The sequence below is a fragment of the Vidua macroura genome, chromosome 1 (genome assembly GCF_024509145.1).
Source record: "Vidua macroura isolate BioBank_ID:100142 chromosome 1, ASM2450914v1, whole genome shotgun sequence".
In the NCBI taxonomy this organism is placed as follows: Eukaryota; Metazoa; Chordata; class Aves; order Passeriformes; family Viduidae; genus Vidua; species Vidua macroura.
Window position 1 is genome coordinate 14200447 of NC_071571.1, and position 144179 is coordinate 14344625.

At 40.0% G+C, this 144179-nt stretch overlaps 1 protein-coding gene across 2 annotated transcripts; it reads left to right on the forward strand.

The window, feature by feature from the left end:
- Window positions 1-4361: 4361 nt before the first annotated feature.
- On the forward strand, window positions 4362-117366 carry NRP1 (neuropilin 1). Of its 2 annotated transcripts, none has more exons than XM_053982558.1 (17): window positions 4362-4573; window positions 7806-7980; window positions 50413-50594; window positions 55071-55298; window positions 62851-63006; window positions 65691-65857; window positions 83437-83592; window positions 86282-86426; window positions 87867-88198; window positions 92706-92850; window positions 95719-95823; window positions 98803-98862; window positions 105980-106111; window positions 109864-110135; window positions 110625-110718; window positions 112307-112366; window positions 113604-117366. In XM_053982558.1, the coding sequence occupies exons 1-17, from the start codon at window positions 4507-4509 to the stop codon at window positions 113891-113893; spliced, it is 2766 nt and encodes a 921-aa protein (XP_053838533.1). In that variant the 5' UTR covers window positions 4362-4506; the 3' UTR covers window positions 113894-117366. The 2 variants fall into 2 exon arrangements, with proteins under 2 accessions (XP_053838533.1, XP_053838539.1); XM_053982564.1 differs by having other exon boundaries at window positions 95719-95802.
- Window positions 117367-144179: the final 26813 nt, after the last annotated feature.

Below are 144179 nucleotides of genomic sequence, written 5' to 3' on the forward strand. Positions count from 1 at the left end.
TTTTTCAAAATAATACCAAAGAAAGGTGTCTTCAGCCATTGATTAATCATTTGCCAAACTTAGTTTTTAATTAAATGTGCTATGTGAGTACATAAAGGAACAAACATCAAAGTTGCTCCATTTTGCTATTGTTAAAATGGGAAAAATGCTTTTTTCCTTTGGAATTTTAAGTTTTATATTACATTATTTAGCCCAAGGCAAATATTTTTTATGACTGAATTATAAACTTCTTGAGAAACAGGTTTATAACAGAACTGTAGACAATCTTCAAAAAAGTATTATAAACACCAAGTCAAATTATGAAGCAAAGATGGGCCTGAACCCAAACCCCAAAGCTAGCCACTCCATTAACTTTTACATACATTGGATTCAGACTAACTCATCATTGCCATAAAATCCCATTACTGATGTGAAAATGGAGAGCTGAACAAATGTGTAAGCAGTTGCAGGATCAGGACCTAAAATTCCGTGACTAAAATATGAGAAGTGGATTATAAAAAGAGACTTCTGAATGTTTCATTTGATGTCAGTTTATATTCAAGATTATTAAAGATTAAACATTTTCAGGTAAATACACGTAAACCAAGGATAGAATGTCTTCACTCATCATTCCAGGGCAATTCATACATAGAAAATTGTGCTTATATCCATGAACTAGAGAGAAAAAGATGGGTGGAAAAATTAGAGTAGTGTCATTCATGTTATGATAGGGAAGGACATTAACATACCAGGCTCTGGTATATTTGCTAGGCCTTGAAACATCAACAGGAAAATAAATAAATAAATAAATAAATAAATAAAGTCCTATTGTGGAATCCAAAATCCCTGAACTCAGTGCTGAGGAAGGGCAGAAATCTTCTTCTGCGGGCCATGTTAGCCCCAACAGAGGCCATTCCTGTTCAGCTGTCTTTGCAGCCTGTTGCACATCTCTCTTTCTGCAAGAAGAGGAAGCACTGATATTTGAGCATTAGCATGTTGAAATAAACCTAGGTATATGGATTAGTGATTACAGGCTAGGCTCAGGTGATAAAAACAACTTTCATCATTATCTTACAATTTATCACATTGTACCATCTTCCCTAATGTACATGTTCTGTCTGCATTTAAGTGTTTTCTTCCAGAGAAAGGAGTGTAAAATTCACTAGCTACTAAAAAAAATCTATGTCTCCATCTGCAAAAAGCAACTTATTAATCAGATAGGAAAAAAATGGATGAAAAAATGGATGAAACAAGGTTGGTTGGTTGGTTGGTTGGTTGGTAGCATCTTTACAGCACACAGCTGGCAATGCTTATTTCCTTTCTGCAGATTCCTAGAAATCACCTGACAGACAACGCTAATCCCAAAGCAAGAGGGCCATCACTGTCATGCAGTAAGTGTATTTTTTGATGTACATGCTTTCTGGGTATCTGTCACTTAGAGAATTAATCTTGGTTTCTGAAACAGGTTTTAAAGCAAACATGTATATATTTCTGCAAACCCTTAGTAAGCAACTATCAGCAGATAATTTCTGTTTTCAAAAATAGATTTACTTTATTTTAGAAGCTATACTGCTCAAACAGTCAAACTATGATCAGCTCAGAACCCATTTATCTCAAGGACGGTCCAGCAGAGTGAGTTTTAATAATCAGAAAGCACTGTTAACTCTCCCCTTCCCCCGTGTTCTGGGAATGTCTCTAAAAGAAAAAATAAAGGGGGCTTAATGTGCTACCCATAAAATATACATCCCAATCAATCAGGAAAATGCATAAGTATTGCAAATGATGATCCAGAGACTGCCTAAAGATGGGGAAATGAGACTGAACCCAATAACTCAATCTGACTAGTTCCAGCCTGCCTGTTTCTAGTCTGCCTGCAGACACAGGCATGGGCAGAAGCAGGGGCATGGACAGGGGCAGAAGCAGAATCTGAGAAAGGAAAGAATTAAGTGTACAGAGAGTATAATAGGATCAAACTGCATTTTAGTGCACAATATTAGGGAATTGTAATCACGGAAGAGAAGGGGAATGTCTGGAAAACACTCAGAAAGTAGTGGTGAGAGAGTGTGTAGTATGAAACCAGCAGACAGATTTCCTACAGACTTAATCTCCAGACTTCAGCTGACCTTAAACTCAGGGCTTCAAAAGGGCAGCAAGGGAGAGTGAGAGTAGAAATCTCAGACTCAGAGCTAGAGACAAAGGGATGGAAGAGGCTGGATTTGTGTATGGTTTCTGTACACAGATGTAACACGTTTGTATTTAATCTGTGTGGCTGCAGACTGACAACTATGTTTGAAAACTATTTCAAGCAAGGCTATATCTTTAGAGTGGACAGGGGTTTACTGCCATGGCTACACTTGGAGGATGGCCCTGTCCTCAGTAAAGTCCAGCTCTTTTCCCACTGCATCCTTCAGAAAAACTCCTTATGGATGGAGTAGGTCTTCTATCAGGCCTTTTTCCGGATGAAGCATTAACAGAGTTTGCCTTGACTGTGCCCCAGTAACAAATTGTTTTCAAACTGCCCTGGGACACGACAGTGGCTGACATCCACCACTGGCTGCAGGTAATTTTCCTAGCACAGATCCATCTTTGGGGACCATTTAATACTGTGTTTCAGCTTTCAGCCTTGGAGCTCTTTCTGTAACCCCTACCCCAGCAACTGGATTGTCCTCACATAGAGGGTGTGCAGAGTAGTCCACATAAAAGAAGCAGTTGGGTTCAGCAAGGTGATCATTCCCCAGGTGCAGGGACAGCTTGTAAGGCAGAGCAATAGGGCAAGAAAAGACAGGGCCCGTAGGTGGTGAGCACCAAACTGTGCAGCCAAAGCAGCAGGATTCAGAGCCTCGTATGTCCCTGCTTTGTTCCACTCCTCTGGTGCCAGTGGTGCTGGTGGGGAGAATGCTCAGGAGAAGACACACACTCCCCAGTGGGGATTTCATGCTGCAGAGCCTCCTTCGGGAGCAGAGCCGGCCCTGGGGGACCCCAGCAGCTCCTCAGCCCCTCAAGAGGCTTCATGAGAGACAGACAGACTGAGAGGGGCAAAGCTGCAACTGGAGCTGAGAGAGACGGGAATGACAGCCAAGTCATTTGCTGAAGGGAGGTGGGAAAAGGGTCGGAAGGGAGGGGCATACAGGGAGGTCTCCCCCTGAGATGCAGATATGCAGTGGCCAGATGAGCCTGATACCTGGGGGGTCCTGGCAGCTCACCCCACATCAGCACAGCCTACTTCCCCTAGGACAAGAAGGGACGGTGGTGTCCCACTGGGGAAACGGCAGGGACCTTCGATGGACACGCACTGTCGCACGAAACAAAAAAAAAGTGTTGGAAAGGGAAGAAGGTGGCGGAGGAGGGAAGGGCGGCAGAGGGTATGGCCCGGGAAGGGACGGGGCAGGGTTCCCGCGGGGTACCCGAGGCGAGCGAGCCGGGAGGTGGGCAGGGATGGGTGTGTGTGTGCGTGTCTGTGCGTGGGGCCGGGGCGGCAGGGCACAGCAGGACACGGCCGGGCACGGCAGGGCAGGGCCGGGCAGGGCTGCGCGGGGCCGCGCAGGAGCCCGCGGGGCGGCGGGCGCAGGTGGCGCCGCCGCCCGCATCGGCTCTACCTGCCGTGGCGGGGGCCGCCGCCTCTCTCCCCCTCTCTGCTCCTCGCGTTCCCTCTCGCCAGTCCCCGCTTCGGCTGAGTGCCAGAGCTGGGGCTTGCCGTGTTTGTTTGTTCGTTCTTCCGCGCTGCCGATGTCTTGGGGGGCTGAGAAGGAGGAGGAGGGGGAGGAGGAGAAGGAGGAGGGCGGGGAGGGGGAGGGGACTGGGGCTTGGGAGACGGCGGTTCCTCGGCCTCTCTTATTGCCGCTGAGTTGCGCTCCTCTTCCTCAGGCTGCGAGCAGGAGCCGCCCGGGCGCTTCCCACTTCCCCGGCCGGCCGGCAGTCCCTGCTGCGGCAGCGCGCTCGCTTGCTCGCCTCCCGCCGGGGCAGGTGAGTGCGGGGCACCGCCGGGCACCGCCGGGCACCGCCGCCCCGGGGCTCCAGGGCTCCGGCCCCGCGGGAGCCGCGGCCGCTGGAGAGCGGGGCAGGCAGGGGGGAAGCAGTTTGCCAAACTCCAGCGCCCGGCTGGTCCCCGCTCACGGCCGCTTTCCCTTCCTTATTTCCCCTCCGCAGAGCACCCTCGCCCAGCAGAGCGCTCCCGAGGTGTCGGCAGCCGCCAGTATTTTTTGTCTGTCTAGTTTGTGTGTTTGTTGGGTTTTGTTTTTGTTATTTTTTCCCCTCGTTTTTATTTGGCTTTCTAGTCTCGCTGGGAATGGCAGGGGCAGCGGCGCCTGGAGAAGGAACAAGTGTGGGGAAAGGGAGAGGGAGCCGGAGCTAAATGACAGGATGCGGGCTGCTTGAGGCACAGAGAGAAGCCAGCCTCCTTCTGTCCCCGAGACTGCCCCTGCGGACCGTGCTTTCTGCTCTTCTCTCCGGCTGGAGGATTTAAGGAAGAGTTGTGCGTGGAAGGCATTTTTATTTTTTTTCCTCCTTTCCCTGCTGTCGGAAGGGAAAATGGATTGGGGACTTCTCCTACACTGTGCGGCCCTCACCTTCACCCTCGCCAGGGCTCTGCGGAGCGGTGAGTGTCACGGGGGACGTCGGGTCTCAGCTCGGGCAGCTGCGGGGCCGGGCTCCGGGGGGCGGGGGGCGGGCGGTGGTGCCCGGCGGGCCGCGGGACCGGCACCAACAGAAACCCGGCTAGAGGGAACTTTCTGCCGGAGGAGGGGATGCGGCGCAGTCCTCGTCTGAGGGTCGCCCTCCCCGACATTGCTTTCCGACTTTATTTTCTGTTTTTTTAGGTTATTGTATAAAGCAGGCTGCTCATTCTCATTAGATCAGGACAGCCAATTATCTTAATAATGTCCCGTTCCATAGGCAATTAAACGTCTCTCCTTCGATATCTGAAAGATAATGAACACTTTAAAGGGAAGGCTCTCTTCCTCGCCCGCCCTTTCTCTTTTCCAAAGCATAAAAATTTAGATCATGCCTCCTACTATGTGTGTGTGTACCTGCGAATAGTCTTCACACAGAGAGCTCTCTAGAGTACCCCTTTCCCAAGTCTGCAGTTTACATGCAACTTACACTGTGCCAAGAGAGGAGCTGAGCTGCTCTGTGAAGGCTCGAGACTCCCTTCCAAGAGGAGAAATCCCATAACAAATGAGTGGTGTGGCTAGTTTACTGTCAGGCAACCCTTGAAAACACAACTAATTAAAAGCTGCGTGCTCCTCCTTCCCCGAACAATGCCGGGGCACTGTGAATATTCCACTGCATGATGCATTTTTAAAGATGGTCTAATTGTGGGACTGCTTGACGTTTAGCTCTTGCACATGAAACAGGTCATGTGAATCTTCCTTTCCTGACAAATCCTGAGCAATTATTATTAACTAATTATCAAATATTTACTTTTGCCTGACTGGGTTTTCAATCAGAGTAATTAAAAGAAGAGAGCATCCTCCACTTACATTGGTATATTGTTTTAATAAGAGACTGCAAGTGGTGTGTCAAGCAAGAGTATTAAAATCACATGTTTTATGATGGAAGTTAATCTCTTTCCCAATATGTTTTGAGGAGGCTGCTTAGTTTAATCAGGATGAGCTTCCTCCTCCAGTGCTGTGGCACAGGAGCAAAGGTGCTAGAGGAGTGCACCAAGCCTGGTGTGGGGATGCTCCGAGAGGTGCACTTTGCTCATCCCCCCAGTCCAGCTCGGGGTGTGGGCAGCTGCCTCCCACATAGACCCATACTGCCACCCTGTACCTCTGAGGGACAGAAGGGGACAAATGCTCTTGTTGATCATTTCTCCCTGTGAAGAGGAGGACAGCGAGTTGCTGGGCATCCACCATGAAATGTGGTGGTCCTGCTGGAGTCACCAAGGCCATTAACCTCCTCTACAACCCACCAGACCTACTGATGCCACCTTCACCTACATGCAGTATTAGTGTCCACTAAATTAATTCATTAACCTTATTTGGAACTAATGGTCCAAAGTAGTTAGAAACTGCTCTTCTTAATCAAGTGTGAGAGAGATTGCACAGAGCCAAGGAGTCTAGCAGACCGCATTATCTTATTACACTGTCACTTTCCCAGAAGTCGCAGATTAAGGAGCGCTGGTGGTAGTGAGTCCACCTCAGCGTCCTCTGAAGTGACTCTGTCAAGTGACTGGAAGCAGCACTGCTTTATTTCAGGCATTTAACAGATGCCAGACCCTGCCATGATGTTTGCGGGGCTGGAGTGGGCTTAATGAGACAAGATCACTTTCTGAGTATGCTTACACAGGGAGGAAAAGGCAAGATTCCCTGAGAGCCCCAGACAGCGGATTAGCAAGATCACCAGTGACAGCTTTTGAGCTTTAAGCACCAATGCCTTTTGTTCTGGTTAGGGGAAAAGAGCCTGTTTGCAAAGGCACAGCAGAAATATAAGATAGCCTTTCCCAGTGACATGCTTGGCAGTATATGGGTTTTGACCATACATCTGAGTACCTATCAACCCCTTCCCTCCTAATTTATGGCAAATAATTTCTATAAAGAGTGTTGCTTTATGCATTTTTGATGTGCGCTTCCTCATTCATTTCCATTTGACCTGGTTTTTCCTACAATAAAATCCTGTACATTTATAAATTCATGCTGAGAGCAAGGATTGCCATTTTGCTTTCACAGGGAATGTATTAGATAGAGCACTGGAGCCTGTATATACCATTATTGAGATGTAGTGATATATCGTCTTGCTTTAGTGGGGACATTCTTCTTTTCCATAGTTTACTGTCATGTTTTATTGCTCAAAATTAAACAACCAACACTTGGAAAAAGTTTTTCCTACCTGAAAGTCCACAGAAAGAAATCCATAGTAGTAAAAAAAGTGATAACACAAACCTGCACTGGACAGTGAGGTGAGTGACTGTGTAGGTTGGATTTTTTTTGTCCCTTTCTTTTTTCCTATAAACCTTAAAATGCAACCCTGACAATGCTGACCAAGGGAGCAAGACGCAGCATACCACATTTCACCGTCACACTTTGTGATTCTAGGAACTTTTGCAACTATTTTGCTATTAGAAATAAATGTTTGTTGTTGTTCAGGGGAGGAAGGAATGAAGGGAAGAGGAAGGGAGGTTGTTCTGCTCCATTACTTTGATGCAGTCTCCAAGCATGAACAAACGTCCTTGAAAGAGTAAATAGCGGATGACTTCTGCTTCACTAGAGCTACTTTGTTCTCTTCTATCCTGGGTTTGAAGAGCACAGATAGTTTCAACCTGTCTAGATTTATGGACTGATAAAACAAAGGGAGGGTGTCCTGCGAATGAGTTTGGATCCGCCAGTACAATCCTGATCGTTGGTGACACAGACCAGACTTATCCCATAGCTGGGCAGGGGGTCAAATGGCATCTCTTAACATCTACCAGCTTTTCTTGGAACTTTGTACTTAAGAAGAGTATAGTTTTTGGAGTTAATTTTGTCCCATTTACCTTTCTCAGCCAACATTAACTCTGTTATGAGGATGCAAGGCCTTAACGCTGTAAGGGGTACTGTTGGAGTGCAGGGCTTTTTAAAAGGATACTGTTTATAAATTGGGATGCCTTCTGCTATCTGCTGCCTGTCCAGCCACTGAATTTAAGGAATGGGAGATGGAGAGGGAGTCCTCTTCCCTCCGGTAGAAAGTAGCCCAGAAGCCTTTAAAAGCAGAAGGATGCTAAGTTAGCCTGAAGAAGGCTGCGGGCCCGTAGCATTCCCACGGCAGTCTGCCGGGTCCGCTGCCGCGGGCCGCGCCCGGATTCTTGCCGGGGGCACTGAGACCAGCCCATGTGTTCGCTTCCCCCGCAGACAAATGTGGCGACACGATCAAAATTTTAAGCCCCGGGTACCTGACGTCTCCCGGCTACCCGCAGTCCTACCACCCCAGCCAGAAGTGCGAGTGGCTGATCCAGGCGCCGGAGCCCTACCAGCGCATCATGATCAACTTCAACCCGCACTTCGACCTGGAGGACCGCGACTGCAAGTGAGTGAGCGAGCGAGCGCTGCGGAGCGCCACGGCGACACCTGCCGGCCGCCGCGGGCAGCTCCGCGGGCAGCTCCGGCCCGGGCGAGCGGGGGAGGGAGCTGCGTGTGTGTCCGTGTGTGTGTGTCCGTGTGTGTGTCCGTGTGTGTGTCCGTGTGTATGCGTGTGTGTGTGCGGTTTAAAATGTCTTCACAGCTTTCTGAGGTGTGTACTCTGCGTCTGAGCTGCGCCCGCCCCGTGCGCTGCGAGCGGGGCGCGGTGGTGATGGGCGGAGTGAGGGTGCGGTTGTGGTGAGGCACCGTTTGCTGGCCCGCTTGCTTTTGTAAGTCTCTTGTTTGAGTTTGAAAAAGGAGCTTCTTTTCCTTTTGTACCCCCACGACTACAAACAGCCCATGAAAGAGACAGGCCATTTATAAATTGGCAAATCTTCTTAACGCAGAGTTAGTCTGGCATTTACCCTCACCCTTCAAGGGGCAGTGGACTGGAGAACTAACTGATAGTCGTATTGCCTTCTTTCTCCTTTTGCTGCTGATTTATAGCCAGTAGCTTTTCTTTCCCCTCCTCCTGCTCTCCTGTAGTGCCCTGAGAGGAGAAAGGAGAGAGCTGAACTCCCTTTGTCCCCTGTCCTTGCATTCCCTTTGACCACCCGTTCCAAAAGTGACAAGGAGAATTGGAACCTCCCAGAAGCTGTTCTCCACTTTTCCCCAAATCTGTAAATCTCACAGCTTGCACAAGGCAACATATGGTCAGATCATTCCCCTCTTCAACATGCCCTCTGAATTCAGCCAGCTTGTTGCACGAGGAAAATATTTTAGTGATTCATTATTTAAGTATTTCTGGAGTATCATAGTTATTTAAATATTTCTTGTGTATCATAATTTTTTATCCCCTACTGATAACTGCAAGAGAGTTGCTGTTGATTAATGCTACCAGTCAAGATTTTCTCTGCATGTCAGAAAGATTAAACTCAATAGCCAGTGGTGTTTGGTATTTCATGGTAGTATACAGGATTTGGTCCCATAAAATGATGCTCAGTTTATCAGGAGTGGTTGTGATAGACAATGAGATGAGAATGTTGGACTTAGGGAAAGAGAGCCTTTTAAGCCTTAATTTTTACTATGCATATCTTTGTCCTATTATTTAATAAATTGATTACTTAGATCACAATTATTGTTTTCTCTTGAAGTTTTTAATGATGTATTGTGGTACTTAGTTACTTTTTTGTGGTATTTTATAACCACTTATAGATCAGCATTTCAGTGCCATAGTTGAGTGATAATGCAGGAAAACCCTGTGCTCATAAAACTAAACTTTGTGAAAATGAGTTTTTACTGTGGTGTTGGAGCTGCAGTTCATATTCACACCATATGTTCACACCCTGACTTCCCATTCTTTAATTTTTAATGTCTTGTACTCAGGCAATGGTTCACTTCTCTGTGTCTTCTTGATACAGGTTTTGCTTTCATTCTGTGGAATGCTGCTAATGCTTTAAAATATTTGTCACTCTTTGCCTCTTAGAGAGAAATTAGGAAATTAAATCAAGCATATTTCAGCATCAAATCTTTTTTCTCCCTTGCTAGAATGCATGTTTTTCCAACTCTGTAAAACCAACATGGTCTTTGGCAACAGTAAAATGGTGTACAGCATACAATTAGTTGAAGAACAAGTAATCTTTGTGGCACAGTGTTGTGCTAAACAGTGCTAGACTGAGCTGAACTGGGTCCAGGGGAAGGACTGACTCCCTCCCTCTGTTGCTTCCTTCTCAGTGTTCATTGTCCACTCTCCCTGCTGCATTATTTCTGCCCCTGAAATGGAGCCCAAAGCAGTAGTGAGATGGCAGTGGGTGGAAGGAAGTCTCTCAACAGGGTTGTTTGCATTGTGTTTGCAGTGTATGATAGTGATGACTTTACCATTATTTTGTCTGTGCTGAAACGCTAATTTTCTAGGCTGTGCTAAATTACTCAGCTGCTACTTCATTTATATTGAAAATTGCTCTTTTTAACTTGAGAGCGATTGTATTTGTGGGGGAAAAAACCCAACAACAACAACAATAACAACAACAAAAATCCCTTAGGAGCAGAACAATTATTTCAGCAACAGGAATTTGTCAGCAATCTCCATGGTCTGAAATTTCAGCATCTACTTATAAAATTCACATTCCTTGTACTGAATATTGAATTCAACAGGCGATTAATGCAATAAATGTATCACAAGATTTTTTTGTTTTCCAGCTAAGTACATTTTGTTTCTCTAATATGCTTAGCTTATTAGAAACCCAGTTTGCAATCTAGAAATGTGTAATTTAGGTTACAGTCTAGTTTATTGAAAGGTTTAGCACTGGAAATTAATAACCACTTAAATATGAAATGCAGATAGAAAATGAGAGATAAGGGAATTCGTGTCTGGGAACAAAAAATGTCCCATAAAATTAGAGTAGACTAGAGAAGATTAGCTTGTTGGCCTAGCTCCCAAAATCCTCTTTATAATGCTGTTCGTTGCAACTTGGACCTTAGTTAGCATTGAAAACAACTTTAATAACAGGGATCCCCTGAGCCCAGGAAGGGAAACATTTTGACTTTGGAAAGGTTACCTTCTTATTCCATTGTACCAACAAGAAAATCAAGAGGCTTTACCTAACTTTAAAAAATATTGCTCTATATAGAGGGCTAGATGTATTGAAATGTAAAACTGGTGAAAGGTTGATTCTCTGGGGAGAGTCAAAAGCAGCACATTTAAGCACTAGCTGTTACTGAAGCTGTTCCCAGTTAGTCTCTTTGTATGTTAGGGTTTGGAATTAATTTAAGAATATGCCCTTGATTTACCTACTTATTATGCTATGCTTTAATGAATAAGTATTTCTCAAATGACTGCTAATAAAATTCATATATGTATGTTTTTCTGACAATCAGAACCATTTGAGTTGTTTTAAATTTCAAGTAAACATGGTGAAAATTCCTTTTTCTCTGGAGGCATTCCAAAGAACTCAACTTTCGCAGTTTTGAAGAATAAAGATACGCAAATAATTTAAATTATGCTCACACAAGCTAGGTTCATCTAACAAAGAATCTTCTAGACAGGACTACTGTACCAGCATTATGGAAATACTGGGTTTCAACAGGAAGTACACAAACATGTCGACCACAGATTGTTATCAAGGACATAGATAATGAAAAAAATCACAGTGTCTTTTTAACATTTAACTCTAATGAGTGTTATGCCTCCTCTTCAGGAAGCGAAGAAACAGAAATTATGGTTGTACTTTAAGAGAAAAGTAGATTTTTTTTTTTTTCCATTTTGCCTTTTCTCAAGCAAGTTCCAATAATAAGCATGCATTCTTGGAGTCAGGAACATGGTTAAAATGAATAGAAGAGACAAAACATATGGCCACATATTAGTTAAAATGCTCCAGTGTTTGTTGCATGTGGTAAATGCTTTTCAGCACTTAGTGCAGGCTGTACAAGTCTCGTGTTGCTGAAGTATCCTACTGTGTAAATGTAGCCATCTTGAATCCAGTAAAACTTTATACCTAGATAATAAACAAGAATGTCACTGATACAGTACTTTGAATTTATGGAACTTTTCCGGTTTCCCAGCAATGCACACTATCAGCATGATAATTTATAATGGTTTGTGACAAATGTTGCTGAGCAAAGAGGTGTGTGGTTACATTCAGATCAGATGTCATTATCTAGGGAGCAATAAAAATTTCACAGACACTAGGTTAAAAACATTAAGAAAATGAATGTGAAGCTTCAGAAGAAAAGGGCTTAAGAAAGGTGGAGGGTTGGGTAGAAAAAGCCCAACAGTGGTTTTCTTACTGACAAATTATTAACTTTGTTGCCAGACTTGACTGTATTGTTTTACAAGGTTTTCATAGATATGCCACACAGCACTATTATTTTAATGGCCATCATTTATAGATGTAGTAAATAAATATCATTCTTGCTTAACACTTGTGGATTATATACAACAGTGCTGTCAAATCTCTCAGAATGGAAAAATGACCCATTTTGGAAACATTCAAGTTATAGGAGAGAGTTACAGGAGAGATAATTATTCTTCATGTTGCTTTTACTAGGGATTAGTTACACGAATGAGAGCAGAGCTGTATAGAAATTGTGGTCAGTTATAGAATATAGAGAAAAAAAAATCTATGTTTGTTTATATAGAAGAAAATGCCTCCTCCAGATCCCTGGGTAAGGAAGAAAGCAAAGGTATCAGACCTACAGAGTGAAAGTATAGCTCCATATAACTCCCATAGACCTTAATGATGTTAGAAATTCATTCATCCATTTTACTTCTAAATAACGTCAATGGATTTATGGTACAAATCTGTAGGTATAACAAACTCAGGCTGGTAAAATAAACAGGAGCAAGCGAAGTCATGGCTCAGCCTTTTCCTTTAGTTTCTGCATAGTTTAAGCTTTCATTTGCTTTTGTCTAAATCCTGGTTCCTATTCTTCCATGCAGTGAGGTCTGCTTTCTGCAGGCCTTGTGCCTCGCGTTTGTTCCTTTTGTGCAGGGGCGGTTCAAGCCCTTTGGGCTGAGCTGATGGAGTAAGGGTGCCCATGTCCTTGCTGCCCAACTGCAGAACCACCCATGAGCCATCCTGCTGGCTGCCCACTGAGCATGTCAGAAGGCTTCTGCCATCAGCTTCACACAACAGCTGCTTCTTCACTGCCCCAGGGGCACCTGGAGCCTGGACAGGCTGCCTGCACCCTAAGCTGCTCCCACAAACTGCCCCCAAGGTGTTCTGGGCTCAGTGCAGCCCCACTGCCCATGGAAGCAGTGGGAACTTTGCCCTCCACTCCCGCAGAGCTGCCTCCCATCATTCGTGATGACTGTGGGGAAGGGTTCAGCACAGGCCCCGTGGGATGGTTAATGACTGTATCAGCTCTTTGGATAGCAAATGTCAGTCAGAGATTCCTAATTCCCTCTGCCCGGCCACCATGGGGCTGGGCAGGCAGAGAGTGCCTGCAGCTGACAAGGCAGGGTGAGCAGCACAGGAACAGAGTTGCTCAGGTCTGTGGAAGGCAGGGATTGTGTTTGCTTACCACTGAGCAGAGAGGTCTGAAGGAATCAAGGCCTCTGAGCTTTCCAACAGAAATATGGCTTGACTGGCTGGGCCCCATCGGCTAGCATCAGCACTGGCCTTTTGGTGGATTTCAGCAGGACAAGGTATCCAGGAGACATGGGAATGCCCCCTCCTCACTGCTGAGGGCAACTGGAAGGATGCCCACACTCCCCTGCTTGCTCTGGACTGGATTCACTAATCCACCCAGCCCACAGGTGTGGAGTCACCCACCATGGGCTGCACTGCCCGGGCAGAGGTGGGCAGTGACCTGGACATGTCTCTGTCAAAGCCAGAGTGGGATGTGGGCACTGACACACTGGGAAGGCCATACCTGGGCTGAAGAGGCAGATCCTTTGGCAGATCCTTTTGGTCTCCCTCAAAAAATCTGTCCCTCAACAGCTGTTTGGGGTTACCAAGAGATAATTGGAAATACTAAAGGGATGAAGGGGGCCATCCTTCACTCTATTCCTAAAACAAGAAACAAGTGGTTTTGGCTTGACATGAGTTGTTGCAGTACATTGGGGGCCATGTGGTATCTCATGTTTCTGGGTGTGCTTTGAGGGCATTTCTCTGCTATATATATTAAGCACATGGAAAGCTTTCTCAGGGAGCACTCAGCTAGACCCAGACAGCCCTTCTGGAGGCCTCTGCTGTTTTGTACCCTCCATATGGCTGCAGGAAAGTTTCCTGTCAAGGAAAGGAATCAGCTCAGACCCTGTGCAGGACCAAGGAAGCAGAAAACTCTTGTACCCCAGAAGTTTTTCTTTAACTTGAAGAGTTTGCATTATGAAAGTATATATAATGTCTCTTTGCCATGTATTTGCACACACAGATGCAAGTATTTAAAGATAAAGATGCTGTTATTTTATTGTAGGGACCAAATTAGAGTTAAAAGAAGTTGTAAATTATATTATTTTCTGATTATACACTGTAATGAAACAATTCCTTTGGTTTTCATCCAAGCAGTTAACTCTTGTGAAAGTCTCTATTGTGAAACTGTTTAACGATTCGTTCTTTTAGAGTAGTGGTTTGAGTTTTCTCAGGAAAAGGTATTAGGAAATCCATGACCAAACTGCCTGGTCATAGCTAGAGAGTTTGTGCAGGACTGTGTCAGGGCTGAGGGGTGGGATGCAGAGCCCGGTGTTGCACTCTGTGTATGGGTGCATCCCCTGTCACAGCAAAGTCTTGACTTGGGTCTCGGTACAGCAGCACCTTAAAACTGTAAAACCAGTCATATACAGATGTTTCTATTACTCTGAACACTTAACTGTGGGGAGAATTCTGTCTAGATGCACTAGAACCAGACGCCCTTCAGACAGGAAAAATTTGAGGGTCAAATGTGGATTCCCTTAAGCTTAATCCTTCATCCTTTCTGTGAACAGAGATAAACAATTTCAGGACAAAGGTCTTAAGTCCTTTCTAAATTGAAACCCAGAGTTGCTGGAATTAGCCCCATGAAACTCTCAATATGTTTTCAGTCAACCTCACACTGCTCTTCTCTCCACCCTCCTCTCCTGTGCTAATCTAATTGAAACAAAAACCTATGTGTTTGTTTCTGTTAGTTTCTTAGTTTCTTAATTATAGTTTATTGAAAGCTATAACATTGGATCATAATTTGATAATTATGATATAGAGATCTTTTTACAGCTAATGCGAAACCAAATTAAATTATTTTCTTTTGCAGTATTTCCAAAGAATGAATTTATGTCTGAAAAGTGGATATACGTGCACTCATATGTATATGTCTAGGCTTATATATCATACTAAACTGCTTGGATATAGGCATATTTTATGTGCACCTCTTTAGGGCTGTGCATATATGCATGTATTTATGTATATGTTATAGATTTCTTAGTTTATGTAGAAGTTCCTAAAGTAGATCTACTAATTAAAGAGCTAATACCCATCTTAAGGCTGATAATTAGGTATAAAGAGAAAAAGAGACAGGATTAGTGTTCAGATCATGTTCCAAATGCCTCTTAATTGGGTATTTGTAATCAATCCTGATTGCAAGAGGCAGTGGTTTGGCAGAATAAAGAATGAAAAAGGCTTAGCCTTACTATTCTCCTGTTAATTGACTTGGCTGTAGTATTTTAGGACAGGACCCAGTGTTAAACAAGGTAATTTTGTCAGCCTTAGTAATCCTTATAAAACATCTAAAAAATACTTTCTAATGATATTTTTTTTCAAGCTAATAACTCTCTCAAGCTAGAGAGTTATTTTTATCCATAATCTTAAAAATTGTTTTCAAGTGAACCACAGGAAAGACTTTGTTCTCCTGGCCTCAGTCCACCACTGACTTCGGAAATCATGTCTGAGTTCACTGTGGGTTTTTCATTGCATTGACCTTGGTACTTTTCTCACCAAGCCACAGTTTTCCATCATAAAACCACACAGCTTGGTATAATGATTATTTCTTTATCCTGAGTAACCAAACAATTTTTTAAACAGGGTGACAGATTTCCCTCTTGCACTGTGGGAAGCAAGCACCTGGCCACTTCCAAATAGACTTTTAATTAACTTCCTGAAGGAGATTTGAGAGAAGTTTAATAAGTCACCTGCCAACTTTTTGGGAGCATAGGTCATTTGCTTTTCTGTAGGATTTCACAAAAATGTGAGAATAACCCCCTTCCCAAGTCCAAAACTTCCATGGAGGAAATTGATTTTCATGGGCAGTATCAAAGGTTTTTAAAAGTGTAACCTCAGAAATAGAATTTCTGATTGTTTCTCATGCATAAGGTACTGTGAAACTGTGTGAACTTTATAATAATTTATTTAAACATGATCAGCTTGTGCATATTTAGACTTATCTTTAAGGTTAATATCATTACAAGTATTATATGTAATGCTATAAAATGAAGAATTTAGATGGCTCAAAAGGACCATTGAGAAAATATCTCCATATGTGCAAGTGACACCCATTTAATGTGGCGATTTCATCCAGAAGAAACTATGCACATCCCAGAAGCTGGGACAATAAACAGCTGTTGTTCAGGAGAAACTGGCCAGTTATCTGCTGCCTTCCACACTGATGTGGAGTTGCAGTGGCCACACGTCCCATGCCTCCCCTAAATACAGATGGGCTGAGCCTCACGCTGAGTGAGAGCCTGGCTTAATCCCTTCCGTACGCTCCCAGCACTGGGGCCCTGTTGCACATTTGTGCTCTGGGCTGCTCTGTGCCCCCATGTGAAGACAGAGCCCATCAGAGCTGTGGTGTGGGAGTGGGAGTGGAGCACCCCACTGCAGGTGGGGCAAGACTGAGCTAAAATCTCAGCCCTGCGCTGGGGCCATGCCATTCTTTGAAAAAAATGTACTGGTAGTCCTTTTCCTTTTTTTTTTTTTTTTCTTACAACACTCAGTATTAAATTGAAAGTTGGTAACCTGGAGAAAACTAGTGGTCTGTTCAAACCAGAGTGATTATTCTGCCTCAAGCTTTGAGAAATGCTCCCTCAAAGCCAAAGTTTTGCTCATTCACATAAACAGTCACACTGAAGTCAATTAAAACCACAGACTCACTTGAGCAGGGCTAATGAGTAGGACATACACTTCTGGCACTACACAAATTAATAATCACTTTTTATAACTGTGGTTTTCAGATGTTTGCAGAGTAATTTACAGTACAGTAGAAGATTCAGCCTCATACTTCATAGATCACCATGAAGAGGTTATTAGTTCTTCTCCAGCTCTTAGGACTTACTAGGGGAACGAGTTCCTAAGTGCATGAGTAACAATCAAAGTTTGCCTTCTTATGCCAATCTGTCATTAAGCCAGACAACTTCTACTGACTTTCTTCTGATGTATTCATCTGTAACAAGGACAGCAGATCAGCAATTTAGAAAAGGTTTAGTTTGATCACCATGTAGAAATGCAGGCTACACTGCCTATTTCCATAGTGATCACACCACTTTGCCAGATGCAAAATGAGAGGCTTATATCCCTCATGCTAAAAGCCCTTCTTAGAGGAAATCCTAGGCTGTCGCTTCATTTGATTAGCTTTAGCTAAGTCTAGAAAAATATGCAAAGGTAGCTCTTAAATAAAAACTCTTTTTTTTTTTTTTTTTTTTTTTTTTTCATGTTTCAAAGTCATCTCTATAATCTCTTTTGGAGACAGAGACATAAGATATATTAACATGGAAGGCATATGTTCTGATTGCTGAGTTTTTTTTGACATTCCCAGAAAACCCCTGGGACTTTGTGTCACAGTTCTGTAAACTTTATCTATTTGTATATTCATATCTGGGCCTAAATCCAAACCTTCTTTACATGCATTACAGCAGGCAGTTTAGGTTCATCTCCTTGTGTTCCAGATGGCAAGCAGTTAAATCAGGTACACATTTTAACCACTCCACATAATCTAATGCTCTAATGCATTTCAAAAGTTTTCCAATGTATTCTTATAGCACAAAGACTATAAAATGTACATATATAAAATAGATATGGGACTACATTGAGCTGTGAAGCAAGTGAAGACAGCTCCACTGATGCTAGTAGAGCTGCACCTGCTAATAGCTCAAACACAAAATACCATAAGTATTTTGGTAAGTAAGTATAAGTACAAGTATAAGTAAGGAACATAATTATGTTCCTTACTGGTTTCCATTTTCATTTATTCTCCACAGCTACACTAGATGATGGCCTTCCAACAGTATAATAATCATCTTTATCTCATTTCTCTGACATAATTTTCAAGCTCCTTATTACTGTTGAGCAGTGTAGCTAATAGTGCCCAAATTGCTTCTCATTCTTCTCATTACAGTAAGTCATTATTCAAGAAACCATCCTTTCCCACACAAATATCTCTCCCCCAAACTTAAAACTTACCTCCAAGCACCAGTCTCACATTTGCCAATTAGACTCCTTCTACTGGCTATTACATTTATACTTTGCACATTTTTACACTTTTTTTTACTAATTGTACCCGTGTACTCCTTGGAATTTTAATTTTTGTCTTCTAAGCCTAGTCTTCATGCACTGATTTTTGGACCAATTTAATGATTTCAATTAAGGTTTTGTTTGTGTATAGTTAAAACAATTCAGCATGCACTGGGGGATACATATATTCTAGTATAAAGGTGCCTAATGTCAGTATTTTCGCAGAGTAAACCTTGCTAATGTCAGCAGTTTGCAGCAAAGACTGCACTGCTTTATCCAGAAAGGTTTCTCAACTGGTGAAGCTCTAGTGCCTGTAAAAACAATGTACAAACCTACTTCTGTGTGACATAACTAGTCACCAAGGCTAGTAGATTTGGGATCCTGTATTAGCTATATTTGTCAGCAGAAGTTAATTGGGTTGCCTTACTGATTGCAAGTTGCAAATTGCAGTGTAGACATAGCTGTGCATACTGGGGGCCTTCCTGACACATCCATTCTTTCCCAGCTTTTAGTCTTCAAACAAAAGCTTAGCCAAAGTGTCTCAGCTAAGCAGTTCCTCTGCCTGCTGTAACTTATGCTTTCCAGGAAGGGTTTTTTAAACTTGTGTTACTAGGCAGCTACATAAATTACTGTAGTATGACCTTCAAGCACCTGACTTACTCCATGGAAATTATCCATATGCACACTCTCACCCTGTGATCTTCTATATGGCATGCAAGTTTCTTAGTTGGTCCTCCCCATACCTGAAATTACAAAGTAAAAACATGCTCATAGGTGTAACCACAGCTCATCTGATGCTCTGAAATCAAACTCTGAGTACTCTGAAAATAAATACTGGATCACTAGGTAACTTTTGCATGTCCCCATATGCTCAGCATAGAAAAGAAAATAAATCCTTCCTTTCAACATCCCAGCTTCATCTTTTTCTCATCTGAGAGACACCAGGTAATTTTGATTTCAATATGTAAAGAAAGAAAGCTGTTTTTCATTGGCTATATTCCTAATTTGTTTAAAGATCATTCTACTGAACTTAGTAGAACCCCTGTGATTTATATCAGCTGAGTGAGGAGCTGACTCTACACTTCCACAGCTCCCTAGAAATTCTCAGAAGAAAGGTCAGTATTGTAGCTGAACAAATGTTAACTCAGAGTGAAGGCAGTTAAAGTTTTGCCATTCATAAGGATTGCACTTTAATACTTAGGCCAAATGGGTAGGAGCTTCTTAAAAGTAGATGAAATAAAGACAAAAGTAATTCTGTATGTGTACAAAACTCTTTCCATTAACATCTTTAAAGAAATGCACAAGATTGGATGCTGTGGTACTGTGACTCTTTATAGTGATAACTCTCTCCTACTGCTTGATCTTGGGACAGTCAATCATCATCTTTGTGCTTCTGTTTCCTTAGAGAGCGTAATATTTCTCTGGTTTTCAAATATCTGAGGACGTGCTTATTAATGTTTGAAAACCCTTAGAGACTTCTGGTGGAAATGTAGAGCAGTATAATAGTAATTTCCCATTGTTTTGTGTTGTTCATCTTCTAGCTGTTAATTTTTTTTAACAATACACTGCTATGTAAAAATGCATGTGGCAATCATCTAACGTTCAGAGAAAAGTGTTATCCAAACAAAAATAAAGCATAGGGCTCATGCTCACAAGAGACACATTATCTGTGATGAGGAGAATCTGTAACAGACATGGCACTAAGTCAAAACTGTGCAGCAAACAGCATCCAAATGCAAGCAATTTCAGATGTGTGCATATTGCCAGTACAAACCAGGCCATTCTGCAAATGCAGAGTCCCCCAAGGAGCAGTGAACCTCACAGCAGCAGCACTAATGGCTGTCTTCTCATGTGCAGCGGGGGAAAGCAGCACTTTAGAGCTGCCTTGGGCAGCTGTTAAGTTATTCATTCTTAACTTACTTCTATAAAGCTGTTATTGGGTGGAAGCAGATGACACAGAAGATTTTGGACCTGTTCTGTCTGCTGTGGGGGGAGCATTCCCCATTTTTGCACACAGGGTGAAATTCTGACTTCCTCCCAGTCAACGACAAAATTTCTCCCCAGTCTTGCTTGGACTGAAAAAAAATTATTTTAGGCCCCAGAAAATCCTTTTTTGAAGAGCACTTTAATGGTTTCAGTGTCTCTTGTAGGATTTTTCTCAGTGTGGACATTATTTTCCTTCCAATGCACACTATTCAAAGGCATTTGTACTGCTAGAACAATAGTGAAATAAAATCAAAAAACAACCAATCACAAACAAAGCCAAAAATCATCCCACAACCATTTTCTGTTAGAGTACATGTAATGCATGAGGTACTGTGCTGGTCATCTGCCTTGTTTCTTAATCTCCTTTCAGAACATTTTAGGCTGGTTTATGATTTGCTTGTTCTACCTGATGCCTTGTCCTTCCCTATCTCCTCTCTACAGCTGATGTGAAAAAGACTCTCCTCAGTACAACACAGCAGCTCCCTTTATCAGTTTTGTCCACTCCAAATTTTGGACATCATAAGTCAGGCCTCAAAAAATTGTGAAACTTTATAAATACCCTTGTATCTCAAAAATTACTGCTGGTTCCTGTTTCATTTTTTATCAAGTATATTTTGGGTGCTTTCCTCTGCCTAAATGAGAAGTTTGGCAATACCATGATATCAACGGCTGATGCTTTAAAATATGTAACCAAATTTCATGCTACTCATGCTAAAAATAATGAGAGCTGGTAATGTTAGATTCTTCCTAAAGTCACAACTTTCTGATGCTTTTGCTGTTCTCAGTCATAGCCCTGAAACTGAAGGGAAGATTTACAGAAGAAAAATAGAACCAAAAGGAAGTTGAAGTGTTAATTTATATTGATTTCGCTTCGTGTCTGTTTCTTCACCTTATGATCTATGTTTGATCACTGTATGATCAAAATTTTCAGAAATCAAAATTCATCCCAGAAAAAAAAAATACCTCTGATTTTACCATCCTTTTCCCTGAGAACACTGAAATAGCATTAGGAGTCAAATTGTTATGCTGGCTACATACTTGCTTGGCTTCAAAGCCAGATTACACGAATGAGAAAAAATTTGATTGAAAGCCATTAAATACCAGGACATGACTTTTGGCTCAGGAAGAACCTGATCTGCAAATTGTTGGCATGGTTGGTAGAAAGATCACACTGGCTGCTTCAGGATCCTTTCCCTGTGCCACAGCTGTCCTCTGCCAGTCCTGCTTTTGATAAATTAGGTGCACTGACACAGAAGAAACTTGCCTGTGCCATGTTCTTTTATGTGTTGTGCAGGCTTATGTTTGCAGGGGATTGTTTTCATTCAGATATTACACAAAAATATGGTGCAAAGCAGCTAACACTGACATTAAGGGGCCCATCCTGCACTTAACTATACCTTTTTTTTTTTTTTTTTTGGTCAGCATGTTTCTAATGTTTCTGAAGTAAATGAAGTTGTGGCCAACCACTTTGAATTTCCTAAATGGTTTGGATCCTTCCCTGCTGCAGTTACAAGGGTAACTGCAGTGGGTCTAATCTGATGTGCACAAGCTGAGAAGTGGATGCATAGCTCTAAGCTCAGGGGCTGTTCTGACGACAAAACTAATTTTTGAAACATTTTTATAAACTCAAGGAAATCTTAGTGTCTTTATTCTGTTATTGCTTTACAATAATAATCCCAAACTGGCCTGGGAGCCATTAGTCAGTGAGCACTGGCCCCTTGGAAGGTTTCAACTTGTCAAGTTTAGCCATTTTTTGAATGCACAGAGGAAGTCATTAAGGCACATCAGGCTGCTGATTGCTATTAAACTCTGCAGAGACTTCTGTGCAAAAATCAATGCCATAACAGGGCTACAGGAATCTAAGAGGTGGGAAAAGCATTTCTTTACCCTCTGGTAACTCAAAAATGGATTAATAGACTTTGTGAAACTTAAAAAAAAAAAAAAAATCACCTATAAGCTAGGGGCCAAATGTAAACCTCTGTGACAAAATAATACAGCTCAGAAAGCTCCAAACATGTGAAAATAGGTTTATAATGGAACTGTCACTGCTGTAACCTCAATTGTATGTTTCTGTGCTGGGGAAATCTCACACATCTGCACATCTATGCATGCACGTGCTTATTTATTGCATCCCAAGGAACACCTTTTTTTGCTGTACTGCCACTAAGGAACCTGGAGGGAAAATGCTTTTTTAGTAAGGTATGATCTTAGATAGCTTTTTGCAGGAAAGCACTACAAGAATTTTCCAGATGAGTTCCATCTCAGCATCAGAGAAAGTGTTATTAAGATGGTTTTGACTAGGGGGGCGGACTGCACTGAAAAACACAACACAGTTGTAACAACTGCTATCAGTTGAAGACTTTTGTAGAAAATATCTTTATGATGGGAAAACTAGTTTAAATCACATTAGGAAGTTATATTGTAAACATGTATTGTATAAACCTGGCAAAGTCCATTGTCTGACTCTGGAATGTCTTAAATTCCAACTGTCCAGTTCTCTTCTCCCACAAAGCAAAAGGGAAGCATTCGATTCAATTTTTGTCATGAATTTAATTTGAATTTTGATGATAAAATGATGAAACATCTTTACAATTTGATTTTTTAATTATTATTCTTATATGAAAATAAAATTTTACTATATTGTATTAGATTTGTTTCACCCTATCCTAGGAACATTTGGGTTAGGAGGGACTAGGAGGTGACCTCATTCAACTTACTAATCAAAGAAATTGCATTTTAGTTAATGCAAAACATAAAATGAAGCAATCCATGTAAACCAAATGTTTATTTCCATATAAAAAAGGATCTAATTATGGTGTTTCAGAACCTTTATTTCACTGACTATCCCAGCCTTTCTGCTTAAGTCAATAATAGTTTTTCCACTAGTTCTGGTTATTAATTTTAAAATTTTAGATCAAATGTTTTTATTGAAAAGAAGCTTCCCTTCTGTTTTTCTTTTTAAAATATATGGAAGTGTCATGTAGGGTTGGCCTTCCCTAGGAGGAGGGCTGAGGGGTAGGGCCACAAGCACGTCCCTGCACAGCAGTTGCGGGGCCCTGCTGGGTCATGGTCCATCCCCTCAGCTAAGCCCAGAAAAGACTTCTTTTAAAGAAAGATCATGAAGATGGGACACCTCAGTGTTAAGGCTCAGGGCAGACAGGACTCAGGACCAAAATACCCAGCTTTGGTCCAGGTGGAGGCAAACTTTTCCCAAAGCTCATCAGGGCTGCAGCTGTCTGACAATTTCCACCCTGTACTGAGGAATCACCGCTGTACCTCCACCCATGGCAAGAGCATGCAGTCGTGGCTGCAGCCACCATGGCAAAGCCTCCCAAAGTATCTGGAACCAAGACTGAGATCTGGAGAAGAGGATCAAAAGTAGGCTTTCTCTTAAGGACTGTATCAAGCACAGTCAATGGAAAAGCTTTTAGCAAATGAGTTGTTAAACCCTGTTGTAGTGTGTATGGTCTGGACCAGCTGCAGTGAGGGGGCAGATTGTGGACCATTGCCCCAGCATGGTGCTGGGGAAGGAGGCTCCTATATTCTCATTATAGCAGGGGAAAATCCACTTTTCTCACATGGATAATTTAGAAGTTATGAATCAGCCTGTTGTTTTTATTTCAGCAGAGTACAGACATGAGTTGTGCAAAATGAGGCTGCTGCCTGTCTGTCAGGCAGCTGTAGTTTTTTACCCTGCAGCTTCTTTTAATGTGCATTCTTGGCAAATTCTGAAGAGAAGCAGTCACAACTGTGCACTCAGACGTTAGAGCAGATCTCATTCCCTCGCCATTGAGCCAAGAACTTCACTCATGCATCGTCCCGTGTCTGACGCAGCCATTGAGCACCCTGACCCAGTAACCAGAAAACTGAATTGGTGTCCAAGTTAAAAGACACTCTAAAAATATGCTCTTGAATATCTGTTTTTGAAAAGAGATTGATATTTCCTTGCAGTGTATCTGCTTTTCCTAGGTGTTAAATAGACTGTTTGCTGTCTGCTGTCTTTAGGATTTTTAAAGTAGGTGTTAAAGGCTATTCCAGACTAGCTCTACAGGGTTTTAAGGCATGAGAGACAGTTACCTGCAGAAAAGTGCCCGTCTCTCTCAAATAATTAGCAATTATCTGTCAAAAAAGCTTCTGAGCTGACTACAGTGAGAAAAATACTTTTCATCTTTGGCTTTTTTGACTCTCTCCTTCCCTCTCCTCTTTGCCTCCCTTCCACCTTTCCCCTAGCATTTTTTTGAGCAGCCTTTTCCAAAGGAAACACTGATGAAAGTATCTTTCAGTGCCTGAGCAGTTCCCTCGGACACCTCCTCCCTGTCCACCCCCAAGATTGCAAGAGACATCTGCCTTTGTACACACCATGTCAGCGTCCTGCAGAGACATTTTATGTTCATTGTTTCTCCAAAATAAATAAGAGCACCACAGACGATGCAAACTGGCTGTAGCTGTCCCATTGCTAATAACACAGCTACGCTGGTAATTGCAAATAATGATGCAGTGTTTCAGCATGGGAACACTCTCCTAGCTGCAGTGTGGATAGGGCCTGAATAGAGCGACACAGATGATAACATTATTGCATATTTCTTTGTAGAAGTTGAAATTTTGCTGTGGGAAATAAAAAAAAAGCATTCCTACATTTTGTTCCAATTATTTCTTTAATATTAGCAGCACTGGCATGCTTGATCTGTGAATTGTGTCAGTGCCACCTAAGGAAATAGCAAGAGGAGTCTGCAAAGTGAGGAGAAGCAATTGTTTCCAGTTAGCAAAGGAAGCACTTAGATGCTATTTGACAGAATTGCATTTGCCTTCTTTGGCAAGGATGACCCATTTTGATCACACGCAACAGCCAAGCAACATCCAATTTGCAATAAATCAGACTTTAAACATTTCTGTAGCTCCTAGACTGATCCTGGAGTCTTGTCTCATGTACCAGAGCCCCCACATCTGTACCTCAGTTGTCCGGGAGTGCTTCACTGCATTTTGCAGGCACAAACAGCAGGAACACATGGCTTGTGGGCCAGTTCCTGGGTTTCAGCTTCCTTTGATGCCTGCAAACTACGTGCTCCTCTGGGAATGCCTGACATCCTCCCTGCTTACGTGCACAACCACTTCAGCACCCTAGTGAGTCCCAGCCAGTGGAAGCACACGGTGCTACTTTGGCCTGACTGCAGCACGTTTCCTTTGAAAGGTGTTTGGAGAGCTGTGGCAGCATGTCAAAGATAAGAGAGGCAGGAATTGGTTGTATTTGCCAAGCGCCTGCCTTTGTTGGCCCTGTCCATGAAAGCAGCTACCCTCACTTTTGAACTCTCCGATCTTGCTGCACGTTCATCCACAAAAATTGCTAGCTCACCCAGACCTGGAGTGTCAGGACCAGAGCTGTCCTTCCTGCAAGATTAGGTCATATCATTAGATCAAAGTCCTATTATGCCATTTTACACCACGTGGATGCAACACCAGCCAAGTTTCAAGTCCCAAGCACAGGTGTCTAGTAACTGTCTGAGGCACACATGAAAATTAGAGCCATAAGCCAAACTTAGAAGCTAAATTTCCTGTCTTTCCCCAATGTTAAACTTTTCTCATCCACACTTATAATTGCATTTCCAACTTAGATTTCAGAAGAGCACTGCTAATGTCTGAAACTATCTTACCTGTTGTTCCTTTGCAACTTTTTCTCTTCATCTGGCAATTCAAAACTGCTCTTAATGAGGCCCTTTAAAACAGCTGAGAAGCAGTGATCTGCCAAAGATTCTTTTTCCTGGCAAAAGGAGTGCTGCCCAGTATTAATTTCGTTGTAGAGGGAACATATAGCAGAAAACAGTGTTGGCACATGGGTAGGAAATAAACAGGGTATTTGGCTGCAGAGTTGCTGTGTAGATGGAAGTGCAAGGCATAAGCAGGAACGATAAGCAAGTGTCATTTAAAAATAATCATGAGAAAAATGGTGAAAAAGCATCAAAAACCTAATTCACCTAATTCATCTTCCTAAAAAATGTTTGTGTCCTCTAATCTGGGTATGTGGGTTTTTTCTGTGGCATATGGAGCAAAAATAAATCCCACCTTAAGACTGATCACCAGGATAAATCATTCTTTCCAGGTGCCTTTATCTCTCTCCCCAGACTATCAAGGGATAACTAGCTCAGAGTATCTCCCTGGGTTTTAGAGAACTCTTATAAGGTGAAATAAATTCCACCCAAAATCCTCACAAATGGCTGCCCTAAGTGGACAGGAAAGCTGGCAGACTTAGATAGCTGCTGGAACTCATTTCAGTCATGGCAGACACAGAGCTGATTGCCAAGGTTGGTACAGTATTGACCATGTCAATAATGTAAAAAAAATGTTACTACTGTTTTGAAATTTTTTGTTGTGTCACAGGCTTAATGCACAACAAGTGGCATAGTTGGTTTACAAGTGAAAATTAAAACAGAAGATGAGCACGAGACCTTTATGTTCTGCTCTTATAGAAGTAAACTTTTCTTCAAGAACCGAAAGAGTTGTGTTGCACTGTATCATACGTTGATGTGTCAGATTGTTTGCTTAGGCAGTCTTGCCTGCAGCGCCCGTGGCTTGGCTCAAAGCCTGTGGGAGTCTGGGTGGGACAGGCTGACAGACCTGTGCTCGCTGGTCTGTGGCTTTCAGTCACTCCTGCTGAGCACAGGGCCCAGTTAGAGATCTCCTGTAGCAAAGATACTTGGTAGGACACAGTGATATGAGCAATATCCCTGAAGTGGAAGGGAATGGAAAGAAAAATACTGGTGTGTAAGTGCACACAACACAGGCTGCCTAATTCAACAAATGTCTTTAATTCACTTAGACTTCCTCATTCTTCTCTCAGCACATGCTCAGTCCTGCTTAACATATGCTTGAATCCTGCTTAATATAACGTAGCCAACTTACAATTAAGCACATGCTTAGTAATGTGCCTGAATTAAGGCCCAAAATATTCCTGCTTTAACACATGGACAAGACTGTTTCCATTAAGATGGAGCACTGCACGCTAGGATTTGTAATCAGTACAGACCACACCACATGGACGATGAAGCACTATGAAATGCTTCTGTTCAGAAGACTGTTCATGTGCATCCATTTGGGTCTGAGCTCAAAACTCTTTTTTAATCAGGGTCAAAGCAATGACTGTCTTAGACCAATTTATGAAGCCCAAATCCTCAAGTTCCTGTTGCTTTCAAAACTCCCACAGATTTGAAACGTGCAAACTGGATGCAGTACATGGGTCCCTGGCATATGGTCAGGGCAGTGTCCTTAAGTTTGTGATGTTTTGTTAAACTGTAGTAAGAGGTTCTGTTTAAAATTCAGGAAAAACAGAGGACACTGCATTTTCACTTACAGTCTGATTTGTTGTCTCTGCCTTATGTAACTAAAATAGGGTGGGCTTGAACACCAATAGGTTAAGCAGTAATGACGCCAGTAGTTTCTTTTGCTGAGGCTTTAGTCTGGCTAGGGACACAATGTTAATCTGGGGTTGTTTCTCTTTTTCCTTAAATAATATTTTTATTGAGCAAGAAGCGGATGTCAGAATGGCCTTTTGATCAGCTAAAAACAACAGTGTCTCTAAGGGAATCTTTCCTGTTTATTGTATGCTGCTGCATTTGAAAAATGCCAAGCCACAGTAGAGCAAGACTCCTTAACATACAAGAAGCAGGGCAAAACAGGATGAGGCCAAAATGGGAACTGTATATCACAGGAACTTGGAAAGACAGGAAGTTACAAAAGAAATAGAAATTCTTGATTAAAAGTATAATTGTACCAGCTTGTGCAAGAGGATAATGACTTTCAAATGTCAGCCTTTGTGCCTGTTCATAATGATAAAGCTATTAAACCATACATACTGTTCTTAATTCCATTTTCCATGGCAAGTAACTTAGGATCTATAACTATTCTGTCCACTAAAATCCAAAGTATTTCTTCAGTTGTGCACTCAAACAGTAGATTAAAAGGAGTGCTACCTAAAGCAGAGCCATCCAGGACTGCTGCACAGTAGTTTAAACTGCATTGGAGATTCTGTTATAAGACCCTATTTTCAAGGGTTTAAATATCAGCCATAAAAATTCACTCCCACGATTAAAGTCAACCAATAAGTGAATATTTAAACCCAAATTATTAAAATAAAAAGGCATGATTTTTACACGTAAGAAGATTCATGTGTAAGGAAAGAATAAGCTCTTTAAACATTTTTGTAGGTCTGTGACTGAAAAGTAAATCTACTTTAAAAATTACCTCAATAAGAAATTAGCCCTTAAGGCAGTCAGTGGTTTTTTTTATTTCAGAAAATCAGTCCTAGCAGAGATAGTCACAAAACGTTGCACTATTGAGCTTGGTCCAGCTCTGGCTTGCAAATGGGAAAACCTCATTTGTATCAGTGAGATTTAGATCAATGCTAACTTCCTCCTCAGGAAGTTGAAATCTGGAAGAAAAACTAAGAGCTCAGTTTTACAATCACTATGCTTGTTAAAATTGTCACCTATAATATCAGCAAAGTTACTTCCAAAGGGAGGAAGACAAACACTGTGCTGGTGTCACCACGGGTGCCTCAGCCTTACCAGCATTTCAGTCAAAGTGTCAGTGCTCCTGATCCCAGGCTGTGGGATGGTGCTGCTTCCAGACCAAAGCTGCTAATAACTGGTTCTATAATTATAGGCACACAAAACCAGGAAAGCAATAGAATAAATTGCCATTATGAGATGGTTCAATGTTTTTGGTGAGGAGATATTATTGGCAAATTCTTCAGCAGTTTCTGCAAATCTTACCCAGCAGGTGATATTTATGGACTGTTTACAAGATTTTCACATATGGCGTTTTAAAGGGGTTTGTAACTTTTATGCTCATCCATCCAGTTTATTTATTTTGCAAAAATGCCACTCCAAAGGTCTGTCTCAGCAACTCCAGGCCTAGGGAAAAGTGCTGAATGTAATCTCAGCATGAAGTAGTTATACAAATGTGCTTTTAAACATGGTAGAGATGGTTTTGTCTCTTGTTCTCATATATCTTAGATTCTGTATCTTGGCTTTACACATCATTTAGATGAGAACACTGTTTAGCACCTCTTTCACATTCAGATGATGTATTTGTGCTCTTTTGTGTGGAAATGTCTGTATATTTTCAACACTTCTCAGTTCATGTGAAAGCAGACAGGAATAAACCAAGGAGACAAAGATTATGTCAAAGTGGCTGAATAATACTGAAATGATCATGATGCATCTATTCTTCTTTTCAAAATCTTTGGAATAAACCCTTCTTTCCATTTCCACCGTTCAAGCAGTGGAAGGAAATTTGTTTCCAACCCCTTCCAGCCTGACACTCTACTCTGGGTTCCCAGCTCTGACTCTTCCCCTCTGCTCCAGCTGATTCATGCCTGGAGGCCAAACCCTAATACTGCCTTTTCCTCCTTACCTGACAGCAGAACAGAATACCTTCTCCTTTTTTTTACTGTATCTTATCCATATAACTAAATAGATCTCATGCTTAGTAATAAATAGGTGAAATTATGCAAACGCAGCTGCTCTCATCTAATTGATTCATTTTGCAGGTTAAAAGCATGCTTCCACACAGGGAAGTCACAGATCAGCTTTTTAATGTATATCCTAAAAGTCACTGGGAGAGTGACTAAAAGTAGCTGGGAGGTATTAAGTACCTCAAAGTTATATTTCCTGTATGTCTTGGTTTAACCTGGCAGGTAGCTAAACACCACACAGCTGTGTTTGGTCCTCCCCACACCCAGTGGGATGGGGGAAAAAAAGTACAGTTTATGAGTTGAGATAAAGACTGTTTAAGAGGAGAGAAGTGGAAGGGAAAATAATAATAACAATAATAGTAACAGTAATAATAATGTACAAAACAAGTGATGCACAATGCAGTTGCTCACCATCCACTGACCAATATCCAGCCAAGTGCATGCAGCCGCCGGCCAACTTCCACTCTAGTTTATCAACTGAGCATGACACTGCATGGTCTGGAATATCCTTTTAGTCAGCTGTCCCAGCTGTGTCTCTTCCCAGTTCTTGTACCCCCAGCCTACTCCCTTGTCAGGTGATGTGAGAAGCTGGAAAGTCTTTGACTTAGTGTAAACGCTGCTCAGCAACAACGGAAAGATCACTGTTATCAATATAATTTTTAGCTTAAATTCAAAATACAGCACTGTACTACCCACCAGGAAGAACATGAACTTTATTATGGTTGAAGCTGGGACACTGTAGAAGACCAGTTATAAAAATTCAACAGATACTTGAATAGTTGAATCTCTCATTCATAAAAGCAATACAATTACAGAGAAACTATTATTTGTATAATGTTTGATTTGTGATATATGTGTATAAGCAATTGCAAATTACGTGCTTTTCAAACATCTGCAGCAGTTTATTGTGAGTCTATTAGAGGCTATCTAATATCCAGTAAGAAATGATGTGTAAGAAATCCATTACCTCTTTTCTGTCAGGCGAGTCCTGTAATTCAAACAGAGGCTGTCTATCTTCCTTTTTATATCAGCCTTCTGGATCTGAGGATCTGAGGCTTTCTGCAAACTATCATGAAAATACATTCATGATGTTTTCACGTCTAACATAATGAGCCTGTTTTTTGACCAAGGGGCAAAGCAGCTGTACATGTGAAATATATGTGAAAACTGGCACAGCTTTAAAACAAGCATTAGTTCAAAGTCATGAAAGAATGGTCTTAGAAAAATAAAATCCATGTCTTCAAGTCAAAATCACAAAATTCTTATTTTCATCAGCTACCTGGTAATATCACAAGCACTATTTCTTTTAGGAATACAGCCCAGGAGTATAGATTCCCTTTGCTCTTAGGAGTCTGCCATACCTGCTTCAGAGGCAAGATATCTGGTTGCTTATAGGATGCAGTGGGAGGTTTGCAGTTTCTGGTCTTATGTGAGTTTTGTCAAACTGCCACAGTTTATGAATTCCACATTTTTCACTCAAGGAATTCCACAATTCAGCTGCAAGGTATAAAAGCAACTATCAAATATACCTACTGCTACATGTTTATAGGTGCACTAGGAGGACTTGCCTTGAGCTAGACCTCAGCAGGTTAAATTGCTTCCACTTAAACTAATGGAGCTGTGTCAGTTTTCAACTTTGGTGGAGCTGGAGTGGTGGGACAGGACGGGATGAACATCCTGCAAGCAGGACCAGAAAAGCTCTGTGAGAAAGACTTGCACTTATTTTCCAATTGCAGATTTCAAATAGCTCTTTAGGAGCTGAGATTCTCCGCTCAGTAACATCTTTTCCCCTCCTGACAGCATCACCTTTGTGCTGCCATACCCTCTGCTACCAAAGTCTGAAGAGTTTGGGTAGGTGCCAGAGAGGAGATTGTGGTTGTAAAGCGCAGATTTTTTGGGTTCCCTGTTGGGTAAGGTGTCTGTCAAGGTCCTCTGCCCAGGACAGTGGTTGCATGTCTCCCTTGGGGTTCCTGGTCTCAGACACAGGGCAGAGTGTCGGGTGTATTTTTCCTTTTTATTTTCTTCTCAGCCTGGAAAAGTTCTGTTCTCTCTGTGGGAATTTAACTTATGTAGAGACTGTGGGATTGGGACTGCAGCTTACTCTGTTATACCTAATTAACCCTGGGAATTCATTTCCACAACATAGAACTAGGCCAAGTATATAGGTAGCTTTACAAAAGAAAATTAGGGATTTTCAATGAAGACATGGAATATCCACAATTACATTTCATGTGATACAAAATAATTAAGGGATATAAGCCATAATGGTTCATGGCACAATCCAAGTTCTAACAGATGGGGATACAATAAAATTTACCCATGGGAAAGTGATTTTGTAATTGTAGAGGTGGGTGTATTCCATTTACTTCTGTATTTATGTTAGATGAATGTTTATATTTGTATAAACATTAAGGAAAAGCATCATTTTATAACCTCTGGGTATTTTTACCATTTCTTTAAAATACAGAAGTAATTGCTGCATACTTCTTACAGAATAAAAGGAAAAAATTAAAACTCTTGGTTTTCCCACCCACACATTTCTCTTCACTTCATACATCCCAGCCCTCAGATTGCCCCTCCCTCTGCAAAAGCCTGGGAAAAGATTCACAAGCACATGTGAAAAATGATAGTTTCACATGGCTGTAGTAGGTTCACATCCTTATTATGTAAATGAGTGGTTTTGGTTTGGGCGTCTCTTTTGTGGTTTTTGTGCAGATGGTTAAATGCTTAAAAACAGTGGGCCAAATTGTTCCTACTGGAATTTCACTGGCTTTGGCTAAACTACACCAGGAATCGAAATGGGCCGTGGAACCAAAATCTATTTTTGCATATAATGAAATAGTCAAATGGGTAACGGGATTTCTGCACAGTAGCAGAAAGGAAGAAGCAGCCATGAGGAGATTTCCCTTTGTCTGTTGGGTTACTAATGAAGTACCTGGAGAACAACAGATCTGAGAAGCTTCACTTTGCTCCTGTGATCTGCACTTCCTCCAGCCAGGTAAGCACAGAGCTGTGTGTGCTGGAGACTGATTAATTAGCCCAAGCCAGTTGTAAAATCGTTAGGAAACAAGTGGTGTCTGTTTTCTTCTGCACAGGATGCCAAGAGATGTATTTAAAGTGTGAGAGTCAAAGGTCAGTTTGACATCATGTACTCTAAGAAAGAGCCCTTGCTTAGATCCCTGTTTCATGTTAGAAATGCTGTCGGCAAGCCGTGAAGTTATTCTACTTGATAAGAGAAAGAGTAGGATTAATCTGCAGCAAGGAAAATTTAGGTTAAATATTATGAAAAATGTTGTAACTGTGAGATCACTTAAACAAAGTAGCAGGCTGTCAGGGGAGACAGTCAAGGCTGGAAGTGACACTTTTCTATCAGTGCTGGTTGGGAGAATAATTAATAAGCATTTCCCCGTGAAGGGGGAGTGGCACCCGGCTCCCCCAGAGGCTTCTGCCAAACCAAAGGAGCCGACGGATCTCACAGATATGCTTGGAGCTAATGCCTATGTACACATAAAATGGAGCTTTCTGAAAGGACTTTTACAACCTCTTCTCAGCTTGTGTTACATATTCTAAATGTAAATTGAATGCAAATGCTTTGAGCTGTTTGCCACAAAGCAATTTACAATCTCCTATGCTAAATCTAAGCCACTGGAAATATAAGGGTCTGTAGTAATGCTTAATATAATTCTTTAGAAACTAATTGGGTTACAATGGGAAAAAGGTCTGCTCCCAATCTGTATGATTTCTCGTGCCTATTTCATTTTTTTTTTCACAAAATTCTTGTTATAATTTAATATCTCTATGTTTTTAAGCAATGTCTTCCCCTCTATCAAAGTTCATGATCGTGGTGTCCTTGCATTCAGTGAGAAAATGCATAAATTAGATGCGTGGCTCAAGTTCTAAACATTCTGCTAAGTTTTTTATCCTCAAATTTTTCAGGCTTATCTACTCTCACTGAACCAGTGATAATAAGGTATCTTTCTTTCTATCTTTATTCCGGAAAGATAAAATTTGTCATTTCTTAGCATTATATCCAAGTGCAGCAAATTGCAAAACAAACCCCTCTACATGATTTTGGGGATCCAAAAATCAGTGAGTATTACGTTAATTTTCAAAATCAGATTAGTCTCTGTCCCTAATTTGTGCCAACAAAATTGTCAAATCTTCTTAACAAAGGGCCTAAGAATTATTGCCTTGATAATAACAGAAAATCTGAACTTGGCAGTTTTATAGATTGATCCATGTCTAAAAACCTTTAGTAAATTTTGTTCTCCTATCTCCAGTGGAGTAGTGTTTTATAAAAGCAAACATTCATTGTGTCCACTAACAGGGATTTTGGCAAAGTGAAGGGGGGCATAGGCAACATGGTGTTTAATCCATAGCTTTCTGTCTACTGCACCCTACAGAGCCACAACCCAGGCAACCAGAAGAAAGAGATCAAAAGCTTTAAAAACGTCAGGCAACAGGATCTCATTTAAATTATTAGGTGAGATGCCCTCTTGGGTTTGACAATAGCAAAACATACCACATAGCCTGTTTTCTTCTTTCCCTTTATGCTGATTTTGACAGGCTGCTGCAATTGCATGTAGAAATTGTACTTCTGCTCTCCAGAATCACTTTGGACACTGTTTGAAAATGTGTTTTTGTACAGCAGTGTAATATACAAAGGTATTTGAGTCATGCAGAAACTGGGGGATTTGTAACAGGTTCTTAACCTGTATTGACTGAAATAAAACTTATTTGACAAAAAATAACCCAGAAACCTGCCTTAGGTGAAGCAGATAAGCACTTGGGGAACACAGAAGGGCTTATCTGTAATTCTGTTAAGTGATTCAACTTTAAGAATTATGCATTTCTAACTCACATACATATGCTAAAAGGCTTTTTTGAGTTTTCAACAATTGAAATAGTTAAAACCATATAAGCAGAGATTTTTTTCCTGTTATTTGGATTGGCTTTGTTGCAAAAAGATAGATACAGTTCCAACCTGATGTCATACTGCGGAACATTAAAACCTTTTTCCCAAGCTCTGTGTGTAACCTCTATGCTGTTAAATCCTTGTGCATGAATAGTCTCACTGACGTCAGCAAAAGCAGGGCTGCACAGTCTAATTCTTAAAATAAGTCATATTCATATAAATTCTTGCTGCTGTCGTTTTTATCTCAGATTTTGTATGGTACAGCATATGGCCTAAATATGAGACTGGCTGAATATTAAAATTCTCTAGCTTAGTGAGTAATTCATGTTTCTAAATTGTATGAGTAGTGGATAGTACTGATTTAAAAAGCTCCAATCAGTCAAGACTTATGTGCTTAACATAAAAGAAATACAAATAGAAGGTCATCAATATACACATGATTAACGATCACACTTAAAAGCAGTTTTAACCATGCCTCCTAATCATGGATTTGCATGTCTGTGTGTCTGTTTGTATGAAGGATGGGCTGAAAGAAGGGGAAAAAGGATCTCAGCACCGTTCTGTGTTCCTTACTTATGGTAATGCCTTTGGGATTCTTTACAGAATAACACAGATATTGCAGATTTAGGAAAACAAAACAGGCTATTTTTAGGATTCAATTCATACGAAACCATGTTCACTCACCTTGTAGCAAGTCCCTGACTTTCTTCTCACAATTACGTTGGCTAAATGCACATGGGCAGAAGACTGCAAAATTGAACAGGGAGGACTTGCATCCCTAAGGATTAAAAGCATCAGGAAACAAAATGCATGTTGAGGAGGAGCAAGCTTCTGGGTGTAAAGGGTGCTGGTCATACTGGCATGTCACATTCAGAATGCCTCACCACAGCAAAGTGTTTGCTAATGTGCTCTCATCCTCTCCTGTTGCCCCAGGTATCTAAGACAATTCCTACATGGCAAATGAAGGGAGAGTCATTTGTAATGTGACAGACTCATGCTAAGGCTGGCAGGGAATATCGTTAACCTCATGAGTCTTGATGTGACTGAAGAGGCTCAAGATCTGTATGGGAGACAAATCTGAAAATTAACAGCCTCATTAATCAAATCACAATGTTTTGACAACTTCATGGTGTGTATGCAATCTATCCTGTATACAATTTAGCTAAGGCTTTTATCCAACAAGAGGGTTTTTTTTGCAATAACTTTATGTGAAAAGACTCCACCTCACAGAAAAATTACTGGATTGTATGCTGATTATCAAAGAGTAAAAAAGCATAATAAGATGATATTCAAATGGAAGATCCTGTCAGGATTATGAAGGAGGTAGCATACCTCCTTTTTTCCTACTCTATTTTACTGACAGCAGTATGATAATCATCATCACTTATTTAGATAGTCTGGGGGAAAGCTGGCCAACCTCTCACACCTGAGCTCAGGTACTGGAAATACTCCTCTTCAAAGCAGAAATCCTTTGAATCCACTTGCCCAATGTGTTTAGTGAAGAGTGAAACAAGAGTGGATAACCTGCTGGAGCACCCTACCATGACGTGCCGGAGCATGTCCCTCAGACAACCAGTTCTCCAAAGCAACAGGTCACTCAGGGTAACTCAAAGTAAATCTGCATCCCTCAAATGTCAAACAATCATTTTCTGCTGAAGTACAGACTGTGTCCCAAATCCCTTGTTTTTCAGGCTCCTTGTAAGTACCTACCCTAAGGAGCTTAGGGATACACGGTTGCCTCTTCTGCACCTAGGGATTTATGCAGAGGGCTTATTAATACTTCTGAGTATTAATTGTCTAAATCCCTGCACATCTAGGCAAGGCTACATCAATGATTATTTCTGGGTTATAAAGAAATGTTGTTACTTGTCATAATGGGCTTCATAGAAGGTTTGATGTAGTGGCAAGAGTAGCAAAACACTGTATTTCACTATGAATGTTTTGGAATGGAGAGTCACAAAAAAGACACAGTATTTTAGGTCTCCTTGTTCTTATTATTGTCCATCTTCAAGGCTACAAGTTTGAAATCACAGCTAAAAAGGGTTAGAAGCAAGAATGAAAATCTGTCAACTAAATATATCTATTTACAAGAGATGTATTGCATCACGAAATTAATGACAGTGTCACTAGTACTGTGGCCATCTCAGTTCATCCTCTGCCTTCAAACTCTTTCAGGGAAATATCAATACCTGATTTTCCAATCCAGAAGGCTGTGGCAAAGGGAAGTTAGCTGACACTTGGCTTCACTGAAAAGCCATGGCAGATATAAAGAGCTTGTTTTCAGCCTTTCAGTCCAGTGTCTGCCCCCTTTTACCCATCAGCTCCTACGTCCCTAAATGACCTAACTAAGCCCCATTGTACTGAGGGTCATCTAGGCTCACATTTGCATCTTAAAATACCAACTCTCTCTCTAATCTCAGAACTTTATGGCCCTGCTAACTACTGTGTGAACAGAACAGAGCTGTAACAAACCAGAAAGCATACAGCTGACTGAACAGGCAACCCCTGGGCGGCCCAATTCCTTTCCTCCTGCCTTCCCAGAGAGTGGCTGTGATGAAAGCAGAATGACTCCCAGCTTCCAACCTGCCGCAGGTTGGGTATTTGCATCTGCACTGCAGTCAAAGCCGTGACTGCAGCATCCATAGCGGTGCCAGATTCTTGCCCAGTTAGTGGCAAAGCTGTGGTGGCACAGGATTTATTGCTCCTGGTGGGAACATTCAGCACTGAGCAGAGTCTATGACATTATAAGTACCTCAGCCAGTTAAATAAAAACAGTTCAGACGTGTGTTGTAATCACATCTCCAAATGCAAGGATTGCAGTTTTTGGTAGAGTTTATCACTGCTCTGAGCAGAACCATTAACAAGCAATACTGTGATTTTCCCAGAGCACAATGCTGTGTAGAAACTTTAGGTTCTTTCCAGCTGACATATCCTTTTGTTACTGGCATGAGACATGTTTCCATGATCCTTATCCCTGTGGGGAAAAAAGAGGTAATCGTTCATCAGTTCGTCTATTATCTGTCTGCTAGTTCTGATTTTTGTTAATTCCCATATGGAATTTTTACAGGGGAAGGGACTAAGGTTTGAAATTTTTCTCAAAGTTATCTGGCTGGAGTGGTTCCTATAGTAGCCATGCAGCAGTCATGTAAGAACAGAGGACACTTTGTGGTATCTGTTTGAGGAGTAATGTGCAGTAATTGAGGAAAAGCTGAAAAATGAGATGTTATATGCCAAATATGTGAAAATTCAATTCGGTGGGGCTGTTTCAGGAATCTGTTCATCGCAAGATGTTGGTACCTTGTAGAATTGTGCCTCTCCAGTGGTCTGTAAGTCTCCTAACATCCCTTTGTTCAGAGAAAGAGGAACTGGCTTTACAGTGCCCGCGAGACCAAATCCGGGTTAAAGCTAATGAGGAATGTGAACAATTAATTTGTTGACAGGGTTTTCTGCATGTTTCAGGGAAGGGGGGGGGTTATTACCATTTCCCCCCATAATAAAAAACAGGATCCTTTATCTTGGAAATGTTTACAGTGTAACAAATGAGGTTATGTTACACTGTAAAATTTTAAAGGAGGACTAGCAGGGACACCTAGACTCAGCAGCATGAAACCCATGAGCTGTTTGGACAGGAAGGGTTTGTGTTTAAAATAATGTTTCAGGCTGAGATAAAAACATGTGGTTTTGACACAAAGGTTGAGACTTTTCCAGCTACAGACCCTCCTCTGCCAGGTACCAACAGTTTCATTCAGAGTAGGGGCTGAACAGGATGCATTTACCACCTGGTTCAAAGCTGGGTGTGCTGTTGGTTATTTGGGTGCTGAGAGAGCAAACCCACAGGTTTCTCTTTCATTGCTACACTGCAAGGTGGCAGCGTCTGGCAGTAGTGCTGGCCAGGGAGGACAGCTCCAGAGGGGCACTGTGTGCCCTGCAGCACAGCACCCAGGGATCTGCACCACCTCAGACACAGCACAGGGAGTGTTTGCAGCAGAAGGATGGAGGCTGTGCTGCCAAAAGGAGTCCCCGAGTCCCTCTGTGCAAGTCAGACATCTCTGTGAGCCTGCTCAGAATGCTCAAAGTGAGGAAAGGGATGGTGTATTATCTCATTTCCTTCCCAGACTTCCTACTACTGTTTTGGGCAATTTATACCTTTAAGAATGCATAAGGCAAACAAACCTTGTTCTCCCTAGTGTGTGAAAGCCTGTCTTTTGCATTATTAAACCATAAAGGAAAGCCTGGCGTTATCTCGCGCAGATTCTCTGCACGTACAAGAGGATCTGGCCCAAACACATTTCACGGCTTGTCTGTCTGAGTTAGTGTGCTGCTTGCCAGGAGTGAGGGAGAGGAAAGAATCAATGCTTAATACCACAGAGTCTTACACAGGTTGCTCTTGGCTGTGCTTATCACCACTAAGTAGACAAACAAAAGTAAAAGCATTTATAGATACCTACTGAAAGCGTAAACTAAACAAAAGCCATCAAAACAGGATTTTATCCATTTAATTGCAGAGTGTTTTCATCAATTGTATAATGTTTTATTCCCTTTCAAGGCTTATTTATTGTAATTAATTAAAGAAGACTTAGAACACCACTCCCTTATGCATTACAAAAGGCAAGAAGATACAATGCCATTTTTGTTTGTAATTCATTGAGTTATTTGCAGATCCCCTTGGTCTGTCAGTAATAAATTATCATAGCTCTGTGTCACACTGTCCATTTCTCTAAGTAGAAAGCAAGGGCAGAAGCCTGACCCATGAAATGCAGAAAACATATCAACATCATAATCCATACTTTCTTGGACCCAGTAACAGATTTTTCTTGAAGAGTGTCCTTTTCTTGATTACAGCTGTCGAAGCAGCCTGTACAAGGATGGGAGAGTGGTTCTAGGAGAACATTACTTCTGACCTCAAAAGCAGCAATTTCTTTGTGAGTGTGCTACTCCTGACTTAGGTTTTACACTGCCCTGATTTCAAAGGCAGGGGTCATCTCACAGCCATGCCACTCCAAAATAGATCTAGTGTCCACTGAGTACGAGCCCAAATGCTCAGCAGATTTAAGAGAGAGTGTATCTCAAGAGTTGAACTGATGAGGAAGGAAAAGGAAGTGGAAAGAAGACAAACTCAGTCCCATTTAATGAATACTTCCTTGACATTTGTGCAGCTCCCGTTGGGGATTTGAGCTGGCATGCATGTATTCAGTATGGTCCCAATTACTGAAGCCTGTGTATGTGTTTGTGTTGTGTGTATGTCTATTACCCTGCTTGCTTTCCAAGATATTAAGTACTAGAAGAAAACTATGCAAAATTTTTTAGCAAACGCTTGTGAATTCTGGTAGGTTTTCCACTTAGTTTTCCATTTTAAATAGTGTAGGGCAATGCACCTCAGATGCAATGCCACTAAACCCTGTAAATCTGTACCAGAGATGATGCTGATCTGCTGTGCACATTTTCCTTCCTGTAAGTCATTATCACATGCCTCTCTTTCTAAGAAAGACATTTTTATGAAAGGTGGATCACTGGGGTTGTTTTTTTTTGCATAGCTGGTTTGCCCCACATTCCAGCTATAACAATGCAGTTTCACTGGGCACTGGGTCATATGGCTGACCTCAGCTAACAAGCTGTTCCTGTTTTTAGGCTACTGGGAATGTTTATTGGCCACTGTTTTCCTCTTTTCTAAAGACATAGTTATTTCTTAAGACCCATATAAATCATAAGGTCAAAAAACACATAAAAACTGTGACATTCTCTGTGATATAGGATAAAAATTAACTAAATTCAGGCTTAGCAGCTTTAAATAACTATGGTATATTTTACCATAAGATAAATATATTTATTTAAGTTATATATACTTTTCAGTTCTAGGATACCCAGATTAAAATGGCAATAAAGCTGCTCAGTGGGACAGACTTTTGTATACTGATGTTTCAAATTGACACAGTTTAACTGTGAGCTCTATTACAAAGTACTGTAACTCTGAAACACTTTAAATAGTGATCAATTTGCAAAAAGCATTAAGTAATCATACTTTATAAGAAAACTGTAATTCTGAGGGTAATATTGAATTTCCTAATGCAGATTTCAAGAGCAGAATCTCAGGGAGAAGTTGCACTCATGTTGGATTGGCACACTGATGTGTGCAAAACCAAACTACACCTGTAAGGACATGCATAAGTTATCAACAGGGCTTTTATTTATAAAGTCTCTACTGAAATCAGACAACAAATTAATAGAAAAGCATTGGTATCAATTACTATCGTTTAAATCTACACAGACAGTCTGCTTCCCTGTTCTCATCTGCTCTGTGGTTTTGAAATTAACGTCTTCCAGGCTGAGTTTCCCAGGCTGTTCTCTGGCTGAGAATGAACTTTAGGAAAAAACATCTGAAATTATTCAGGTGTTTTCTTTTATAAAGAATATAAAAATATACACACAGAAACACACACACACACATACGTGCGTACACGTCCCAGTTGCAAAATAGAAGACAAGCCATGGGACTTTTTCAGGCAGCTCTTCAACCACACTTAGTCAGATCAGAAGTCTGGAATTTGGAAGCACCATCCTTGAGTAAATGTTCCTTGCACTGCTCTTAGGAAATATCATTCAGATTTCACAAAGCCAAGGCTCCTTTAAAGTTGCCAACCCTAAGCATTACTCATGTACTCAAGGGTTGTTTGTTAAAGTGGCAATGTACACAACCAAATGATTTTGTGCTGAGATAACGGCTCACCAGGAAACATGCAGCCGTTGTAAGTGGGTTGATCTCTGAACTACAAATGTTTCTTATTCAGCTTTGTGTGCCTCCTGTGCCAAAGAGCACTCCTAGATGTTATGGCCAGCCACTTTGCCTTCCCAAGTTTGTATTATAAAAAAGAAATAAGGAGATGGTTTTCATCTAGATGTTACAATAGTCTGCCAAATGTCTTCTCAGCATTATGAGAATATTTACCTAATAATGCCACGTACCTCACACGCTTAAGAACTCTGTTTTCAATACAGAAAAGACTTGAAAGTTTGGATCTCCTTTATGTAGTTCAAACTCTTTTTCCTTGGTGATAGCTCAAGAGAGTATGACCCCCTTTTCCCCATTAAAAATCCATGGGAAAAACTAATACATGCACATGATGAAACACTGACAAGCCAAAAGTTTCAAAAGCAAAGCTGGACATTTTCCAAAAACTCCACTTGTTTGTACATATGCCTAATCGTGTGGCTATATACAGGTTTGAGATACAGTCTCAGCAAAAAATCAATCTAATCATTTACATGTGTCACACTTGCAGGCAAGGAAGACCCACAGCAGTCATTTATTTCACTGCAAAGTATGTGAAGACACTAATCCCACAGTGGATTTTCCACTTGGCCCAAGGTCTGCCCACAGGGCATGTGATGCAGAAATCACAACAAAGGGAACAACACTGAGAAATATTGAGCTCCAAGTGCCTAACACTGCATCCTTAATATTCCCTTATATACTTCGTAACTGGAAATAAATGAAAATGTCCAACATTTTACTGTATTTACAGAGCTTCAGGACATGATTGCTATGGAAGAGAATTGCCGTAACTTCTGATCTAAAGCTTATATGTATGTCTGTAATTTCCTTTCTCCTTTAGCCTCTTTTAGTTTCATTAATTACAGGTATTGGTCAGAGAGGTTGTGGACAGCCCACAAGGGACAAATATCTGAGTTTCCAAAGTGTGGAACTTATTTTATGTTCTGAACTTTCACAGTTTCTGTGAAAAACTTACATCTACCTTATACTTTTAAAAGTTGAGTTCCTAAGGTTGTGATTAATATACTACATAGATCCCCAAAGGATAATTACAAATTAATCAGGAGTTCAAAACTCCCAGATGGAGTGCTATGAGGTTGCCATAACTTTAAAGCATTTATTTTCTCCTTTCATGAAAAGAAAAAGGAATCACAACCGATTCTGATCTCCATTTGATACAGCTCTTTCTCTGTTCTTTCGGCATTCGAGGAAGCAAACCCAAGGCTTCTGTAACTTACCAATTAGGCAGGCTTTTTAGTGAATTCAGCAGTACATGCACAGAGCACTAATCCAACCACAAATCATTAAACTTGTTAGGCACATGAAAACAATGTTTGATGGATATAGAGGTGTACAGTGAGTGTGAGTGTGTATATATGCATGAGTCTCTGTATGCAAGTTATTTAGTCTAGTTCTACTACAGAAATGTATTTGTGATTCTGTGTGAGACTTTGCAGCCCCTTCTTCCAGTCATTCTATAGCTTAGGAAAACTTCCAAGTGTCAAGCCTCTGTTAAGAAGCTTTATTTGAAACACACAGAAGCCACTAGGAATCTTTCCATTATTTCAGAAGAAGCTAGACTGGGCTCTTATTCTTAAAACACAGTATATGGCTATCTCAGCTTTGCTCTTTGCAAAATTTCTGTAAGACTGCTGGCACTCAGTCTCTCTCTCCCATCTCCACACAAGTAAAATGAGAATGACAACTTTACCTCAGAGGAATGTCGCAAAGCTTCACTTATAAACAGATTGGCATACTTGGATGAAGTTGCTGTACTAACAAGAAGTTTTCTGATTGATAGGCATCTCTTGGGAGGTCATAGAAACAAAAACAAAACCATATAGTGGAGGTTTTGGATTTTTTTTTTCTTTAAAGAGCCTATTCTTATGCCTGATGGCAGTTTGTGTCATCTTTCTTCTCTTTCTTATCACCTAGGATATCTTTCCAAATCTAACCATGTCAAATTAGTGGCTAAATACTAAACTAAGCCTAGGCATAAACCTCACACCTGAAACATCTACATGACAAGTTTGAGGTACAGTGAGTAACAAGAAAGTTAGTTTTAAAAAAATCTAACTATTTTTCCAGTCTCTAAAACCCTTAGCTGTCTCAACATAGATAAAGTAACTATTAAACAACCAGTAAAATTTAGACTGCATTTCATTTTGTGAAGAACACTGGAAAGTTGGCAAGAGGTAAGATTTTGCAGTGAAATAGGGAAGTGAACAAGTTGTAAATGACTCTAATATCTTCCAGATGGCATATTTTACTTGGGAACTGAGTTTAGAGTAATTAGAGGCATGTGAAATTCCTATAAATACTAAACTTCACCAGTTTGACACTAGAAAGCTCCTTCCTCTCTGAAGTCTTTAAACTGCTAAGTGTTTCTTTTTCCCCCACTTAAAGTGGAAGTCAAGCATTTGTAAATTTGTCTTATTTGACAGACAGAAACCTTTTCCAAGAAAAGATAGCATTTTTCTATGCCAGAAAGTTATGAACTGAAGTTTCTCACTGAAGAGGTTTAAAATTGAATGTTTCTTCCCATAAGAGGTTTTCATTTTTATATACTGGGATCATTATATTATAATTTATTACAGTATGTGGCAAGCAGTGAAATCAGTGGAATTTACTGTAACTTCAAGATCAAATCTTTTCATTGGTGAAATGCTTTTTGCAAATAGATGTGCTGAAGACCTTAGCAGATGAATTTTGCTTTTACTTCCCTTAGGAATATTGTAATGCTAAAATGTCAAAACCCAGCCCATAACCTCTGGTTCTTCTTCGTTTTCTGCAAGACGTTACATGCATTCCAAAAGTGAATCCTGGTGTTCTCATTTCTGTTGAAGAATTTTCCAGATTTTATTTGGTATTAATAGAATAGAGCCAAGTAAATACAAGGTAAAATATTCTGTCACCACTTGCACCCTCTTTAGCTATATGTCAGTGTAAACCGACTTAGATCCATTGGTAGAAAGGGCCTAATCTCATTTGCAGCAGATAAAGATCTGGCTATTGTTCTCAGTGGAGCTGTACAGATAAAAGTGCAGATACAATCTTGCTTATTTGGTTCAGATCTTCAGTTCTGCCAGTCCCAGGTACTCAAAAAACATGAGCCAAAATACAAGGAGCATGTGATAAGATGAAGTATACTCAGATTTTAAAATAGTAATGATGGTTTTTGTTACTTCTGGGATTTGAAATATTATTGGTTAAGATATGATGCATTTCAGATTCCTTTGTTCAGCAGAGAATTAAAAGCTTAATTTTAAACGAAAGTGCAAATCCCAATGCATTCAATTATTCCAGAAACCAGTGTAATAACAAGACTGCTGCTAACATTAGTTGGAATTTAACTGTTGCAGTGAGTAACTGTAGATCTTCATTGATGTCTTTGTTACATCTTTTCTCTTTTTCACTATGGCACTGTCTTGTGCTAAAATAGACCCTCAGTAGTTCATTCTTAATGGAGACCCACCGTCAGTTAATGGCATTAGTAAATTACTGAACAGTGGCCAAATCCCAATGGCCTTATTCCCAGAAATCTCTTAGGCTGACAGGACCTTTGTATGAATAACTCCAGTGAATTTTGGCCCTGGGTGAACACCATAAAAACACCAGCTCACAAAAGACCAATGGAAACAAAGGCCCCCCAGACTGACAGTAAATTACAAATTGTTAATCGATTGCAAATAGTGCATTTAAATATCTAGCACTTTAAAGAACTCTGGGATTTAGATGATCTGTTGTCTCCCTCAGGGGGCTGCATCTGCACCATGAATCCAGTACAAGCAAAACCAGATTAAAAGCCTCCTGCCGTGGGCACTGGCTCCCACCTTCCCTCTCACAGAGTTTGCACTGCCTGGCTCATCCTAATTCAGCTGTGTGCATGTCCATCCTTGGAGAAATGATCTACTGGGCATTTTAGTAGACTTGAAGAAAAAAGGGAGGGAGGGAGGGAGGGAGGGAGGAAGGAAGGGAGGAAGGTCAGCAAAGACATGCCCACACCAACAGGTGATTTGTAAAGATGGAGAAGGGCCTCTCCATTAAGACTGCAGTGTGTGCCAGAGCAAGCAGTCTGGTAGGAACACACCATGCAGGATCCCATGGCACTAAACGCACTGGGAAGGGGCTTAAAAAGGGAAAAAACCCTGCAGTTCCCATGCCACCGGGTGATCAGAGAGCACCTGTGCCCTGCTTAGACTTGTTGAGGACACAGCAGTCACCCAGGATCCTCGGAGGGCTGCATGCTGCTTTCACCTCCATCAAGATGTCTTGTGAGCCCCACGTGTGAGGAATTCTATCCCCTTGGTGTAGACACCTCCACTGACAGTTCCAGCTACAGGGAAGGCTGGTGTGTCTTCACACAATAGGTCAGTCCCCCAATGCCCATGAGATGGGTTACCTTACAGGAGGCCCTGGAGACTGCTCAGGCTGCACAGAGGAGGCTGAGATGAAGAGAAATACAACAGATGCTGAAGTTACAGGCATAAAATCAGCCCATTCAGGGCTATGCCTAATTTTTTATTTTTTATAGCATGTACTTCTTTTTCTTGTTGCTAATAAACTGGGATTAAGGTTGGTGTCCCTCGAGTGCCTGCAGCTTTTAAGCTTTTAGCTCTGGGATACAGATTGCCTTGTGCCACAAGCACTGCAGTAAATCCCACACCTCTAACCCTCAGTAACTAATGGGGCACAAAGCCACAGTGCAGAACAACTTGAAGCTCTTTATTTAGATTTCTTCTTGCGATGCCTTCTGTTCGACTAAAGTGGAGACTTGTGAGGAATACAAAAAAAAATCTTTATAAAATAAAGGCAAAAGAAAGATACATACTAAGAAGAAAATTTTCAGAATCAAAGCTAGTTTGACCAGGGTGGATAATTCATGTCAGGGAGAAATTTAGCAGCTTGGTTGGATGTAGAATAAGAGTGATAAAATAAAGAAACACTTGGGAAATTTTTTCATCCTAACAGGTGAATAGCCAAAGTATTCATAACAACCATATAGATCACAGTAGGCTGCAGAAAAAATATGGTATACTTGGATGTAAATTATAGTTTTATATATTTCACTGAGTGTTTTGTAAGATTAAATGGCAGATATTTAGATTTCAGCTGAGTTCTGCCTATTTCTTGAAAAGGAATTTTTTAAGGAAAAAGGAGGAAGATCTCATTGCCCTGGTAATAGGCAAATGTGTAGAAGCAGGGTGTAGCTTGGCAGAATGTCTGGTTTCAGGAGCAGGCAGGGCTTTCCAGCACTTGCACCTCATTTTCTGCAGTACAACATGCAATGGTGCATTTCAGGGATCTCTGGCATGTTCAGAACTGAACCCTTATGTAACCACTGTTGCCACTTACTAGAAACTGGTACTAGAAAATTCACCAAAATTTGAATTCTGCAGGTCTTTATGTTTTTCACTGCCCAGGTCTCATTTTATAGGTATTGTTTGTCCTTTTCCTTAAAACCATAATTTACCCTTTCCTAAAAAGGAATAAATTCTTTGCAATTCCTTAAAGATTTTGTAAAGGAATTCTAGATTCCCTTATATTTCCACAGGGAATCTCTCCCAGACATGGCTTTACTAAACCATAAAATTAGGGTTAACTAATATGGCCTGTTCAGGCAGCAGCTGGGAGGAGCAGGAAGTGTGTGTGAGCTCTTGCACTGCTGTTCATCAGTCTCCCACCCAAAAGCCTTGCACACTACAGAGGGTCCACACAGAACTGGGATATCTGGAAAGACCCAGGCAAGCAAAAAGGGAATGCTTTTTGCATCGTGGCAAAGCAGCTCCATGAACATATTCACTGATTGTCCTCTCTTCTGGGCAGGCATCTGCTGTTTTCATACCTGAACTCATGCTCTAGTTTTTCACCCAAAACTACACTCAGTGGCCAGCACCATGTTTATATTTACATCTCTCTGCCATAAGCCCTAAAGGACTATAAAATTACAAGAAATATTTGCCACACCATTGACAGCAGTAACTGAGTGAAGAATTGCCAAATGGGAAATCCAAATTTGCAAACTCAGTATTCTGGGCTGTGTGCCAAGTCTGTCTGGGTGCTGCGGAGGTGACACATTCAGTCTTCTCACAGGGATGCCAACGTGCCAACTGTATCCCTGGCACAGCATCTTCTGACAAACTTATGAAAAAGAACTGCTACCAAGTCCAGAGGGACATGCAAGCTGCTTTCTGAGCTTCCTTGGCAGCAACTCCATTTCCAAGTTGTGACTGTACTTTCTCCTATTTACAAGACCAGTTGTTTGTGATATGCTGCGGTCTCTGGTAGGTTTTTGAAAAGTGCAAAAATGACAGCAGGATCTTGGTTTCCAAGAATAAACTAGTGAAATCCAGAGTAATTTTATTTCTCTAAGAAAAAATAATATAGCTACTCATTTACTGCAGCCCAGATATCATATGTTGCCACCAGTGTGGGAGAATCCAAATCCATTTGTTAGCTGCCAAATGTAAAACATGATCATTAGAATATGAAGGTTGTGAGGCTGATCTCTAAAGCTTTCTCTTTCCAAATTGTTCTTCTTACCCATTGTCTCACAGCTAAACTTATTCTCTGTCTGTCAGTAATTTTTCAAAATGAAAGAAAAAAGAATTGAAAAATCCCCCAATCTTCCATGGGGCTGCATGACCTCTAACTTACAAAAATCCATTAGAAGAAAGCCTTTTAGTAACCAAATTGTGTCATTTACAACTGCACAGCAGCCAGGAAGAGTACCATAAATTACAATTCTGTCACTAAAGCAGACAATGGAAAGTGTGGGCATGCTATTGCTATAAAGGAGAAAACCTAGGAGAGTGATAGAATTTAATTAAAATGGAGGGGGTTTTTGCCTAATTTACTTCATATAATAGCAAAATTGGTACTTACAGGTTAGTTATTTTTTGGCTGTATATGGAAAACTTAGCAAGACTATATAACATTATTTATTTTTAAGGCATAGCAGAATAAAAACACATAATCCGCTTAAGCCTTTTGAATTTTTTATCTCCTTTATATATGAAAGAAAAAAGAATGTAAAATTTGCTTAGCATATTTAGTTAATTTTCTTTCATACCATTTGAAAATTTTTCTGCTGTTGAAGCTTGAGCAAAGAATGGTGCCTGGGAAACTGGTGAAATAATGTCACCAGTGGGGTAAATGGAGCAAAGACTGTCACTGCAGTGCTGTGGGTTTATGTGGTTATTCTTTCTTTTTAACAAGCAGCTGATTATTTGGAGAAAGGTTGTCTTGTTAAAAATTCTCAGCATACCTTTTTTTCCTAAAATATAAAAACTAATAGCATGTATTCCTGAGTACTTTCAATAGGTTTTTCAGGGAACATAGAGCTGGAATTTTTAAGGATATTTCTGAGAAGGGAAAATAAAAACAAACTAGACAAAACCCCAACAATTCTGAAGTCTCTTTACAACTCTTCTCCTGACTTACAAATCCTGTTATACACATATCATAAAAACATTATAGAAACAACAGAAGTCTAATTTTAAAAACTACCGGCTACTTAAGTATCTGTAAAATTATCTCAGAAATGCATATTTCCGCTTTGTATTTCCACCAGTCTGCACTGGGACAGTGAAGCTAATGAGCTGAGCAATTGCTACTAGAAAAACCAAATACATAAGAAGAAATGCAGTTAACACAATATTTCACATATGTTAATGCTTACAGTTCCATCAGTGTCAGCTTTATTTTCTATTTGATATACACCAAAGCTGGCACACAATTTTAACTGATGAGGTAATGTCATTTTTAATTTAAGGAGCCTTAAGCTGTCCACTTTAACTAGTGATATCATCTTTGCAGCTGTCTCACAGGAGTTCATGTAAACATAAGTAATGTGCCCTGCATGGTTTGGAGCAGAGTTGTTAAAAATGACATTGGTCATCCTGAAGACATTTTTTTTCCTTTGATCTCTTTAAAAATGCCAGACACACTTTATTGTCCTGTCATTTTTAGCTCTTCCTTGTATATTAATATGCTTGGAACATTTCAGTAAGCATAACAGTAGAGTATAAAGGTCTAAACAAATTAATGGCAACATTTTAATGTCAGTCATAGTAAGATAATGAAAAGTAAATGAGATTGTCTGGCTAACAGCAACTTGTTAAATGAAAGGGCAGCGTGGCTGAGACACAGAGACACAGTGGCAGGGAAAAGCCTTTTGCTGCTGTCTGAAAGAGTCACAGGACACAACCCAAGCTCCAAATGCCACCACCTTTTAGGAGAAGATTAAGCTGATTCTACAGATTTGGTCTGATCCTCCTTCCTGTCTGGGGTCAAGTGAAATCATCTGCTAATAAAACTTAAGAACAGACCTGTCTCTGCACCTGCAGCTTCTCCCTCCCATGACTTTCATTCTCGTTTGTATTCCCTGGGCTGGTTTAGCACCACCAGCCTGCTGGGCTTGCTCTCCTCAGCCCTTGAACACCAAATCTGTCAGATCAGACACTACACGTTGGCATCTCTGGTGACAGGGCTGAGGATCCCTAAAGTGCTGCTCACAGGCAAACTTTTACTACCAATCATTATTTGCTTATTATATGCTTTTCTTTATACAGTCTTAGGTTTGATGTGAATAATCACAGAGGTTTTAGCCCAGTCTGTCTAGTAATTACATGCTGTACAAATATGAATGTTGTAACATGCACTTCCTGATTCAAATACCTAAGCGAAGGCGATTTATATTGAAACAATTTTTGTCTGAGAAAAACCAAGTGCTGTGTCTGACTTGTGGATTTTGTGATGTGCTCCAAACTATTTGTCCAGATAATAAGGAAAAGAACAGATTTTTCTACCACTGATCTGCAGCATCATGGAGTTTTGAACAAAATCTAATGTTTAGGGATTTATTTATTATTCTGTGGACATATGTTTGGAGGACAGCATATGGAAATCAAAGTATTGTTCATAAAGAGCTACAGCCAAGAAGACATTTTTGAATTCATAACAGAACTTCACAGTTTGAAAAGAATGCTGTGCATTATGTATTGATAACAACACTACACAGACAAAGGAACACAATTTAATAATGCAGAATTGTGCTCGTGAGATTTCCTTTTTTTTTTTTTTTTTGTTAATTGGTTACTTTAGCTGACATTGTCTGCAAGCATAATGGACACCATTCTTCCTAATAGTTCCATGTTGCCAGATGATGTCTACAGACATAATGTAGTCCATTTTAATTATTTCATTTTGCTTACATCTTTCAGCATAATGCATTTTCCAAGCAAGCTAGCATTTTTCTTGATTATCTATGTTGTGTTATGGTTTCTAAATTAATTAGGTCTCCTTCTTTCCTGGAAGTTAAAAGTTTCTTCCTTCCATTTATCTACCAGGTATGATTATGTTGAAGTGATTGATGGAGATAATGCTGAAGGACGCTTATGGGGAAAGTACTGTGGAAAAATTGCTCCCCCTCCTGTAGTGTCTTCAGGACCATATCTTTTTATTAAATTTGTTTCTGACTATGAGACACATGGAGCAGGATTTTCTATCCGTTATGAAGTTTTCAAAAGAGGTAAGAAACAATTCATTGTTACAATGTGCATTGTGATTTTTACTTGCATCAGAAAGTTCACCTTAATTCTTTGGAATGGGGAAAATGCATAAAAATGCTTGAAAGATAAAATCTTATTACTCTAGTCATTCCAAGGTGGGGTGTGTGTTCAGTGGGTGTAAATCATCATGAATTCAGTGGGTCAGCTGCAGTCTGAAGGGTTGACTCCTCCGTATGAAATATGGTAGTTTTTGTCAGCTGTTTGTTTCAACCATCTTAAAACCATTAGCTTTACTGCTTTCCTTTTTTAAAAATAATAATTACTGTATGATTTACAATGTTACTGCCTCAACAGCACTGAAACCTTCTGAGTCCCTGGGTTATTTTGGTTAGCGTTTTGCTCTACACTCCCAAGGGATGGCTGCGGGCTCGGAAAGGACCCGAGTACACGTGGGCAGCAGATGATGTTGCTGTTGCTTTCACAAATCATTTTTGGGAGGTAAAGGAGAAAAGCAGCTCACACTGATCACAGGCTGGATGCTCGTGCCAGGAGTTAGTGCCAGTGAGCACAATTAGCTTTACAGGGCACAGAGAAAGCCCAGAGAAACAGAGAGTGCAGGATCAACCAGACAGAGAGACACTCCCTCTTTTATAACACTCTTCCCAAGTCAATAGCTAGAAGGGCTGTAAGGTCACTATTTTTGGCATACTTCTTCCCTATAGCTGGATGGAGATAAATAATTAATATATTCCTTTCTTGGAGAATACAGGACTAAAACTCATCATATATGAAAAGACAATAACATTCATTTTATAGGAAAAAAAATTGACTTCAATATCAATGTTTAGGGTCATATTCACAAAAGCAGCTCAAAACTTCAAATTTCCAAAGCACACCACCCCCAGTCAGTGCCCCTTTTTCAGAACCAGTCCAAGTCCCTTTTATGCATCTAAACCAGAGCCAGATTTTCAGCTGTGTTCAGCACACACTCTTGGTGGCAGCTGTACTGTTAATGAGGAGAAGCACAGTAGTGAAGTCTCTTTTCTATTGCTATTGCAGCTCTGCACAGTGCTAATTGGGGCCACAGACCTCTTGTTCACCATCTTCCCTGTCTGTAAATCCACTCTTGACTCCCAGAAATTCTTTTACTGACCTTCAGGGTCACATTTTTTGAAAGAATTCAGCATCCAAATGACACCAAGCTTTCCTGAAAAAATATCTCTATTTATTTTGATATCCTTTGGAGCCTAAACCCTTGAAAATGTGTTCTGACGTTTCCCAGTGCTTATATGTGCAGTACCATCTTTCATAAAGAACAAGGCTGAAACACAAGATGAAGTGAAAGAATGATCTGTGAAACAATCTATTTTAGTAACTGAACCCTTTCAAGAAAAAGGTTTTATTTATTTCCTGACAGTGTAGTGACAACTCAGAACTCTGACAGGAACATTGTGTTTATTTCCTTGTGTGGTCATTTACATGCCTCAAAGATACACATTTACCATGTTAAGATGGCATTATGAATGTGATTTTACACACATGGAAGTCAGAAAATGCAAAATTATGGCTCCCAGAGCAACTTTAACTCCAGTTCATTCCACATAAACTGTATATTAAAGGCAGGACAGTTATCACCATGCGGTGTTAGAAAATGCCATGTGTACACAAAGGATACAAATTATCATTGCTGTGGGAACACAGCCCTATTTAACTTCTGAAAAAATGCATATATGCTGTACCAGTATTGCATTTTAATATCTGTGTCAAATAAAGCAGTTCACCCTTTTGCGCAGGTGAAGCTCAGCTGCTCACACCAGACAAGTATGTCTGATTTAGCATATTCACAACTTAGTTCATAATTTCCCAGGTATGGGAAGAATGATCCCAAACCCAGGGTCCTGTGGTGCTGAGCTGAAGGCCAAGCTTCATTCCAGCACACAGTATATTTTTGCCCATTACTCTTTAGTTCTCATTCAGATCTGTAGCCAGAAAGACACTGAAGAAGTTGTAAAACTAAAACAGGACTAAAACATGAAACACATTTTGCCCAACACTTAGCCCACATGAAATGTTCATCATTTTGGCTTGGGCAGACATTCTATTTTAGGGTGCATGAGTGACGTATTCACTAGGAAAGGATCTACACAGTTCACATTCAAGATTCCTAACTTTAGTCAACTAAATTTATAGTGTAAACTGAAAGAAAAGAAAGTGTCAACCAAGAAGCCAAATGTTTTTTTGGCTCAGTGACACCTACAGATAGCAGATTGAATTATCCCCAATGTCATCTCTTTTTCTTTGCTCTCTCTCTCTGTTGCCTCCTCTCTGTATTTCCTTCAGTTCATATCTCTTCCTTTGTTTCATACACATGTACACATGTAGTTTCTCCATCTCAGAAGTATCTACTTTTTGGTATCTCTACTGGAACCTTTTCTGCCAGTTTTCCGTGCACATTGCCCCATGGAGTTCCTCATAGCCTCAGTATTGATATAATTCCTGCAGCTGCTTCACAGTGTCAGTAAAGGGTCAAAATCTTTGGAGGGCATTTTAGCAAGACAGCTCCCCTGAAAACAGTTTCTGTTTCTAGCAGCAGATTGATTCAAACATGTTTAAAATAAAGCAAGCCGGCATCGAGATACCATGTGTGAGTGTAAGAGCCTGACAATTGCGCACACTCGGAGCCAGGATCTGGCTGTATTTAATAAAGCAATAATGATCCTGGCTTACATTTTATATTGCATCTTTTATTGGATTCCAAGAGGAGCACAGAGCACTTTATACTATGAATGGCATAGCAAAGCTATTTTATCCTGGAACAGCAGCTACTGGTGGGAGTGAAGAGCAAAAACCAGAATACAGCCCTCCCCTACATGAGAAGGAGACAAGGGAATGACAGGGAGAGAAGAGGAATATTCAACTAATGTGTAAGGGGGTGATTTAATTATAGGCAAAATGTAATTTTCCAAATTGGAATGGGTCAGGTTACATGAGCATCGATATCCACATCTTCCAAAATATGCCATGAGGTGTTCTGAATATTGATGTGATAGTTCAAGAATTTCCTCTCAGTGTCTGTTGAAGGGCAAGCAAACCTGAACTGAGCAAATTCATTCAGACCTCTCTCTTGCGTGTTGAATTTAGCTGGGAGGTGGCCAGATCTGTGGGGGGTAATATGTTTGGCACATTCACAATGAAAACATTTTCTATAGTAAAATAAGAGTATTCATATATGCAACAAGCCAGACTGTTTTCCTTCAATGATCTGTGTTAGGCATTGGAAATTCTCTAAGGCTCTTGACTACAGTCTCTAAGGATGCTGGGCATCCTCATCCATGATTGGGGCCTCACACTAATCATCCTCCTGCACGGACCTGCCTGTTGCAACCAACCTGTGCTCTCTGTGTCCTTCCTCTCCTCCATGTCTAAGGACCTTCATTTGAGTCATCCTACCCCAAATCCCTGGGCCAGCTGATATCCAATAATGCCCCAAGTCCTGTAAATCACTCTATTAAATTTGGAGTGTCAAAAGGCAGATCTTGTGGGAAGATGTGTGGGCAGTGCCTGCAGCTGACTTCTGAGCACACCTGCAGGTGTGGGATCCACAGAGAGGATTCCTGAGGGACCTGAATAAAGGAGAAATGAGATCCGTCAACAAGAGAGGGATTCCAGTTTGTCCCCTGTATTCACAAAGGCAAATTCAGTGGCCTGGCCTTTTATACCCTTACATCTTTACTGCCAGTTTCCTGTTCCACCAAGAGCACTGTTTGGAGCATCCCATTATGCCATGGTGGGAACATCAGGGAAAGCCGGTTTGTCAACACTGACATTAGGTGACTTCTAGCAACACTGCCTGTAATCACACAGTTTATCATGCCCACACTAACAGCAACATTTTACTGGTGCACCTGTGTCAACACCACTCAGAATGAGTCACTCACCCTCAGTACATGTACGAATTACCTTTCACATTTAGTTTGTCAAGGAGGCATAGGTCACATCTGGCAGAGTTACTGAGTCAGTGCTCCAGGAATCTGAAACCACTACTCCCTCTACTGAATTCACTCACCCGCTTTTGTAAAAAGTTCTATTTCACCAATAAAAGCCTGTCAGCCATAAGATTTAAAGATTTGAGCTTGAAGGGGCTATAATTATTTCTCTAGGGCTCTGTCGAGATTTCTGCAGCTTACACTTTCATTGTTCCCACATGACTTTGTATTTGTCACAATTTTTTCTAGAGCTGCTACAAGTTTTCATATTGTTCCATACAAATTGAAAATTGAAGATCAGACAGTATATGTGGATTGGGCTTTAAATGACTGACTATCAATAATAGGAACAAGCTGGCTGGATGATTAATGCAGTGATTAAAATTAGGTGTTTCATTGAAAAGCCACCTTTGCTGCTGGAGAGACAATACAACCTAATTTGTTTTCCAGCTAACTGCTTTGCTTAGTAGCACAGTGTTAACCCAGTTGATTTTTCTCCTTCTCCTACAGGACCTGAATGTTCCAGAAACTTTACTTCATCAAGTGGAGTGATAAAGTCCCCTGGATTCCCTGAAAAATATCCCAATAGCCTTGAATGCACTTACATTATCTTTGCACCAAAGATGTCAGAGATTATACTGGAATTTGAAAGCTTTGAGCTAGAACCTGATTCAAATACTCCAGGGGGAACATTCTGTCGCTATGACCGATTGGAAATCTGGGATGGATTCCCCGATGGTAAGAGAAAAATGGACTGTAATATGCATAACCATTACTATGTAGTGGCCTGCAGAAGGCATAGTCCCATTTTTTAAACTGCCATGCTAGAGAGATCCTTGCTTGATTTATGTGAAGTGAGTTGAATTAAAAAGAAATGGAGAAAATGCTCTGTAAATTCATTCAATAAGGCATATAATAGTGTGAATGATTTTTTTTTTTATGAAATATGTTCAGTTTTAACAGTTGGCTTAGCAGAAACCTCTGTGTTCAGTGGTAATATGTGATGAATCTCCTACACTAAAATAAATTAAATGTGCAGTCTTATAATGAGTCCTCAAATTTTCACAGCTAACCCAAGAGTATAGTCCAGACATTCCCAACAAATTGCAGAAACTGGACTTCAGGTACTGACCCTCTGACTTGCAGAGGAATTGTGTTACAGACCAGCTGCCAAAGCAGAGAATTTCTTTGCTAGAGAAAATGTGGTGTCCATGCAGTTGAAATCATAGTGACTAAACAATTACACAGGTCAGTAAACAGTCACTGACTTATTCATTCAGGTGACTTCAGTGACTGGGCACTGCAGGGTTCCTCCATTATAGTGCTCTCTCTTCCAACAGTTTAAGCAAATCCAAAGGTTTTATCTTAATTTGTTAATTTATAATCTCTGATTAGATGGCCTCATGTGTCAGGGTGGGTGTGTTTGGTACCCTTCTGGAATGTCTCTGCCATCTCAGTAATTTTCCACTTAGTTGTTGACCACACTTGACCTTGTGCACATTCACTAAGTGCATAGCTAGATATTAGCTAACCCTATAGAGCCAGAGAGCCCTCATTTCATCTTCTGCCAATATCCCTGTGTTACACTGAGTCTGACAAATAAAATAGCTACATGATTTCTATATGTTTTTCATGTAAAATCTTGGGTCTGCAAGATTCAAGTCTCCCCTAGGCAGGGCAGCCATGTATCAATTCTCCAAGGACCCAGAGCCAAAGGCTGCAGCTCCAGCCTAAAAGGGATTGTTCAAGCTGAATGCCCAACCTTTAGGCTGCCCAAATGCCTACATGAGCTGTGTGGAAACAGCTATGTAAGGCTGATTATTAGTGATGCCTTTTTCACTGTTTCTGTGTTTGGCATAAGCCGATAAAGAGAAGCATCTTGAAACTGTCCTTTTTCTTCTTAATTTTTAATTTGTAGCAAAATTCAGTGACTGAAGATTTATGTTGTTTGTGTTGGGCACTAATTACAACTATTTGAGTTTTCCACTAGTGAATAACCCATATTAATAGATTTTTTGTTTGTTTTATGAACAGCAGTGGCAGTTTCTGCAAACTGCTAATCCTACATTAATATTTGATTTAAATTAAAATATATAACTTAAGGAATATACTTTAATAACACATTAAAACTTGACTGTTTTCCTAAATAAATCCCTGATATAATTTTGCTTAAAGCTTCCCTTGATGCTGCAGGAAATATATGTCTTTTAACATATATTTGCGCATTTTTGTTCATATTTTATGCTTAATGGGTTTATCATGGCTCTTTTCAATCCATTTTGATAGAGAGTGAAGAAAGACCCATAACAGTAGCTAAAAGACTATTTAGTATTTAATGCCTCAATTAGAAAAACAATATTTTAATAGTACAATAATGATGTCTGGAACATTTAATAATAGGTTTATTTGTATATAGGCTGAATCTGTCCTGCAGAGCTTGCATTTAAACTGATATTTGAAAAGATGATCCAGTAAATCAGTTTATGTGTAATATAACCAAAAAGAAATGCATTATTGTCAGTGTAGAGGGTTTCAAAGCAGTCATTTCCTGGTTCAAGAAAGTGGCTGAGCCATACTGAAGACCAATTATCAACAGGCATTATCAGCCTTCTGCAAACTGTCTCACAAACTCTCTACACTCAAAATGATCCTGGCATCCACTAAGGGTACTTGCATGTTTACTTGTAAATATTCGGCAGAATTTGTAAGCCGGAAAAATGTTTTCTTTGATATAAACTGTTGGAGGTTGCAGCAGTTTTAGGAAAAATGTTTGCTGCATCATTTCACTGTAGGATGATCCTCAGCCAGCAGTCAGTCTCTCTTGTTTAACTTAACACTACAAAGAAAGAGGGAATGTGATTGCTTATAAATGCATTGCAGGATGAATCCCTGGGAGGGAGAACTATTTCAACTGAAGAGCAAAGCTGTCATGGGAAAACACTGGTACAACCTGGCCATGAACTGAAGATAGAGAATGTCTGGATACTGGAGAATATATATAGAGAGAGTATCTGGGGGAAAAAAAATCTAATTTGTACCCACATGGAAATAGTAAATTTCTACACAGTGGTAAATTAGACAATATGATTCCCTTTGATGGAGGAAGACTCACCCAGAGTGAGTCCTTGAGCCATTTGTCCATTTCCCTTTAGTCTGTGCAAAAATATTGTGCACTATTTACTGAAATACAGGCGTGGTTGTGTGCACTTCTAATTTGCTGGCGTACACCCTTGCACAGTTTTAGCACACATCAATTTGCACTTTCCCAAGAAATTCCTAAGCGTGATTTGGAGGACAGTGAAATCCAGGGATCATTCTCAGCAGGCAAGTTGGACATGGCCAGCCAGTTTCGGAGGGAAGAGCCCCATAGGGGCAAGCTGTGTCACTCTCTTAGTTTGGTCCCAGGAGCAGTCCCTGCCTACTGGCTGCAGGTCCAGAGGGTGTCCCCTGGCCTGCTCTGTTTAGTGATATATCCATAGAAAAGGAAGTTATTTTTCTTTGTTGTAATGCTGCTCACATGCCCAGTTGTGTTAAAGCTGCTATTGCATTTATATAAATGTGAGGTTTTTTTAATATGTGGAAAAGGGTTTTTTTAATATGTGGAAAAAATGTTTATCCCTCAGTTCGTGGTTTCCTGAGATGATGGCAGAGAAAGAGTGAGAGAAAGATAACAGTTTAAAGAGAGAACAGTAATAGGAGAGAAAGAACAGTTTTTTGGAAAATAGTTGTGGTCTCAACTAGAGCAGAATTAGGTGGACAGCCCCCTGAACATGCATCTCTGGAAAATAGGCATGAGCATTTGAGCCAGACACAGCTAGTCCCTCTGTTCCCAGCAGAGAACAGCATCCCACTCTGACCTGTCTCAACATCTGCTTTAGGACACAGTTAATGGACCTCTGGAATGTCTTGTCTCATTGACTGTCATGAAAGCTATGAATCCCTAAGTCAGATGTAAACTTCAGATGCCTAAGTTGGGGTAGATGAAACCCAACATAAGTGGAAAATATTTTCACTATAGAATTTGATAAGCTACAGTCACTAGAGATCAGCAGGAAATAAATTTGCTGTTTTATACAGTTGTGGTTATTTTTTTCCTTCCTTCTCTCCCAAAAAAGCAAAAAATAAAGAGAAATGTTCTTTTTAACAAATTTTCACAATGATGTTTAAAAGGATATGTCAAAGTCAGTAAGCTTCCATTTATATTTTATTTCTACATAATTTCCATTTCAGTGATGGAAAACAATTTTCTGTTAGAGAATTTGACAGCAACTGTAAGTCATTCAAAAAGATGTTAATCCTGAAAGACTCTGTCACAGTCATGGAGTCCTCAGCCTCCCTGGTTGTCCTTTCAGTGGATTGAAGCTGACAAGTGCTGAGTATTTGCTACTTGATTCTACAAAATACGTGCTTATCTTTGAAGCATGTGAGCAGTTAGATTGCCTTCAAAAGGAATTCACCAAGGACACTTACAGGGCTGAAGTTAAACAGTGGTGTAAGTGTTCTGCTGTTTTGAGAGGGGAATGGTAGGCATTCAGGAATATCTCAAACCTGGCATTTTGTTTCGTGAAAAAAACCCTGTTGAGGAATATCTGAGAACTACAGGTGCTTGTTGCAAATATTGTACAGAAAAGGGACCATGGTTTGAAAGAGATAACAGGTGGATTTAAAGCAGGAGAATGAGTAGATCTCAGAATAGAAAGATATGATTTTGCATGAATAAACTAGATACCAAAAATATCTTTGCCCAAGGCACAGATATATCTCAACCAGCATCTGCTGAGAACACTCCATTGATGACTTTGAAGAAAAATAGCCCACTCAAAAGGAAGACTAGCTCTAGTGATGAATTGCACATATTCATCATGCAGCTCTCTTTGAAGCTCTATAGGCTGTCTACTAGGGCTCAAACGTAATTTAAAGAAGTTTACATATGGTTTGAGAACCACAGCCTAAGCATTGCTGCTTCAGTCAATACCACAAGAGCTTCCACTGAATTACAGAGTGAAGCAGAATGCTTTACTGCAGTCATTAACATCAGTGCAAATGAAGGTTGCTATTAATCTAAGCATGTTTCTCCTGTTGTGGTTGCTTTCTACACTCTTGTGAGAAGCCATTAAGATCTAAGAGCATACAGAAGCTCAGTGTAGTTGACTGCTGGAATGTGAGGATGGAATTAATTGTTTGTTTCTTCTTCAGCATCCTAAATTGGGTGCAAGTATTTTTTCAATAAAAATCATAGTGATGTGAAAATACTGTCTACAACATACGTGCATATTTAGAAAAGCAGCTTTAAAATTAAATATATGGCTAGTTAGCACAACATTTGTTTTAATATTTTAGAAGTCTGATATACCTTTTTTTCCTCACTTTTGGTTGTTTGGGGAGGGGTGGTTCTTAACCTAATTCCAAAAGCTAATATTTCAGCTAGATGGGTAGAAGTGTATTTCAGTAATATTCAGAATTTCCTCATATCAATATTCTTTGTGCAGAAGGGCAAACAATAGTAAAGAAAAGAAGAAGCAGTAAGAATAAGGTTTCTATTTAGTCTTGAACCAACAGCCACTTACTATATATTCTGCACTCTGATCTGTAAACCTTCAGAAATACTTATTAAGGCTAATAAAGGATTTATTCAAGCTGTAGAATTAGATTCTGCATTTTGGGAAATGCATGCAAAATAGGGTTTTTTTGTTGTCCCTCCATCTTTCAACCAGAAAGTTACTCAGTTTTCCACTATATAATACTGTGTCAGTGAAAAGAAGAGCCAAGGTCTCAGAAATTGCTACAGCATGGGCAGTCAGATGAGGTAGGTGGCTCACTGGAATGCCTTTGTTCTGCAGGTGATGTAGAAGCATCCTTGAGTTAGGACATAATCCAAGTGACTCACATTTGGAGTAGCCCTTCCTGAGGCATGCTGTCATAGCAACATGATGGTCCACAGTTAGAGGCTGACCTAATGACTTTTCAGCACCTTCTGCCCCAAAATTGCCATCTACATCTATTAGACTCTACACAGTCTAATATGAAATTCCATCTCATTTCCTAAGGAATTGTCAGGAAGATGGTAAACAATAACCAGTGGCATAGCCTACCTGAACAAACAGTCTCACCCCCTGAATGACTCCTCAGATGTGTTTCCTGCCCAGCATTTATTTGATGTGGTGACTCACTAAATATTTGATAATTTACTGTCATTCAAAAGTTTTCAAGACTTGAATGGAAAAAAAGAACAGAAGGGAGGAACTTTGTGTTAGCTGTTTATAGAAGAAGGAGAATTTCTATTTCATCCAGTTGTGCTCAGATCAATATCATATTAGCTCAGCAGGCTAAGGTTTACATGTTGCACAAAAAAATTCAATACCTCTTTGTGTCATATTCTGCACATTTTTGGCACTTGCATGCACATAGCTGGCAAAAGGAATGGTACTGTGACGGCAGGGCCAATCTGTTGAAGACTCAAATGCATAATCACTAAATATGTCTTAAAAATTATATCCAGTGAGTCATGGGGAATCTTAAAGCCTGTCTGCTTTAAACAAAGTTCTCTTCTGTTTGTCCTTTCAAAGAGGCTTCCCTACAGGAAATGGGAGGAGGGAGGCTCAGAGTACCATAACATGGTAGCCTTATTCCCCTTATTTTCTTGCAGTTCAGAGCACCATCAGCAGCTATAATCTTGAAAGTCATTCTGAGAAGGAGTAGGATCAGAGCTGTTTGCACACAGAAAATGCAAAAGAAAACAAAAACAAATACAAAACAAAAAACCTGCAGCAACTGGAATGTGGGGCATTATTTTGTGTTTTTAAAAAGCCACTAATGGTAACAGTCTAAACAAATTTCTCTCTTTGAAAAATAAAACCGTGAAGCTTTAATGATTTCTAGGATGAGGAAGACTTCAACTCATATCCTCTATAGGATGTTTCATTCTATCAATGCTGCATTGAACAACCTTAGTGGGAAAAGTCTGAATTGGCAGGTATTTCAAATGCCACGGGATTGCCAAGGCAACTGAAGAGTAACTGTGGCCAGAGTATGGATAGAAAAGCACATGCTGGCAACAAGAGCTATAACATCTGAGCTCCCTTCTTTCTGGCAATTCTAGGGCCTTACAGAAATGTGTAGCTTACATAAGTAAGTATTAAGCTATTCCAAGCTGGAACTGTTTTACTTGTTGGAAAATGCCAATAAAGGACTAGGAAATTATGTTAGCTGTAGATTTTCTTTGAACTGTGAATAATTAGGATATCTAAACATTTTATATTTTAAACTGAAAGTGTAATGGACTTCCTAGAGAAATGACAAGGTGTTAATTTAAGCCTGGAAAGCCAGTGGTGTAAACATTAGAATGACGCCTCATGATTATTTTCATGATTGACTCCATGGTTGGATTTTAGCATTATCTTCTCTTATTGTTTGTAAGCACAGATGTACCAACATTCCACAGCCTAAGGACCTATCTGTAGGGAATGCTCAAGTGCTAGAAGGCCACATATGTTGGTTGTGAATTGAGTAGCTTAATTAAGGAAAAAGGTTGTCTCACTGCATAGGAAATACTGAAAAATACTAAAATCAGGTTAATACAATATTAACATGAAGAGAGATCATGTAACTGTGTATGTGTGTGTATTCTGTGATATGGAGAAATATTTAAGAAATTCTTGCTCTTTTGAAAGGATTAAGATTTCACTCTCAAATTCTTTAACAATATTTTTTAATATTGACCATATGGGCAAAAGAACTATGGAAGTCTGAAAGCCAAAATAAAGGGGAATGAAGAGCCATTGTTCATAACCTCAATATGAGTCAAAAATGTTTTTCAAAGTTTGAGATTAAATTAACAGATCATCTGCAGTATTGAGCATAAAACCTGGAAGGCACTGTTTGAACTCCTCACAGCGTCTTGTGTACTAGGTTGGCAAATCAGGCCATTCAGTTGCTCTTGTCATAAATTGGTGCTTCAATCACACTTTGGAAAATACTTGTGGTGCTTTGTATCAGTAATTTTGTGCATCACTGCCCTCTCTGCACACTTTGAAGGACACTTTTCTAAATCCTGGTTCTGTACATTTTCAGAGATTCATGGAGTGCTATCTGGAGCATTTTAGAAGTACAATTGCTAGGGTAGGATAAACAATTTATTGTTCATCGCTAAATTATGAATGGCTTTGTTATTTTGAGCTGTTACAGAGGTTGAGCGTTTCCTGCTGAGGGACTGTCTTTGGGAGGATACTGTAGTGGCACCTATTGTTACAGCAGCACTGGTAGTTTACTATTGTATCCTGTTTCTTTGCAGTTGGCCCACACATCGGACGTTATTGTGGGCAAAACAACCCAGGACGTGTCCGGTCTTCAACAGGGATTCTTTCAATGGTATTTTACACTGACAGTGCAATAGCAAAGGAGGGCTTCTCAGCAAACTACAGCGTGTCACAGAGCAGTGTCTCAGAAGGTCAGTATTAATCTATCCCACAGAGCTTCTTGGAAAATACTCTCTGTTATGTCTTCTTGCACACCAGGTGTTGTCTGAAGCTTTAAAGAAACCTTAAATAAATAAGAGGGTAGAGAAAGATTGGTTCTGTTTTCCTTTTTTTCTTTTTTTGCTTTTTTTTTTTTTTAAGTACAGCTGCCCTTTGAAAAGAAATGCAAGAAGCAGAATTCTCCTTACAGTTTTATTCCACTGTATTGCCAGGAAGTTGGGATAATTATTGTGAAAAACTGTGCTGACCAAGGAAACACAGGAATGCGGAGTAATTGAACACTTGCATTAAAACAATGAAACGTGAACAATGAACACACTATCCAAAGTCTTCTTTTATTACATGGAATAAGCTTTGATGATCGATTTCGTGAATAAAACGAATACATTTAATATATATGCTCTTGTTAAACCATTTCATAAGCTATCTAAGCTTTGTTCTCTGTCTCGTATTTTTTCTCAGTTGACTCATTTTCATGCTTACCCTTTGGACAGAGAATGAAATGAAGTGAGGGAAACAGGAAAATAACATGCTGTGTTACACTATGTCCTTGCAGATTTCATTGCTTTCCTCAATGATAAAACACACACTTTATATCAAACTCCCTCTCCTTTTTGCATCTTCATGGAGTTTCGAGCAGATTCACACAGATTTGATGTACTTGTTTAATCAAAAAAGGGACAAAAGGAAAACTAGTAAACTGAAAATTTAACTGTAACTCCCCATCTCTCCTCTGCTCCATGCCTTTTTAACAGCTTTCTTACACACATGTAGGCAGGAAGAGGGAATGGGGGACACACAGCCTCTGTGGATGGGAAGCATTGTACCTTCAGCTAGTTTGGTTTCTCCTTATGTAGGTGCTGCTTCCATCCCTTCATAACTGGCACAAGTAGCTTGGGTCCCCATGTTTACCTCCTCCACAGTCACCCTCCCTAGGCTGTAGATGCACCATCACACTGAAGTCAGAATTAGTAATATCTGCTATGCCGAGATGCCTTCAGCTCTTAAACACAGGACAGCAGAACAGAAGTTGGTGTGTATGAAAACCCTTTTGGATGGCAAGAGGAAGCATTTTATATGCTGCAGACTTAGATAGAGAAGTGAATTCTCTCATTTAATTTCAGCCACCCTTACTCTTTGTGTTGTCTGGTCACCTCCAGAGGACAGCCCAATCTACTTATCTCAGACATGGGAGGTGTCCCAGGAGTTACTTGTCCCTCTCAGTAGACTACAGGGAAAGCCAATGCATCTAGATCAAAGTAGACACTTTTTAGGTACTTTGATATTACTCCCACCTATCATGTTTTGCATTCTCTGTAGTGGCTTATGGCTTTCCTTTAGGTTTCAAGCTAAAGTTACTTTCCTTTGAGTCTTACCCTACTGTAGTTCAGCTTCAGTACTTCACCATGTACCTAATACATTGAAGCAGCACAGAACTGGGGGAGTTCCTCTATTCCACAGGAAATGATGTTGGTATGACTGAGTTGTGGGAAGCCCCAACTACAGTTCCTATATAATACCCTGATAACATTTCTGAATGTAAATTTTTGCGTCCCTGATAAAAGATTTAAGCATTTTTTTTCACAATACTTTAATTTTCATTGAAAACCCAAAACTTTGTTTATTTAAAGCTCATTTTTCCAACTCATGGTTATTGAAACTTTCAGCTCAGCACCCACGCCCATTAGAGAAACATCAGTTCCAGAGAAGGTGCAATAAAAAGGAGCATATATCCAACATATATACAAATCCATTTTGGAGGTATTTTAGCTTAAATTCTAATAAAGGAATGAATTCTATTTTTATAGTGTTAAGTCCTTGAACAGAAGCATAGGCACATGGGGTTTTTTTCTCCTGCCTTTGTACTGGGGTGCCCTTGTACTGACATGAAGGCCTAGGAGCACCTGGGTGTGAGGATCTGTCTGAAGCTAGTGGCTTCTCTTGCCTTAGTAGGGGCTGGAGTCTTTATTTTTAAAGACTGAGAGAAGAATTGAGTCACTCTGCCCTATCAACCTTTGAACTCACTATAATGATTAGGAAGTCAATTGATTCTAAATTAGCTAGATCATTTTTGTGTAAACAAAAAGAGATTGAATGGAGATGATCAACTCATTTACAATACACCACATTACAGAAGAGCTAGTAATTTCCTTAGGTCAATAATACTGTGGCCCGAATTAAAATTTTGATTTACTTCATTCCAGTGTACAGAATCCAAAGAGCATTTTATATTTTTTGTACTGAAGTAAATAGTTTTAAAATCAAATTATTTCATAAAGTCATCTAATTTGTCTTTTCTGGGTTTTTGCATAATTTTGAGGTGAACATAGATTGTTCTATATTATGAATCTATAGGAGTGTCTGTGCTAGCCTAGGATAGACACTTCTATTGTCCTATATTGAAATGGCCACAATACTGGGCTAAAATATTTGTATAGCATTATTGTTGCAGGAATTGCCATGGCAACTGAAATGGCAGTGTTAAGAATGACACCATAAGCCCAACATTGTCTCACTTAAAGTTGCTAAAGTATTCAAAGTCACATAAAAATAAATTCTTTAGATATTCATATTCAAAGCAGGTAAATGTTCTTATTATTCAAAGTCTAAATCAAAAAGCTGACCATAATAATGATGGTAATTTATTTTTCTTCAGATTTCCAGTGCATGGAACCACTAGGCATGGAGTCAGGAGAAATTCACTCTGATCAAATCACTGTCTCCTCCCAGTACAGCGCTATGTGGTCTTCAGAAAGGTCCCGGCTAAATTACCCTGAGAATGGATGGACCCCAGGGGAAGATTCAATCAGAGAATGGATACAGGTAAAAAGATAACATTTTAAAGATGTTATTAATAATACTCTGTGGAGTTTATTGAATGTGGAGAATGCAAAAGAAAGAAAAAAAAATAACACAGTGAAGTACTTCTACATAATTTAAGAATCATTGCAAGTGAATCACTCATATTCCACATTAGACAGACAAAAAAAGACTTACTCCCAAAGGCATAGAAAAAGAAAAGGTCAGGAAGATTAATTCTTCTACTTCCCACATCTATTGTTATTGCAGTCTTCTGGGCACAAATAACAGAGATTTTGGTTTAGTGGAAAAGTCAATATTAGTCTAACATGCACTTAAAGTGGAATGTCCCAGTAAACTGAGCATGTGCTATGTCTCTAGCTGATTACAGTTAAGCATTAATACAATGTGGTGTTTTCATGCACTCAGATTTCACCTCAGAAGACCTATGTCCCTTCTAGAATGTGTTACTCACAGAATGAGCTCGATGGTCTCTGTCTGGTGGCTGTTCTTCCACATCCTTAAACACAACGTTCATTACCGAGATGGGCTGCCTCGGCTTTGCTCTGTTAGCACAGGAGAAATCCTGCAAACATTTGTTACCATGAAGAGCCTCCTTGAGTTCAGTCAGTCTCTTTGTACTTGTTGTTTGCTTTATGTTATCAGGTCCATAGCTGAATGGCACATAACCCTTAAAAGGTTCAGATTATTCATATCAATTACCATGTACAAAAAAACGATACTAGCAGGCAAGTATTAATATCATCATATGAAAAACCACTGATCATCTTCAATTTTAAGTTGTCTCTACATTACTTACCTGAAACCTAGAATCTATTTCTGTTGGCAAAAGCTAAGAGAAATGCTTAAGCATATTATATCTAAATTACTAATATTGAAAACTTGTTCATAGATTTGAAACATTCCTCCTACTTCTGTTATTTTCTATAGGAAATTACTAACTGACATATAAAAACAATGCCTTATTAGCCTTTCATACAAGTGTTCACACTGATGTTTCCTGTGAGGTTTGATGTCTGCAAGAAAGCTCAAAAACATGTTGAGGAGTAGTTACTAAAGGGAAGAAAGAGGGGGAAATCTTTCATTTCTGATCCCTGGCACACAACGGGACTCTCAGGTGTCCTGGTTGGGGGCCCCTATGCATCCTGAGCTCTTGGCAATCGAGTACAATGGACCTAATCAAAGTTCAGAGTGGCAAAAAAAAAATCTGTTGATCCTTTTTCATTACTTAGGAATAAACACTAAAATCTCCTCGACCGTATCTAAGTGCAAGGCTTGTTATTAATCATTGCCACTTGCAATCCATGGAATGCACATGGAAAAAGTATGGAATGCGTCAGAATCAAATTCCATGTGTTTCATCTGGTCACAGGGCTGCCACTTTTCCTTTGTTTCCTTCTTTTCTGCTGTCACTTGCACATTTATGACCAGATAATCAAAACAAGAGAGTTAGTCAAATCTCATTCATGTGTTCTGTGTGCTTATTAACTTTATTAAGTTATGATAACTATGTACCTATATATTACCTATATATATATATCTTAATCCTTTCACTTAGAACTAGATCTTTCTGAAAAAAAGTTTCAAAGGATTTCTTTTGCCATAAACTTCTTTAATAACAGACACATAACAGAATTCAAACTACTCCAGGTTTTATGTTTAGAACAGCTCAGGGTACCTCAGGCCTCTTGCACATGAATTTCTCAGCCTCTTTTTCCTCCTGCCATAAACCAGGGTGCTCAGGGGCTGAAAAACCCACTGAGTATAATTTTTAGCAGCTTTTTGCTGCCTTCAGCTACCACATCCATCCAGAAGTTGGTGGTTATTTGCATGCTGTGCTGCTCATGCCACAGCTCTCATTTTCTTCACCCAGCTCCTGGTCTGGAAAAAGCAACACAAACCATTTCCCTGAGCAGTCTCTTGGACACCTCATTCGCTGCCTGGACCCCTTGTGGAGGGACCAGCATCCCCAAGGCAGATTTCGTAACGGAGCAATTGGGCTGTAGCTGTGTCCTGTTGGCAGGAGTGAGCCTGCAAGTTCTTGCTTGAGGATTCACTGTGTTGAGTAGAGATGCTTTGCACATGCTACAGAACACAACCTGTGCAGCACAAGGAACTGAGCTAATTCAGAGATTCAGTATATCATCCCCTTTCACAAGGTACAACAACTTAACTCATCTTTGGCTCTGATAATTCTTATTTGGCTCTGATTGTGCTTATTTTATTGTGGTTTAGTTCTACACTGACATTGATAATTCAAACTTCCAACTGTGTTCTAACTGCTTTCCTGTTAATTGACAATCTTGTGATGAGTGCTAAGGGCTTCGGACCCCCAGAAACCTCAATAAGAGGGTCCTTGTGCATATGAACCTTCATCTTCTACAAAGTCTTGATGCCACTGGCAGTAAGTGCATGTTGTGAATTTGTGTCTGGATAAAATATCGAAGTCCCATATTTCCTCTGTACAAATATCCCTGGGAACAGATGTTCATCTCCATAAGAGCTTACAGACAAACAACCAAGGACATGTAACTGATAAAGTACTCTGAAATTACCATAGGAAAAAAAAATTCATTATTTTATAAAAAGGAGGAAGGCACTTGCATGTGAAGGACTAAGGTCACTTTGTTCTGCTTTGTTGTGCATGCTATTGTAAACTAGTCATTTATGTGAAGTATTTGCTTTTGTGCAGTGCAGCATAAATGAATTTTTGCTGCACAGTGCAGAACTCTAGAAGATATTCAGCAGCAAAAAACAAAGGTGAAGGATACAGCAATGCTGAACTTAGAACTTTCAAAGTGAAAATTTCTGCCTATATGCCCTTGTCAGAGAGAGACAGAAGTTTTGTGTATATCAGTTAATCATTAATTTTTTCATAATTGCAGGTTTCCATACCTACACAAACACTGCAGCTGGTTAAATAGTGATATCTGTCTTTGAGCTGCTCATGTGCACAGTCAACTAGGGCATTTATATGAGCTGTGTAGTCATATGTGGGCAGAACAGCTTGAAAATGCAGCTCTAAATATCAATTTTCTCAGTGTTGGGTTTGTTTTTTTTTAATAGGAGAAATATTATAGTTCTCCTTTCTCTTCCTTTTGCCTCTCCCTTCAAGGTTAATGTTTTTGTTAAGACAAAAGAAACAGAAAACCTTGTTGAGTATCAGCTAGAGGAGATTGGTATCTATAGAGGACATCTAGAGGGCGTGAGATATTATTGTATCCTTTGAGCTGTTGAAGTCTTTTGGACCATTTTGATGAAAATAATTAGGGAAATAGTGTTGGCTCATTATTAGTAATGGATTTGCATGAGTTCCATCTGTGGACCTGAATCCTATTCATTTGTGGAAAAACTAGATGGCTCCTTTGTGGCTGAAGGTATGAACCCCCGAGTCCATCTGAGTTCCACCTGCTTACAGGGCTCTGTTAAGTGAAAGTTGCCGTTTTCTTCCTTTCCTTAGTTGTTTGAAAATCAATTTCAAAGCTTAGATTCAAAATAACCATAGTACAGTCGCACTGTAAGTCGGCACTTTCTCCATTTTATTTTTACCCTCAAACACACTTTGAAAATTGCTCAACTAACATGAGCTTTGGAGTGATTTCTTAATCAGAAACAGAGTTGCTGTAGATTGAATTTCTTCTTTAAAAACACATTAATAAGTCTGTGAATTTTCCAATATGAATGGAATAAAGATATGCATGAGGGAACAAGGGCTGCCAAAAATATGTGTGAAGGTAGTTTATTGTTATATGGGATGTTATTAGCATCTCAACCTTAAGCTCAGCCTACTTGTTTATTGCACTTATGTTTCACACACTTGACTGCCCTTGAGTTTGAAACAGCATAATTTAAAATAAAAAATAAAACCAGACCTTTAATTTAATCAAGAGCAGGGAACTGCCATTGCAATGTAAGTCATTGTCCCTCATTAATGGATCCTTTCACAGGAAAAATAGTATAGTGTTTCCATTTCTGTAATGTGAACAACAAACATGTTAATAGGTATCAATTACCAGCCAGTTTCAGTACTTAGAACCAGTAAGAAGGCCCATGCAAGGGTTTCACATCTGGTTTTAGTGAAATTGTTCCTGTCTGTGGTATTTAAAATTTAAAGAACTCCTGTTATTGTGCAATTGGGAATCCTAGGGGAGTACAATGTTAATGAAATCCATAATGCACAAGGATTTTATGATTGCGTTTTCAAGGCATTCCTTCAAAAGGGACAACTGATGCCTGCCATGGCAGCAGTAATTGTGTTTTTACAGAGTAGATTTAATGTTCACATTTAAGAAAGCAGTTACATTTACACTTATCTGAAAAAATAACATGCAAAATCTTTATACTTAGGGGTCTTCTTGCATCTTGTTTCTCAGTCCTTTGAGAAGGAGCCACGGGCCATTGTGCATGGCAAGACCTTCTGGCTCAGGGATGCCCCGATGGTTTGTGGCCAGCAGCCCCAGGGCAGGAGCAGGGGGAGCTCCAGAGGAGCCCCCACAGGGACACTTGAAACCCACGTGTGTGGCTTTGAGGGGAGACTGATTGCCTATTACCAGGGTCACTGGGAACCTCGGCTGCCATCAATCCTCATCATGGGGTGGGTTTTCAAACCCACAAGGAGCAACACCTTCTGGGCACTTTTACTGCAGGATCTGTATGTTTTCTATCAAAATGTTTCTTCTAATGCATATAACACAAATCTTTGCACTCCCACCAAGCTGGATGACAGTTTCTGGGTGGCACCATTTTTCTCTCATCCTGTAACATCTCTCATCCTGAGACCTCCAGCTTGCCCAGAGACCAAAATGTGTTTGTTAATAACACAAGATGTTCAGTTCACATTATGTCTGGGGTAGGACAAAACCATAAATCCAGCTTTAAGAATCCTAGTATCAGATCAAAACTTTGCAGCCATGAACCAAAAAGCACTAGTCTGGTATAAATACACTCTGCCTGGTCAAATTTGTTCAAAAACATTAACAGGGGGTTAACATAAGTAGACATTTTGCTCTGGATTGAGCATTATCTGTCTTTCTGCAGCTGTCATAGGGCCATACACTAAGATGAACTCCTTATTGTGTGTTCTGGCTAATATGACATAAATCCAGCCAATCCAGCCAAAATTTATACTGCTGGGTTTTTCAGCAGGACACAGACCTGATACCAGGTGTGAACCTCCAGACTCAGGGGTTGGCACAGGGAGCACCAGGTTCCCTCTGGCCTCTGTCTGCCAGTCCCTACCTCACTGCCCGCCCATCCCTTTGGCACCTACAACCCCTGCAGTAATTCAAGACATCTAGAGCAGTAAGCCCTAGGAGTGCCAGCTGATCTGGTGCAAAATTCTCCCTCTGCATCTTTCAGCATTCAGGAGTTTGGAGAAAGGCCAGAGAGGTAACAATAGGTCTCCTCAAAAAACAACCTGGGAGATCCCCTTTCCTTCACTGATTGAAATATCAGTTGTTTATTTAACACTAACTCTGCTGTGCAAGGAAAATATACTCCCATTGATTTAAAGCATTTCTCTGTATACACTACTTCACCAGAATTGAGAGGGAACTCTGAGATGGAATTTGCCTTCCACATTTGTCTTCATTCCTTTAGTTCTTAACCTACATTCTTCATTATTTGCTCCTTTGTAAGCATAACCCAGGAGCATACATCACTGATGTGAACTGGTATATAGATTAATAGTGATTTATTTCCATATCACTTCTGAAAATAATTGCAGTTCATCATTTGGTGTCTTGACCTTTCATCTGTGTCATAGCTGATTTCCTTATCAGGTATTCACTTAAAAACATAGTCAGTATTTTTATTTGCTGCTACACAGAAGATTCATTTTATTAGCAGGTTTATTCTTATGTCAGGCAGATGTTTAGGCTGACTTTACCCAGCAAGCTTATCTAAATACTTCACATAAAGAGTCATGGATGTGCTTGTCAACAGTGCCTGTTATTTTTATTATTATTTCTGTTTCTTTTGGAGTTTGGTAGGGAAGTGAAGTGCAGCATATTACCGTATAGTAATATATATTATAAAATATAGTAATTTCCCGTGGAAACTGGGAAATCTCAGCCTCCCAGTTTTCCTGGCCTTTGAAGGACAGTCTGAGAGCTGGAGTTCAAGGCTTTGTGGTGGGGTTTGCGCATCATTAGGGAGCACACTGACATTAAAGCACAAAAACTGTCAGTCCTTTGTCTTCTCTACCATTTTAGATTACAAGTCATGAATTTAGTTCATGTCATTTTACAGTTCATAACTGCACTCCAGAAATCACAAAAAGCAGAGTTAGCTTTGTGTAGAAAAGTGTTACAGTTATCTTAGCGGTCTTAACATGCTTTGCACATGGGCAAAGAATGACAAAAGAATATTCCTTTCTGGAAATCACAGCCAGCACAGACTGTGACACAGCACAGAACCAGGGTTAATTGACCCAGCAGGATACATTCATACCTTTATTTACTGTGACATGGGAATAAATGGTAGAGTTTCACAAAGGCAAGTACTGAAATTAAACTAGAGGGAGAGGGAGAAATAAAAGGGCCCTACAAAGTATGAAGGTTTTTTGATTATTCAAAGTGCTTTAAGAGCTATTTTAGTACCAGAAAGTTCCCAGCCATAGATTTATCACTCTGGGGTGGCTGAAGAGATGCTCAGAGAACTGTGCAAAACCATTGGCAGGCTTATTGCTCTGGAAGTGCAGGTGCAAAATGCAGTTTAGAAGAAAATCCTCTCTACCTCCCTCTGAAATGTTTCAACATCAGGCCTAATACAGAGGGGAGTCCTGTGTGGCTTCAAGCAATCCTGAGTGCAGCATATGGAGGAGCAGCAGAAGCAGAGCCCCTCTGAGCCTCCACTGCCAGCCTAATCATTATAACAGTTTCAGTTTTTTTCAGGGGATCCACTGTGCAGAGATCTGAGTAGTTTGTATGTAGCTCTGTAATTACCTATGCATCTACTTCCCAGTCCAGCCCTACATCCCCTCAATGGCTGTGAGACAGATGGCCTTTTAGAGCTGAGATAGTGAATTAAAAATGTGTCCACCAAAAGCACTGATTCAGCAGCTACTAAAATAATTTTGTAAATTTATCTCACTTTCACTAGTTCATTCCATGAGGCAAAGAAATTAAAATCTTTAAATCTAAACTAAAACTAGTTTTAAACTAACCACCACTGGCTTGTTTCATTTTATTTTTGGCTTTTTTTACATCACATCTTGTTCTTCTTTATTTCACAGAAATTAAATCCACTTACTCTGTACAAAGTGGTTCTTCTCGCTCTCTTTTGTTTTTGTTTTTATTTTTCCCACTCACCAGGTTCAGATATTTGGCTTGGCTCAAAATATTTGTTATAGTTTGCTGGGTTTTAAGCTGCCATCGTGCCAAGAAATCAGTTGTTTTTACCATTCTGCTGGGTAGGGGAGCTCTCTCCCAGACAATTTGCAGACCCTGTGGGGGCTGAGGCAGCTTTGCCCACTCAGTACCAAACAACACATCTTAAGAAACACCACAGCCAGGACCTTGTGCAGATGTGAAGGAAGGTATCTCAGAGGGAGATTTTTCTGAGTCTGGCAGAAATAAATTAATCTACGAGACTAGGCAGGTGTCAGACTAGGGTGAGGTAAAGCTCAAGGCTAGAAGTTAAGTGACTAAGGGCAGTGGCTAGAAACAGAGCCTTGGGTAAGAACACACAGCTGAGGTGTGTTATAATAAGCAGAGTTATTACTGAGCTAAAGGTCTCTGTTCTCATGGGGCCAACCCTGGGCTGGAGATGAGAGGTGTGCTGCTGAGTGCTTGGCAGAGACGATTGTGCATTTTTTTATTCACTCTTTCCACACCTGCACAGTAGTATGAAGCTGTAGAGTTGATGAGTCCTATGGGCCCTTCCCCATCCCAGCATCCAGGCTCCAGATTTTCTGTTGCTGAGCTATTATTTACCTCTCCTGTCCTTGTGTCATCCTGCTTTTCTGTCCCAGTTCAATTCTGTTCTGCCCATTAGGTGACATTTTCACAGCAGTAGCAAAATAGGTAGAGTGGAAGGATAAATGAGATTTCTCCCAAGTGGTAAATACCTGCCCTTCAGAAAGCAATTTGTCTTCTTGCCCCCACAGAAAAAAAGAAAAAAAAATGTATTTCAAAAAGGGAACACTTAATTTCATTTTGTCTTTGCTTCTAATGTTTTCATTTAAGGTTTCAAAAAAAGTCTTTTAAAAGGTATCAGAATAACCTCCAAAGCTGACTGGTAAACAAAAGCTGCTAGCAGAGAAAATACAGTTTACCAAACATTAATCTGAGATTCAGTTCCCCTGTTTTCAGGCACAACTGGCTTCTCACCAGGGAAGTACTGTTTACACATAACTTCACCAACCAGCTGTACCTGTGTAGTCTGGTCTTTCTCTTCATTGCAGCATTCTGTGTTGAACACTTCAGGCTAAACTCATTTCTGGTGTTGATCCTCTTGAAGATGATGAGAGGATCAATCTGTCCCATCACATATCAGACCAGGGTATATTTTAACTGGTTGCATTTAGGTTACAGATTATTGTACTAAAGACTAAAGTGTCTTTCAGCCGTAACAGACACAGGAGCTGGTTCTTCTCCAGTGCAAATACTGTTGACTTCAGGCAATGAACTGAAGGGTTAACATAGCACAGAATAATTTTTAAATGTTCTTACCAGGCCTTTAAAATTAGGACTCCATAGGAGGGTTCCCCCTTTTCATGATATGCTTAACTAAGAAAATACATCCTGTGTTTATTTTCAAAAGCCACAGCACTTAAAAATCAATAGCTTTTCTCTTTACATAACTGCAGATAGAGTAACTTTTAGATAGGTAGAGTGGGGATACAAAAACCAGGCACCATTATCTGGCCAAAGAAACCCTGTAAATAAAATCTTCCTGCCTGAATTTTGAGCGTGCTTTGCTGAGGGAAGGACAGAGCTGGGGGCAGCCAGTCTCCCAGGTTTGCTTTAGCACCTGGGGGAAGTTATCCTGGTAGTCAGTGACCTGTGCATCCCTTCTGCTGTCCCACTTCCTTCTCTGGCACAGGACAAGAGCACCACTCTCAGCAGTGGGTTTTCCAAGTCACAGCTTCAGAAGTATTTAATCTACATATGTTCATTTCCTCAGAGCTGTGAGGAACATACCAGAAAAAGTGAAATAACCTTTGCATGTGCAGTCTGTCTCTCATTTTTCACTGTACATTTACAGCACCCTCACCACACTGTCTAACTGTAGCTACCTGACATTTTTCTAGAAGGTAGCAGAAACTCATATTTTAAAAAAGCAGTGACTTGCTTGGTGACCCAGCAGTAAATTAAAATCATCATATACAATGTGTATGAAATAGAAAATCGAATTTTGATGCAACAAAACTGACAGTTCCATTTAACAGAGAATAAATGAATGCAGACTCCTGTGGATGAATGACTGATTTAAAGAGACTGTGCCGATTTTCCAAGATGAGAAAGCTGATCAAAAGAAAATACATGTATTTCCATGTGACACAGGTTGTACACCTATTCCAGTGAAATTAGGCTTAAAAAGTATTATATCACAGACACTGGCACTTTGTCCTCATTTTGCTGTGATTTTTTATAGAAAACCCAAAGCCTGAACTCTCAAAAATAGTGTAGTAAATTCCAGTTATTTCAGTGGAACTGACGCTGAACACAGTGATTGCACAGTCAGATCTATCTATGCAGTCAAGGTGTGCTGTCTGAGACAGGAGAGGTTTAATTTTACACAGCATATCATCCCTTGCTTAGCATCTTCCTGCCATTAGCATAGGTATGCTGTGAAACAGGAAGCAGAAGTTATTACTGTGTGTTTACCCATGTAGCATTGTACTTATACTCAAAATACCACAATTATAAATCAAACCCTTCTGCCTGTTCCTCCTGATTTTGACAGGACAGCAGCTGGCACAAAAAACCAAAAGAACTTAATAGGCAAAATTCAATTTTTTCCGCCCAAAGTCTGGTTATTCATATGTGAAGAAGGCTGAATGAGAAGCTTTGGATTACTTGTTTCCCATTTGTGCATTAGTTGCTCAGTACACTTAGGGGAAAGAAAGTCCTACAATTATGTCCTTCTCTCAGAAAAGAGTGGTTCTGCAAGTATTGCTATAGAGTTTCTCTTTTCTATAGTTTCTAACACAAACCAGAGAAGGTCACATTCAAACTGCACTAAATAGTTGTCTTCATTCCAGATCAGAGGATTAAGCTCAGGTTTAAAATTAAATGTAAATTACAAATAAGTATTCAGAAAACGTTAATTAAAAGTATTACGTTCCTGACTCATTTATTGCTCAGCAAGGGTTCCTAAGTATCTTAGCTGGAGAAAGGGGCCATTCACATTCCTCCTTTTTTTTGACCAAGTCATTGTATATGTCTTAGGTTATCCATTTGCAAGTTAATGTAGTGCTGAAGCAAAGGTTTTCATTTTAAAGAAGTAATATTTCACAGCAAGATATGTTCCTGCAAGATGTAAAACAATCTTTTTCTAAAGCACTGGGAGTTAATCAGCCTTTCTCTCCATTGCTACAGAGAGGATTTGAATGGCATAAGATGCTGATTGCTTAGATCCCAGAGTCTATAGAAAACCCAATACGATTACATTTTCCTCCCTTTGTTATCAGAGTTTATTGTATCTTGGTGTTCAGGTTTTAAATAGTGTTCAAGTAAGAAAAATAAATTAGGAAAAAGGTATTTTCTGAGTCTTCTGAATAACGATGGCATTGCATCAAAGCCCCACATGAATGCGTGAGATGGAGCTTGCAAATGAGTGGCAGGGGGATGGTTCCGAGCCCCTGCGTGTGCCCTGGGCGCGTTTCACGCTCGCAGCGAGCCCGTCTCTCTCAGGAGCGGCGCCTGGCCCGGTGAGCACTGCGGCCCCGCTGTCACACGGGGCTCCAGCCAGCTGTCACAGGGGGCTCTGGTGCCACTGTCACACAGGGCTCAGGCCCCACTGTCACACAGGGCTCCAGTGCCTCTGTCACACGGGTCTCCAGCCCCACTGTCACACAGGGCTCCAGCCCCACTGTCACACAGGGCTGCGGTGCCGCTGTCACACAGGGCTCTGGTGCGACTGTCACACCAGGCTCCGGTGCCACTGGCAGCGCTGCTCCCGGCCCCCTCACTGCATTTCTCTTTCCCATTTGATCTTTATAGTTTCCATACTGGAGCGATTTGGTTTGCTGAATTCTGCAAATGTCTCCAGTTAAAATGCTAGTGTATTAACCTGCTGTACTGAGTCTCTTTTGTTTCTCTTTACCAGAGTGCTGCTTGCCAATTTTTATGACTACAGCAGATTTTACTATTCAAACAGAACCAGATGGAACACCAGTTCAAAGAACATGTCAGAATTAAATATTTCTTTTTTAATTAGTTGCTTCTGATTTATGCAAAAAAAAAAAAAATTAACATAAGAGTGGGAGAATGTGCCATGAATCCAGATGCAACACAGCCCACACAAGCATTATCTTTTCTCTGTCAGAGACACAGAAGCTTTTTCTTTTATTCTTTTCTTGTCTTTTCTTTTTTCCTTTATGTTTCTGGATTTCATTTTTCTTAGGCCTTCTGCATATTTTCCTTCTTGAATCAGCTTCATAATGATGACTGAGGTTCTCTTATGTTTATCAGTCATAGTTTTTCACCATTATCCTAAATTTTCTCCAATAGAAACTGGATGATCTGCTTCTGAGAAAAGTTGCTGTACTTAATTCTGTGACCACAGCATCAGTAGCTCAACTTGATAGCATCTTTTGACTCTATTCTTTGTTTTCAGTTGGGGGAATCTTTACACTTAGATTTTTTTCTTCTGCAGAAAGGGATTTGCGCAGAAGATTTGAAGATTGTGAGAAATATATATTTCAACTGCTAAATAAAGGTTCATTTCCCTTTTGCTGCCAAAAATTCCTATGTCTTTGGCTTGAATGTTTTCTCATCTCTTCTTCCATGCTTCCCCATTTTGCCAAGTCACATAAGCATCAGTTTAGTAAAACATGCTGACTGGGGACAGTTGTTAGGCACAGACTACAAGTTGAGCATGTGATTAGCTGCTTTCCCTTTTGGGGATTTCAGGATGTTGCTGTCAAGGTCAATAAGAAACTCTCTTCAGGAGAGATCTTAATAAAAGCAATATTTTCTCCCCACCTTCTTTATGGAGGTGCTGCAAGTATCACTGAGAGTTTTGCACAAAGATTTGAGGTAGTTTACAGGCTTAACTATTTTCACTTAAATCTAGGATGAATATTTACAACCTGTCATTAATCAAGGAGTTGTGCTCTTGTAATGACTACTCATGTCAAGAACGAAGACTTTTGGAAGTAATTTTCCAACCAAACTAATTAGACTATTTTCAGAATTTCTACTGGAGCCTGCCCCATTTTTATTTAGCATTACAATCTAAGAAATTAAGGTATTAAGTCATAGTTGTATATACCTCATGAGAAAGCATGATTGGCCAAATCAACAGCAGTGTTAAGAAAGTAGATCAACTCTTGTTTAATTAAATATGTGAAAGAACAGTGAAGCGTCACAACAGTTAATCTGACTCAGAGCACTGTATGCTATCTAGGGAAATGACACGGTTCTCTAAAAATATTTGCTTTGGTATGTTGTGTCAAGTAATGGATTGTACAGCTTTTCAAGCCACAAGAGATGCCCACAACAAAAAGCTTCCTGTTGTTAATCAAACTCCAGCACTCAGTACTTTATTTTCTCAGGCTGTTGAACAGACCTACAGTAGGAGTGTTAAAAGCTGGCACAACTGCTCCCTTGCTACAGCTCTGTCAATGACTGTATTTTATTTAACAAGGCAGATTTTCATTCTGAAGATAAGGTCTTCCATACTACAACCTAGTTATGTATGACAACAGGAAGAAGCATTATTAATTTCAAGCAGTGTATGTTGTGTCTCATTCTTTATCCAGCAGTTTGCTCAGATTTGCTACGTGATGCACGGTGCAGAGCTAAATGTTATTTTTTCCTTCTCCTTAACTGGTCTCAAGTAAAATGCATATGCCACCCCTTGCGTATCTTTGTCTTAAAAATGTGTCACCCACCTGCATTTTTTGGAGATAGGAATACAGCAATAAGAATATTTCTCCTGGATGCTAGGAGATATTGTAGAATAAATACAGAGGAAGTAATTCATATGTAGAAACAGCTAGTGCCTTGTAATATGCTTCTGTAGGAAATAAATTGATTTTAGAAATGGGAACAAGTGAGGCTTTTTTGAAAAAAAAACCATGAACATTTCTCTCCTGGAAAAAAAAAACACTCGAGATGCTCCTAATTTTTTTTTAAGTTGGTAGTATTTCCTGTAGGCAAGTCTGCTCCCAGACTTGCACTTTCAAATAGTGTTCACATTGCAGCACAGGCAACTATCAAAGGCTGTGTTTTTGGATAAGGCCCTTAGGCATCATTTTTCAAGAGAGATATGCTTCTTAATCTGAATGAAAGTGAAAATTAAAAAAAAAAAAGAAAAACTCGAAACATGCTGCTGTTAGTTAAAGCTGAAATTCTGGTCATGGAAACGAAATGTGAAGATTTCAGGTTTGGAGACAGCTGCCTATCTCAGATCACAGCCATAAGGCTTGCAATAACTTACAAAACCGCTTGCATTTTCTAGAATAAATACCAGATGTTTGTTTATCATATGTGCAGAACGTTAAATGTCAAATAATTGCAGGGAAATGCATTTGATGTTCATCTTCAAAAGTACTGTATTTCAACACCACATCTCTTCACAGTCACTCTAACATGAAACACAAGTTCTTGAAACAAAAAGGACAAGAAGGAAAAAACAAAAACCGAGTTATTAAAGACTTATATTACAGTCATAGCTGGAATAGCCTGCATCTGAGAAAAATGGGTTACCTTTGGTCACGTTAACACTTGGAGACTTCTTTGGAGAGGACATACTGTGTGGACTGGAACTTATACAGAGAGGTGGACTCTCTAGATAGAAGCCTTCAAGATGCAAAAGACTTCCTGTCTGGTGACACAGCTGTTCCAGAGCTATTCCTCTGCACTGATTCCTCTGGGAAAAATAGAGAAGACCTGTGTCTTATCACAGCTACACTCTGGTACCTTCAGGATCCAGTTGTTACTAGCAATTGATGAGGTTGAACCTCAGTTCTGTACAGTCCCAGTGACATTTAGAATCTGTGTTTTATGGACAACTTTTTGCATTTTATAGAAAGCAAACTTTCAAAAACCATTGGAACAAAAACAAAATGCATCACAAAGTGATTAATGAGGGGGAGCTTAACAGCCCATTAAAATGTGTCATGCAGTTTCCGAGGTAGTCTTCTACATAATTCATTTCTATCACCTTACTTAGAGAAGATTGCTACATTTAGAGCTTAATTTGCAAACATACTTAGGCACCACGGAGGGGTGCACAGTTGTAATTCTGTTTGCATGCACCTGGAGAGGGGCAGCTCCCCTCCGGAGGCTACTGCAAAGAACTGTCAAAGGGAAGTAAATGCCTTAAGCCCTACCTCTCTCCTGGACTTTTTCACTGACACAGAGTTAGTACTCAAAATTCCAAGAGGTCCTTCTGTTTCTCTTTTGTTTAATCTCACCTTTCTTGTTTGCACTGCTTCTTTCTCACAAAACACCAATGGAGAAATGTTATTCTTCTTTCTTTTATCAGCTTGTGAGCAAACAGCCCCTGGCACGCAGCAGGTCTGGGGTCACAGCTTGCTTTTGCAAGGGGTTTAAAGCTGTGCTGAGCACTCGAGCTGTCAGACTCCAGGCACTCCAGGAGAGGACCACTGTTGACATAGTTCCAGTTTTCAAGAGCACATAAAGATTTGCTGACCTGGAGAGAAAGAACACCCATGTGAAGAGATGTGCTCCCTAACAAGGAGAGCTCTCCTTCCTCCACTAGTGTCTTCTCAGTTACTGGAGCCAGGAGTGCTAATGAGGTTGCCTTCCCTTCCTTACTTATAGGCAATAAATCAGAAGTCCTCTCAGAGTCTCCCTCTCTCCCAGTGAGAGAGTTCTGCCAGGTTCTAGGCATGAAAGTCCATGTCTATATCCGTTGTGTGTTTGGGACTTAATCCTGGGCAGTAAGATAGAAGATAGATGTTGTAGGATATTCAGTGCTCTGGAGTTAAGAAGATGTATTGAATCCCAGATTTCAGGACCAAGCAAAATTTGGGGGCCTGAAGTTTTCTGACAGTACAAGCCTGAGGCCTGAATTGTCAGTGACTGGTAGCAATTGATAAGTCAGGCATCAAATAATCAAATCTTCCTAAGCCACCAATGTTAAATTTTAACTTGGCTTCAAATACTCAGAACTCTTGTAAAAGGCCATTGCTTGACTTTATTCACAATGAAGTACTTACTGTATATTAAAAAGCCTCTACTAGAATAATTTCAAATCAGTTGGAATGGTACAGGCTTGGGACCCTAATCATTTCAAAACTGAAGAGCTGTTTCAAATTGTAAGAGAGGCAGATCATTTAAATAACTTAGCTCTGTGCTCCCTCAGACTTCCAGATTTTCAAGTGCACTTCAGCCTGGAAGTGAATGTGGTATTGGACATAACTCAGTGCAGCACACTTTACAATCAGCAGAGTACAGCTTGGAGAGCATTTGAAGTTAAGCTGAGATTGCTCAGAGCAACGATGCCCAGATTCCCCCATTAACTTTCAGATTGCAACAATCTAACATCTGAGACTCTCCAGTTACTTTAAATCACTTGATTGTTTTTGTGAGGTGGTGCTGGGATTTTATTTATTTTTTTTTAAGACTGAAATTTTTTTATCACACAAAAACAAAATGTTGCAGTATTTCATCCCTACAGACAAGGGCTAAAATGTTACATATAGACTTTATGAGCCTTACAAACTGGGGCAGGGGCTTTGCCCTGAAAGCCAGTTCTATCTGTCACACACAAGGCTGCTATTCTTGTGTTGGAGGACTCCAAAATGCCTTGCATATGACATGGGCACTGAGAGAGCAGACACTCTGTCCTCAATAGCACTTCCTTCAGCCTTTTGAAAGAGAATGCACAGCATGGTGATTTAACTGCTCCAGTGCCTTTGGATATATGACATACATCCAGGAAAAAGGATGCCTGTGGGACACAAGACACATATATTCTGCATCCTACGTACTTTGGAAATAATGAAAAAGACTGGGACATTCATGGGGCCATTCGCTTGAGAAGGTTAATTCAACCTACTATTACCCTACTAAACTCTGGACAACTGAAGTTAGGGGAATAAATTACACTGATTAATATTTTGTGAATAGGGTCATTTTACACTGAAATTAAATTACCTGCTTTAGGAAACAAAGAGAAGGTTCTAGCTGCAGAGAAAAAGGGTGAAGAATTTGATTTTGTTTGGTCTGTCGTTATGGCTAAAAAAGCTGTAAGGAAACGGCAGAGGTTTCAAAACTGTGGTCACCAACCTGACTGTAAGAAAGTTTTGTGCCTGGTTTCAGCTATTTGGCAGCTGGACTTGTGCACTGGGATAAGGGTTTCTTTTGCCAGCAGAACTGAGTAGCCAGCTACTTGAGTAGCTGTATTCCTGCACACCATGTCATCCTCTCAAATATGTTGATACTTCTTTGATGCCACATGATGAACTAGATAAGGAAAAGACCTGGATGAAAAATAAATAATGGGGGAGAGCAAGGTTAACCTAAATCACTTGTCCATTTGTAATGGACAATGTACTTCCAAAGGAGAAGGAGAAAGAGAGAGAGAGGAGTGAAGAAGTGAGATGACCTCTAATGCACATTCATGTGCATTTCTCCAGCAAGTTCAAAATGACATTGTTTTCTAATGATAGAAGTTCATGGCATTTGACAGTTGGAACAGAATTACTACACTTGTCTTAATGCATCTTTCTGTTTTCCTCAAATACATCATAAGTATATAGCAACTAATTTGCCTTTTTCCCCACAAAATCACACAGTGATTTGTAATTATCTTGTGACCAACTAATATACATTAGGATTCTTCTCTTCTATTTGCAAGTGATGATCTTCTGGGTTTTAGCAGAATTTCTGTCATCATTCCATAAGTGCACAACTTTGACATTATCCTAGTAAATTCCACCCCATTTCTACTGCCATGTCCTCTGGGTCACTCAGGTCTCACTGCATGAGTCTCCTCTGTGTTGGCAACACCTTGCAGCTGAGTGTCCTTAGAGAATTTCATTAGCATCTATGCAAGTGTTTAATGAAATTATTAAGTAAGGTTGTTCAGCAGACTGGTCCTTGAGGAATTTCTCTAGTAACTCCTCTACAGTCTGGTGGTTCCCACTTGCACTGATGGTGTCTCTGGTTCCTCCCTCACAGAGGAAACAGAATTCTCTGGTGTGTGAATAACATTCCTGGCTAATTAGGCAAATTTTCCCTTCTTTTGTAAACAGTGATAACACTATTTACAAAAGAGGAGTTATGTCTATGTTATTGTCAACAATATTTGGCAGTTTGCTCTTTATAAAATCCTTGTTGTTTTTGTAAAACAGGGTGAGGTAGAGAGGGTGCCACTGCTGCAATGTTGTTATGCTCTGAACTGGTTGTCCTCACATTCCAAATTACTCTCTTCCACAGGTAGACCTGGGCCTTCTCCGCTTTGTTTCTGGAATTGGGACCCAAGGAGCCATCTCAAAAGAAACAAAGAAAGAGTATTACCTGAAAACATATCGTGTAGATGTCAGCTCCAATGGAGAGGACTGGATTACACTGAAAGAGGGAAACAAGCCTGTTGTAAGTATTTTTTTTTTCTTTTTTTATCTCTCTTCAGCTGAAGAATAGTCTGTTGAACTGTTTAGTTGTTATTACCTATTCAAAAAAGAGGAATAAGGTTTAGTCAGGTTGATCAGCACAATTTCCCAAATCCAAAAGCCATCTTGTGCCTCAGTAGTAATGGGACATAGAAATTGTTTATGCAAAGCCTAGAGCAGCTGAAAATGGTGTAAGGTGATGTATTGAACTCACCATAATTTGAGACATTTTGTGTCTTTTTCCTGGATTGTTCTGCTGTTTCCCTGTTTCTCAGAGATTTTCTATGTGACCTTGAGAAAAACATTATGCAGAATTTTCAAAAACTGTGTCTGTCCTCTGTATGCAGTGCAGCTCTGGATATGCAATGTGTCAGTGCCTCAGCTCCCTGTGCATGGCTATGCAGGACTGCTAGCAGGTGATTAGTGGTTTGTTAGACTTCCAAGTACCTCAGTGATAGGGGTCATGCAGACAGATGATTAGGCACATCTTTCCATCCTTATAGATTTTTATCACCTTTCCATTTATCAGCAGATTTGCTCTCTGTGACCTCCCTATGAAACAGCTTTAGACACTCATAAGAAAAATTGTCATTATCTGCTACCGTGAGCATAAAGCTCATTACTGAGAAGTCAGTTCTGCTCCAGCTCACACATGAATAGCCTCAGTGAGGCTGTGCCTCCCTTCCCACCTCGCTCAGGATGTGCCTGAAAGCAGCATCCCCAGAGGCTGCCAGGGGCTGATGCAATTGGGAAAGTTCTGTGGTACCTCCCTTCAAAACAGCTTTTTTGTGACCCTTCTGTAAAGACACAGAGGAGCTGTACAATATCAAACTCTATCGGTGTAACCCTATCTAGCTCTAAATATTTGGTTACTGGTTTGTCCCTGACTCATCTGCAAGTGCTATGCCAAGTCCACTACATTTATCTAATCAATGTGGTAGCAGTGTTTAACAAATACATCTTGCTTTTTTGAAGCACTTTGGAAAACAATAAAAAATGAGTACTGAAAGCTTCTCTCTGACAGGTATTATCCTGGTTTTACTGGAAGTTCTGAAACTCAGATGACACAATGTGGGCACTGTACAGTGATATATATAAAGATACAATAATTGACTTGCTCGAAGTCACAAGAGGGGCCAGCACAGTGGCTGGTATGAGACACAGGGTTTCCTGACTCTGGATTCTGTAATCTGAACAAATGCTTCTTTCAAAATCAGACCATGCCTGATTTTCATTACCAGCTTCAATTTGTAAACTCTCCAAAAGTGTATTTTACATGAGTTTCTCTTGCACATGCTGTCTTTAATTAGTGAGAACATTTCCTAAACCTGTGTCACTTGTACAAAGGGTTCATTAAAAAAATAAGTTTTCTAAAATGGCAGTATTTTGCTGTTGATCAAGACAAGAAAAACATATGCACCAGTCTCCCTCCCAGATATTTTAATTCAAATGAAAAGTTTGCAGCTGCAGGTCTCAAGGCAGCCATACACCAGTGTTGCACTAACTACATATAAGAATCTGTGTACTTTTGAGAAAAGACTTCTTTTCTCTGTCAGATGCAAACTTTGAGAAAACTACAGCAGGTCCTCACAGGAAAAAAAAAAAAAAAAGTTGCTGGAAAGAAATGCAGTTCCATTAAAAATCTCTTACTAGATATGAAACTCTGATGTTAAATTACTTGAGCTGTAACTGATCCTTATGAGTTGACAGCTGTGTGCTGTTGGCCTCCGCTCCAAATTAATGCAGCTACTGTAAGGAACAAACAGGAAAGCAGGACAGTGTGTGTAAGAAATGGGAGAATCTCCCATAAAAGGAGAGGGGTCTGCATCCATGGAAAACAACAGGAAATTGGTCCCCTCTATGGGAGGAAGAAGCAGGAAGCTGAATCACCTTCTTTGGACTGGAACATTGCAAGGTTTTGGCTGGGCTAGGAAGAAGTGTGTCTGCAGGATCCTCAACATGAAAGCACAGCACAGTCATGTGCTTCTGGTGGAAGTCTCATTGTTCATCTAATTTGACTGCCAGCCTCGGGGGATGCAGGGAAAATCTTGGAGCCTGCTACACAGATTTTAAATAGACTTCAATCTCAATATGCAAGGAGAAAGAAATTCTGAGACCTTGTTGAAAGGGATTTGAAAACAGGGTGTTAACAAAGCCAGGTTTGCTCAACACACCTTAAAAAATCTTAAGCCCAAGGTCAGCAAAATAATATATATTTTTATCATAACACCATATAGGATTTTTACATGGTCTAATTGAAATCCGGATCTTTAATTTGAGCCTGAGATTCTTTAGCTTTCTGCATCATTCTATGAGTGTACAAGAAATAAAACTGCTCTAGTGGGGCATTGGGGGGTTCTTCCAGAACACAGGAGTTGTTGGGTGACGAAGACCAGTGTTTGTCATTCCTGCATATAAATCTGGGCATTAGGAACAACTTTTCTAGTATCATTGAACACCTTACATCTTCTTTCCTCCCCAAGGAAAGCAAATCTGTCTGCAAAAGTTGTGTAAGGAGATTAATGAAATAGTTTCCCATGCAAGTCTTTTGTCTTAATCCCCACAGCCAACCCTGGTTAGACCTCATATCAAAACTGTCTGTAAAACACAGAACTGTAAACACCAGTTAAGTGAAAGCCTAACAAATATATACTTTTTCTTTCCACACAAAGGTGTTTCAAGGGAATAGCAATCCCACTGATGTTGTTTACAGAGCTTTTGCCAAACCAGTTTTAACACGGTTTGTGAGAATTAGACCTGTGTCTTGGGAAAATGGAGTTTCGCTGAGATTTGAAGTGTATGGCTGCAAGATAACAGGTAGGTGTTGGGAAAGATTATAAAAACAGGGGGATTTATTGTGCCTATGCTGTGGGATTTATTTTTATGAGTAAAATTCATGATTATGATTTCCACCATGATCTGAATGTAGAAATGTTAAAAAAAAGACAATAAAACACCACAATCAAAACATCCAGTGTTATCTAAATATTTTTATGACACTATATTTTAGCTTTAATTACTTTTATTGCAGTCACTTTACAGCTTCATGCAAAAATCCTGAAATACAGAGATATTTTGTAAATACCCATCTCATTTTTTTCCCTTCTAACACTCCAGTCCCTCTCTCTTATGTCTGCTATTCATAGGTAGCTCTCAGCAGGTTTCTCAAGGAACAAACACACGTGACTAAGTTTAAAGGGATTGCAAGGTACAAACACTTAGATCTGAAGTCTGTGCAAATAATGATGTTTCTAGTCAAGTTCCCAGCCATGATCAGTATTGTAATATAATTCCTTTATATCACACAGTTACCTGTCAAAAGTTTTTTAGAAATATCTTTTTTACAGTTTTAAGTTTTCTATAATTTCTATGCAGTGGAAGTGCCTTGATCTTTAAAGCAGAAATACAACTTACAGTTGAAAGAAAATTATAATGATTTATTAGACTTTAGAAAGCTACTTTTTCTAGCACATTTTTTAGTACTTAATACAGTTCAATGGCACTCATTTTTAATACTTAGGGATATTTTTTTTTCTTTTAAGGTGTTTCTTTAGTCTTGAAAATGTTTCTTAGAACTGGTTTCCATACAGAAAGAAAATAAGATTACTGATAACTTTGTTAGAGAATTCCAAGTCATTCTATGAAATCTTTTGAGATTAGATGTAGGTAATCAGATCTACTGTTTCATTGTATATTAGAATTCTTAATTTCTTGTTACCAGGTACTTCTAATTTATTTTTATCTAGGATCATAAAAGAAGCAACTATTTAGTTTCTGTGTCACCTGAAAAAGTCTGAGAGACAAAAAAAAAATGCATTAGGAATATCTCAAGTGCAACAGTAAATTATATTTTAATGTATGAAGATTTCCATTTCCAATTTCACCAAAATTAAGTAATCTGCAACCACGTTTTGGCTGGTTTTGGAAGTTTTCTCTGAGGAAATATTCACAAATTCAGATGGCCCTACACTCTTTGCCTTAGCAAGAAGAATAGAAAACAAGAATAGAATAGGATTTTCTGATCCTTTTGGTTCCCACCAAGCCAAAAATACTTGTGGTATTTTGGTACTTCCTGCTAAAACTAAGATGTGCAAGTTTGAACAAATGAAAATTATATACAAATCCAATAGATTATTTGAATATAAGAAATAGATAAGTAATCAGTTGTGATAGTTGAATTGACTGATGTGTCCTGTTTCTGTGTTGGTGCTTGTTCAGAATACCTATTTAATTTATGTGGATGTTTTTTCTCTGTAGATTATCCTTGTTCTGGGATGCTGGGTATGGTGTCTGGCCTTATTCCTGACTCTCAGATTACTGCATCTACTCAAGTAGATAGAAACTGGATCCCAGAAAATGCTCGTCTCATAACGAGCCGTTCCGGCTGGGCTCTACCACCAACTACTCATCCATACACAAATGAATGGCTTCAAATAGACCTCGGTGAGGAAAAGATAGTGAGGGGCATAATTGTCCAAGGAGGCAAGCACCGAGAAAACAAAGTGTTCATGAAAAAATTCAAAATTGGCTACAGCAACAATGGATCCGATTGGAAAATGATCATGGATTCCAGCAAGAAAAAGATAAAGGTAAGTGTGAAAACTGCACTAAAGAAAAGTTGAGTAAAAAAAAAAAAGTTTGCATTACATTTCTACACATCTCTATCTGACCCTAGAAAAGGCACGCAGCTGGGGTGAAGCCAAGTAGGAGGACTCCAAGGGTAGCAGCCCTGAAGGAATGCTGTGGGAGCTGTCTTGCCTGAGGGCAAGAGCTGGCCTTAGGACATTTGCCTCTCTGGCAGCAAGGTTTGCTTATTCAACAGTTAGCTTAGGCTTGACTCCTGGAAACACTGGTGCATCTGTGGCCCACAACTTACTGCAAAATCCCATGCAATGGGATTTTAAAATCTACTCTAAAAAGCCAAACTGTAAAACTGAGAGTGAACAAACTTATTTGAGACAAATTTATTTGAATTACTTTTGTTTTGTTTCTTTCTGTCAGAGCTATAGAATGAGAATGGTGTTACTCAGCTCAATGGGGTTTCTGTTGTGTTTCTCAACTGCCTGTTGATTGCTTTGAGAGTTTCACAGGCTTTCTGTAATGATCTGATCCAAGTCTCTTCAAAAGAAAGGGATGAAGTTTTGGTCACGTTATCCCATCCCAGGTGAGAAGTACTATTGTACTCTCACAAGGGAAGAATCTTGGAGGTTGCTTGGGAAGACATTTCCAGAGGAGGGACAAATGAATTGTTCGGTTAGATTACAAGGAGAAGAAAATAATTGTGGCCCAGAAGAGTTTCTGGGAATGTATCTGTTTTGATTTGGTTTTGGATGTATGCATTTCAGGACCTAAATTATACTGGGGGTTTAGCTTATTTACACCAGATCCCACTGAATTCTTCCATCCCATTTTGTTATCTCTGCTCACAAAATGCATTTTTGCCTCAAAAGGCACAACACTTTCTTAGTCCTGCTACCCAGTTCCTTGAGGAAATGAGTAGGCATGCAGCCCTGTTCACAAATTGGTGTTGTAGTACTGAGATGACCAGGGAATCATGTATCAAAACGTGCCCTCAAAAGGCAAATTGTTGTGGTGCTTGGCAGATGGGAATCCTGGGAGCTGCTCCATATATCATCTGTGTTAGTTTGAAAATTAGATGTAAAAGCTGTTTTGCTGTATAGACTCATCCATTGGAGGAGCCTGTGTTTCCTTAAAGGAAAAGCTGAGTGGGCCCATGGATGCAGCTTTTCCAAGTGCATTTGGTAAATATTGGACTTCATTCTCTCCTGTTTTAATCTCACTGAATATGTCTGCATTTTCTCACTTTTCATCATTTGTTTGGGGGATTAAAACTAAATGGATTCAGCCTTTGCAGTCATCTCCTTTCTCTTGTTACCATGAGTTTTGACTTCATCATAAAGTGTGAAGGGAGTGTAAATCAACAATGGGATCTTACCATTTTCTTTCTAAAATAGATGTTGTTTTGACATGTACTTCTACACTGTGGCTCAACGAGGGAAAAAATAATGCCATATGCTTTCAAAGCAGCGCGCCGTCTGCTGCATGGCTTTCTGTTTTCTAATACAGGCACTTGCCATCATTGTCAGAAGTTAGCAGTTTGACAAGAAAACTAGTGTGCTAACTAATGCACTGAGCCCATCCTCAGTTTTCATCACCACCAGAAATTAACTTTCAAGATTAATGGAATGGAGAGGGCTAGAATTCAAATCTCTTGTGGCATAATTATAATCCTTCCTAAAAACTCAATATATTTAATAAACTTTATTCCAAAGCAAAAGTCTTCTTTAAAGAGAATAGGATAAATCCCATGATTTTGGAGCCTGAGGAATTGAAAATGTTAATGCTGGAATGTAGTGTTTTTAACTGTAAGTAGAGCTGGATGGGACAGGATGCTATAATGAGTCACAGCAGGAACGTGGATTAGAAACAGCCCTGTTATATGAAATGAAACACATCGTTTCATTTGGTTAAAGTCGTGACTTTCAATAAACAAACAACTGCGTTTCAGAGAAGAAAGAGCAGTGACAGGCTAAACATAACAACAGAATGTGTCCAAAGGGTGAAACATCACCTTGTTTCTTAACATGATCTTGTCATTCATGCCTGCAGCTGCTTTCACAAAGACTACCATAACTCCTTCCTCTTCGTCTGACCCAATTTCAGCTATTTTTGAGTGTGCAAAATGTTTCCCCCTTTGAGTGCTTTAGCTCAAGCACTCAAAGGAGTGAGAATCACAAATCATCAAATAACGGTGCAGAACTCCATTTCAAGATCCAATTTGTATTTCTTGTCCATGGGCTTGCTTACTCAAGCTTACTCCGTAAAGTCATCTTTCTCTTTCATACTTCTTTCATCCTTCTACTTTTTATGGGGGTGAGATGAGTTGTTTTGTGGGAGTTTTTTGCTGTTTTTTTTACAGTTCCTCTCATAATTTCTGGTACAAGAAACTTCAGAACATCCTGCCATTTGGAACATCCTATTAAAAATTTTCTGCAATGTTTATTTTGATTTTAAAATAAGTTAGGCAGATTTTGTTCTGCTCACCATCTTAGCTCCTCTTTTGTTTAACTACTATTTATTATACCTTCTCTTTGTAGTGGAGTAAAGCAATTTGTGACATAGATTGTATAAAGGACACTCACAACGTGAAGTTTTACTGTACACTCCTCTCTCCTCTCCCACAAAGAATATCAGTATGTGTTTTAAATTAACAGTCAAAATTCAATCACAGGCAGCTCTGCTCTACAAAGGACAGTGATTCAATGTAATTCTAGATGCCTATTGAATCCTAATGTCTATGTGTCAGTACTCCATAGTGATGTCTTTTATAAATCAGTTTTCATTATTATATGTTGCTATTAAGACTACTATTAAAAAAGGGAGCAAGGATTCCTCAGATACATGTGTCTGTCTACTTTTTACAGACAAAATGGCATTCATTCTTTTTCATATAGTAGGTAGCTTTTCTGATCATTTGCACTATATTGTTATTCAAATATAATAATATGTAATTCCATGTCAATTAGATCTGACAGGCCCTCTACATGAATTTGTGACAACTGTCTTCCAAGCACTGGCAGTACACTGGGTCAGCCAGTGCCCCTTGAAGCCACCTTGGAGGTGCAATTTCCCTAGGAAGTAGAAGAAGCGGCATTGATGTCAAAATTTTTTTTTTGTTTAGTTCTTCACAGTGTCTCATCACCATTGGCTTTTGCTACTGGCACTCTGTAAGCAGTGGCTGGAAGGATTGTGATCATAATGCAGAGGTGTACAGTAAAAACAAGGAAGGCTTTTAGAACTGCACTGAAAATACAAGAAGCCATCAGGATTACCTGTGCTGGTTTTCTGCCTTAGGAATTCTGACAGCTTTTCCCATGGCCTCTGTTTTCTCTGCTACAGATGAATATAAGGAGTTCATTGCAGGTTGGGTTTTGTTCTCATCCAAAATGAAGGACATCTGATGGTTTCTTCCTGAAGAATGATTCCAGTTTCACAGCAATATCTTAGAACTATCTTAGGGTAGCACTTCTAATCTTAAATTTGACCTGCAGTTCAAAGATGTTTTTTAGAGTTTTGCCATTTCACTAATTCATGGGAAATGTGAAAATACTTTTACTTCATTGTTATATGCATTTTCATATTTTGTACTTTAAAGACTTCTGTACATTATATTCTGAAGGCATTTTTTGTTATAAAATAGGGTAAAAATAACTGCTTTTGCCTATCTTGGGCTATAAAGCTTTCATGCCAAGAACCGTTTCTTTGTTCAGTTGATTCCTTCTAAGGACTGATCATCTACATGGAGGTACTTGAGGTGTTGCTATAAGTAAAAATTATACAGTGCTCTATATGCAAAAGATTAGTGAAAATGAGAAACTGAAGGTATCAAACAAATGCCATTGAGAGTTGTATTATGTCTGAAGAGCCCAAAGTGCAATTCAGAGAAGATATTTTTTTGTCTGAAATGTACATTTACTGACCTGCCTTGCCTGTTGGATTATATTGCAGTTTTGTCAGGAAGCAGCTTTTTTCTCTTTCTTCTAATTCTTCTTCAATAGCAGACTCACTGGAAAAACTCTTGCAGCTACTGCTCCTGAAGTTTAATTTATACCTTTTGAAATAGCTACAACTTGTGAAGCTCTGTCACTGGAGGAAATCAGATTGAAATTTTCTCTTGAATAGTTGGATTATTATTGTAACCACTTAAAAGGTGACAGGATCTTCACCTCAGCCATTTTTTTTCCCTGAGAAGTGTTGGAAATGTCACCCAGTTAAACCTCAGATCAGAGCGCCATTTAAAAACATGTCTCATTAAACACTCAGCTCTTGTTATGACCCTGATGGATTAGTTGCTACTGAGTTTATGAAAAATGAAATGCATTACTTTTCCGAGAAGCATTAACAATGTATTTTCCATTCTCATTTAGGATAGGAATGCCTGACACTTACTAAGCTGTTAGAATATGGCCTACAGCTCACCTAATTCAAAGGCTGGAGAATGAAGGAAAAAAGATGAGTGTGAAAAAATAGACTTTTCTTTCTTTTTTAACAAGTAGCATTTGTCATGTTTTGCAGACTTTTGAAGGCAACACCAACTACGACACGCCTGAGCTGCGGACTTTTGAACCTGTATCGACACGATTCATACGTGTCTACCCTGAGAGAGCCACACACGGGGGACTGGGGCTGCGAATGGAGCTGCTGGGCTGTGAACTTGAAGGTAATTGCTCTGCTAGAAATGAATGTACTTTATTTTTTTTATAAATACATTCTCTATCTGGTCTGCTGCTGAAGACTGTTGTGTCTGCACAGGCAGCACATCGGACTCTCACTTCCATGACTGCCATTAGTGATGTTTCTTGGCCTGATCAGTTCCTCTCTGCAACATTTGAATTTGCCCAAGGCACAATTATTATTCTTTTTCCCATTCCTTTGTTGAATCACAATGATACTCTCCACATGGTTTTTCATTCCCTTAAGCAGCCTTATGATTATACTTTTGAGAATCATAGAGCTATTAGCAGAGAATAAAGACAGGAACTTAAATTTTATGTTACCATGATACAACCCTGGAGATGTTTTCCAAGAATGCAGAAGGAGTTTTGCACTAAATATAGTAATTACGTCCCTCTATCCTTCAAAGGGCCTTCACACCACAAACTATGGTAGACAAAGATCACTTGACTGGACAGTGTCTGTGGTGTTACTTTTGGGGGGTAAAGGGTGCCTCTTTGTTCTTTAATAGCTTTAATTTTGCAAGAATATGTAGGAGATGAAAGACCAGGAAAAGCAAAGTTTAGGCATTTGTCCTTGGACTGTGACATAAAGCCTGCTTTGATTTTTGTTATATAAACATAATTATTTAACTTCATAGATAACTACAGATAACACTATGTGAATTTAACAATTTTATCTGGTGGATGATGGTACAGTGGTGAGGCTTATAAACCACACAGTTTAAAAATACAGAATAACAAACCATATTATTTGGGGTTTCACATGACACCTCTTATAGAAGCAGCTGAACAGGCTCCCAAGATGAATGGAAACAACTCTACCTCCATTTCTTTCTCACCATTTCTCCCCCAAGAGGGAAGTGTGGGAGGCATTTGCTGTGAGAACTGATGAGTTCTGTGTTGTTTTTTTTAGTTCAGTGATTGAATTAGTATGATTTTACTTGGCCCGGAAAGTGGGGAGGTTGGAAATACTTCTTAGTTCCCGCAGGAAGTCCTCATTTCCTGTGGGAATACTTGGTTCCTGCAGACTATTGTGCTACTTGCTCAGAAAAAAAAGAAAACCCAGCACCTGCCTTATGTAAACTCACAATCTCTGGGCAAAGCCCTTCAGCCACAGGGCTCCTGTAGCCACCCAGCCATCCAAGAGTGAGTCTGTGCACCACCTCCCAGGTATATATTGCTCAGTGAGATGGAGGACCCTTTGCTTTTAGGCAAACTGAAACAGCAAGTACATTTTTGTTTTTCCACCTGGACACATCTTTTCACATGTTTTCCTTCTGCTGTGGTATACTTTTGATGTATGCTCACCTGTAGGTCATCGATGGATAGGTGAGGTCAATTCCCATTTGCCTGTGGGAGAAGCACAATAATGCTTAATGTTGTATAATTGTGTTTTAAGAAGGGAGTTGAATGAAGTCACTTGAGATTTACTGAGCAAGAAAAGAGTTGAGATGAGAAAAGAAGTGTGGAGGTTGGCACAGAGAGGAGTAGAAATCAGCTCTCCAGCAGTAATGAGCGAGGGCAACTTTTGTGTGCTTGAAGCATCTCAGGGGGGCATATATGAAATTATGGCAGAGATGTAGGCAAGCTTGAGGCTATACAGGGACACAAAGATCAAGATAAGAAACTTAACTGGATGTAGAAATCTAGAGGGATCCCCCAGAGGGTTTTTTATAGCAATGTGGGTAACAAATGTTCTGCATAATTCATAATAGGTACAAAACTCTTTCTTTAACTAGGGATAGCTTGAACCTGTAAAGCTTAGGTCAGGGTCCTAAAGAGGCATGTTTTATCCCATAATATAGCTACTTCAAAAAGTACCACCTCTCCTGACATTTTCAAGCCAAGAAGTCAGCGTATGTGATCTTCTGAGGGCAGTAGAAGGGGAAAGAAGAATCTGCAAAAGTCATACATTATTGCATAGCCTATAATGAGTGAAAAAGATTGCTGATGAAAATAACAGTAAGTGAGAAGAGACAAAAGCCTGGATCACATTCCAGGAGTGCTTATCTTAAGCCAGGGAACTAAACGTGCGGCATGAAACACAAACGTAGCACCAAGTCTCTGTGTTCTGGTTTTCCAGATGTGGCGTGCTTTGCAGATTCTGGGCTATGTGTTTCCTGGCATCTTACACAAACCTGAAGCTTTTAACTGTAATGACAAGGTTCAGACTTTTACTGGTTAGGCAGCAGCTACCGGAAAGTCATCACCAGCGAGAAGCAGGCAGGTGGCCGGGACGGATGACTGACATCACTGATGTCTTATTTATTTATAACTTCAGCAAAAATCAAGAAGCACTTTCCATGTGTCCTCATTAAGCACAAAGTGATTCCACATCACACTGCCTTCCTGCTGCTGTTACCAGAACTGTGCTCAGACATTTCCTCTCTTATGTGGGCTCTGCAGAGAGGTTTCTTCAGCAGCTCATTGGGTGCTAGAGAATTACCACCTTGAGCATGCATCCCCCCCTGCTCTTCTGCACAGGCTCACTCACTGGGACTTCGGAGAGCAATAAAATTATGGGATCTCTACCCCACACACAACCCTCCAGGACTCTCATTCTGCCTAGCCAGGCTTTCACTATTCCTTGATAGGAACAACAAACAGCCGTCAGCCAGTGAATAGACAGCCTGGGGCTTTGCTGCCCAGCTGTGCTCGGCCCTTCAGGTCAGATATGCCTCAGTGCAGGAGGCAGAACAGATACTCTCCATTCCAAAGAAGTACTAAGCAACCTGCAAAGTAGAGTTGCTTCAATCCTCAGACACAACACATGTGCTCATCAAGATGTTACTCCCAGCTGCATGCTGGTTCTCCAGCTCGTGTTTTAACTGAACAACTGGATTTTGTTTCAGCTCCAACTGCTGTCCCTACTGTTTCTGAAGGCAAGCCCGTGGATGAGTGTGATGACGACCAGGCAAACTGTCACAGTGGCACAGGTGATGACTACCAACTGACAGGTGCAGAAACCATCCTCATTCCATTGCAGCTTCATTGTAGCTCATATCCATCACCAGCTTAATGTTTGCACTGATTTAACCACTCAATACTAATGGACATTAGTATGCAGTTTGTATTGTTAGTGCTGTCAAAACATGGGCATCTGCCTTTTATACATGACAATACTTTTGATTGTTTTCTCAGCTATGTAATTTTTGAAGAAAATAATAGTGACTAGATGGAAGAGAGGGCAATTTTTTGAGTGGTAATTGTGTCTAATCAAATCTTCTAATCAAACTTTCTCTTACTAAGAAGAAAAGCTGGACAATAATCTTGAGATTCATTGTCTGAGATTGAAGAACTTGAAATATTGCTTGGTTTACATTATAGGCTATATAGTTATAGGCTTCCTACCTAAAACTTAGTATAGGACTCAAATCTCATCCCTAAACCTTTCCCAGATAGAGACAAAACAGACTTGTTTCAGCAAAGTGCACTGCCACATACTCACACTGACAGAAATATTTCCATGAGCTTCCCTGCCTACACAGTGTTACAGCCACAGAGGGGCTGATGTTCTCCAAGCTGCCATCAGCAGCAGAAAAGTAAGAGGGGGACATGTAACATAGACTGGATCTGAAATAGAGGAAGCATGCTAGGTTTCATATCCTCACACTTCTGCACAGAATCATTAGCCCTTCTAAGACAGCCGACACTGCACCTCTATGTTTTTGATCTCTTCTTGGAGGTCACTTGTTCCACAAATCTCTGTGTCTGTTTGATTAGGTCTATATATCTGCAGTAATTGAGCTTGGTTTTAGATGCAGCAACACAAGTTATTTCATCACTGCTCCCTGATGTGCTTATCTAATAAATGTTTATTGCTTCTTATATCCATGACATAAAATATCATTAAAATCTGGCAATAGCTGTCCAAGAGGTCATTGGGTGAGCTTAGGTAAGAGATTGGCTTTTTGGAATGAGCCAAGTAGAACATCAGGCAACAGAAACAAATGAAAGTGAAATTTCAATATCAAACCCTTTCTGAGCTTTGCCAATATCTCCTGGAATTGCATGTTGCAAATCATAAATTGAAAAAAACAATTATTGAGTGGAAAAGACAGTGCACCGTCACTGTCACTGCTTTTCAAATCAATGTCTCAGATCAACCTTATTCTTTTTGAAAACAGCCATGAAGGGAGTCTGATAAAGTAGTCTGTATTTTGTTAAGGTAGCTCGGAAAGCTTTCAATGTTACTAAACAATGTAATTTATTTATTTATTATTCAGAAAAGAAAGAGGCAGGTCAGGAAACACTAGAGCTTCCGGCAGAGCCCTACACTGTCCTGCAAAGCCCAATAGGTAGAGACATACTGCACATAGAGGAGGCTCTGTCAAGGAAAGCAGACAGATCTATGCAAGCACCATCCATGTTCATAGTCTCTGCACTTCAAGGAGCTCAGGACTCCATCCCACATGTCCCTTAGGGAACGTTTATTGAGCAGAAGAAAAACCTTCATTCAACTTCTACAGGTTGTGCTTAGGGGGCAATTTATAATCTCTAAGACAAGGGAACAGCTGCCAACCTTCCTGAGCACCATCTCTTCTAGGGAACTGAATGTTTCTCAGTATTAATACTGAAAAATACTGCATAGCCCTCCTACAAAAGTGCAGATGTTTAAGTACAATTTATTTTTACAACACCTAGAAACCCTAGGCAGTGCATGCCCAGTTCTTCTGGACATTGGAGAAATGCTCCATTGTACGTATGGTTTTACTTATAACAGCAAAATGCACAGAACTGATTCGACCAATAAATTAATTGTAAACATTCTTTTCTTCCTCCAAACTGCATAGAAGGCAAGTGTGTAAGTCATGTGGTCCATTAAGCAGGGCAGTGCAGAGGGGATTTCATGAGTGCCTTACCCTCTCTTACCCGTTCCCAGTGCAAGCGTGGCGTGCGCGCTCTTGTGGGCGCCACTGCAGAGTCGCTTCCCTGACAGCACTTGCACATATGTGAGTACCACAGTGAAGCCTCCCTTGCAATTAACTATAATTATGCTGTAGGCCAAATTCCTTCCTGCTCTATTTGGACCCCATACAGAGCTACTCTGTTTGCGTGGTTTATAGCATTTCCCATCAGATCATTCTCACAAACATAAAGCTGATACAGCTAGGGCATTCTTTCTCATTGGAAGTCATCATAGTCATCCTTTCTATAACACTTTAAGCACTTGCTTGCTGGAGAAAAGAAAAACAGGAGTCATTGACTGGCAATCAGCACCCCACCGTGCATTTATAATTGTACTAATTTCCTTTTTGTTTCCTTATGAATATGAGGCTTGCTTTAAAAAGTCAAGTATTTTAAAAATATCAATTAGTAAGCCTAGGAGAGGGCCATGACCCCACTCACCTCTTGTTTATCTGCATGAAGAAAAGGACAAAGGGGAAGTCCTTAATTCTTCCTTCACTTTGAGACATAAGTGAAAACTACCTTAGACTAGATCCTAAAGTCTGGCAATTCCCATGCACCTCTCCTGTGAGCTGGTCTCACAACACAGCTGTGAAAAAACTTACAGGGAGCCCCAGTTTTACCTCATATCCCTGGTATAAGAAACAGCAGGTCATGGGTAAATGAACAAAATAGTGACTCTTAGGTGGTGTCATGAAGACCAGCTGCTCACTTCCCATGTGATTTGGAGCAAATCAGTGTCTATAAATCAATGACGGTCACAGGGACATGGTGAGGATGATTTAGTTGGTGTTTGCAAGGACTCCAAAGATACACAGCTTTATTTAATGATGAGTTCTTGTGAGGCTTTTTTGATAAAGGAAACCAGACTTTTAATGTCATATTTTTATGCTTAAGCTCGCATACTCAGTTACATACATGTCTAACAAAGACAGTAATATTTCAGGTTTATATATAGGTTATTCCTAATGACTGCTGTGTCCTTTGTTGTGTCACATGTATCATGATACGCATAATTTCTTTTCCAGGTGGGACTACAGTGCTGAATACAGAAAAGCCAACAGTAATTGACAATACATTACAACCAGGTAAAAAAAATTCTTATTAAAACCACAATAAATTCCATACCCAAATTTCATGCCAGAGACAAAATAATGAATTGCAGCACTTCCTGACTTACCATTCCTTGAAGTCTCTGAAGTAAAGAAGCATCTGGTCTCTTAGCTCTGTACAGTAAATATTTTATTCCTTTCATCCACATGTAGATACAGCAGAGAACAAGATTTCCTTCTGCATCAGCAAATGCCAAGTGCTGACAAAATTGAACTAACTTAATCACACAGTGCACTGTTTAAATGTGGCATGTCAGTGACACGAAGTGTGTTTGCAAACTCCAGGAAAACAAAAACAGCCACACAGGCCCACTCACTATTTATATCCACGGTTTTACAAAACTAAGACAAGCAAAATTTGCCATTTTTTTCCACGAGGGAGCTGGCAGTTCTACAGTATTGTTTTCTAGCAAGTTTTCTTGAAATGGGGTTACATAAACTGCTACCATGTACTTGAAAAGTGAAAACCAAGTTGTCAGTGGCAGCAGGTCCTTGTTACGTAATACAATAGCTAGAAGCTTTTAAATTCCTTAGTTTGCTGCTTCCTCAGCTTTCATACCCTTTTTTAATATCCTGTACAATTTACTGGGAGTGGGGGAGAGGATGGATTTGGGCAGAAAACCTGAACTCCAAAAACTATAAGCACTGGTTAAAAATCCTTTGCATCAATAATTGTGGAGCGGTAAAGAGGTCAGTTTTCAGTTACTCCCATTTCCTCCATTAAAGCACAGTCAGGCACAGTCTTGCAAGTGATTTATTAACAGGGTGGGTAAATGTTTATCATTGTTTCCTCAACCATGTGACACAATCCAGTCTTGCTTCAAATGAAAGGGACTAATAATGTAAAAAAATTCCTAAAGGACACTTATGGTGTTGATCTGATTAAGAGATAGAGCTGACTTAGCTCAGACGCTGTACCCACTCTCAGCCTCTGCATTCAAATATTGCAGAGGCCAATGCTTTTACTCTCCTCAAAATTTGTCTCCAGGGTCACCCAATTGCCTAAGTCAGCATACACTATTTTTACCTCTGCCCTGCTTTATGAGCAGAGGCAAATTGTGGAGCACCAGTGCAATAAGAAACACAACAGTGAGCCAGTCCCCCCTACTGGGACACCTCTCCACCCTCCTCTTCACAGTCAGTGCTGCTGAAGGGCTGGATGGCTGCTGCTGATCTCACAGTTCTGCAAAGGGGTTGGGGATGCAGAGGAAGAAAAGATTCTATGTGGTGGATTTAGAGCAAGGCATTTTAATTTTTATGTCTGAAATTATCTGTTAGGTTTCTATTTTGATGAGATTAAGGATTTTTTACAGTTTTTTTAAACTATCTTCTTGCATTTAAACAAATAGCAAATTTAGAAAGTGCCTCTGTGCAGTACAGTTTCACTCCCTCCCAAGCAGTGCCAGCTGCTTTGCAGGTTGTGTTCAATCCCCTTGGCTTGGGTGGGACTCTCCAGTAACAGATTGACTGTTACTACCAGAGATTAAGATATCCTCATTTTCTCTCCTTACTTCCCTCCTGCACCACCTTTGCTTACTCTGCGATGTGCCAAGTTTTTTTCTCTATTAAAAGACTTTCTGAGGCTCTGTTCAGAGCATGCCAATGTTACTTCCCTGCATTGTGCTTGTAGGAACCATTTCCTTCCGGGGAATAAGGGACGAGTTCACATCCCAAACTCCAGGCTCCCACATGGCAGCACATTACAAAGATCATAGATAGAGATCAGCCAGACGCTAATAAATAAGAATAAGGTTTCCAGAATTTCCAGTTAAAGACATAAAGGTTTCCAGCTGCCTCATAATCCCTCACTGAAAACCAGCCAAAAACTCCCAAAAACGGGCAGACAGAAATTTCCCTCAGCATGAGGAAACCCCTCCTGGCCTGGAGGTGGTATAAACATTTCCCTCTGCTGATGGGACATGGCTGGACCCGAGTGCCACAGTGAAACACACGGAGCAGGAGCTGTGCAGCCAGGAGAGTCTGTTCCGTCAGCCACAAATAAACTGTCCTTGAAGTTCCAGGGCTGCTTGGGGGCCCCTGGCCCTCTGCTGCCTAAGGATAAGTGCACTCTTTCAGCTCTTCTCAAGCTGAACAAGGTAGGAATTTAACACATCAAGGACTGAGCCTTCAGCTTTGGCTTTAATTTCCTTTAAGGCCTGGTTTACCTTAAGATGCTAATGCACCATGAGGTAAATGATGAGCTCCAAGCCAAGGAGCTATTCCAGATCAGTTGCAGTTTGCAGGCTCCAGCGGGTGACCCTGCAGCAGGAACATGGTGCCAGTGGTGGCCACAGCAGCTTGTGCCACAGTGATGGGGACAGAGATTGACCAGCCCTCTCAGCAGCAGCATGTGCCATGGCACAGGTACCCTGCAGTAGGTGCCAGTGCCATGTACCGCTGTCCTTCTGCCTGCATTCCAGCCTGCAAATATCCCTAATCTTGTTATCCCAGACTAACATGCTTGTATGTGTCAAAGCCTGAGATTATCCTATTCCAACCAGCTTTCATACACTATGGAAACAGTTAAGAGCAAATAGCTGGAAAGCCTCTGTGTATAAACAAGCTGTTCCATCAAGGACTCATTTACATTTCGTTTCAAGAGGACTGAATTGAAAGAAAATAAAAAGAATCATGATTTCAAAATGCTAAAAATGTTTAAAGGTTTGGATTTTTTTTTAAGAGAGGATCTACTTTCCTCCTCAAACTTAAAAAGATGCCTTTTACAAATCCATCTGTCAAGGTAAATACCTCAGTTCTCAGCCCTAAGACTTTCTAACATCTAGTCGTTTTTGAACACATTTTTTTCAATTCTAAAGGACTATTTGAAATGCTTGTCTCTTAGCTATTTACATACAGGGCAAGCTGTTCATTTACATTACATGCTCTCAGTGTGTAATCTGAGTCCTTTGTAAAGCAGACAGTTCTGAGAAGTACCTTGTTTTTCACACACGTAATAGCTATGTCAGAAGAATATAACTAAAAAACCCTGAAGTTAAAAGCTCTGCTAAGAAATGATTTAAAGGTAGAATAAGTCTGATTCTCATTTATGCTGGAGCAACTTTGTATCAGTAAAGGGATATTAAGGCTGTTAAATTATCATTTACTATCATTTAAGGTAATTCTGTGCTGCCAGCATAAATGGTATAAAAAGGTGAAATGCAAATATAAATCAGACCAAATATACTACTTTGAAGTGGTCAAAATTATGTTTGTAATTTCCCATTTTAATGTTGATTTACCCTTTGGCAAGAGCATCTTAGAGAATATTTTCATATCATCTTTAATGCCATTATTGCTTCTTCTTGCCTCTTGTTGGAGGAGTTATAAAAATATGTCAAAGTCTGTGGGCCACGAAAGATTAATGGACTCGCAAGAAACTCACTCAACTAGATTTTCAAATTACTTTCTTGTTCATGTGCAGTAATGGTCCCAGCTGTGAGCAAGATGTGGTCAAAAAGTACAGCTGTTGGTTATTCTTTGAGAGGATAAATCTGTTTTAATTCAGTATCACGTACCCTACATTTTGAAAAAGGCATATGGGATTTCGTCACACCTCCCTCTCAGATTCTCATCTGAGCTGCTGCTATTTGATTACATAATAGCTGGTTTTCTTTGTCCTCTCAATACACACAAACCCAGAGATCAATCACCTATTGGCAGGAGAATGATCCTAACATGGGAATGGGCCAGCAATGCAGAGGGAGCCCAACAATTGCTACTCGTCCCTAGTTTCCTTCCTTCCACCAGAGCTGCCAGGCTATAGTTCAAGGACAAAGAAGGGGACAGACAGATTGCCTGTAGCTTGCTGTGAGCTACTGTATCAGCCCCCTGGGACCTGTAATAGAAGGGCTGAACTAGCCTGTCTTTTCTGGGGCAGATCCATTGTCCATACTGAGCCATAATGAACCTATCCTGATGCTACAAGTGTCCATTATTAATTGGCTAGCAGGCCTATTTTTCCTTTTTTATGAGTCCCTGGGAGAAGCTCTGGAAGAGACATAAGAATAGGCAATAAGAGATGGCATGTTTAAGAAGCTCATAAAATAAGAGCACTCTGAAATGCCTTGCCTTTGACCTTCAATCCCATTGCTGTGATTGCCTAAGGAATATAGTAACACAATAACTTCTGAGAAAACAATAGGAACCTAGCAAGAAACAGCTAACTGCGTGCAGGTTACTGGTCAAATTCTCCTCAGTTTCAGTGGATTCTACTCCTGCGTGGAAAACAAGTTCATTTTTATGCTACACCATGCTGTCTCTGAGTCTGAAGCCAAGGAACACAGGCATGGCCAAAGCATATCAGACTTAGGCTCTTTGCCAATTTCCTGGACTATATATTTCAAATGAAAGTGTAAGAAAGTATTTATTAGATGGAGCTGTGAAATTTAGCCCTGTTTTGAAACTCTCCTTCTGATCCCAGTGTTCAGAACTGTCATCAGAGCATGAAGTAAAAGGCTTTTGTCACTTCCTGCACTTTAGAATTAACAACTAAATTCTGGATGTTTTCCTTGTCTGTGTCAGTGTCCAGTTCTCTTTGAATTGTGTTCAATCTTAGCAGCATTCAGGGGAGCAAGTACCACTCACATCATATGAGAATTTTTCTCCTTTGATCCACATTGAGCTCACATTACTTAGGCTGTGAAATGGAGAAACCAGAATATTGTTCTGTTCTGAGTCTCTGGATTCATCATTCATTTACATACTTCTCCTATGTATTCTGCTATTTATTTTTATTCACAATTGAACAATACCAGTCCTGTCTTTGTGCTATGTGCTCATTTCTGCTGTGTGGTATCTTCAGATGGATGTGATCTATCTACCACTGTTCTCCTTTCTTGTGGTTTGAATACCACACAGGCTATCAGTACTTTGACTGATATAATCCTTTGGGATTAATAAGATTAATTTTGTTCTACATTTTCTAAAACCTTTTCTAAAATTCTGTCTCATGGCTCTGATGTCAAAGCCATGCAATATAGCTCTCCCTAGGCTTCCTTGACAATGAAAGGCTATTTGTCACAATCTTAAAACTCTTTAATTCATTGCAATGTCACTCTGTTTCTTTTAAAACCCCCCTTGATTTTCAGATGTCCCCTTTTGGGTAAGATGTCTTTGATCATAGCCCCATTGTATAGAAAAAAATACCTAATACACTGATGGAAGAGACATAATTCCAGGATTGCCTTTCTGCACTCATGAGTGCATAGACTCAGTTCTGTTTCTTCAACGTTTTGAGCCCAAGGAGAAATTATTCACCACAATCTGCTTTTTTCCTAGAAAGGGCTAGGGTGCTCCAGGAAACATCTTTCCTCCACATTGAGTTCTTGTGCCAGACATTATCTGTTGAATTCATTTGTTCCCAACTAGGATGCTGCATTCGTGACAATGTGGAGTAGACCCCTCTGGAGGCCAGCAGGAGAGAGGGGGGGAGGCAGACGGGATGGGGAGGATGAAAGAAAGGAGTGAAGAATGAGGGCTCAGTGCAGAGAGATACCACAGCACAGCCAAGGCACTGACAGGCAGAGCAGAGGGGCAGGAGCTGCCATAGGCTCAGATGTCTCTGCTGACAGAATGAAATTTTCTAGGGGCCAGAGGGGAGAGGGCAGAGTGGCCACAATGCAGGAATCCAGTGAGTTGAGAAAAAACTGTGTCTGGGAGCAAGGGCCTGCCAAACAAGGACACAGCAGGCAAGGAAAGAATGATAGATGAACCATTTTTATATCCATTCTGTCTCAACCTACTCACCTGAGGTTTTGTGTTGTTAAAATTATTATTCTAGTTTACCTTCCATTAAAATCTGGGTTGTGAGTTCAAAAGCTTTACCAGTCTTCCCTGGCAGCTTAGTACATGCAGGAGGTCTTTGCCTCTTCAGACTGGAAGAGCTCCACCTCAAAGGTCTGGCCAACTGCAGGTCTCAACACACTTCCCATATTTCTCATTATTTTCCCACAATAAACAAGCATGTTCTAAGAGTTGCATTATCTTTTCTGGCTTTTTTTATTAATAATGGGCAAGAAACACAATTCTTCCCCCAGAGCTGATATTGATGGAAGCATAGAGTCCTTTGTTCTTAGTTCATACTTGCACAAAGCATCTCATTAAAATTAACCTAAGTTATTCCTTTAATAAGGAGTGAGTCATGCCTGAGAAAATACTCCAAGATTTGGTCACATTGCTGTTGGGAGGGTTTTGCTCCACTGGGAGTTGTCACTGCTCAAGGTGAGATAAAAGTTCATGCCAATGAGGTAGAAACCAAATGCTCAAAAGATTTCAAACTGCTTCTGAAAATAAGAACTGCAAAGGATTTATATGCTATCTTTGAATAATCTTTCCATTGAAATTCCTAGTTCTATTGAAGAAAATAAGCTACTATGTATTAAACCTTTGGGCAGAATTGAAAAGAAGCTGAAAACAAGATGTGATCTCATCCTGACCATAATACCAGACTTCCCTTATTTTATGCAGAGCTTGTTTTGAAGCTTATTTTGAGTTCATTTGGCAATCAGCCACATTTGTCCCTTTTCCCTCTCAATTTGTCCATTTCAGTGCTGCCATCTTGTGGGCCTACTTAGCTGTCTGGAAGATGCTGAAAAAAGTTCCTTATTGAAGCCAAGAACTGTAGACTTCAGCAGAAATCCTTTCCTGCCAAGGATATTCCATTAATGTTTCTGGTTGTACTTATTTTTGTCCAAATCTTATTGAGAGTTGCAAATTGTGGCACCATTATGGTGCAGAGATACTGACAACCAGAAAATACATCTGATAAGTAAGCCAGAGTTTTCTTTATGAGTCTTCTGTGCTGCAACAGAGTTATTAGATAATGCGGGTGAATCAGAAGAATTAATCTAACCACAGAAAAAAAAATATCTCATTATATCAGTCATAAAGAGACAAGAAGCAACCACATCTTTTACAAAAAATAGTGATTTTTCATCTGTTTCCCAGGAGGGCTGTTCTTGCTATGGCTTCTCAGAGTCTCAGGAAGGAATGGTTCTGTTAATGGTCAAATGTATGCATTTGTTTTGAAGTACAAAATCTGAATTATGGAATTAATATTCACATTTCATCCCCCATTTTCCATCTTTCCTTGCAGAGCCACCACTATACAACTGTGCCTTTGGCTGGGGATCCCAAAAGACTTTGTGCCACTGGGAGCATGACAACCAGGTGGATTTAAGATGGGCAATCCTGACCAGCAAAACTGGGCCGATTCAAGACCACTCAGGTAATCATGAGTTCATGATGTAGCTGCTTTACATTGGGATGAGATTGTTCTTTTTAATGCCAATGTTTTCCAAAATCACAGGAGAGTGAATTATACCTAAAATACATAAAGTCGCAAAGATGGTTCTCTAGTAAACCTAATCCATTACCGGTAATCACAACTGACTGTCACTGTCCTTTCTGTTGAGGAATAAAGATTGTTTCTTGTCAGGAACTGAAGATATTCCCTTCCCCTGACTTGCCTTTGGGTAATCATCACCTGGGGTAGGAAAAAATCTGAATCACCAAATATTTTGCAAATATCGCTGACCAAGTAATACAGTCAGTCAGTTAATGACCTCACATTATTCCTGTTTGTAGTTACAGGGACTATCCACTGCAAGAAAGTGTTGTATGTAAGTGAAACTTCCCAGATGGGTGTGTTACCACGCCCCTCTCCTTTCCAGCAGGAGTTGGAGATTATAGCCATCCTCTGCTCACAAACAGTTTTTCAAGAAATATCTCGCTGGGGAATTGATTGGTTTGTTTTGCAGTAACTAACTCATAGCTCAGCATAATTAGGCAATAAATTTGCTGCAGGCTAGTGAAGAAGGGAGGGCACTGTGCGACCTGCACAGCCTCTTACTTTAGTGTTCACGCTTGCATACGTGCAGATTAATCAAATGGGTTGAGATGAATCCCCCTTCCCACTTCTGCTACCCTTTGCTTAATGAGAATGACAAGGAAATTAGACAAAATTGGACTTTTTAAATTCTGAGACACTTTCAATTGAATCTTAAGACAAGTACAGTAGTTTCAGGGGAAAAAAAAACTTGCAATACTTTGACTATAAATGGCATTGTACAAATAAATGGCATCAAATTAACTAAATGCAGTTAGTTGAAGTGAAGGCTGTAATGGTGGAAAAATTGATGTAGAGTAAAGTGAAATGGCTCAGTAGGATCTGACATTGAAAGGAGGTTAAAAGCTATGTTAGCCAGAGACTGACAAAATCTAAAAGGCATGCATAAGTAAAGCTCTAATTAAGACAATGAAGACAGAGTTCCTGACCTGGCACTGCAATAATATTCTGAAAATGAGAGCTATCTGCACTTTGCCATCAAGGATTATAGAGAAAGAACCAGTCTTCAATCAGGAGATGAAGAAATTATATTCTTCAAATGAGATTTTGCTGTTTCCACTGGGCCCTGCTAGTACAGAAAACTTATTTGTTCCATGAGCTGTAGCTTTAGTACACCTTAAAGGCAGTCCCTTTTTCTTCTACTGCACTTTCTATATTTTCCAAGATTCTCATTGGACTCTAAGAGCACCTTCACCTGCCAGTTTCATGATCTGCCTGCCAGCAGGCAGAGTGAGTGGGGTGGCTGTGAACACAGATCATGAGCAGTCTGAATGGCACTGATGTCCCAAACAAACCCTCAGCTGCACAACAAGGCCACCCTGCATATTGTGAGAACCACAGTGAGCAACTCCCAGGCATATCTTTCTCTCAGACACATGTGTAAAGCTGAAAAAATACACAGAAGTTATCTTCAACAGCAATTGCTTGTAGACATCAGGATACACTGCCTGTCACTTGCATGTCAAATTATATATCTTGTGATGAAATCTGGCCAGTGTTAGGTCTTCCAATTCAGACAGCCATCCTAATGCTGTGATTATTTTCCTTTTTTCCTCCCTCTGGATTTCCCCATTCTTTGATGAGATTTGCACGTTGTGCTGCTCTGCACAGAAGCGAAGTTGGAGAGAATGTATAGTCATAAGCATTCCTGCTTAAGAAGCTGGACAAGATGTTACTGCAGAAAGACAGAGGAAAAAAAAAAAGCTTAATTCTTTTACAATATAACATAATCTTCTCCTATACAATTCTTCAACATGCATATTGGGCAGGATACTTCTACGGCTCACAGAAAGATCCAAACAAAGGAAAACACCCTTGTCTCATGTTAGAAGAAATATGCTTATTTCTTATTTATTAGGTCTAGCCACTGGGTTTAACCCACTCCTCTTCATTCCTAGTCCCAATCTCACTACTCTGTTCCTTCTTATGCTTACCAGAGTAGCAATGCTCATCTTCCTGTCTTCACTGGTGCAGGACTATACCATTGCAATCCAATAATACACTATTTCACATGAAATTCAAGGACGTTATGTATAGGCAAAGACCAATGCTGACAAAACACCATCCTTCCATGACATCTTCTTTTGCCTCTTTTTACTTTTCTTTTTTGAGTGTCAATATAAACAGTGATATGTATACTTATTTCAGCAATACTCAAGAAATAGTATTTTTTATTATTACTTTTATCCTTCCTACTCTCAATAGGATGATGTCAATAAATGCTGACTCCATCCTTTTGTGTGAGTGCATTGCACATGCAATCTATTCTTACACACCCCAGGATGAACTTCGTGTTTTTCCACCATGACTCTCTGCAAAGACACTGTTCAAAAGCTGACTGGAATGGATGTGTGGCTGATGTAATTCAGAAGCACTTCTCTGTAGTCAGTATCTTACTTAGCAATTTTCTGTTACCAAACTAATCACACTCTCACGTGTTTCTCTCTCAGCATGATTGAGAAAGTAAGTTTCCAAGTTAAGGGTATTCGGTGTTCAGATTTCAACAAGTATAAATCCATTATGCCCTTGAGAAAGTATCAGCTATAATCTTACTCTTTAAGGAAAATGGCTCACAAATATATAGAGCCCAACATATTGTTACAAAAATCAAGGGCATAATTCTGACACCATCTGTGACAATGCTCAGGCTCTATTTGGGAACATGCTTTAAATCTCTGTTCCTGATCTCTGACCATGGCTGTTCAAAGCCATTTCACCCTTCTCAGCGTTCTTCCCATTCTAATCTTGCCCCTTGAGCACAGATTACTTCAAACAGACTTTTTTTAATAGCTCTTTGCGCAATTAACATAGAGTAGGCCCCAGGGATTTCTCTCTAGACTGCTGAACCAGGGATGGCTGTTTTCAGGAGGTGCACACTGACTAATGGAGTACATAATGCTGTCTCACCAAACATGCTTGTGACTCCTTCCCTTAACAAAAGCAAATACCTTGTGTGTTTCATGTGGTGAGCATGTTGTAAGGGCTCACTGTTGGCACGAAACATCCCAGTGAACAGCAGAGGAGATGGCCAGAAAAAAGTGTAGAATAATAGAATTGCTTGGGTTGGACAGGACCTTTAAAGGTCATCTCATCCAACCTCCCTGCAGTGACGAGGGACATCTTCAAGCTTGACCTTGGTTGTTTCTGGAGATGGTGTGTCTTCTTCCTCTCTGGACAACCTGTGTCAATAATTCACCATTCACCAAATTTCTTCCTTATATCTAGTCTGAATCTACTCTCTTTTAGCTTAAAGCAATTACCCTTTAGGCTGTTCCTAAGGGCCCTATTAAAAAGTTTGTCCTCATCTTTGTTGTAAGTCCCCTTTAGTGGCTGAAAGGCTGCAATAAGGTCTCCCCAGAGCCTCCTCTTCTCCAAGCTGAATAACCCTAACTCTCAGCCTGTCCTCAGAGGAGAGGTGCTCCAGCTCTCTGATCAGCTTTGAGGCCCTCTTCTCAAAGCATATCAGCTTTCCTAGAGCTCCCAAAACAACACACTCTGACTCTCTTGTTTGTGATGCTTGACCCATCAGCATGGAAAGAAAGCAAAAGATATGGGGTGGTCAGGGGTTCTTATGTTGACAATGAAAATTAAAGCTGGTGGCTATTCTTAACACAGTCCTTCTGTCACAGTAGGAGATGGCAATTTCATTTACTCACAAGCTGATGAAAGCCAGAAAGGCAAAGTCGCCCGACTGCTGAGCCCCGTGATTTACTCGCAGAACTCTGCCCACTGCATGACGTTCTGGTACCACATGTCCGGCGCGCACGTTGGCACCCTCAAGATCAAACTGCGCTACCAAAAGCCGGATGAATATGACCAGGTGCTGTGGACCCTGAGCGGGCACCAGGCGAACTACTGGAAGGAAGGACGTGTTCTTCTTCACAAGTCTGTGAAACACTACCAGGTGAGCTTGGCTGTTCCTCGCTGAGCTACCATGGCCAAGGCCAGCAACACCTTGCTGGTCATGTTTTATACCCCACAGTAAAAGATGTCACCGAAGGATTTATGTAGACAATATTACACCTACAGATGAGCTACGCTTGCTGTGACTAATAATAGTGAAATATTTCATGTATCTCAGATTACTGTGATACAAGCACTTTCTTATCAGAGGCCAAATAAATACTTTATATATCATTTATCATCAGTCACAAAACTGCCTCTTTGCCACAGTTTTGCTGATGTAAAAGTCTTCCATAAAGACTTTTCAGTACATAATTTAAATTTGCCTGTATGAGTTCATAAAAGCAATGCTGATTTTCAGGCCACAATTGAAGCACAAGTGTGACATCACGGCAAGTGAAGATGTGTGTTAATAACTAATTAAGAAATCTTGACTGCAGCAGTTGTATGCTAATATGAAAACAATGTGAACACTATCTTGTTTTTCCAGGTGGTTATTGAGGGAGAAATTGGAAAAGGAACCGGAGGAATTGCTGTGGATGATATTAAAATTGACAATCACATAGCCCAAGAGGATTGCCGAAGTAAGTGTGACTAGCAAGAACATAGAAAGTTCTCATCCAAAATATTGTTTATTTCATTTTGATAGCTGGTTTTATCTATGAGAAAGAGATAGATAATTATTAGTTATGTTTCCACTGAAAATATCCTGATTTAGCCCATAGCTTTATTCATAGTCAGTGCCACTGGTGTCACCTTGGTATGGCAGCAGTCTGGATCACAATTGGCATCCGACTGACATGGGTCACAGCAAATTCACAATTTCATGTCTCTCCCTGTATTACATATTGCTGCCCTTTTTAAATTTCTCTGCTTTTCCTATTGAAGGACCCTGTTTTACCTAATGCACAAAATCCAATTTTATTTCTTCACCCCTTTTAGATCACTTACTAGGCCTTCTTAATTTTTCTTAAAGGGCCATATCAAAGCCTTACAGGATAAGCAGGTAGGGTGAAAAGGGCTCTGCTCTGTCCTCTGCTGTCCTGTCATTCTGAGTTTGCTGTGGCTCATTTGCTGTAGTCGTCAGCTCCCAGACATGTGGGACACAAAGCAACGTTAGGACATGGCCTTTCCCATATCTGTGCCAGGCTATTCCTGAGATGCTCTTTGAGCCCTTTTATTCCTGGCCAGTTATTTATTCCAGCCCTTGAGTTATTCCAGTCACTGCTGATCATATGCACATTGCATACTGCACGAAATTTGGCAGCAGCAGCCCCAAATAGACACAAGCAACAGAACGCTGTCCTCCATAGTGGAGATGAAGCAATTACTTTAATATAAAAGAGAGAATAGAAATGAGAACTCTTAGCATTAAGAAGATACATTTATTCTGTGTGAGTTAACAATACAACTAAGAGCAATAATAGAGGGTGTTCCTCACCTTTTGTAGCTAACATCCTTTTGAGGGTAACATGACAGTCTTCAGCTACGTGGTAATTTCACTGCAGGATTAGGAAACAATCTTTTTACCACGTGGTCCACCCCCTGGGGTTTATCAAATGCCACCAGAGTGGCAGTTGGCAGAAAAGGGAGGCAGGACCCACTTCTTAGTCCTCCTGCAGCATCCCCAGCGCCAAGAGAGGTGCTAAGACCACAATGTCTGCATTTAATTGACTTCAGCACGAGAAAAGAAAATAACTTCTTTCCTACCTCTGTGTTTTGGTTGTTCAAACCAAATGTTGAGCAAAGATTTCTGCCTGAGGGAGCTAAACCCAAAAGCTCAGTCTGAAATCCAAACACAAGTGGTCTCTCTGCAGCCAGTGAAACTATTCTTGTGATTAACTATGCCTATGCAGATGAAGTGTTATGGAATTGGGCTCCAAAATTGTAAATACAGTGAACGAGATGCTAATTCATCCACTGATTTCTCTTTCCCAGGCATAGAAATCCCCTGCTGATAACTAAAATTGTGCCAAGACTGGGCGGAGGGGAGTTTTTTAATCTTTCTTTTTTTCTCCATTAATTTTCAGAGCCCATTATAATGAACAGCTCTGTCAAGCCACCATAATGATGCTCTGACACAGGAAAATCTGCTATAGCATTATTGCCAGCATGATAGTCAATCAGTGTTTGTAACCCTAATAATCAATGTCAATTCTTTTGCTTCATTAGAATCAACTGATGTGGAGAATGAAATAGATGAAGAAGAAGACCCAGAAAGTAATCAAACAGGTAAAATTTGCGTTCTTTCTTAAAAGGGAATGAATTTTAATGTGCATTTTAATGTGAATTTTTGCATTCTATTTATTTATTTATAGATTTGTTCTCTAACTGCATATTGTATTAAGGTGTTATGATTTTTCTGGATGAGATGATAAGAAGACTTACATTTATTTGAAGGTTGTAATAGTTTTATTCTTCTATGTCATATGGACTTATGTCCTTTTTATTATTTTTGCCTATCTCAAACAGTTCAAATTTCATATACCTAATTTGTTACATTATATTCATATATATGCAAGCACATTATAGCCCTTCAATATTTTGTTACCTAGAAGGCTTGTCCACTGCTGAAGAAAGCACTATCATTATATTTTACAATTTATGACTCGCACTATGCCTCAGTAATTAGGCTCAAAACTCTTCAGGTTAAATGTTTCACAGACCTGGTTGAAAATGCCATTTTATGACCAGTCTAGCAAAGCATTATCATTTCCAATGATGATAACGGCAAATGGATCATTAAATAGATCATAATTTTCATATTGTTCCAATAATAAAATATACTTGCATTTTTCAGGCAATGAGCTTTTTTTTTTTTCTGTTACAGTCAACAGGATTGCTATAATTGATTTCAGTGAAAGAGAGTGAGTTTGTCCAAAAAGACTTTTTGTCTTTTCCAGCATCAATTACAGGGTTTGCTGCTTTTGAATCATTTTCATAAACTAAAAAAGTTGAGGGAAATCATTATGATACCCAGTGAATATTTTACACAAGAGGGCAGAGTGCTCTTCTGTGTCAGTTCTGCCACTATTTGCACTTCAAGATCCAATCCTATAATCATTGAAGTAGAAATAAAATGGCTAGATATTCCTAACTGATGTCTAACCTCTCACACTGAGCTGAGTAGGATTTGATAAACATTTTTGAGCTATATACTGCAACATGGCAAAATATAATTAAAAGGCCTCCTTATTTACTCCCAAGACTCTCACTTAATCCAAGACAGAACCACAGCTCTAGTAACAGATTTAAAGACTGGAGAACAGTCTGGAAAAAATCCACAGCTATTTGGGCCACATTACAGTTTTCAGCTATTTATGACTACTTGCAGAAGCTAGGTTTTAAAATTACGTAAAAAAAACTTACATTAAAAAAATTGATGGTCTTCTCAAAATTTCCAATTCATTAAACAAAGTTCTCACTAGGCTCAGTTCTGAAAATTTTGCAATTCTTTATTCAATTTCAGGGTTTACACCTCCATACCGCACAGGTGACGACTATGATGACAACATCTCCAGGAAGCCAGGCAATGTCCTGAAGACCCTAGATCCAATCCTCATTACCATCATAGCCATGAGTGCACTCGGGGTGCTTTTAGGAGCCATCTGTGGAGTTGTGCTGTACTGTGCCTGTTGGCACAATGGGATGTCGGAGAGGAACTTGTCTGCACTGGAGAATTATAACTTTGAACTGGTCGATGGTGTAAAACTGAAAAAAGATAAACTAAACACACAGAATTCATACTCAGAAGCATGAAGGCATAAAGCAACTGGAGAAGTCAGAGAGTCGGGATGGAAGGACACAGCTCGGATGTGCTGGGGAACTGTTGATCTTTTACTGTACAGGCTGAAAAGTGCATTGATGACACTGAGCCAAGCTTTTCTCAGGAGCTTCAATGAGTGTGTAACCGATGAACATGGACAACAATCTGTGTTAACAACCTGAATCATGTACAGTCTGCTTTTTCTGTTGGTTTTATTTGAAATAATCGAATGCTGGTGTTGAGACCAAGTATGATTGACTTACAGTTCATTTTGTCCTTCTTTCTCTCCCTCTCTTTTGTTTTCCGTTAATGGATAATTTTGTTTTTACTGTGCAAAATCCAAGATGCTGTCACAAAATGTATTCAGTCGGGTCCTTTGGATGGACATGCTATCTGTAGCTCAGTGCCCAGAAAATATTGGAGTAACAGCAATTTAGTGGACTTCTGCACCTGTATTTGTGTATAATTGCTCGTGTTGTGCATAGGCAAAGAAGGGTTAGGATGTTTTTGAAAGTACTGCTGCATCAGTACCGATATAGCGTGTCAGCTCTGTTTACGAAGCAATACTGTCAAATTTTATTGATGTTTTTCAGTGTTGTACTAAATTTTGTGCTTGTGAACTCCATAAAAGAGTATGTGCCATCATCAGACACAACTGGTAACCAAGTGTACTGCCTAAAAACTAAACAAAAAAAGTCCTTGGCACTGGCTAGTGTATGTCCTCTCAAGTGCCTTTTTGTTTGTACTGCTTCTCATTGTGTTAACATTAACTACAGCTTCTCTGCAGTTACGCCCTTGTCTTTAATCATATTCTGATGGCTCACTGACTAAAAGAAAAGTATATTTTAGTGTAAGAAAACAGCCTCAGCCAAGGCAAGGGCTAATCAAATTTGACAACCTGGCTTGATTGTTCTGCTTTCTGTATTTCAATTCATGTCTCTTGACCCTTTTGTATAAAGCTGCAATATCCCCTTTTATTGTTCTTTCATATAGAATGTATTTTCAAATGTAAAATCTCTCTCCCTTTCTCTTCTCTTTCTCTCTCTCTTTGTCTCTCTGAGTAGGTTTCATAAGCATTTGCCATTGCCAAGGAAAGAAAACTTCAGCTTTAACTTGCTGGTAATGGCAAAGGATTTTATTAGAGTTTGTGTTAAAAAAATAAGGGAAAATTCTTAACTTTATCCTCCAAAGTCGAACTTTGGGTTTCTTCTTAACAGCATAAAGTGACAGTATCTTTTTTCCTGATGTCATGAAACATGTCTTTTATCCTGAACAGCTTGCCTGTTAATTACACTGGGGAAAATGCTTCCCTTACAGAAAAGATTGCCTTTAAAACGAGAAACTTTCCTTCTCCTGCCCCTACCTGAACTCAGAGTTCTGTTCTCTCAGTAACCATGTATTTTCATGCTAATCAATGCTAATTGGGCTTAGGAGTGTGTACTGAGGGCAGAATGAAATCCCACAATGTATGTAGGGTATGTTCTTACTATCATGTTATATCCTAATAGGCATTTCATACCAGGAGGTTTCTGTTTGACCACAAGTGCAGGCAGTGACCAATGCAGTGAACTGAGTACTCTAAGCTGTCGGGAAAATGTGCTTGACAATGGTGGGACAATTTTTTTTATATTTTAGGGCAAATACTATTGGTCAAATAATATTCAACAGCCTATGCAGCTGGTCCAACAGGGTAAAAAGAAACAAGAGCATGTTTCCCACAGGGGTCTGTACAAGGTAGTGAGAGAGCAGAGGGGTCATTCCCCTCCTGCAGGTGCAAGGGGAGCCCCTGGGTTTCTGCAGTGACCTGCACACAGCACAGCCATAACTGGGGGGCAGCGTCAGCCTTCCCCTGGGTATCCACCAAACAGCAGAGAAAACCAGTGCAAACATGGGGAAAGGAACATCCTACCAAGTGCTGAACTCATGTTTTTCCTCATTGAAATTCCTGAGTAGAGTCAGGGAAGTGCTTGGGACTTTCTGAGTTAGTCTTTTCCAAAATTGCTTTTGTAGAAGAGCAATAAAATATCCTGTCCAGGATTAGGATTAAAGAAGGGCTAATTCAGCCTTGAATTACTTGGAGCAAAGGAATCCACCTCTATTTATATACCATATGTTTTGAAGTGTATAATTTCACCAGTAAGAACTATAAAATAGAAAAATATGTAGAAAATCCACTAGTAACCCAGAAATTGAAGAAAAAGGAGTGAGACAGTAGGTGAAAATGAGGTTTGAAGTTGAAAATATTTTAAAGGATGACCCAATAGAAAAAAAGCATGGACAGTCGCTATTTCAGAGGAGTCCTAAAGGCAATGACTATCACAAAAACCCAAACACCCACTTTGGGTCATCAAACCTTAGATTGATGGAGGAGCTACCTCCCCAACCTCCCAACCTTGGGTCCTCCAAAGGGTGAGACAGTGCACCTAAGGTCTGAAAGTTTTGCCTAAAAGTTAGTCCATGAGATGTCCCAAGCGACAGACCCACTTTGTCAGAGGTAGAATTTTCATTGGTTTCTAACACTGTAATTTGACCATAATAGCATTGCAGCAGCTAGTTAATTAACCCAAAGAAGAAAAGGATTTTCCAAAACTATTTTCAGCAGACAACCACTGTGTGAGTCAGGAATTAAGAGTCTATTCTCCTTAGCTGAAAAAACTTCTAGTCCACTAACTTGACTAAGAGTTACATGCTTATATTGCCTTGAAGAGAAAATCCCATTGGGGAGCCCAAGCCCAAAACCTTTTGAAATATTCCCACTGATTTCAATAGATTCCAGACCAGCTTTGGTTCTTGATCTATTTGAACAGAAAAGCTAGTATTTGGTGGGCTTTTTCCTTCTTTTAACATACTGAGAATAGTGAACATTAAAAAAAAATATCTCCTTTGTGGTCTTTAGACATTACTATGATAATGAGGATCTAGCACGGAAGATTTTACTTCTCTGAAAGTAATAGAATTAAAGTTGCCCTTCAATAAAGGAAAAATGATACTGCAACTTTACATTGAAAAGTATCTTGCACTGATAAATATATTTAAAAAAATTATATGTTTATAAAGTTATTAATTTGTAAAGGCAGTGTTACAAAATGTTCAGTTTATATTGTTTTAGATTGTTTCATAATTTTTAAAGTGTAAAATAACATATTTTTTTCTTTATTGAAAAACTATAAAAATCTTCTGTAGTAAAATGATTTCATTTTACTGGTATATTATTGCTTCATGTTTTGTACCATCATAAAACTTTGTGCAAATTTTTTTTACAGAAATTTTTATTTTCTATGACAATATGACACTTGTAAATTGTTGTTTCAAAATGAACAGCGAAGCCTTAACTTTAAATGACATTTGTATTCTCAGACACTGAGTAGCATAAAAAAAACACATAGAACTGAACTGTAACTTAAATTTCCAAACTATGACTACTACATTCCAAAGAAACAGTTGAATTAAACATTTTCATAAAATATCCCATAGCTGATGTATTTTATTATACTAAAATTGATTGGTATTATTAAATGGATGGTTTTATTTAGCATCTTGCCACAAGCACAGTGTATTTGTTAGTAGGCAGCTCCAATGGACATCTTGGTGGGTTTGTTTATTGTTTAGGATAGAGGCACTCGCCTTTGCCTGACCCATTCTCTTTCCTTGGTGGAATACACTCCCAAAACCTGCTTTTTAGCCAAACAGCTGGGATTTAAGAGGACAAATTTGCCACCACTGCCTCTTGCCATGGGCCGCCCAATGTAACACCCTGTGCAGTTGTTGCACCCCCCTTGGGCAGGGGTGAGGTTTACTGCCAAGTACTGCCCACTTCTGATGTGTTATTACTCCCCAAAGTCTCTGCTCCTCTGGTAAGGTTTTCACCGATAAGCTCCCTGCAAATTTCCAAGGGAGTCATCAGGACTTACTCAACCGTGGCCAAATTTCCCAGGGCAGAGCACAGGTTGATGATTGGAGCAAATGCAGACAGGGTGGCCTACTGGATCTGGTTTGGCATCAGCTGGGTGCCAAATTCAGCTGTGGAACATATGGTCATGTGCAGAGAGACCTTGACTAAGCTTACATCCAGATCAGAAGCTTTAGATTCAACATTTCATGCTTTACGCAATACTTACCTATTTTGTTTCCTTTTAATACTCAGCACTCTGCACATTAAAGTTTGACAAATCTTTTCTTTACATTGCACACATGAACAAAGCACAGACTGTCAGTATGTCATTAGGTGGAGTATAAACATTTTACTTCAGCTACTTTACTACTGATGGGAAAAATACTGTACTTATTACCATATACTTGATCATTGTTAACACTTGAAAAGAATGTATTGAATCTTGTCTCCTCAAGGGATCAGCACTGTGTGTACCTGTTTAAAACATGAGATGGAACTCCAGCAAGCAGCTGAGCAAAATTCTTACTCAGAGTAGGGATTGCTCCCAAAAGGTGGTTGTGAAAGTTGCTGTCCATAGAACCACTATACCCAAATTCATTAGAGGTGTACTTCATGGCACTCTATTTGCTTCTGTGATAACCAGCCAAAATCAATGGCAATGGAACTGATCAGTGAAAAAGGGAAATCTATAAAGTGAATCTGTTGAGGATGAAGCTCAGGAAAGAGACACAAGTATTTAAAGTTAAGAAAATTCTCTTTCTTTCATTCAGGGAACATTAATTTGCCTAGAAGCTAACAAGTGCTTTGCACTAAACCTTCAGTCTTCCACACTAGATAAGCTGCATAAAGCAAGAACAAAAATGGTGCAATGCGATCTGAATTACTTTTCAGAATATAACCCGCAAACGTGAAGAAAAAGAGCAGATGGAAATAACAGATGGGTCAGCTACAGACAAACAGTGCCAGAAATACACAGCTATGACAGTCATGGTCTGTAAGAGGGGTCTGTGGCAGGTAGTGAAAGCAAACCCCTTTATTAGTTCTCCAATCAAACGTACCATCCCACATCCAGCAGCCATGTAGCCAGTCCCATTTCCTTTCCTTTTGGCAGGACATAAAATTGCACAGCAAAAGGCAGATGCAGAGGAGAGGGTGGGGGCAGCACTGCTGGTGTAAGGTTGTGTGAGGCCTGTGAGCAGCATAGAAATGACACCTGTGCCACCTTGCCCTCTGGAGTGAAGCTGACAGTCCTGGTGGAGATGAAGCCCCTCCAGCCTCAGAACCTACCTTTTATGAGGCATATGAAGACCTGACAGGTGCAAGTTAATACAGCCATAATTTTGACCCTCACAACTCTTTTCATATGTACAATTAGTGTGTTCCCAAGTCAGTTCTTCTAAGCTGTTTTGCCAAAGTCAAATGTCAAAGTTGGGTTGGATTTTCAGATTGTAGCATATGGACATTACATCCCAGAAGTAATTCCCTTCCCATTCCTTAATTGTCCTGTCCTTTGCAATACATTATGCCTAACAGCATATTGGTTCAAGCAACATTAATTTATTAGAGCTTTAATTTCCTATTTTATACCATTTTATGCCTCAAGTCACCCATAACCACAATTTTATCTACAAATGTCTGTTAAATTGTAACAGAGTATGTCTGATTTTGGTATTTTTTTTTTCTTTGCCACAGGATATGTTGTATAGCTGTTTTATTTGCTGATTAGTCCCCCTGTAGTCCCTAATTGCTTTTCCACAGTAGGTCAGTTCTCTATATACATTTCCATTCTCATAGCTACACACAATCAAGCTCTAATCTTATCACCTCAGGACTGATGGTGTTTCAACGTTTATAACTGAAAATCTCATTAAAAAATCTTCTGGCGTTTTTCACAGATGGATGGAGTCTTATCATGTGTCCAAACTTAATTCCATCTTCAATAATCATATTCTCCTATTTGAATTTACATTGTTTTTACTCATCTCTCAGACATTTGATTCATGTCCCTGTCGTCTTACTCCATCACTGTGCACCATGCGCTGTATTTTATTACAGATAGTTGTGTTTCCATAATGAGTGAGGTGGGTCTGAATTGAAAAAGGAATTGCAGTCTTACTGAAGCACTATTGGTACCAGAGAGAGAGGTCTGGCGTTTCTCTCGAGGGTAGAAGGTAAGGACAAGGTTTGGCAGGGTTTGGGAGGTGCTGCCCTGACAAAGACTGAGGGATTCGATGTTAAGAGTCTGGAGGATAAAGGGCTTGCCTGAGGAAACAAGTGCTTCTGGTAACAAGAGATGCTAAGAGAATTACCAGGAAACTCCCTTCATTTTGATGACTTCATTTTCCCTGACAGAATAAAAAACCCAACTTCACAATTCTAAAAAAAATAACTGCAATATAAAAATGCTTCTAGCATCTGCCAGACACTTTTTAAATCCACAGGCATGGAAGAAGGGAATGGGGGTACCAACCCATCTGTTAGCTGAACCTAAATGGTGGATTGCTTAACTCAGAGAGGCAACAGGTGTGGATGTGGCTTTGAAGATCCAGGCAGCATCTCAGGGCTGTAACACTGGCATTCTTCATGCATGATTTTTATCTTGAAATCTTTTCACGTTTATTCCCTTTCCTCTGCAAATGTTAGTTTACGCCACTTGTTTCAAACTAAATTGCCTGGGCTGAACTACTGGCTTGTGCGGTCTACTATTAATATATTTTTTCTGTAGTGCAATTATGATTCATTCACTGCTCAAATACTTCTATATTTCCCTATGCATTACTAAGGAAGTAATAGCATGAAATAAACCACCCAATGCCACACACACCGTGTGTCAGAAGAGAGAAGAACCCACTTTTTCCAGCACCTCCTCTTCCACATCCCTGCCAGGGATGTGTACTCCATGTCAGAGACTCAGACATTACATCTTTAATAAATAATCTACCTTTCAGGAAGTCTCAATGCTTTCAACATCATGCCTGATATCTTTGCATTAATTAAATATTGATATCAATATTCTTACTAAATATTTACTTACTAGCTTTATAACTGTGAGCATACCAGAGTGGGTCAGTCGGTCACACTCATTTTGCCTTTTGAGACTACTAAGTAGACCACAGTGTTTCATCTTTCTCTACTTTTAACCTGCTAATCTATGTTTATCATAGGTCTATCATCAAGAAAAACAAAACAAACAACACAAAAGATAGCTCTATCCACCTTCTATTTGCATTACTTTAAAAAAATCCACTGAATATTTAAAGAAACATAAATTTCTTTTTATTTTAAAATATATTTTTGTGGAGTGAAGAGGAAAGTCACCAGACTGGTTGAAGGTAGTATTTGAGATGTCTGTGAAGCAGTAAGGAGACAGCCACTGAAACCTTCTGAAAATTAACCTGTAACATCTGGAAAGGGTTAACAAGTCTGCCAAGTGATGAGAACACAGGAATATCAAAGTAGGCAAGTATTGGTTTTACCCCAAGCATGGCTGACAAAATGGAAGAAAAGCAGGAAAATATTAAGTGTTAAGAGCAAATCAGAAAGGACCTTCTTGTTCTTGGTTCTATTAGTTTCTCTTTTAATCAGTCTTCAGAAGATGGGAGGCAAAACAAGGAATGGACTGAACTACAACTTGGTCCCACCTACAACTCACATGGACTAATCCATGTCCTAGAGTTAGCAAGTTGCATATAGATAAAGCCTTCCAAAGGGGAGGCCTTGTAAAATCATGGCTCATGCCTGCTATGTCAGCTAAGCAGAAAAGGACTGTGGGAAAGTGACTCAGCTGAATATTAGAGGTAGAAAAACAAGAAAAATAAGAAAAACAAGAGAAATAAGAAAAACACGAAAAAACATTGCATGTTCACATTGTGGTGGTTGGTTGAACTTTTTGCTATGATTAAAAACTATGTAGCTGATGACCAGCTAATTGCTTAAAAAGACCGGGTTTTTGGAATAAAGGGCTCTCCTTTGCACCTGCTTGGGGATCCTGTGTCACTTCAGACCCTCTCCTCACAACCATGCACCTCTGAGACTGAGGCAAGGAGAGGGTGGTACCATGACTCTTCATGTGCAAGATCACAGGCCCTCAACACCAAGCCCTTTGCATGTTCTCCAAACATGCAAATATGCAGGAAATGATACCATTTTGTACCCATAACCTGCATTTCAAATGCATTTTCCATGCCCTATACCACATTATCTTCCTTTCTCATTTCTTTGGCCTTTCTTCTTCTTAAGATGAGGGCTGCCAATTAAGGCACATTTCCCCAGGCTCTGTCTTGTATGGTGCAGGGCGCCCCAGCTCCCATTTACCAGCTCGGGAAGCCCAGTGTGGGATCAGATCTCCCATTCTCTCAGCTGATGCTGCTCCGCTGACCCAGCCTCTCCTGGCTTGATGGTTCTTTTACATCACTATCTTGTTTGCAAGGGGAGGTCACCAAAAGTTCACCTGAAATCCGGACTCTTATTTCACTGCCATAGTCTTTAGGTGACTAAGGATAATCTTTGCTACTTTTAACAAGTCTTTTCACAATCTATACCCTTTTCTTCATGCGTACTGAGGTCTTAAAGTGGTCAACTGAAAGCCATCTATCTTGATAAAGTGGCTGAATTACTGCTGCTGAATGGGAGGCCATTATCTACAATTAGTTTATGGCTCTTAATAGCCATTATTGCAAAAGATGGATTTCTCGATAGGGTAAGTGTCTTACCAAAGATCCTGTTAGTAGTCCTGCTTATGAAAACCTGAGTTGTAGCTGCTTTCTGGAAAAGATCAGGTTGCTCTCTAAGTGAAATAAACCATTACCAGCTTATTACTATGGGTAATAAATAAGTTATATGCACTATAATAATCATTATAACTTCATATGGAGACTATTTGGTTCTTCTGTGCTGTGTACTGTATGCAAATGCATGCAGCACTAGATAGACAGACTGAAAAAAATGCTGTGAAGATGTCACCATATGGTTTAAGAGAAAAATACCAAACATCTCACAACTAGAAGATGTAGTAACTTGCCTCAGAGTAGCAGCTTTTCTTTCTCTGTTTACAGAAGTATGGTGGTTAGAAGAGTTAGAATGTGTGCCTGCCAATTCATTGGAGAAAACTATGGATTTATGAATCTCCTTGAGGAAGTGCTTCCTGATGAAGGACACGAAGGAGCAGAGAGTAGAGGCAGAGTAGATGGGGTCATGAACTTCATTTTACTTCTCATCATGAGTAATAGTGCTAAACTGATAGTCAGTCAGATCTCTCATTTTCTTTAATTTAACGCTATACTTCTTGCTCCTTGCATTACTGACCCCACATTATAACTGAACCATGCGTTTTATTACAATCCTAAGCGCTCCTTTAAATGCACGAGAAGATTTCACTGCTTTTTATACTGAACAGTTATGTGTAGTAAGTTTTGTTCTTTTCACACGAAGAAGCAATTCAGAGCTAACAACTTGTATAATTTTAATCAAGTCTCATTTCACACAGCCTGTGAACTTTAATACGATTGCTGTTTCTTCTGGGTTTCAAATACAGTGTACAGTTCAACACAAGCCTGACCTTTGTGGTTTCATACGGGCACATACTTGCTAAAGTCACTTCATTAGACGTCAATGGCAATAGAGCTTTCAACCTTGTTGCCAACTTTCTTCAGAGCTGTTGCTGATTAACAATATATACATTTTAACCAATGTCACATTATTCATGCATTAATTATAGAAAGCACACAGATGTACATAGCTGCTGAGATGCAGCTGTGGCTCTACATCAGAATGTGAAGGAGTACTAGAAGCACTAGAATGGAGTATTTGCCGAAAAGTAAAGGTGTGTGCAGTTATTTAATATCTGAAAGTTTTAGTCAGGTTTGTGGATTGCTTCTGATAGTATAATGCATTTTGAAATGCAAAGAGCTTCTCTACAAGCAGAAGTATTTTCAGGCTGTTCTTTCTGTTCTTTTAGTTCACTTCCTAATTCAGATTTGAGAAAATCTTTAATGTTTGGCAACTACTTTGCTCTACTATTTTATGCACATAATATTCTTTGAGATAAATGAATTTGTATTTAATGTTTATTAAAGGATTACAATTCATGGTCCTGTAAAGCTAAGCATTATTAAAAGATACAGAAAATGTGCTTTCCAACCTCACAGAGAGGAGCTGTAATGGCTGCTGTGACCACAGGTGGTTCTGAACACAGTGGGTTCATCAAGTGCCTGTTTCCAGCTCTGTCTCTCGTATTTTCCAGAGCAATTACTGGATTTTAGGATCAATATATCAAAAGCATGGGATGCTAAGAAGAAATGTGGTCAATTAGTCTTCAAGAGTAGCATCCAGCTTGTCTATTACTGGCTATGTTGGACATCATGTCCAAAGTGTGAGTTTCATTCACTGTTTCAAACACCTTCCTGATGGGGTGAATTTTTCTTTTACAGCCCCAGTTTCTCTTGTCTGTACAGTAGCTTGAATTAATAGTTTCGATTTAAGGACCTATATTTAGATGGATAAAATTAAATTTAAAAAAAAAACAAAACTCCTAATCATTTCTAATTACATGCAAACTAGTTGTGGCTTTGTTTGGTTTTACCAAGGACAAGGATCTTAACTCCGTTGACTGATTTTTACCATAGCTTGTTGTTTCGACATCTGGAAGCATTGTGCACCTGCTAGTCAGTGAGCACAAGCAAAATTTCACCACTTAGGCCATAGTAGGAGTCCCAAAACCGACTGGCTCAGGTTTGGTAGTGGATGCAAATATGTAGTTTGAAGGTAGGTAGAACACTGGATCCTTCATCACTGTGTCAGCCACTGCTACTTCCAGATTTATGATATGCCTTGAAGAAGAAGCTTTATCCTACCCTCATACTTAGGTAGCCTTGGGTCTAGTCATGTCTTTATTCAGAGTCTAGAACTAAGAGTTCAACCTGGTTTTTTATAGGTCTGCTAAATTTGCTTCTTAAATTGGTTTTGCTCTGGCTCTACAAGGTAATTATAGTGTTTCCTACAGTGCTGCAGTTCAGACCCATAGTCACCTACCTCACAATCATCTATTCATTTTCTCACTTCTTTTTGTGTTTTGGTTTTGTTCTGATCTATGTGTGTAACTTCACATAAAGCTGAGGGTTTTCTTCTTACAGATTTGCTGTACCTACAGTTTTATTCTCTTGTCACTCTGTGAATAAAAAGCATCTATTTCAGAGGTGCAGCTCTTAATTCTCTCCAGGAAGTCTCAAACTTCTGAAACTTACAGCTTTATAACTTCACACACATTTCTAACCATTACTTTAGATGGTTTGTTAAGTATTTTTCTCAGCAACAAGCATACTTATGTCCATGAGAGGCAGCATGAGGATGACCCAAAATCATAGTCTGCTTTTAATACAGAAAAAGGCTTAGTGAGTATATTAATGAAACCTGTCAGAACCCTGAAATGAGCTGGAAGAAACTATCATCAGAAGTGTTAGTAAGAATAATTACAGTTGTTATTATTGACACCATTGTGCTTGTAACAAACCTCCAGTTCTTTTCTGATTGTTTTTTATTAGGAAAAATCATAATTCTTATCTGAATGTATATTTTAACAAAAGGGCCATGACATGTCTTCTTTCTTTTTGCATTTATGTGGGCAAACAGGACAGGTCCCAATAGATGCCATATGAATCACCATATTGAAGAATCTTGTTCTAATGTTTTGGTGCTTGCTACACTAAAGAAACAGAGGTATTCATATTATTTTCATGTTACTTTTCAATATATTTGCAAACCTCTATGGTTCATATTATAGTCACTTCCAAGCACAGTTTCTGTTTCTCCATCCTCACTGTGCAGAATGAAGATAAAGATTTTCTGAGTCTTTCTTCAATCATTCTAAAAAAAACCACTTTTTTTTTCTTTTATGATTATTGTCTCAGGTTAGTGCATGTTCTAAAGCAAATATGAGTGTGTACAGGAGACATCTGTGATCTCTTAGGCACATATGTTATCAAATGTCTGAAGATATTGTGCAAACAAAATGCACAGATGATAGAGAAATGGAAAATGACTAGTCATTTCCAAGCCCTCTAAATCAGAGTAATCAGACATCCCCATATCTGCTGAGCTATGCTGAAGCTGCAGAAAGTACAGAGCAATCAAAATGTCACTGCTTTTCCTGCTAATGGTGCTGCCAGACCCAGTTCGACAGGTCTTACTCAAGTAAAGCAGCACAGTAAGTCAGATGGAGATTTTTTTGGAGAAATGTTCAGGGCTACTGTTCACTCTTGCCACTGAAAAACAATGTCAGTATCTTAGAGGACTACTAGCAGAGAAGTAGTAAGTGCCATAGTAAAAAAGACTAGAAAAAATTGAAAATGCAAAGTTAATGTTAACTGATTGGAGAAGCAGAGAAGACTGGTCATTAGCAATTCACACAGGCTTTCAAATATGAAATAATCATTATAACTGTTTGCATAGACCACAGTTTCAGCCTTTTATCCTAATAGCTTAGCTACATCTCCTAGCACTGAATCTATTTTTACATTCAATGCAGTATATTTGTTGACTTTACTGTATGAAAACCAGGATCTGTAAGTTTGTAATGTATATTCGGAATGTAAGAAGCCCCCACATGGCAAGTTTCAAACAACTCCTGATGCTAACAAATATACAAAGCCACTTTTTACATCATTCTCTAAGGTTAGTAGCTCCTCATTCCTCAAGCAGGTGAAATAACTTCTGCTCCCTAGACATGCTGTTTGGTGCATGACTGCAGCAGATATGGGTTCACCTCAGGCACATAACTCACAGAACTCATTAAACATCCAATTTAGCTGTTCTGAATTACAGTTTGTGAGAACTTATTTCTCTCAATAGAAAAGAAACTTTAGAAGACAAGTCTCGTCTTCTCCTCTCCCCCAAATCAGTTCCAGTGCTCAGCTCCTGCTGTAAATTATTATTCAGTGCAAGCCAAAGTCTTGAGAACTTGCTGGCCTGTTTGCTATTGGCAAGCATATCACAATCATTCAGCAGTTTTTCAGGTTTTTTTAAACCCTTCTGCTCTTTATTTCACTGAAAAGGATAAAAACAGAGGAGGTTGATTAACATGGACATAGGATCTATTCAAGATTTTTGACCCAAGAATGTGGTAGCCATCATGTGCATCAGCAAGAATACTTTAAAATATATCTGTAAGGTTTGGCATCATCTCAATATTCCACACACAACAAAACTATATGACTGTAAAATCTGTTTGATGGCCATTGGTACTGACAGGATTTGTCTTTTTAAATTCCATCTCATCTCTAGAGTAATTGAACTCTATTTGCACCATAGTTCGGGTCTTAGAAGCTTGAATTCCACCTTCCAATAAATCATTATCATTTGACTACAAAGACTTCACTCTTTTCCAAACACTGAAGAGCAATGCAAGTCCAGCTCTGAAAATTAATATTCCAAAGACCATGGATATTTTTAGACCTCTAAAACAAACTACCCCCATGGAGTGAATAAAAACATACCTTGTCAGCCAATCAAGATGAAATGATCCCCTGAAGCAGGGATTTGGCACTGTGAGGACCTTTTTAAAGCTTGCTTTGAAACTTGCTTGAACACAAGCTTGAGTATATTGACAGAGTTACTGAGGAGTAGTTAAAATACTATATATTTTATGTGTGACCCTAGATTCTACATGGATAGAATAATTAAATATAAGTGAAGAGAAATAGTTCATTAAGCAATGAGTGTAACTGCAGTTTCCTAACATATGTCTTCATCTCTGTACAGACAATGGTTTCTATTGTTTTCTTTAGCTTGTGAAATAGAACCAGCTGTCACCAACACTGTTGCCTCTTCAGAAAACAGAGCATTTAGCTGTAGCAAATTGTTTCATTTTTCTAACTATTCAACATACAGGTTCATCTGTCTCTTTTCTGAACATTTTGCACTGAATGGCTAACAAGAAGATACACAGCTTAGTCATATTACTGCCTTAATTAAAGAGGGTGTTACTAGAAAAGTGGATTTAATCCCAGTGTTTTAATTGAGTTCTAGCTTGGCACAAGTCCACCTGCCTGGCTTCAATTGGATATAGTTCTTGCCTTCTTGCTCCAGACATTACTGTTTCCTGCTACCATTGAACTGCTGCAGTGATTCTCCCCTTGCATCTGAGCACATATAAAGGCAATCCTAGAATACAGAAAGTCTCCTGCATAAAAGGGATGTAACATAAAGCTATTATTTAAAACTAAAGGATTTCACTGCTTACATGTTCCATTGTCTGAGGAAGGCTGTTGTGTTCACACTCTGACCTCATGCTGAGTGTGATGGTGTAGCCACAACATGGAGCTCAGCACAGACAAGTAAAATTAGTTCAGAAAGGCAACATCTGTCCTGTTAGCAAAACCCAAGTTACCACTTCAAAATCATACTGGACAAGTTTATACATGATGCAGCGACTTCATAATGTCACAAACAAAGGGGACAGATTTCCCACTCAGAGTCACACAGTGGGTGAAGCCAAAATTCCAAATATATTGACAGTGGGCAGTATTTTGCAGCTTAATTTTACTCATCTTTGAAAATTCTAACTACTTAAACACAAAGGCTTTCAGAGAAGTAGATTTCTACTCCTTCTTCTCCTGTTAAAATTGTTATGTTAGTTGTCCATAAGTGGTAGATTTCCTAGAAGTGGAGAGGAACCCAGTACAACCCAAGGTCACTGAATCCTATAGGTCACCAGGCTATCAGTCAGTCACCAAAAAGAAAACAAAGCAACACAAAATGGGGCTCTCATTTTTTCCACTTCACACAACAAAATTTTAAAACTTGATATTGCAACCTTTCAAGTCAGGATATTCTATGATCCTATTCCATGATTCTATTTGCTGTCTCTAGGCAAAGAGTTGGTCAGGCATATCATGAGGAAGAGGAAATGACAAGGGTGGAAGGAAGCAAAGAAAGGGACATGGAAGCCAGAAACTTGAAAGGAGTGAGTTAACATCCTCCTGCAAAACACCAAAAAAAGAGAGCAAGCAGTCAGTCACAGCAGTGGGATTCATCTTCATCTCTCTAGTCATTCAAAGTGAGGTCTAAACCAGCCGTGTAATTTCCTTCTGTGAGTAGAGATGGGCACCTCCACATGGCAATTCAGCTCACAATTCTCAGGTGTCTGTCTGGGTAAGATTAACCCCTCCTGTTCCAGCAGCCATGTAACTACATCCACCTCTGAATCAAGGTTTCTTGGTTCATCGAGGGTTGAAATTTCAATATATGCATTGCTCACCACTCCCACAGCCTTGATCTTCTCTCACATCTAACTTCTATAGCTCATCCTTTTAGTCCCTCCTTCAGATATAGGAAATAACTCTTGAAAGACACTTGAACTTTTAGAGTCAATGAGATTCGTTATGTTTTAGAACTACCAAAAAAACAGACTGGTCTCAGCAGAGACACCAGTACATCTGGTCTGTACCAGTATGATGGCTCTGTTTCCTCTGAGGTGGCATATGTGAAATTCTGAGACTACACCCCCTCCCCACATGAAAGCAAATACTGAGGATTGCACATGTTTACCAGCCTGAAAGCCATGCCACATAATACAATTATGATCTGTCAGGCACTTGCCAGTTTCACTCTCTGCAAAGAGCATTTTGCCACTCTTGGTTTGCCCATCCATTCTGCTGCTAAAAAGATGACTTTTTGCCAAATAAGATTAGTAATAAAGAAGGAGATATTAAAGGGGGAGGCAGGGAAGGGGGAAGAATGCTACATTTCTTACTGGAAGTTATTTTCTTACTGAAAATAACTGCATAATTAAATATCACAGTGTGCATTGTTGGGCCTGTTGAACTTACTTGACTGCAACATATTATGAAACTAAATTCATTCACTTACCTGGTAGGAGGCAAATGTCTAACTCAAACTTACATATCCCCAGATTGATCTCTTTAGAGAATCATAAGATAACCAGAGGCATGGTTTTTTTCTGTTGTTTTAATTTAGGATAGACTCACAAGACTTCATACTGAGCAAATTCTGGAGATTAAAAAGTGCTTTCTAAACTCATCTAAACCTCAAGTGCCCAATATCCTCATGATTTTGAGAATCACCCCAGCCTCAGCACTCAAACAGCTGGTCCAGGGAGCAGCTCACTCTCTCCCCTCCTCTGCACAGAGCTACTCCTTCCCAAAAGTAAAACCATGATTCATATCTGCAGTTTTGCCATCCTTCTCTCTTTCATGACTTCTACTTTTAAGATGATGCCAATGCCACAGGCAGGGAATTTTCCTCCATGAGGCTGTTCTCTTCTCTCTGTCTAATGTTGTAGATATCTTGTTATTTTGTGAATTAGTGTATTGTTGTGATTAATCTTCAAAGGCTGGAATACGGGCTGACTGCCCTTAAAAATAGATATAGATAGATATAGATAGATGATATAGATATAGATATAGATATAGATAGATATAGATATAGATAGATAGATATAGATAGAAGTGTTTTCATTCTCTAAGGTCCCCTACATCAGTTAGGCCACTACTTGGGCTGGTTTTTGTTTTACACTGATGGAAGGAGGTATTACAGGGGAGCAAATGATAGCCCTATTCAAATGAGAACCTAAGCTTCAGTGTTCTTTTACCAACTGAGACAAGTTACAGGCACTAAACACAAGTCCTGTCAAGCTTTCATCACTCATCTTCCCCTTCCCCTTTTTCTTCCCCTTCCCCTTGGAATAACTGTGTAGTTTTTCCTCTCCCCCACCTACCAATCCCACCAGTCTGCAGGAGACTCAGTTTTGGTCTCACACCTTCTCTGGCAGTACTAAGGCTGCAAGGGGATCTGGGAATAAGAGAAACAGCAGGCAGCCAAATTCCTTGCTTGTGCCTAACATGAGGATCACGTCAGCTGGGCATGAAGCTGAAAGCATTTCTCAAAGTGTAAATAGCTCCTCAGTTTCAGGAGTAACCTCCCACAGTGGTACCATCACTTTATACTCCCAGCACTTGGTGACCACAAGGCAGGGTGTGTGATCCACACAATTTGGATTACCATTACTCCCAGCATGGTCTCACTTTCTTATACGTAGATGTGTGGCAGCAGCTCTCTGGCCACAGAGAGCAGGCACAGACTTTCCCAGGCATTTTCCCGGAGAAGGCTGTGAGAAGATCAGAGAAAAGAATGAGAAACAATTTTCATCTCCACTTGCACCTGCTGTTGTGCCCATGTGGAATGTGTCATGGAGATTTGTTTACCACAGGGTGATTTCTTAATTGGACACTGGATGGTGTTTGGATGGATTGACCAATTAGGTCAAAGCTGTATTGGACTGGCTGTAGGGGTTACTGAATTTCTTAATAAGTATAGTATAATATAGTATAGGATGATATAATAAAGCAATTGATCAGGCTTTCTGCAATCATGGAGTCAATGCTAATTATTCCCCGGCTGGGGGCCTGCAGCAACACAGATGTACCAGAGCTGGGGAGAGCAGCAGCTCAGACTAGAGGACGGGAGATGTGTGTGGCAGGTGAGAAGGCCACTTTGCTCATGGAGGCCTGCAGGAGGCAGGAGGGATGATTCACAGGCGCTTGCCTCTCTCCAGCTCGGCGAGCTCCATGATGTGCAAGGAGCCAGCAGACTGCAGAACTCCTGTGCCGTGTGGCGCTCGGAGAGAGCAGCTTGTGGCACTGCAGGTGCTAGAGGTGCTGCTGCTGCCCCTGCCTGCTGCTGCTGCTGCTGCTGCTGCCTGGCACTGCCTGCCTCTGTCAGTGCTGCTGCTGGACCAAGCAGGGACCAGCAGGGACACACAGCAGAGAGGGTGGGCTAGCAGCAAGGTGTGATGGTCCATGGAGATGTGGCAGTGTGGAGGAGGCAGTGAGGGATTCAAGTTGTTGGGGGGGCTTGAGGGAAGCAGAGGGGGATTGTTCAGTGTCTGGGGGGCATCTGGGTTGGGGCAGTGGGACTCACAGGATGGCTGAGAGAGTCACTGGGGAGGCAAAGGCTCCCAGCCAGATGAACATGTTGGATTGTTGCTTGCAGGACCTGGCAATCTGGGCACCCCTGTCATAAGCATTTAGAGGCACTTTGGGTTCTGTCTTTCCCAAATGAGTACTTGTAAGTCGCCTTGATGTTAATGAGAATTACATGCACGCATCAGGGAAAGAATAGTCCCTCTACAATGGGCATGTGACAGCTAAAGAGCATCAGTCAGGAGGGAAACAAAAGAGGTCATAATTTATGTAAAAGCTTCATTTTTAATGTAAATTCTGCCCCCAAATGTTCTGCTTACCAGCCTGAATATGTGGTATTTGGCAGCGGAAAATGAAGGGGGTGAAAAACTCACTGCTGGCAGGTAACTGCATAATGTGATAGATTGATTTAAAATCCTTGTCATCTTTCTTTTTCACCTGCATACATAACGATCCTCTGTTAGTCATTAGGGCTCCTTGTACCTTCAGCACTCTAAAAAAAATATTGGCTTTGAAATGATACTTCATTGTTAAGGAATTTTTGTCAGCTAGCTCCATTTATCGATGTATCAAAGCCATTTTACAAGAGATAGGCTCCACTTTGGCACGGATAGCGCATACATTACACGCCTTGCGAGGACTCATCTCATTCCAGCACTGAGTGGAAGTGCCAATTGCCACCGCGGTACATAATGAGCCATGTCACCCGGCGCTGGGGACAGCAAGGAGACGTGCATGAATCAGCCCCCAGTGCTTCCTCCCAGCCTGAGATGAGAGGAGCGGGGACACAAGGGTCACAGCTGACACATGCTTGGGGTACTCCTCTGCCCAGAGGAGCAGGGGACTCTGCTGTCAGGGCTCCCAGGTGAGGGGGAACATATGCCACCAAGCTGCCGCTTTCTGTTGTTCTATTTACACCTCCTCCCCCGACAGCAAGAGCCAAGCCAGGAAACACTCTTTTCTGCAGCCATATGTGTGTCTGCAACAAGAATTTTTTCAGCGTATCGGCAATAACTGAGGGTGTCACACTGCTTTGTGAGGAAAATTTTGTAGTATAAGCCAAACAGAAAGACTACCAGCAACTACCTCCAAAGCTGTTCAGGCCATCTTGGGAATTAAATAATTTTTCTTTGTCCTTTTGTTTAGATCTTTACCTTGTGTTGCCAAGCAACTGCACATGGAAGGTTAATGGCAAAGCTGTCCTTTTGGACCAGGCAGGTAGGAGCACTTTGAACTGAGTCAATCTGGCATGGAAAAGACAATGGCTAACAGAGGAGAAAAAGCTCATGGTCGTTTGGATCTTCTTGTATTTTCCATGCATCCTAGAAGCAGAGGATGTTGCAGCAGAGATAGCCAGACAGGGCTTTCCAGTGTATGGGTTATTACTGTGCAAGTTCAAGGAAACTGAACCCAAGCACAGGCTATGTCAAAAATAAAATGTGATTTCCATTCTGAATTATCCTACCAACAGGCTTTCTACCTCAAAAGGAGAATCTCAATTCACTGCCACTCAAGTACTCATAGTCTGAGCCTCTGCAGCCCAAGAAGGAATCTCTGTCTCCATTAAATCAGAGTGAAGCCATAAATGATGTCACAGCTTTGTACCAGCAATAACTATTTCACCTTCCAGGTGAAAAAACCAAAGCTCACAGATTCCCTGTGAACTGGGACATGTATTTTTTTTAGGCTGAATGTTCATAGCTTAAATAGCAAAAAGGGGGCCCAAGACTCTGTCTCATACTGTTTGCCACACTCAATTTGCACAACTCACTGAGCACAGTCACAGGAGTTGAGGAGTCGTGACCATTAAGCTCTTCCACACCCAACCAGCAGACTCCTGAGCCTGGTCTTTTCCATTCACTGCCTTGCTTTTTCTTTTAGGAATATTATTAATGATCCCAATCCTGTTTTCTAGTTACACCACATAACATCCATATGTCTCAAAGCCAGGATTTCAAAGGACTCGCATTATTCCTAATTGCATCCTTCATTTTGTAAACTCCTGGGTTTAGAAGGGTTTAATTAGATTGGCCTAGTTAATACTGTTTTCAATTCATGATTTTTTCCATGCCTCATATATTTGGCATTATTCCCAGGAGCTCTACTGCTGGCCTCAGGACACTGCACAGGGATACTTCCACCTCTCTTTGCAAAGAAGAAACCCAATGAAAGTCAAAGCTTTTGCACCTACAGGCTCAGAAGAGCACCAGTAAAAGTGTTAGTTAAAACAAGCCTCTTGAGTTTTTAAACCAATCAGGCCGTACAATGACATTAGAGGTTCTGATTTTAATACTACTACTAATAAGTTGAACTAGTGTCAGCTCAACTATTTAAACTCTGGTCCAGACATACCCAGAATAAAGGAATTCACCTCCAAAAGCTATATGTGTTATTTGTGCCTCACTTAATCTCCAAAGGCCAATAAATACATCAGCAGGATCATGAAAGAGCTATGCATGGAAGCCAGAGATTCAGTAAAAAGCTGGTTTAGTTTCTGCTGATTTTCTATGGGAACCAGAGGGAACATGAAAAAATACATAAGAAAGGCAGAGAATTGCTGAGGGCTCATGGGATGACTTCAGTTAAACCAAATGGAGCACAACCTCTGTCCCTCTGTCTCTCTCACTGATAAAACCTATTTAGAAGTGAACATTATTCTATGTCTGTCATTCACACTGGAAAAAAAGTTACTATTGCAGATGAAAAACTATACCATGATTGCGGGGACTTTCCCCAACACATGATAAAAAGAAACTGCAATCAAGCCTAATTTTTGTCACACAGTATCATAGGTGCAGTCATGAGAGTCGTGCTGAGGCTTGGTTAAAAATACTCCTATGGTATTTTGCAAAGTTTGCAGGCTGAACTGACCTGGCAGTTTCTGTGTTTCTATCAAGTCTAGCATCCTGTCTCAGAGAGACACTTACTGCAGCAGCTTCAAACAAGAAATGAAACCTCTCACAGCAAATGATTGATTACTGAAGGCAAACTGGCTCAGCTTTGTAACAAATGCCCCATATGCAACAACAGCATAGTAGTTACAACTCGTGTATGTTAAAAATCAAGAAGTCTTTGCTTTATCATTAACAGCATCGTGGACCTTTAGCAGCTGTAGAACTGCTGCCAGCTCTCTCTAACTATATTCTGAACACAGTAAATGTTAGATTATTTAACCTAGCAAGGTAAATTCAGCTGTGAGCTATAAGAAAGAACAAATACTCCTGTATGGTTAAAATTGAGGAGATAACAAACCTAAGATCTCAGCTAAAACTATAGAAATCCATCAATTGCCAACATCATAATGTAATTGTACACAGCCCAACTCACAGTACTAATATGGTTTAATTTTTCCTTCAAATTTTGCCTGAAATTAACAAACATTTTATTCTAGTTTGATAATGTTTTATTTCTTTTAATTCAAAGTATTTGTGTTCATATATATGACTGATAACCTCTTAGTTCTCTTCTAAACAGGAAATTACACTGTAGAGTTCTCTTTTAAGATCTCTGATAAAGTTCACACCTGTGTGTACACATGCATATCTGATTAGGGCTGGGATGGAGTTCATTTTCTTCTTTGTAGTTGGTGCAGTGCTGTGTTTTGAATTTAGTAGAAAATAATGTCAATAACACACTGATAGTTTAGTTCTTGCTTGTGGCACTCACTCTAAACCCAGAACTTTTCAGTTTTTCATGCTCTGCCAGCAAGCAAGTATGCAAGAAGCCTGGAAAGTGCACAGCCAGGACACCTGATCCAAACTGGCCACAGAGATGTTCCATGCCACAGAACATGGTGCTCAGTATATAAACTTGAGGGAGTTGTCCAGGAACCAAAGGTTGCTGCTCAGGGATGGGCTGGGCATTTGTCAGTGGGTGGTGAGGAATTGCACTGTGCATCACATGTTGTTTTTAAGTTTTATTCCTCTCTCTCCCTCTTTTTCATTACAATTATTTTTGTTGTTTTCATTTGTGTTATTAGTAGCATTATGTTTTACTTTGTTTCAATTATTAAACTGCTCTCATCTCAACCCACAAGTTTTAATTTTTTTTCCAATTCTCCCTACCCAGAGGCAGAGGTGTGTGAGTGAGTGGCTGTGTGGTGCTTAGTTGCTGGCAGGGGTTAAACCACAACACAATATTTGTTGTTAACTTGTATTTCTGTGTGACACTATATGTTCACACATGAAAAATCACTTTATCAGGAAAGACAATAATAAATTCCTCTTTGCAAGCATTCTGTGTCTCCAGAATTCCCTAAACACCATTAAAGCCTTTCTGGTTCTTTGCAACCCATGTTAATTAATATTAATTATACATTAATAAGAATACTCTGTGGCAGACAGCAATTCTAGACAGACCATAGACAGATCAAATCATACCTTTAATTGTGTTTTAAAACATGCAAAGTATAAATTCTATATAATGCTTTTGAAGTTGAGAGGGCTAGGAGGATGTTACGGTGGTCTCTGTCATCCCTAAGACAGATGAGAGAACTCACTGACAGGAAACCACCAGATAAATACATACTCAGAGCTCAAGGAAAGTGTCTTATGAGTTCCATGTTAATTACCCTCCCTCCTCACACACACACTGCTTCTTTATGGACAAAGAGACCAGTGTGGCTGAGCACATTTCAGGCACACACAGGTTGTTTGCCTAGAAGCACCAAAGTCTGGTGACATCAGACAAAGCTTAAGAGAGGCATCTGCACCTGGGACTGCTGCCACCAGAGTGAGAGAAGGCCACCTCCAAAGAGACTTGAGGAATAAAGCAGCAAGAAGCCCTTGTACAGGCTGGCAGGCAGAACTGGCAGGCTGTGATGCTGGAAGTCTGAGCTGCAGAGCCTTCTGGTGCCCAGGAGATAAGGACAGGTGCTGAGCCTGCCAGGAAAACCAGGATGCAGGATCTAAGGGTTTGAATGGAGCAATCACGTGCACACACCTATAGCTGAACTACACTACCTATGGCCAAGCAATTGCCAGACACTGCCTGAAACTCACAGTCTCCTCTGATGAACGAGATACCTTCTTCAGATGGTATTAGAGACAAGGATTCAGGGTGTGGGGAGTTATTGGGAACACAGGCACGAGCTATGGCAGGGTGCCTGTAGCTACTGGGGCACTTCTGTGGCTCTGCAAAGAAGGATTTTCTCCCCCTTCAAGAAATGCCATGCAAACAGCTGACCATTCAGACCTTGCTGACATCTTTCCCACTGGCTTCTCATGCTAAAAAATTTTAATTTAGCAGAGTACAACCTTCCAGTTTTCTTTGTGTCATTTTTTTTTCAAGAAAGATATTAGGTTAATGCAAAATGCTGTAGTTAGGAAATCAAGAGCTTTTTTTTCCATCCCCAGTTCTGGCACTGCCTCTCTCCATGCCATCAGCATTGTCTCAGGGCTCTCACCCTCCCAGTACCCACAAAAGATTGCAATGCTTCAACAACTGGAGGAACTTGCTGGTTACATTTCACCAGCCCTATATAAATAGAAGGAATTTTAAGAGCAAGAAACTCTCTATAAGGCATATGGCATTTATATTAATATATTAATAAATTCCTCCCTAATTACAACAGACGCTCAAGTCAGTAGTTTCACCATAGAACACAATGCACTGTTATGTCCTTTTCTGTGAGCAAGAATAAGCCAGATGCTTTTCCACAACATACTGGCAGAAATATGGTGCTATACAGCCAGAAAAAGCAAATTTTACCTTAGCTACAGATGAACATCTACACAACAGCTTTTTCAATCTTGCTTCCTTAAAACTGATTAATTTTGACAGAGGATTTTCCTACCGATGTCTATCCAGATGATCAAATACTTTTGGAGCTGAGATGGCTTCATCATCAAGCAATATGAAATTCCCCTGATGTTACAATTATATTTTTCTTATTTCTTTCTATAATACGAAACAAAGGAAAAAATTAGTGATTTTCATTTTTCCTCCATTAACTATTTTTTCTTATTTATCTTCTCTATTCACTCTCATTTATCTTTCTTCTCATTTCCTCAAAGAACAAAGAGTGCTAACCTGCTTTCCTACTTCACTCATTAAATATAATTTTAATTATTTTTACTTCACCCATACCTGTTAATTCTCTAAAGTTCTCTTCCAGCTGCATAAATTAGCACCTCACTATTCTAATCATTCTCTCTTGCAAATATCACCACCTAATTTTGGCATTTGATTTTTTGCTCTTTGATCCTTTAATTGGCATCTACTGCTGAATTCCTGTGGGGCTACAGACCTCCCAGTAATTCACATTACCAACTCTTACCTGACCATATTTCACAAATTGTTTAAGCCACCTGAAGACTGCATGGCCACCAACCAAGTGTTATCCCGCCACTGGCACTGGCATTGCCGCTTGTGCACCCACACAGTCAGCCAGACCACAGCTGCTCTTTCAGCTCTTTGTGCCTTTTTTGGGAGCTAAATTTTCTGCCAGATCGTGCCCAAAGGAGCCAGCAAGGAGATGAGCAGAGAGGGAGAAAGGCAGGACTGCCTTTTTTGCCCACAGGGCACACAGGAGGATTCACAGCAAGTATGAAACTGCCATCTGGTAAGTGCAAAAACCACACAGTGACAGGAGGAAACGTGCATTTAGATTCTTTCCAGCTACCACTTTTCTGTTTTAATCACAATCACAGTTTCATGTGGGCAGTGCATTGCCCTTGTGGGGAGGGGGTTGCTATTTGCTTCACTGAACTGTTGAACTCCTCCAGGCCCTCAGATCAGCCAAGAGCAGAGCACACAACAAGAAAGGGACAGGTTTTGCAATCCTCAGTCATCAGTTTCAGCAGGAGTTTGTCTGGAGGGGAGGAGGGAAAGCCGTTAACGAATGGGCCTAAAAATAAATGCAAGGGTTTCCTGGCATTGTTTTCTGGTCCTCTGTATTCCCCCTATAAAGGAAAAAGAACAGTGGGATTCAAACTGCATTTTAGCTTGTTGTTAAAATTCAGATCCCAAGAAAATATATGATAGGACTTGGAAACAAAAGCAGGTATTGGATGATGACCTTCACTTCTATTGTCCCTGGGGGTTGTAAAAGAGAAAGGAAATCACCCATCATTACCAACACCCCTTCAAATTATTAGGTACAAGCTTAGGTATCCAAATATCAGCTTAGAGGACCTTCTTTTCTCCAAAAGCTAGACCACTTTTATAGAAGAAACCAGTACATTACATTTGTAAGTAACATCTTAAACTTTTCCATGTCAGAGAATATAATGAAAGCTCTAAGTTTTTCTTTCAGTGTTTAGGGAACCTGTCAGAAATTCTCCCACATCTGCAGCAGCCAAATATACAACTTTTCTAGCTATGTATCTGTCTATGTCACAGGAGAGGCTTAAAAAAGAAGCAGCAGTATTGATCTTTCAGAAATCTATACAAAAACTATTTAGGTTCATCTATCTTGGATACCATAATTATAGAGCACAGCTCTGTCTAGCTGTTAGGTTCCTCAAAACAAGCTGAAAAGTAGTAGTTTGAATATTTCTTTTCTCTTTTGGAGTACCTCATTGCAATTGCCCTAAAGATAAAAAAAATCTACAAGTTTTCAAAAGCAAAAAAAACCATTTTAAGTGGGAGGGCTGTACAAGATGTAAATAACAGGCAAACGCCACTGGAGTCTCGATGTATCTGGGGTCTGTTGTGCTGATGTAGCTGTGTATGAGTTTTCTCACTGTTGCCCTTCTGGTGCCCTCGCCCAGTTGCTGTGGGGGAGTGAGCCAGGGCCTGTGTGAGGCTGAGCTACCTACCAAGGTTAAACTAAAACAACTTATTTCACATTTTTTTCTGTCCTAGTCAGTCTTGACTTCATGTTACAGAGCTTAAGAACCCCCAGCTTATTGTTGGTTGACCTCATAAGACCTTCAGTACACAGAAATAAAGTAAAACTCACTCACACAGTTATCACAAAGATATTTGCTTGATAAAGGTTTCCAGTGTGGGGAACAAGAGCCAGTTTAACTGGTATCATTTGCTGCTGGCTTGATGCTTGCCAGATGCTTATCCTGGTCCTCTGCTCCTGCAATACCAACTGCTTCAGCTGTTTCCCCCAGTGCTCTCAGGCATTTTGTTACCCCTTGCATATCTGCTGGCATCCTGAATCCTTTTGACCTGAGTAAGCAAGTCTCCATCACCACCCTGACTTCTGCTGGACAAGAATTACAGATGCTCAGAGCCACCTGCTACTCTTCCATCCCTTATGTCCTACCCATAAAGTCACACTGCTCTTGTTTGTTAGGGGCCAGAGTGCTTTGAACACAAGACAAAGATGTTATCAGCATTATTTCTGTGTACGTATCCTGTTTCAGTCCTTTTTTCTTTTAGGTCCTGCCCTCCTTGTGACATCTCCATGACCTTACCACTTGCTCTGTGAGAGTGCCTCTGGTTATTGTGCTTCTAAGCTTAGATGCTTTCCTGTTATTGCTTTACCTTGATCTGCTGCATGCGTTCCCAGCAGACAAACAAGTGGAAAAGGGCTGAAGCTGTAGTCAAAAAGCATTAATTTGGAAGTTTAGCATATCTATCTGAGGCACAGGGGAATGAAAAAGATCTCAAAACCAAGGAAGTGGATTATATAATAGAAAATATGTCCACAGCTTCCCATTTTTCTTCTGATGCAGTTTAACATGACAGTTCAGCTTATAGAGATGACCTGGATGCTGTCCTTCACCACTCTGACCAGTGAGCACTAGCTCAGGAAAGTGACTAAATATTATATAAACTATTATCAGAGACAGCTTTGTAAAATATACACCTACAGACCCAGGGCTGCCCCTGTTTGTTTGAATTTTAACTCTCCATCTGACAGATGCCTGTCCAAGCCTGTGCTCTGCTGAGGGCAGGGTGTTCCTGGCTGGCTGGTGAAGCTGGAACATCATCAGTGGAGGCAGAACACAGCGAGGAGCCAGCCAGGCTGGGAGGCAGCTGCCATCATCTGCACTGATGCAGAGAGCAGCCACCAGCTCAAATCCCTTCTCCAGCTCCTGTTCATCTCCTGATAATACAATTACTTGATCAAGCCCCAGATTCATCAAAGACAAACTCGATCTCTGAATCATGATGTGATCTTGGGACAATGAAATTTTTACAGTCGGGATGAAACGCACAACAGGAGCTTTTACAGGATCTGGGAACAGAACATTTTTGGATGCTGAGAATTGACACTCTTCTTCCTGAAAAAAGATAAGCCTCAAGTCTGATTCATAGAATAAAAATAAACATTATACATGAATATAAAATTGGTGACCATTTTCTATAAAGCTATGAATATAATTTAAAATAGGAATGGACCACCATGATAATTTGTTTTGATCTCCTACAAGGTATTAACTATATGAATTCCCTGAATTCTTGATTAAAAAAAACCAGTTTGACAGTATTTATTACAAGCCTGTTACTAATTATCCTCCTTACTAATAAATTGTACTTTTATCAGTGAAAATTAAAATAAAATATTGTTATTCTACAGTGAATGTAGAATACATTAGTATTCTACATTAGTAATACATTAGTTCATTTTCTTATAAAATGTTGAATTTACAGGTTAAAATTCATATGAAAATGCAAATATGTAAATAGAGATTTTCACTGTTCTGACAGCCTTTAGAAATAATCAAATACACATAATGCTGGCATCACTGAAAACCTGTATAGAAACCTGGTTTGTATCCAAAGTAAATTAATCTCTTTCCAAAATGCATTCTAAATAAGAATTGATTTGGTAACATTTTAAAATTGTATTATCAAGAAAACCAGGTCTAAACGTACCATTTTAACTTGATTTGCCATTTCTCATTATCATTTTACTATTTATTTTGTCCCATTTTTCAATTGAATGACTTAAGTATTGCCCTTGAGATGCTCCTATTTATAGCATATCTTAGAATTTATTAGGTTCACAAAAATTCAGTCAATGATGTTGACCTTTACAAGAAAGAATCACTCAGACTCCTTAATTCCATTTCACTGCATTGCAGTGGTAGCTATCTTTCTCCATTTTATCTAAATTTTACCTATTTATTTCACTATCCTAAGGTTCCCTCAAGCAGGAGGACATTTTCAAGCTTCAATTTTTCATAGCCTCTTTATTAAATGCAAATTTCCTCTTTTTGTACTTTTCCTTTTCACTGAAAACGTAGAACAGACAAAAAATCCCTAAGATCTAAGAAAAAAATGTTGGTTAGTGAGGTGTTGTAAGGTATGTTCGGCAAAGACAGAGAAGCCTTTCTTTCCACAAAAGCATGGACAAGTCCAGATGAGGGTTAAGAATCAAACTGAAGAGTGACCATCCAGGGCACCTTACAGTAATGTGGCTTTTCTGCTTCAAAATTAATAGCAGGGCCACTAACTAAGACTAGGGATACCAGCACACAAGGGAAAAAAAAAAAGCCAAAACAACTCATGCAAAACTGAATTAACTCAGTAGATTACCAAGAGGTTAAATAAAATGTCTGCACAGGGAAGAACATACATCACTGAAAAGCTTCAGCATACCAAGTAGATAATGGGACTGTGGATTCACGGAAAATAAGGTGATGGCAGGTTAATTAACCACATTTCATGTAGCCCTAGAAAGATCACAAAAGGGGAAGAGTCTCAGAAATGGTAGTTAAAAAACTATATTTTAACTTTCAAAGTTGGGATTGGCACGAATTTTGTTTGCAGTAGCTGTCACTAACTGCTGACTGTTTCATGCTGGGGTTCAGGAGTATGCGCACAGTGATAAATGCCTCAGCACAGAGGCTCTTTTAGAAACTCAAGAGGAGCTAGAAGGATGGCAAACCTAGACAGAATCATGATATTTACTCAACCAGAGCCAACAGCAAAAGCACCAGCACCAGTGCAATGACACACACAGTAGGCACGTATTTATCAGGGCCATAAAGTGATTTTGTCACACCTAAGGGGCAGCAAAGTTCATACTTCCAATCTTTCTTCTCACTTTCATATGATTATGAAAAAAAGTGGCAAAGTAGCTTCCTCTTTGCAAATATAAGACCTTTTCTACCTCACAAGCTATCTCTGCCACCCAAAGTCACCCCAGGATCCTGGTTGCTGGGAGAGCCAGCAGAGCAGACGAGGACCCCAGCCCCTCTGAGGCATCACAAGGAAAATGAAGTGATGTCCAGATCAAGCCTCTGGTAAACTCTCCTCCTCTTAATTTTGGAAAGTCAAATTTACCAATTTACAGCATGCACTTGCAGATAAATGGATGTTCCCTAACAGACTCTGCAGGGACTTGTAACCATACAGTGTGTGGTGCTGAAGGAGAAATCCCACAGCTTCAGTGACTGCAGCTACAGTATCCAGTGTCTGCCTGGGAATAGCAGCTCAGTTCTATCCCTACAAGATGGGGATGAAAGATAAGGACCATTTCATTTAGTAAGACACAGATTAAAACAGAGATCTGCAATAATAAAATTGTGACACAAAACTACAACGCAGGGTTTTTCCAGTAAGGCCAACACCTTCTCAGCTGTTCTGGTGAGACATGTCTGTCCCTGTCTATCACCTTTGCCATGCTTGAAAAACCTCCTTCTTTTCTGTCAGGATTTTCCAGTGACAGTATTCTCTGTGACAAGTCACATGGCAATGTGAAAAACTAGATTATCCTTTCCATTCCTCCTTGATGTTTCCATGAATCACATATTCATTGGATCCCTCTGCTACTTATCCCAGGAGGATTATTTTAGTGTGGGAAGGGTGAAAATAAAAGGAGGGTGAGATTTGTCATCACACAGAGAAAAAACTCTGGAGTGTGCTATTTATGGGACACATCTACCTGCTCACTGACCTTACTTTCTCTGCACATTTATATATCCATTAGAATTTATTAACTATGAATACATTAGGCTCCAGGTGCATAACATAGTGTCTAGAAAATGTATTTTAATAAAATATCCCAACAGCATGTCCAGATAATGCCTGCAATGTCCCCATATGTCTCACTACACAGATCACACAACTTAGTATGACCTGGTAATATACGAGCTGCAATGGTATCATCAGCTACACTCATTACCATTTAAGACAGGACAAAAAGGCAAGTTCCTATTAAGTGTTTCTGGGTTTCTAACTGTTCTATTTGATACTTAAGAGCATAATATTTTAATTAAGGGGGTTGTTTTCCCATTATGGAAATAATTTTGAAGCAACTTTCCTCCTGGTTGCTTAAGCAGGTTCATTACAATGAAATGCAATTTACCCAGCTGGACAGGTCTGCAGGTGGCCAGAAACCCATTAGAGAGGTATCTACCTACTACAGGGGAAACTAATATTCAGGAGACAGGAAATCTCACAGGGACTTCGATTTTGCCAGGCATTAACACAGTTGACTGGGTAGCAGGTGGCTGGAAGCATAAATTTCCCTGTAAGTTATTTATTAGGTCTCCCTTGCCTCCCTTCTTCTAGAATTATGATATGCTCTTGGCATTGATAAACCCC

What these genes read in the sequence shown, in the direction of transcription:
- NRP1 (XM_053982558.1), top strand. Translation starts at nt 4,507, where the DNA reads ATGGATTGGGGACTTCTCCTACACTGTGCGGCCCTCACCTTCACCCTC. An exon ending in ACAGAGCAGTGTCTCAGAAG is followed by an intron (nt 63,007 to 65,690) that starts GTCAGTATTAAT and finishes ATTTTTCTTCAG; the next exon opens with ATTTCCAGTGCATGGAACCA. An exon ending in AAGAGGGAAACAAGCCTGTT is followed by an intron (nt 83,593 to 86,281) that starts GTAAGTATTTTT and finishes TTCCACACAAAG; the next exon opens with GTGTTTCAAGGGAATAGCAA.